General features: G+C 43.4%; 1 protein-coding gene and 1 non-coding gene across 3 annotated transcripts; one reads left to right on the top strand and one right to left on the bottom strand.

Annotated features, from left to right (window-relative positions):
- Positions 1–29,624: 29,624 nt before the first annotated feature.
- On the bottom strand, positions 29,625–29,697 carry TRNAR-CCG (transfer RNA arginine (anticodon CCG)). The gene has a single exon. It is a non-coding gene; the product is annotated as a tRNA-Arg (tRNA).
- A 22,151-nt stretch (positions 29,698–51,848) lies between these two features.
- On the top strand, positions 51,849–130,499 carry GPD1L (glycerol-3-phosphate dehydrogenase 1 like). Of its 2 annotated transcripts, none has more exons than XM_069211996.1 (8): positions 51,849–52,013; positions 69,412–69,589; positions 76,927–77,067; positions 80,866–81,004; positions 90,331–90,443; positions 117,158–117,391; positions 120,313–120,419; positions 127,854–130,499. In XM_069211996.1, the coding sequence occupies exons 1-8, from the start codon at positions 51,970–51,972 to the stop codon at positions 127,948–127,950; spliced, it is 1,053 nt and encodes a 350-aa protein (XP_069068097.1). In that variant the 5' UTR covers positions 51,849–51,969; the 3' UTR covers positions 127,951–130,499. The 2 variants fall into 2 exon arrangements, with proteins under 2 accessions (XP_069068097.1, XP_069068098.1); XM_069211997.1 differs by lacking the exon at positions 51,849–52,013 and adding an exon at positions 54,576–54,651.
- The last annotated feature ends 13,680 nt before the right edge of the window (positions 130,500–144,179 follow it).

Raw genomic sequence — 144,179 nt, 5'->3', positions numbered from 1 at the left:
GGCAAGAGAAGCGTGAGGAAGAACAGAGGACCAGGATAGAAGCAGACGAGGAACTGGAGGAGGGAGAGAGAGAAGAAGAGCTCCAGAACCTGGAAACAGGAGACCAGCAGGAGGAACACTACCAAGCCAGCCACGACCCTGGAGGGTCGTGGCTAAACAAGGTACGGTCCTTTTGGACAAGAAGAAGGGAAATTGGGGAGAAGGGATTGGGGAGGGGTCATAGAGGAGGGTTGGAAAGGGAGGTAGAGGGAAGGGCACTATAACTTAACTCACCAGTGTCACTTATTCCTACACTAAGAATAGATGTGTTCACACTATTCCCTAAAACACTCCTCACTGGCACCAACCCCCTCCTTTTGTGTGTACCGCCTCCCAGTCCAGAGATAAGAGAAAGGGAAGAACCCCAATTAAACATCAATACTTACCTTAGCGTTTTCCCTTCTATTTCCGGCACCACCCTGGACTCCGACGAGCGATCAAGGCAGCTGGGTCACCTGTAAAATAAGAAGCAAGAACATACAATCACGAACCTGGGGAAAAGATACAAAAGAAGAACAAAGCGACTCAGAAAGACGATAACACTTGTGATTTTGTTAAACATACCCTACTTCCCATATAACTAAAATAAAACCACTTACCACTAACTAAAATAACGCCTCAGTGGTCCTCATACTGTTCGACCTGCGGCAGTGCCATAGGCACAGAATACTTTATGAGAAGGGCCCTACAGTGTTACAGAACAGAGTTTCTTTTCACAAACCCATATGGAATCTTCAACCAGCCAACCAAGCTTTACTACCTTCCAGAAGAATTAAGAAATCTAGAATGGGTGGCCATTCTTTTAATTTCTTGGCACAACCCACTGGAATAAGCTTCCTCATAATTTAAATGTTGTGCTAGATTTGTAGGTATTTCGGAAGAAACTGAAGAACTGATTCAATCCGCTTCAGGGTTTTGATTGATCGGACATGGTAGAACATAACGTCTAGTGCAGGGATATTGCTTTGGGGATGATAGTGCACTTTATAAGTGCAAAATAGAAATACAAATACAGGAATATGCAGAATATGCATGATTTTAGTCAAAGTTTGCGGTTTGCAGGGCCGCCTAGTTAAGAAAACATAGTGGGATCCATTAAAGCAACACCACAAAATAAAATGATGGACAGAGTGTTGAAACTTTTCAAACACTCACCCCCAGTCACCAATTTGTGTTTAATTAATTGTTATTTTGCTTACCAAGTCACCCAGTTTTGGACCCCACCAGGTAACTCATTTTCAGAAATGCCTGGTTTTAGGAGGTTTTCTTGGGTAGCGGTTGACCTCGGAACTAATACCGCAGCTAACCACAAACCCAGAATGGATCAATTTTCCAGGCAAAATCTTGATGCCTCCGTGTTGCATTTTGGGGGTTTGCATTCACGGGCAAAAGGCAATATGCCCAGCCACACAAGCCTGATACCATATTATCAGCAGAAGTGTGGGAATGCTGGGTGGTAGAAATTTTGTGGACCCCTCAAGATTTAGTAACTTTCACTCACAGAACGGTGAGTAAAGTGCATGAATTTTGCTAACGTTTGCAGGACATTCTGGGTAAGAAAGCATAGCAGGATCTAAGCAAGTTACACCATCCTCAACTCTCCTGGGTGACTCATTTTCAGAAATGTCTGGGTTTGGCAAGTTGTTTTGTGTGGTGGCAAGCCCGACCCCAAATATAGCAGCTACCAGAATTGGTCAGTTTTCAAGGCAAAATTCCGATATCTCCATGTTGCGTTTTGGGGCCTTTCTTGTCTCAGGCAATGGGCGAAGCTACAAATCAGGTACTGTTTTATCGGGAGAAGTGCGGGAACACTGGGTGATATGAATTTTGTGAATCCATGCAAATCAATGCAAGATAAACCACCACTCTGAACCCCCACCGGTGTCTAGTTTTCCAAAATGTCTGGGTTTGGTATATTTCTCTGGGTGGCGGCCAAGCCTGGGTCCAGATATTGCAACTACCCACATCACCATAATCGGTCAATTTTCAAGGTGAAATCTTCATGTCTCCATATTGTATTTTGGGGCCCACCCTATCACCAGTTTAGGCCCAGTCATGTAAGTGAGGCACCATTTTTATCGAGAGGAATGTGGGAATACAGAATAGTGGACTATTTGTTATTAGGTGAAGCCTGTCTGCAATAAGGAACATATTTTGCAAAATGCCCTCTGAACCACACGATAGAATGGATGACCCCAAATACAAACCTCCCACGTACAAATGATCTCTCTACTCTTTAGCAAAATAGATTTATTTCATACCCATTCTTCATTCATTTGATTTTACAACATAAATTGCTGCATAGACAGCAAACAATAAAAATCCTTATAAGCTGCATCTCACTTGTTGGCTTTGGGTATTACATTTGTTTGGACAACGAAGAAATATTACATAACTCTGCTGTTCCTAACAGCTGGCAAAAGGATGATCTTAGCACAGCAAACCTTTCATTGATGCTATTTTTAGGAACAAAAAAATATGCTTTGTTGCACAACACCCTTTTCCTATTTTTCTTTTAAAAAACATAATTTTACTGTAACGTGACTACTTCCTTGGTTCCCTCTAGGGGACTCCACAAACTCTAGGTACTTTTTGAATGCTCAACATGTGGGGAAAAAAGATGTCAATTTGTTCTGTTTGTGGAAAGAGAAATGCTATGAAGGCTAAAGAGCGAAGTGCCCCAAACATAAAGAAAGGCTCAGCACACAGGGGTTTGGGATCCTCTGCATTTAAATGGTTAATTAATAGAAGTGATTCAATGTCCCATTAGAATATGCCTCCTTGTGGCTCCCTGGCATTATTCAAAATAGGACCTCTACATAATGAATGACTGATGCATTTATTGTTTGGAATATGGCTTCATAACACCAACCTTTAAAATCACTTCTGGAGGTTTTTAAACACTTTCTATTAATCAAGGGTTTTCTCACTAACAATAAATGGCCATATAACGAATAGATGACAACTCTGCCTCGAAGCACTGCATCCAAAAGTACAATACAATGCATCTATCTTAGTGTAAATTGAAAGATGACACGAATTACTTCTCTAATTTGGTACAATACACTTCCCATTAACAAACATGGTGAATTTCACAGCGACAAATTAATGTAATAAAATTGTTTGTTATGTTTCAAACTGTTCTCTGATTCCACTGTAGTCACCCAGTAAGATGCTGATGCCTTACATAAACACACACTTATACTCAGGACAAGGAAATACGACATATTGAGGGACCCTTAGCATTCATGGACCTGTAAAGCTAGAGTTAAAAGTTAAAAATGAAACAAATATAACTGTTTGCTCACTATATGATCACTAAGTACTATTGGTTGAGGACAGTCTTTCAGAGATCTAGCTTCTTACTCAAAAATGTTGCTCTCAACTCTTGCCTTAAAGGCCGAATGGTAAGGTATCTTCCTTTCTAGTCCATCACTTGTCTTAGGCCAGGGTTCTGCAAAGTTGGTCCTGGAGAGCCGGGTCCATGTCAGATTTCTAGCATATCCACATTTAGAAAAATGTAGATTTCTGAAACATCTTGTTTCTAAATGTGGATATGCAAAAAATCTGGCATGGACCAGGCTCTCCAGGACTGACTTTGAAGAACCCTGTCCTAGGCTATAGGTAGGTCCAGGGATGTTCCTCCAGTAAGTGATTACTGTCTATAACTGCCAGATATACATTGTTTTTATTTTGTGTGAAATATTTTCAGAGATGTTCTCCGTGAAGGTCTAGAGCGTACCCTAAATCTATCTCTACAAAGATGATTTAAAAAACACCAGAAAACAATGCATGTATTGAAGTTCAATATGAAAAACATGCTTATAGTTCTTAACTGAATGGGCATGCCACTGGGTGTCAAGAATTCCATGCAATTTCTTTGCACTTGTCCAAACCCCATTAGTCAGATAGGCTTATCGATACAATTTAATTTTCACTCCAGTAAAAGTATTTGTTATTGGTTAAAAGCTACATTAGGAAATACTACCTGTATGCATGTCACTTTGACTACAGTCTGATTTCCATCACTAGTAATTTCTCAAAACTAGATTGGTAGACCCCACCATGGCGTCTATTGGGACTTTTTTAGAGTGTTGGTGCTTTGCATCAAAAGTGAGATACTTTGACGTATGCACCAGATGTTAGGGCTTTATTCTCTAAAGAAGTTATGTTGAGGCAGGAGGTATTTTTTAAAATTGCTAATTTCCCCATAGTTATCCTTTGACACTAATGTCTCTCTCTCTCTTTTGCTTTTCAGAAGGGCCCAAATATAGGCCCTCATTATGACGATGGTGGTAAATCCCGCTGACGGCTGCCAACTTACCACCGCGGCGGCAGATATCCGTTCACCGTATTATGACACATGCACCAATCTGACAGAATTCAGCTACACACACAAATCCGCCAGATTAAAGGTCAGTGATAAAGTGGCGGTCCCAAAACCCACACCATTCCGCCAACAGAACAGCGCCATCACATTATGACCCACAAATCACCACGGCGGACATTCATCAGCGGTAAACCATTGGCGGTACATACAACCACGCTCGCAATGGACACCCACATACAAAACAACACCAGATTGGACAATTCAAACAACACACACCTGACACCCATACGCACACCACACCCACACACCCCCACCACTATAAAACACACACCCACATTACCCACAACCCTTTATGAATACAAAGCATTTTCACCAGAGAGACACCAAGACCACTGACACAACTAGAGCCATACACTACTCACACCTATACACCACTCACGCACTCCACATCACACACACCAACACATTACCCAACACACCCTCACCAGCACACCTCACATAACACCCATGGCACCACAAAGACACACCCATTTCATAGAAGAGGAGCTAAGGGTCATGGTGGAGGAAATAGTCAGGGTAGAGCCACAGCTGTTTGGAGCACAGGTGCAGCAGATATCTATAGCTATGAAGATGGAGCTATGGCAGAGAATCGTGGACAGGGCCAACGCCGTGGGACAGCACCCCAGAACAAGGGATGACATCAGGAAGAGGTGGAACGACCTACGGGGGAAGGTATGTTCCATTGCAGCAAGACACCAGCTCGCTATCCAGAGGACTGGCTGTGCAACCCCACAACTCACCGCATGGGGGGAGCAAGTCTTGGCAATACTGCATCCTGAGAGCCTGGCCGCAGGAGGAGTAGGACTGGACTCTGGTAAGTCAACTCTCTACTATTATCACCCCCCTACCTGCATGCCATCACATACCCTCACCCTCCCTCCCATCACTCCACCACATTCCACACACTCCACCATCACATCTCACTCATCCCAATACCAAGCCCTGCATGCTGTACCAATGCATGGACACCGTTCACAGCCCTGCATGGACACTCATCACTAAAGCATGCACACCATAGAGAACTAACAATCCCACCATACACTAACATACACAAGTGAAAGCTGGTAGGGCAAATCCAACCATAGAGGGGAAGCCTCAGATGTACACTATGTCAGACACATAAACCATAACACATCATTTACATCCCCATAGGTACCCCAGCCAATGTCAGCGGAGAGGAGGTGCCAGCAATATCCAGTCCCCCAACAGAAGAGGCCCACAGTGATGACAGTAACTCTGGTCTTCAGGATCTGGACGACCTACCTGGCCCAACAGGGACCACTGGACAGCCGGTTACCCAAGCCCTGTCACACACCACCACAGAGCCTCCCCCATCAGGATCCAACACCACAACACCCACCAAGCATAACCACACCTCTGTCCCCAGGACACGTCAATCAGCAGTGTGTCCTCCTCAACAGGTACCCAGGCCATATCTCACAACCAAGACAATCAGGGACCTGGGATCAGTGGCAGTGGGCACACGGTTCAGGGGACAGAGGTACAGGCCAACAGGGAAACTGGGAGGAGTGCTGTGCGCCAGGAGGAGGACAGGCCCAGGGAACCGACTCTCCATGAGGCGCTCTCCAAAATCCTGGGAGCCTACCAACGTTCCCAGGACACGATGGGCCAAATCCTGGACAACGAGCAGGAGAACAGGCGGCTGCTGGAGGGACAGTACCAGGGGATCAGAGAAGACTTGCAGGCCATTAACAACACCCTGATCTCCATAGCAGGGGTGCTGGCAGACATGGCCAACATTATGAGGGAGGCAGTCTAACACCAGCGGGCCCCTGCTACTAGCCAGTCATCTGAACAGCCTTCCACTTCCACTGCTGCTAGTGGCCAGGAGGCCCTACCACAGGACCAACACGTCACCCAGTAACCCTCCCCCTGCAGAAGGTGAACCACCCTGCAAATGTTCCCTGTGATCCAGACAGAAGCAAGAGACACTTGCCAAGATCCCCACCAGGCAATGAGACTCTCCTGATTGTCACCCTAGTGCCCCACTCAGTCACCCTGTCCACCTTGAACTGCCATTGCTCCCCTTCCTACGTCCCCTTGGACAATGCACCTGTGCTACAAATAGACTGGAACAGTACACTGGACTTTCCTCCATCATCACCCCTTCCCATTGCACTTGCCCCTATATGTTAGCACTTCAATAAACACCCTTTGAAAAAAATCATTTTGGAGTATGTCATGTATATCAAATATGTATTATTTGAAACAGGTACAAACATTGCAAATTAACTGTACATAGAATGAGCATAGATTAATGACCTGTAGCTGGCTGTAGTGATCACACCAGGAGTATATGTCAAGTCACCAACATCTGGAAAATGATTTGCCAGAGGGAACAGTAAGTGGACATAGAAGTGGGAAATATCAGCATGCAATTGCCACACAGATTACAACCAAAGTAATTGAAATTTAAAGTTACACTGTCCTACCTGTGTGTCATTGGAGGTATTGTTGTATAACTGATGTTCTGTTGTCCACATTCTCATCCTCTGCCTCCTCATCCTCACTGTCCTCAGGGTCTACTGCTGCCACAGGGGCATCTCCAGTCTCCTTCTCCTGCAGAAAAGCGACATGGCGTCTGAGGGCCAGGTTGTGCAACATGCAGCATGCCACTACTATCTGGCAGACCTTCTTGGGTGAGTAGCGCAGGGATCCACTTGTTAGAAGGAGGCACCAGAAGCTGGCTTTCAGGAGGCTAAAGGTCCTTTCAATGATCCTTCTGGTTTGCCCATGTGCCTCATTATAATGTTCTTCTGCCCTTGTCCTGGCATTCCTCACAGGGGTCAGCAGCCATGATAGGTTTGGGTAAACAGAGTTACCTGCAAATACTGAGGGACAACATTTAGCCACATACTATCCTATATGGCCCACACCATACCCATACACCAACATATACTGGGTGGGAACCAGGGCTCACCTATTAGCCACACCCTGTGCCTCTGTAGTTGGCCCATCACATTTGGAATGCTGCTATTCCTCAGGACAAAGGCATAATGCATCAACCCAGGATACGTAGCATTGACGTGGGAGATGTACTGGTCCGCCAAGCCTACCATATGAATATTCATGGAGTGAAAACTGTTATGATTCTTGAACACCTGTTTGTTCTGCCGGGGGTGTGGAGGGGGACAAATGCAATATGTGTACCATCAATTGCACTAATTATGTTGGGGATATGTCCCATTGCATAAAACTCGGCCTTCAATGTGGCCAAATACTCAACCTGGGGGAAAACAATGTAGCTGCACATGTGTTTCATCAGGGCAGACAACACTCTGGTCAGCACATTTGAGAATATAGGCTGTGACATCCCTGCTGCCAAAGCCACTGTCACTTGGAAAGAACCAGTTGCCAGGAAATGGAGTACAGATAGCACTTGCACAAGGGTGGGGATCCCAGTGGGGTGACGGAGAGCAGATATCAGGTCAGGCTCCAATTGGGTACACAGCTCTGTGATTGTGGCCCTGTCAAGTCTATAGGTGAGGATAATGTGCCTGTCCTCCAGTGTTGCCAGGTCCACCAGGGGTCTGTACACGGGGTTATGTCTCCATCTCCTATTCATCCACAGTGGTAGGTATCTATGGGACACAAGAGTGAGGAGGCTGTCACAAACTGAACATTGGAGCCACAACAGGAGTTTGCAATCTGTAAACTTGTAATGGGTCAGTGTGATTTGTCCAGTATGTGCCTATTTCTCCTGTGACGCGGCATTGATCCATAGGGCTGCACCCACCTACCCCCGTGAAATGTCGTCTTATTGTTCTGTGTGGCGGGACAGGTGGAAGTGAGGTAATTCCGCTGACGTTGTGTGCCGTGGCAGGAGGTGGTCGGGAACTGTCGTGCAACTCCTCATTGGGCCCTATGAGGTACATTGGCCAATGGTGATCTACGCCGGCGGTGACGGTATGCACCGCCGCGGACGTGACCGCTATTTTCTATCTGATTCATTACTTGCTACCTGACCTTCCTTAGGAGAGGACCTACACTGCATGTTCTGCTGTGACCTGTGTCTGGAACCTACCATGGCCCGTGTGACTGGGGAAAGGGCCCCCGCCTTCACTTCGGAGGGGTTGGCGAGACTGGCACCTCAGGCCCTGCCCCAGTTAGCCCTGTTGCACTGAGTGAGGAGGCTATTGACCTCCTGAGATCCATCTCTGAAGAGCAGTCAACCATTGTGAATGCCATCCAGGGGCTGGCAGCCCAGATGCTACAATCTAATGCATTCCTGGAGGGCATTCACACTGGATTGGCGGCCCAACAGCTATCGATCCAGGCTCTGGCTTCCTCTCTGATGGTAGCTATTGTCCCTGTTTTTACCATCCCCCCTCCATTTTCCTCTTCCTAGTCCCATTCTCCTCTACCCTAACCCATCTCAAGCACACAGCCAGACGAGCATGCACACAGGACAACACCCAAGAGTGTCACAGGCAAACACAAGCACCACACTTCATCCCACAAGCACTCATGCAAACACCATACAGTTACAGACACTACAACATTCACTGCCTCCACTGTCCCCCCTCCTACCCCCCCACCACCTCCCTCACAGTCATGTCCACACTCACACCTGCATGCACTACATCAGCATTCACTACCACCATCATCACCACACTAAGCAGAACACACACCTCACTGGCAGACACCTCCACAACATCCATGCACCTGTCCCCTGTGTCCTCTCCCACTGCATCTGTCCCCCTCCCTCCTAAAGTACACAAACGCAAGCACTCAGACACCCATCAGCCATCCACCTCACAACAGCATACAACCCATGCACCTGCACCCAAATCCAGCAAACAGACACCTCCAACAACCACTCCCTCATCCTCCACTCCCATTCCTTCTCCCTTTTCCCGCCCCTGTGTCCCTAAGAAACATTTCCTATCCACCATTGACCTCTTCCCTAACCCTCCCCCGTCTCGCATGTATGGCCAGGCTATCACAAACCCAGCCAAGCACTTCAGCCACACAGTCCATGGGCCCAGTTCCATCCACACCTACTCATGGTGGAAAGGATTCCATGCCACATATACTGAAGGGGAAGGACCCTGCACCTGCCACCCGAAGGGGCAAGGAGCCTGCCCCAGCAGGCAAGAAGGGCAAGGAACCTATACCAGCAGGCAAGAAGGGCAAGGAGCCTGCACCAGCAGCTGCCACAGAGCCCCCACCACCAAGCATGGTTGTGCATCCATCCAAGGGTGCTGGGCCTGTGCAGGAGCCTCCCACCACCACCACCACCACCAGCACCACAGTGCATCCATCCGAGGGTGTAGAGGATGTACAGGAGCCTCCCACCACCACCCCCAGCACAGCAGTGCATCCATCCGAGGGTGCAGGGGATGTGCAGGAGCCTCCCACCACCAGCACAGCAGTGCATCCACCCAAGGGTGCAGGGGATGTGCTGGAGCCTCCCACCATCACCACTACCAGCATCACCACAGTGCATCCATCTGAGGGTGCTGGGCCTGTGCAGGAGCCTCCCACCACCACCACCACCAGCACCACCACAGTGCAGCCGTCACCGCCGGCAGACGCAATGTGATCCAGCCTCCATGGCTGCTGTGTGGCCTGTCCCCTCCAGATGCAGTGGGGAAGACACACACTGGAGAGACTGTGGCCTTGCACTCCCTAGGACCAAGCGCAGGGCATGTTACCCCCTCCAAAACCAGTGGGCAAGACACCCACTCTGGAGACTGTGGCCCATCACTCCCCAGGACCAAGCACAGGGCATGATGCCCCCTCCAGAACCAGTTGTCAAGACACCCACTCGAGAGACTGTGGCCCATCACTCCCCAGGACCAAGCACAGGGCATGTTGCCCCCTCCAGAACCAGTGGGCAAGACACCCACTCAAGAGACTGTGGCCCATCACTCTCCAGGACCAAGCACAGGGCATGTTGCCCCTCCAGAACAAGTGAGCGAGACACCCACTCGAGAGACTGTGGCCCATCACTCCCCAGGACCTACCACAGGGCATGTTGCCCCCTCTAGAACCAGTGGGCAAGACACCCACTCGAGAGACTGTGGCCCATCACTCCCCAGGACCAAGCACAGAGCATGTTGCCCCTCCAGAACAAGTGGGCAAGACACCCACTCGAGAGACTGTGGCCCATCACTCTCCAGGACCAAGCACAGGGCATGTTGCCCCTCCAGAACAAGTGAGCGAGACACCCACTCGAGAGACTGTGGCCCATCACTCCCCAGGACCTACCACAGGGCATGTTGCTCCCTCTAGAACCAGTGGGCAAGACACCCACTCGAGAGACTGTGGCCCATCACTCCCCAGGACCAAGCACAGAGCATGTTGCCCCTCCAGAACAAGTGGGCAAGACACCCACTCGAGAGACTGTGGCCCATCACTCCCCAGGACCAAACACAGGGCATGTTGCCACTCCAGAACCAGTGGTCTTGTTTCCGCATCTGGCTGAGGTGCCCCACACACCCCCTGAGGTGCCTGCCTATTTGCCAACTGATGCTTCCGCTGTGTTCTCTCTGTATTGATGCAGGTGACAAGTGGGGCCTTGGTCTTTGTCCTGTGGCCATGTGGCCCACGCGAACTGAGGACTGGGCAGTGTCCCTTTTTCTGTACATTTGTAGATATCTGTAACATTGACTGAGTTATTTTTATACTGTGTTGATATTATTACACTCACTTTAGTAAATTTGTTTTGTCCTTGCATTATTCAGCCGATTTAGGGGGATTAACTTGCTTTCTTGTGCATCTCGTTGTGTGTATGGGGTGTGTGTTGTGCGTGTGTGTGTCACTCTCGTTTTCCTCCCCCCTCCCTTGTGTGCTAGGCAGCTGTACTCACTGTCGTCGTCTTCACCGGAGTTGGGTGTTCGTGGTGGAACAGAACATAGAATATCATCGAAAAATACATGCATTTCAGGTTTGATGGCAGCGTGGTTGTTCCCTGTGTCTCCAATGGTGAGTCCTTTCACTTCTGAGCTCTGTTTTCATCATGCTTTTGATGTCATTGGTACCGCCCCGGAAAAGGTGGTGGTTTGCAGGGTCTAAATTTGGTGGGTGGAACTTTGACTTCCGTCTGGCTGTTAGTTGCTACCACTGTGGTGCCTGTTGTTTCCACCCTGGCGGTCGGTGTGGTACATTGGCGGTCTTTCGGAGATCTTTCCGCCATGGTCATAATTCGGCGGTAATTACCGCCGCCCTCTTGGCGGTATTACTGCCACTTTATCACCGACCGCCAGGGTCGTAATGAGGGCCATAGTATTTCTTCCCAGAATGTATAATATCCTCACTCGTATAATTTGCTTCTATCACTTCAAGTAGCTTCATGCAGATAGGACTGGTGCTAGCTTATTGTTTTTGCCCCCACTTCCCTATTACAATTTGAGCAGATCACAGGGTGATTAAGATACACACACTGTCAGCACAGATCACATATTAGAGTCTAGGAGGCTTTTTGGCTTGGAGCATTCAGCACTTCCTTAGAACAACTGCATTTTGTTGGGTTTCTCTCTTCTATTGGCACAGAGACAGGTAGTATCACAGCTTAGTTGTTGACTCCACTTCCTTGGACATCTTTTGAATTACTTTAACCACTAGTCAGGACTTTTTATTCATGATAAATAGTCTTTGTTTTTTGCTGCAACGTTAACCCTAAGGATACTGCTATATAACATTACACATTTCCTGGTCTGTTAAAGCATGCTATTACATTTTTCATAGTGCTACATATGTAAAATGTATATACTTATACACTCCTCTTTTGAACTTGCAAGTAGTGATGCCTGGCTTACAGCAGAAGAACATGGCACATGTCAGTAAAAAGTCTTTGGATTCCTCTTCGGATCAGCAGCAAAAACATTGTCTGTGTTTGGAATTCTTTTAGCAACTGAGACACTGTCTGTCATCTTGGTGCCCAATATTAGTTGCTTAGTCACACAATCCATATTTAAATTTAAACTTCTTTGTCGCACTATAAAATGTGTGCAAGGTCCCTAACTATGTGTAACAAGGAGGTATAGGCCAATGTCCCTTTCCCTGGGTCAATGTCTCTCCCTACAGCTTACTTTATGTGAATTTGTAATGCACACAGAGGTTTCTTCTCTTAACTTAAAGCAATTTCAATGGGTACTTTTATTCCAGACTGAGATTAAATGGATTTACACTTTGGGGTAAAAACTTCTCCTCATTGCAGGCCATACAATTCAGAAATGACAATCAAAGGCTTTGTCCTTCCCCAGACATCAAAGTATAAAGCCAACAAAGTCAAGACTATCTAAGCCTAAAGTGTTACCTGAGAGTAGTGTGTTTTAAGCGGTAAGCCATTTTGCACTATTCCATTAAGAAACTCATCAAGATATACAGTACTTACCTTCATTCATGAACCAACTTGATTATTACTTTAGTTTTTTTCCCTAGATGGTTAATAGAGAAATTATAGTATGGATCTCAACAATGGCTGCATGGCCATAAAGGGAGACTTACGTCAATATTCATAATTATATGCCACAGTCCAGACCTCTCTTGTGCGTAGATGGTAAGAATGTCAGTTGTGGCTGGGATAGAAATTGTGTACCTCTTCCCCATAATATTTACAGGAGCAGCTTTTTCTTTTTTTTTCATCCGAAAATTATAATTTACAGTTTTCTATATCATGCAACATTTCATCTACCCCAAACTACACCTATCTACCTGATTTGTTTGAAAATATTCAACAATGTATGGATTTAGAATGCATCCCTACCTGTTGCAAGTTTATCCAGCTATCTAACTACTTTTTGCATCCCTCAAACCTTTATGGAGGGCACTCTGAGTGACATCTTTTCAGCGTTTCAATGTGCTTCCATTTCTACTTGGACTTCTTGCCTCTTTTCGTGAAGATCTTGTACACTACAGCAGAGATTTTATTAATGATGGAAAACACCTCTAACATTAGTGAGAACACGCTCCCTTCTGGGAACTCTCCTATTTTGTAGCGATAGAGAATCTATTCCTGAGTACCAGCTATGGTGCTAAAGTGAGAATATTTTACATCTTACATTTAGAGGGAGGAAGTATTTGTTTTGGAGAGGAAAAAAGTAATTCAATTTCCTCATGAGAAATATTTAAGTGGTTAAAATATTAAAAATATAATGTTACATATTGGGTATTTTTGTAATGCAACTCGTGTTTTCTTGCGGTTGAATATTCATAATGTATGTGAATGAAAATATCTTTTTTTTATCTTAAAGGATCTCTTCAGATCATCAGCAATAATAAAGTGCCTTCTTGTGCAAAGGCAGAGGGAACGTATCTCATATGAACATGTAAATAACCTTTGTCCAGAAGATGGTGAAAAGGTTAGATTTACAAGGTTGTTGATGTTTTGGCTCAAACTAGCATGCTGTATGGACTCTTTTCAGTTGTAACTCATAGCTCTGGGCTTTTAGCTGGGTAATATCATTGTGCACAAATCTACAATCAGTGACCTTGATCATGCTTTGAAACCTATAATGTGCAGCCATAAGAACATCCTGATATGTAGCATCAGCTTTGCAACTTGGCTGCATCGAGGTCTAATGTTCTTATCAGAGTAGGTTATTAGCTACTCAGCTACCCACACATTTTCAACACTAGCTAGTCAGTGTCTTTGAAAAAAAGTCAACAAGCATCCATTCACAGATATTTTAACAAATTACCTATAAGTGCCCACCATGTCTGCATTGTGAACAGAATATTACCAACAGCTGCCAGATCCATCTTTTGATAGTGATGGGTGGCATTGAGCTTGGCGGTATAGAACCAGAATATCGTTAGTAAAATAGCTTCAGAGAGAAATATTAGATTGTTATTATTCTTTACAAAAATATTGTCCCATTGGAGTTAATAATAGAAACTCTACCACCTGTAGGACAAAGGTTTTGTAAATGATATTTAGAACATAATATTTCTCTCAGGGTGGATAATCACTACAAAGTCCAGATTTTTCTTGGATTTCCCATGTGTAAATGTTGATGTGGCAATGGGCCAACTTTTAACAAATGAGTTGGAATGATTACAGTGCATAATTCAATAGTTTTGCAAGGACTGTCAGAGACTTTGAGGTGTTTCTATAATAATTTTACCCTGGATAAATCTGAGAATTGCTGGTACAGTAACCAACAGGACATTATCTGAAGGACTGAAACACTCTTCAACACAGAATAGATCCTTGAAATTTTGATAAATGTTTTTATTAAGTTTCTGAGACAGAACCACTGTCAGACATGTATTAGAGTGTCCTGTTAGTAGGAATGCATATTTACCCCTCTATGTACAAGAAAATGAAGGAGCATCTAATAGACGTCTGTGTCCAATTTGAATCCTTTTGCTAGTAGTTTAAGAACTCGTATAACTGTAATTGAACGATGCCTCTACTTTTTTCTTCAGGCAAGTACACATATCTGGAGTAATCCTGTGATCTAAGAAATGAACTGTAGTGTGAAAATATACATCTTTTTAGAGGATCTATTTAGCACCTTCTTCACAAAGCTGGGCGAGCGACGGGTGGAGCTCCACAAGGTGCTCAGCAACTGTAGGACATTTAATCAGCACATAGTCCACAATGGTGATATTTCCTAATCCATCAGAATCTAGTATGGTTTTGAGAAGGAAGATGATATACTAATTTCCAAATTCAATTCTGGAAAGAGTTCAGGTCCATGCATACTGTTGTTTGCTACAAGTCAACTTACGAATATTGTGATTATATTGTAAAGCTGCCGTCCGTTAGTAATGAGAAATCAAACCGTGGCAGGTGAAGATCTGTGTGAGACTCCCATTGTTGTACAGCAGTGCCAACTTTACACACTGCATGTATTTATGCTATGCTTTATGTGTGTACTTCTTAGTACAGCAGAGGAGGAGGGTCTTATTTGGGTTGTGTAAAAAGTGGTAAGAAATTGGATTCTGCTTCTGCTGGAAGCCTTGAGATTTTGAGAGAGATACTCAGGGTGTTGAGATGAAATGCTTTTTACGCAATGCATACAATTTTGTTAACGATGCGGGGTTCAAAGTATGGATATCATGCATTTAACACATTTTTGTATTGGAGACAATACATACTGCTGCACAAAGAGCCACTTTTAAAAGCGCTGTGCATAATTTGGGTAGGCATGTCAAAAGTGCATTATAATAGGCAATGTGTTATATGACTAAGGCTTGAGCAGCCATCTTGAAATCTTGTTTGTGGAGGAAGGACTTGTGGTTTCAGAGCACTTTAATATGAAATTAGGTAACTTTAGCGACTTTCCTTGACATGAAGGTCAAGGAGGTATACTTTGTCAAGCATGAAACAAAGGAATTTCCCAGAGGTGACTATCCTGTGTGCGAATCCCATATCTTTAAGTTAAGCAGCTCCTGGCTTCTTTGTTAGGGGACTGCAGGAGGTATTCTTTCTTGAGTGGGCTAGTTTAGGCTTTATAGTTGTTATCCATGTTTGGACTTCCATAAGAAAGGCAGTTATAGACTCTAAGCTGTTTGAACAGACAATCTCTTAACACAGAATTTCCTTTCCATTTTCTGTAAAAGGTCTCCTTACCACCCCAACTTGCATATGTTAGTTCAGAGACACTTTGAAATTAATTAAATTAAGAAACTCTATGGCACCTCTTTTTTCCTACCCAGCTTTCCAATAGCTAATGTTCAATAAACACCAGTAAATCAACGAGTACAGAAAATGAAGGACAAGTTTGCAAACTAACCAAGCCCCTTACTTCAAGACTTGTCAAAAGAGTATTTTGAGCAATTTTAACCACTGCCGTCTCAGCTGCTAATTGGCAAAATGTGGTAACAAAGGTCAAAACATACATTCCACCTTGATGATTATCACACTATGCTTTCATTAATGGTATGCTCAAAATCAGGCCATTCAAACATTTTCTTAAATAGAAGTAAAAAGCATTATAAATCTCCAAACATGCATCAAAGGTCATTACTGTAGGGATTGCGTATGCCAAAAATTCAGTGAACATCAAAGGATCCCCAGAAAAATGTGGGGGCACTTGAAGGATATCCGGAGACCTCAATAATAAGGTCCACCTAAATGCTGAACTTTCAAGAGGTCCATAACATAAGTAAACCTATAGAGTCATTGCATCACATTCTGTCAAGGACTCAACACAGTGAAGGTCTGTCAAGTTTCTCCTTGGTTGTCTGAGAAAAATACAACTTCTGCCAGCAGCCATGGTGCCACCATGCACTTAGTAGAACATGTGAAAGGTATCAGGTATCTCCTTAAGAGGATCCCGGTTAGGAGGAGAGAGCTACGAGTACTGCAAAAGTTGGAGAACAAGGCACAATACTCACCAAGACATCAAGGCAGAGAAAATAGTCAAACCAGGGCATCCAACAGGAGAACCAAAAGTAATTCTGACTGCAAGTAGCAAAACATCAGAAACAAAATAGTAGGAATGAAAAATAAGAAAACAAACATGCTGAAATGCACCTAAAATCATTAATGCCTCCTTTATACTTGGTTCAAACAGGAACTGACATTACAGAAAAATATACAACTTCATCTTGGACTGGGATTCTCACACAGTACTTCTTGGATGGACTACCAACTTGGAAAGGGCATTTGACAAGGCTTGCCCTCAAGCCTTTCTTCTACACAAGGAGTTGATAAGGCCCTCCAAGTGACCAGGACTTTGGAAATACCAGTGCAGTTTAGGCTGCAAGGACACCAACTCACACACTGAGCACAGAGCCTACGATATACTTCCTGGCAGCGTATCCAATCTCAGATGTTCACCAACTCAGGTAAGCTCACAACATGGATGAATCAGTCCTTTCCCGAAACAGAATTCAAGGGATTGGTAAGGGAAACCCCAGATATTGGCTCAACAATTATTCATTGTTCTTTGTTGTATTTTCATTGTTTTATCACACATTAACCATTGAGTGATACAGAGGGCCAGAAGTGCTGGAAGAAGGGAAGAAGAAACTTCAGGCAGGTTGAGTAGCCAGTTAGGGCCAAAAACATGGCAGAAGAGACGGATCTTCAGTCATAAGTGAAATAATCTGATGTAAGTCACAAGGAGAAGAGGCAATGGAAGAGAATTTCACAAAGTAGAGCAATGACGGTGCAAAGGCCTGCACCTTTCCATGTATGTCTCAGCAGAAGCACAGCGAGACAGTGTTGGGGGATCGGATGTTGGTTCCTGGTTGGGTCAAGGATGGTATGTTCTTCTTCATGTCACTCCAAGGAAAAGCCTACAATGACATTAGAAACAAAATAACTCACTAATTATATAATAACCTCCAGCTTTTTTTCCTTATGAAAGGGACTTCCCAGCTATCCAGTGATCCCTTGGAGAAGGATGTCTAACATATGCTTCTGCAGAGGGTATCATTCAGCATGTCTTTTACAGTGAAGACTTGATGGATGCTATAGATCAATAGCAGAATAAACCACACAGGCCTTGTTGTGCAAAGTCCTCTGATCACTCTATTTTGTGCACGCTAGAAATATAAGAAAATACCTGCAACATTAGTAGTCATAAGCAGCCCATACATCCTAAACTCTAGTAGAAAAATCCCATCAGATTTCCCTTCTGGTGAAAATCTAAGGACAAGTTCTTATAGTTCTCTTGTAACAGCCCGCCATAAATATATGGTCTCATTAGCATCTGGGGAGCCACAATCCATCAACAAAATCTGATAACTGCTCTTCTGAAGTAAAGGTGCTTTCCTTATGAGGTGGGTGTACAAACTCCATCATTCCTGTATATTTTCCCTGAATTTTTGTCTTTTTGCTGCATCCTATTGTTCCTGGCTCTAAAACCCTTTCACTTTACCCCTGTAACCAGTAGTACAGTGCCTTTGCTCCCCTTTTTAACATGGTTAAATTGGCATATTTATCTTACCTGTAAGCCCCTAGCATAAGGCACTCAGTGCCTGTAACTTAAACATCTTTTTCTCTCTCCTCCATCTCTCCGTTCTCCCTCCGTTGCTCAGCTAAGTTCCTTCTCTGTGATGCACTCAAGAATCTATTAAGTGCATCACAGTTAAAGGGACATTACAACAAGGTGTTTCTGTTTTACTGGCAGGATGACCATTAGGGCTGTGCCCAGCAAGTAAATTAACTGCAAATGGCCTCCCTATCACAGAGAGATATCAGGTGACACCTTACTCCTTTGTTCCCGCAGCGAGAAGGCTCCAATTCCAGTGGGTCAGGAGCTGCCCCTAGAAATGGTTTGAAGTGACCATGGATGAGGGGTTGCTATTTTTTTCTGGCTATACTTCTGGATGGGCACATAGGCTCTGCACAAGGAGAGAAGGGTTTCACCATTGTGGCTTTAGGCAGAGAGGGGGCACTCTGGAGTTTTTTGCAGTACGGCACACAGGAAATGGGTACCCTTAAAGTGGGTAGGGTAACCTCTGGTAACATTGGTTAGGAAGGAACCAGGAGTCGCCCCCATCCACAAGCTGGTGCCAGGCATAAATGTGGCATCCCCAGTATTGTCCTCGGAACACTATTGAAGCTGAGTAAGATCAGAAGAGGGCTGAATTAGCTGTCTGTAACCTGATAAGAGCCTTGAAGGGCTGGACCTCCCCCCTCTCTCTTGTGCCCAGGACAAAGAAATGGACTCTAAGGGTCACAAGGATGATCTTTTGTGCCAGCTAGAGGGACACTACAAGCTACAAGTGGCCTTTCCTGCAACTGCCCAGCTAACTGGACCTGCCCTGGGCCTTGCTGTTTGCCTCTGCTGGAGTGATTCCTGGCCCTTATGGTCCTGGAACCCTTTGCTGTATCTGGCTGTACTTCTCCTACCACCCCTTTGAACCTGGAACTTAGAAACGTTTTGGCTTCAAAGACCTCCAGAGGACAGGGGCAATTTTACCAAACCGTTCCGACCGGGGTACTTGACCGCTGGGCTAAAGATTCAGGTTTCTCTCGCTCAGAGCTCCTCTGCAGCAGCAAATCTGATTCTGTGGAACCTGGCGGGAGGATAGATGGCCTTGTGGTTCCCTAGTCGGCCACAGCGTGCAGACTTACACTGCTGGAGAAATCCTAGCTCTAAGTACGAATTAAGAAATCTTGACTGGGTGAAAGCGATAAAAGTATCTGAAAAGAAGCACACTCCTCTTTCTTCCTTATTTTCCAGCTTTATTTTTCTTGAAGGAAAAAGACATCTCAACCCTGGCAAGTCACAGCAGCAACTGCCTTACAGACTATTCACAATCTAGAATTCCAACACTGTTACCTGGCAACCTCCCAGCCTTCTTCATGTATACATTCAAGATACAACAGTATCCACCCAGCTAGCGGCCTTCCTTGGGTTCAAAATTAAAATTTCTCATGCTCTGAGTTTTCCCGCCTCAAAAAACTTCTTCACTGCGACTTCATCCCCAACTGCGTAGTGTCTATATGGTAAAGTATAGGAAACATTTTAAAAAATGTATTTAACTCGAAAATAAATATTAAACATATTTTTATTATCAATATTAATGCAAATTCGTTTTTACATATTTACTTTAAATTTAGAACAAAACAAAAAACGTTACAGCAACATTACATTAAATGGGAATTAAAACTTGAATTAATGTAAATATATTCAATTACATTTAAAAGACTTTTATGAAGCTTAAATTAAAAATAAATTCCCACTTAAAGAAAAAAATATTTTCAATGTGAATTTATCGTTATTAAAAGTGATGTGTAGAATTAATGAACATGAATTTAATTATTTTTTACAACATTCATTGTTACATTATTTTTTTGTTCAAAATAGTGATTGGTCATGTGTACTGCCGGACTTTCCTCTGTATTTTTTTTAGTAGTGACTTACACTCAGAGTTTCTGAAAACCGAAAAGCAGTAAACTCACTCAAAAGTGTAAGCTACTTTTGTGAATTAAGCCCAATGCTTTTATTTATAGAAATTACTATTAAAATAGACAGGCATTAGCACAATAAGAAACAGATGATCCTAGCACCTTCTAACAAAATATATGACCTCCAAGCGTTATTATTGTTACAATTCAAAATAATGCTGGTGCCTAAGGACAATGTTATTCTCTAGCGCTAGATTGTCTGTTCCTGGCTTTCGTCAGGATTTTTTGGCTCTTAAGTATTTTACGAGGGCCGCCTTCAACAGTCCATGGTCAAGAAAGCAAAGGCCCCATATATAATATGCTAATATTGTCTATTATACCGCTGCCCTCTGCCCCCCGTTGAAAAGAACTACCCTAGGTGCAATCATGTCCCGCTGATCTTCTTCCTCCCAACTGTCAGCTTCCTGGTCCCGCCCCTTCTAGTTCTGCTCAGTCCATTGTCCATTGTGTAGGATGGACCATTCCAAATCACAAGAAGGGGTGGATAATGACTAATACATATCATTGACTATGTGGCATTCACTAATATACCGGTACTGCTTTATATTGAATCCACAAACAGTTAACCGTGGAATATATTTCCATATGTTGTGATTATAAGTTGTCATCCTGTCACCCATCCTCCCCCAATTGACCTACCCTTCAGGAAGAGCACTGAGTCTGCTTGTATATTTTTTCTCTCTCCTTCCCTTTTTTAAAATCATGCTTGATGGCACAGCTGTCTTCACAACATTTTGCTACCAATACATTAAAATAAAGATAGAGTAAACTTTGGCTCAGCCCTCTCACTTACCTGATTCTATTGGCTGTTTTGTGTTTTATTCTGCCTCTTTTGGATGACTTGCATTGCAATGTGGGAGGGGCTATTTTACAGCCTGAAAGTACACTGAAACATCTCACATGAAATTATTTGTCTCAATACAATTTTTTTGTTTTGGCTTTCACTTCAGCAAGCTTATTGTAATGTTTTAGTCAGGACTCAAAAGGCAAGCCAGATCTTTTGGCTTTGTCAGTGCTTTTTAGGCCTGGACTTTGACAGTGCAGATGCTAAAGACACTGGTTGTTTACAAAATATATATAGGGGACTTTGGGTCGGCCCTTTTGAGCATTTGCTTTCTGCAACAAGTCTCTTTTAGCCATTGGCTTGAGACTTTGTCAATCACTTCTTGGCGTGGAGGACTCATCTGTCAAATAATGCCATGGGCTGTTTGAGTGTATAATATTTCCATATCCATTCAAGTGCTTACATTGAACTGCATGAAAAGCTACTTTTCACTGTCTGCTACTGCTGGCTGCCTTTTGTGTTTCTTGCTGTATTGTGCTAATGCTAATGAGTTAGAAATTAAACCCAGACCTATGGGCCTTGCCAATGTGTGTTTCCCTCTTGAGTTTGGTCTCAATTCCTGTTGACACTCAGGGCCCTATTCACAAATGTAAATACACATGTGTACGTCCTCTCACATATTTACTACTACACCTAATAGTAACTTTACATTTATTTGATATTCACCATGTCCAAGTGTAAAGTTACACCAAGCTGTAGACTTGCATATCATAACTTTTCACTTATAGGTGGAGACCTCCGCAACCATGGCAGAGGTATCACTATTTAAGAGCACAGGGGAACTTAAACAATTCTATTAAATATCTAAGTTTAAAAAAATATATATTTTAATGAAAAATATTAATGTAAAATATGTTAAAACATTTACTTTAAACCTAGAGTTAATAAAATAAAATATTATAACAGTATACCTTAATGTGTATGAAATAAATAAGGAAAATATTTAATTAATTTATAAATAATACTCAATTAAAATACATTTTAAAAAATCCCAACAGTAAAATGTTAAGGTCTTATTTACTATGTATTAAAATTGACTAAAGTTATATATACAATTAATTTAATTATTTTTGAGTTTAAAGTTAAAAAGTGTAATTTAATTTCAAATATAAAATATGTTTATTATTATATTTCACTTTATTGTAGTGATTGTTTATTAATATATATCTTTTTTACCATTAAACACAATATATATATTTAAAAAGTTGGAAAATGTTATCTAGTTAACAATATTTCCTCTGGGGTATATTTTAATTCTATGCCTCCATTATTTTTTAGGGGAGTGTGTACAGTACCTCTGAGCGGCCATGTGTTGCTGGACCTGTTCTAAGGCTGAGCTGGAGGACATTTTCTACTGTTTTGGGAATCTTTTGGCTATGGTAACTTTTGAAGTGCAGTTTGTGAATGGCAATGGGTTTACTCTTTTCTGGATTGGTGTTTGTAATTGCACAACCCATCCCACCAACCTCCCAACCCCCCAAACCCTTCCAGGCTCCTCCCTAAGCCCCTATCATTTAGGTATAAATATCGCCCATTTTCCAGCCACTCCCCAGTTTCTCCTACATTTACTAATAAAACGAAGACCTATGTGTGCGGAGATGTCCGCACACTTGGCAGAGATCTATGCTCAAAAAACACAGGAGTGGGAGATGCAGAAACCTTTGCATGTAGGTTGGTAAATACAGTTTTGTAGTACATTAGTACTTCACATGCTACAAAATCTAGTTGGTGAATAGTCCCCTCAAGAAGCAGAAGCAGTTTAGGTAGAGCGAGAGGAACTGGCAGGTTGGACTGTGAAATTTGCATAAGAGCAGCAAAGGTCACTGAATTGGCCTAAAACTGTTGTTTAGTCCCTTATCCACCTCACTTTCTAATAAAGGATTCTCAATGCAAACTCAAAACAAATAGAGACGTCTGTCCTGCAATGATAGATCTACACGAAGGCCCTCATTACGAGGCTGGTGGCCCAAGACCGCCAGCCCTGCTGTGAAGGTCGGACCGCCGCACTCCAGGTGGTCCATCCGCCACATTACGACCCTGGTGGTCAGACTTCCATGGGACTGCCGTCAGTGCCGGGAACAAGGTGGGCGGGCGGACTCGTGCCAGCCATGGCCATGCTGAACTCAGCGCCCCCGTGCTGATCACGAGTCGTGTTTCTGCCAGCCTTTCCATGGCAGGGACCTGGCCATGGAAAGGCTGGCGGAAACACAGTGCAGGGGGCTACAGGGGCCCCTGCTCTACCCATAGACATGGCATGGGCAGTACAGCCCCCCCGCCCAACACTACGGCATTGGCCTCGACTCCCTCAAGGGAGCCGAGGCCAATACCGTAGCACTGATCCCGCCGGGGAGACCAGGGGGAATGTCGTAGTATGATTCCCCATCGGACAGCCCGGCGGGAACATCATAATACGACCGGGGGGAGGCAGCCAGTATGACAGCTGCCTTCTCTCTGCAGCTTTTGCGGTCAGAGTATTCTGAGGCCCTAAGTCTTAAAGAGCTGTATTAAAATGATGTCTCCAATATTATTTGAGAATCCACATAAGCTGAAAACAATTCACAAATCGCCCACCCACATATGAACCCACTTGGAATTTGAAGGGGCATGTGAAAGGTAAAAAATGTAAACGTCTCAAGTGAGCAAATGATCCACTTTTAAGTGCTTTCAATGAAGTATGGGAACTAAGGCACAGGGAAATAGAGTGATTTGTCCAGAATGACACAATCACTTAAATAGTGAAGCTGGTATTCACATCTCCAGCTGCTAAAGTTTGCACTCTTAATCTTTACATCACACTAGATCCCTAGGCATTGTTTTTCTTACAAAAATGTTTATGTCTGCAAAGCATTTTTAATATAACCCATTTGTTTCTGTCAGACTTAGTTAACTAAATGTCCTTCTTAGTGCACCTAAATAATTATTAAAACGATGTTTTATTCACAATTATAGCTGGCAAATGTGCTTAAGAATGAACCATTTAAGACTGACCCTATTTTAAAATGAAGATTTTGTAGGCGAACCCCTCCCTGTCCCAAATCGCCTCGTGAAAAGGGGGGGCCTCACACAGAATACTGCGTTCACTCACTCGGTGACTTAGGGCCTCATTACGAGTCTAGCGGTCGGACGAGTCGACCGTCAGCCTCGCAGGGAGGAGACTCCCCACCAGCCCCATTACAAGGCTTCCACTGGGCTGACCTGTGGAAACCAACGGTCCGCTGCTCAGCCAAGTGGGAGCTGTGCAGTGGCATTGGTGTGCGCCACATGGAGAGGAAGCCAATGCCTTTGCACGGGAGCGCCCCGGTACCCTCGAAATGCACATGGTCGGCAAAGCAGACATTGAGCATTCCGACGGTGCTGGGCAGGGGGGCTCCTGCACTGCCCATGCCACAGGCAGTGCAGGAGCCCCCCTGTGACCCTCAGCACTGGCTTACCGCCAGCCTTTCCATGGCCGTCAGACCACCATGGAAAGGCTGGCGGTAAATAGAGTTGTAATCAGCCAGGCGGAGCTGAACTCAGCACCCCCCGGCTGAGTACAACTCAGACTGCCGTCAGTCTGTCAGAAACCATGTTCCCAGCGGGGACGGTGGTCTCCTGGTGGTCCGACCGCCAGGGTCATAATGTCGTAATGTTGGACTGACACAGTTGTGGCTGTCTGACTGTCACCATGAGGCTGATGGTCCTTGGACTGCCAGCCTCGTAATGAGGTCCTTATAGCATGATTTAGATGTTGGCGGACGGGTTACTCCGTCACAACATTGACGGATAGCCCGTCCACCGAAATATAAATCCCATAGGATGTAAAGGGATTTATAATTCAGCAGACGGGATATCCGTCACCGTCCCTCCGTCAAACTCTAAATCAGGCCGTAAGTGTCTGAGAGTATCCAAGATTTGCCTGATAAAAATATGGTACCCATGCTGCAGTGCTACTGCCATTTGAGATAAGCCTGATTATTTCTAAACCGGGTCACGTCAGACTCCTGCACAAAATACCACGTACTGAACTGATGGCACTGAAGCTAGAAATACTTTTCACAACAAATGAAGTATCACAAACTAAAGATATACAATGGTGAATCCTTTGAAGGAGACCAATTCACAGCTGTTTCTGAAGCTGGATACTGGACCACTGGAAGCCCACCCCTTTATAAGAAATATGTAAGAAATACAGTAAGAAAAGAAAGTTAGTCAGCCAAGATTTCAGTTTATTAGGACCATAGTCCCTTAAAATACTGCAAATCATGCTAAATAAAAAAATGACCCCCCCTTATTTGCTAAAAATGATTAAACATTATCACATATTTGTCTCTCAATTTAACTACAATACAAATCACACATACGATTCTAGAAATCCACATCTATGCAAATCTTCATATTCAATCAGAGTTCTATCTTAAATTATAAACTCTAGCTAAAAAGGATCTTGTTCCCTTGTATCATCTGTAAAAAGTTCCCAACCACACTCAATGCATAGCAAAACAAAATTGTCACTGTCCTCTGGCATGAATGAAACGATGGATTAAACCCAGATCTGTGACTGGGGGTGAGTGCTTGAAAAGTTTCAACACTCCGTCCATCATTTTATTTTGTTATGTTGCTTTGTGTGCCCTAAGTGGCAGGGGAATGCCCAGACGTGGGTCCCTTGCTCGCTGCGCCACTGGATTCAAGCTAGCCTGGCTGATGAAGGGTGATACCCTGAAACCGGTCCCAGGATGCTTGTTTCCTGTCCAGGGAGGACCTGGCCTAGCAGTTCGGGCTGGACTGTTCCCATGGGGAACAAGGTCAAGACTGATTTGCATATATCTGGGTCTAAACTGGGGTGATGTGGCGAGCAAAATAACGATGGATTAAACCCAGATCTGTGACTGGGGGTGAGTGCTTGAAAAGTTTCAACACTCCGTCCATCATTTTATTTTGTTTTGTTATGTTGCTATGAATTTATGTCATTCAGAGTCAACATTGCTTTTAAAATCCTACACCTTTCTACTTTATAAAACTGACAATCCAATAAAATATGTTCATTTATACATTTTTCCTTTAAACCACATTTAAAAGAAAGAAGGTGGTGAGGATCTGACAAAACAACAAAGTTAATGCTGAATGGACCATATACAACTTTCTGAGAAACACACTGTGCCACAAGGTAGACTGAAGCATGAATGATATTTGGTCTGGCTCCTGTGGGATGAGCAGTGGGCCAGGGAGGTGCAGCTGGACCAGTGTGGGGCCCGCATTGAACGTCTACCGAGGGCGGGAACCCTGGAGGCGGGAAGACCGCCAAGCCCCGAAAGCAAACGCTGGGATTAGCTGGCGTCGTTTAAATGGCCCAATCGCAAGGATGGCCTTTTTGGACTTTGGGGATAAAGGGATGAGTGGCGGCATGGTCCCGCACTGTGCTGTGTGCCCCGCAGAATGCCAGACTGGACTCCTCCGTCCTCTGCAGCAGCTGAGAGTTAAACCTGCTGTCGCATTGCAGAAGACGGTGTCAGGTGAGGTGCTAACCCTCTACCATTGGAGTGACACACCAGCATGACAAAGCACCAGCCTACTACACAGTGCCATTGTCAGCTTTTACACTACACCAGGTGGTGACCACATGCAGGAGCATCAGGTGACAATTCACCTAGGGGCTCTAACCATTGTGTACTCTGAACATCAACAGCAGTAGATTCTGAGGAGAATCTTGAGGGGACAGAGGAAGCAAAGACAGAGAGACACCATTGCAGATTCAGACTGAGACCCCGACCGCAACCGTCTGAGAGACTTATTTGCTGTGAGCTATGCTGACCCAGGGCTGTGAGTCCTGTTTTACTCATTTTATTACTTTTTTTATTTCAGTTGGAGAGTGATGTATCTAACAAGGGGTACTGAGATCTTGTATATGCATGTGTGCAAATAGACCTAATTCAGGTGGGAGACTCCCGATTTTAGAAGCCAAACATGGCTTTATTTTGGCGGTCTCCTACCAGAAGTTGCCTCTGCTTCAATAGAAGCCAATGGGAGAAATACATTCTCACAATTCATTTTTTTTTTAAATCTCCCTCTTTCCTCTTCTCAAATATTGGCATGTATGCATATGAACCCGCTTGTACACACAGACACATACAGGCAGGGGAGTAACGAGCACTACCATAGCTGCAGCCGTGCAGCCCCCCTTAGTCTTCTATACATGAGGGGGACCCCCTCAGCTAGTTACCCGGATACATGTGTGTGCCCCTCTAAGGCGGCTGCAGTGTACAGCATGTTCCATGCTGCCACTGCAATGACCCACGACTAAAGAAAAACAAGCATTTGCAATGTAATAGGTCTCGCGTTTGTTTGAGTTAGAGCTATTGGCGTTGTAAATGCATAACTGGAATTTTCTTGACACATAAATTGGTCAAACCTGCCACATAATTTGGTCCTCTCTACCGCATAATTCCAGAGGCCCTGCCTATAACCAAAGCACTTCCATTTGCCTTCTTCCTCTATCTGCAGCAAAAAATGAAAATATGCCATTATTTACTATATTTTTCTATATTATAATTTTGGGGTTCCCCAACCTACTATGAGTACCCAGAGATGGCCTAGAGAGGAAGAGCACATCGTGGGGTGAGTCTGGGCAAAAATGTTTTGTAAAAGGAATGCCCCGCATTATGGGGCAAGTTTCCGAGTGCAGAGAATATTGTAGTATCTTGACTGTAAAGCTGAGAACAGCCCCTAGAGATCATCCATAATACAATTTGCATTTTTCGTTTTGCTTTCAACCATGCTGCATGGCAGCTACATTGCCGTACAACATGGCTAAAAAACAAAAATTCAATAGATCTTGTGTAGGCGAGACCTATTGGCTTTGTCCATGCTTGTTTCCTCTTTCTATGTGTGCTGCAGAAGGAAAACGCCTTCATTGATTGTTTTTGTGCAGGAAGGTGTCCCTTCTGCTAAAAAAGAAACACTCCTACAGCTCAGACACCCTTGCACCATGGTGCAAAGGTGCTGGCGTTGGTGCATGGCAGTCACTTATGTGCCAGCGCAGTGGAAGAGGACAGGAATGCGCCATATCTTATATACACAGGGCATTCCTTCCCTTTTCTTTTGATATAGGGCAGCGCCGAAAGAAACCTTGTGGAGCTGCCCTTTGCCAACATATTGTAAATATGCCCCTAGGCTTCAAAGGTATTGCTTTGTCCTTCATCAAACTACAGACAGATTCCTTGGATTACTGGACCGTGCATCAGACTACTGACGTGTTCTAGGCCTCTTTTGTGGATAGGAATGTTCGCCCAGTCCAGGCTCCTGAGGCTGCCCTCGCCAGCCAGCAGCAGAGGTCCTAACCTTTCTAACTGCACAATAGGACATTTTATGGCACCCGTGGACAGGTGAGGAGTGGCTAGCCAGTGTGCCAAGGGCCCCTGTGCGGGGAAGGAAATGGGCCTTCGGGCTGCTCTTTAAATTGTGAAATACAGCAATAATCGCAGTTAAATTTGACCCTCAGGCCTACGATCCCGGGTGCCACTGCACCTGCTGCGCCTATGAGAGCTACGCCCCTACCAACAGGAGCTCTTTAAAGCCAAGACAAGTGTTACTGTATACAAACCGAACGAAAGTGAGCACAAAAGCGATAAAACAGACATGGCTGCAGGAGGATGTCAGACTAATAAGGAGGTGAGGGTTTGATCATGTTTGCGGAATCCACACGGGAATGGGGTAAATGGTCCCAAGTAGACAATCGCGCTGTGCGGGGCCCGAGCGCCGAGATCAGCTCCCTTGCAGGGCTGGCTCTGCCTTTTATATTTCAGAAGCACAAACAATGGAGCACTGAAAGCAGAGATCTAGAGAAGAGCGGGTGGCGCCCACAACCAGGAGAGAGAGGAGGTGATTAAAGATGACATCGGTAGTTCTTAATTTGTGTTGGTGGTTTCCGGTGCTGGGCACCACACGTATTTTTCTGCCTCAAGCATTTACTGTGAGCATAAGTCAAATATGGGAAAGACGGGGGAAGAGAAAAACGAAAAAGCGTCACAAACGGAGACAGCAGTGAGCTGAAGGGGCAGGGAGTGGCTGTACATGGATTGAAGAGGCCCGAGAGGGCTTCAGGATTAGCTGCCTCGGCATTCCGTGTTCGCACATTTAATTGCAGCATCCGTGTGTTTCAGTGTTGAGCTTTGGGCACCTGCACGTTTTTATTTACAAATTAAGCACTGGACATTGGTACTACAGAGCCTGTGGGGGGGACTGTGTGGGGCCACAGCGGTGGTGGTCGCGGCGCTCAGAACCAGGTCCCCTATGGTGGCTTGGTCTAGTGCTGGGAAAACATGTCTGCCCCTTTAGGCAGGTCGACCTGCAGTCAGACAATCTCGCATCCGTCCAGCTGGTGGTAGGTGTCGAAACTGATAAAGTCGCGGCGTTCATATAACAAACACGGACCACCTTCTGAAGACAATTTGATTAAATTAAATTATTTTTTTCATAAATATCACGAGCTTGCTTCCTTTACTTTCTTCGAGGGGTATAAAAAACACCTCGCGCGACCCAGGTGGGACTTGAACCCACAATCCCCAGCTCCGGAGGCTGATGCCTTATCCAGTAGGCCACTGGGCCAATTGTGAAACAAGTCAGTGCAGGAAGTTCCATGTCAGGGGTCATCAGAGGCAGAATGACCAGTCACAGAGGCACCCCTTCTGGACTTTGTCTGTACATATCATACTTATCGGATATGTTGGTCCAGTTTGTCTAACCACGAACATGACTGCAACTCCCAGAATGCACTGCGTTAAATCAAAACCAAGCTGTGTCCCTGTGACATGGAGCATCTGGTCATTGTAAGCCAACGCTTTTGAATGAGGCAGTGAGATGATGCTACCAGTGACCGAGTCCTATGGGAACCTGAAGTAGGTAGATGTATGCATGGATGTCCTATTGCACAAGCTCTGGCACCTCTTTTTGGACGGGTGTTTTCATGTGATCATAAAAAATGTCCCACTAACCCTTAAAGGGGGCCAATGCCTGAAGAGCGCCACCTATTGATCCATGTGGTGGGAGGGAGTCAATTGTGAAAGGCAGCTGAACATGCAAATGGATAAGAGGGCTGACACAAAGCCAGTCTACCTATATATCTATGCATTTTTTATTTTTTTTAAAAGGCCTACTGGCAGCTTTACCTGCCTCATAATCCGAATGCAATAAAAAATAAAAATCACCATTAAAAATACTCACATATATGCGGAGTGGCTTTATGGTATGCGTGACACCTGCAACAAGGTCTGGCGCTTATTCCAATAGCCCTTTGCATGATTTCAATATTAAAAGTGAAACTGCAGTTCCCAGAACACTCTTTACTATGTGCTAACAAGGCAGGGCTGGCTGAAGATCGCATAAATGACAATGCTTCTACTGGCAGACATGAAGATGCCCAGTACTTAATTTGTAAATAAAAACGTGCCGGCGCAAAAAGCTCTTCTCTGAATCACGCGGCTGCTGCAATTAAATGTGAGAGCACAGGATACTGACGCAGCGTAATCCTGAAGCCATCTCGGCCCTCTTTAATCCGTTTACAGCCTCTCCCTGCCCCTTCAGCTCACTCTTGCAGCTTTCTCCCATTGTGACGCTTTTTCGTTTTTCTTTTCCTCCGTCTTTCCCATAGGTGTCTTTTGCTCACAGTAAATACTTGAGGCAGAAAAATAAGTGCAGGCCCTCAAAAATAAGTGCTGGTGTCCCGCACTGGAAACAACAAGCACACATTAAGCACTGATGCTGGGTGATAAAAGCACCCCCTAGGTGATGCCAACAGGGATAAGCCATGCAAATTTATAATGAGATAAACACAGCCAAAGTAACCAGAAAGAAAACAAACCAAAAAAAACAGAGTTCCTTAATAGAAAATTGAAACTTCCCGGGGCAGAGAGCATGAAGCACAAGGGAAGAAAAGAGTGTTGAGGCATTAATTTCTTTAAAACATTAACACTAAATAACAAACTCCTCTTTCCGTTCAGTGCACTTTTGTTCTCTCCTTCTTCTCTTCCATTGCATCTACTGCTGCAAGCGCATGCGCAGTAGCACGACTGTCTTCCACTCACCAACCGATGGGTAACCAAGGATGACTATTTTACAGAATTTCGGCATACTGCGAGCTGAGCAAGGCGTTCAGAAGTATTCATGATGCCAAGTGACTAGCCGAACTACAGCAGGAGTGTATGGAGTGTATGGGTGGTGGCTGAGATAGCGACTAGTACCACCATCACTCGCGCTTCTAATTCATAGACGGACGAATCCCAAAGACCAAGCACTCCTGCTACATCCTTTCCAATTCCAGCCCGCCATAAAGAACACCCACCAGCTGCCCCTCGGCTGTACATTCCGGTGTCCCTTTGTCTGGAGGAAAGGGACAAGAGATGAACTGAACATGTGCAGTACGGCACGTGCCGATTGCTCATTCAAGAATGTTTTGGGCGCCGCCTATGCTGGCCAGGGGGCAGTTCATCGGCCAAGTGATTGGCAGTTAACACCCTAGTCGTGCACATAGTTGGCGGGCAGCGGCTGCTCTGTACTGTTTGCAAACAAAGCCATGTGAGATGGGTTAGGGTGGATGTCCATGCTCGCTTGTCTCGTCAAACGAGGCAGAGTAGACTGGAGTCAGGCCTCAGGGATGGCGTTTCATCTCTCAAGCAGGAGCATGTGAAAGGACACCAGCGGCCGATAGAACACATCATGAAATAAAAACAAGTAATTAAATAAATAAATAAAAAATGGAGGTGGGCGAGCCATGCCGAACAAAGGAAAGACCGCTATGTGTAAACAGAAAGCCCATCGCTGCACTAATTAAAGGAACTGGAATGCCTCATGCACGCCACAAAAAGATGGTACAACAGGGAGAAGATGCAGTGCAACAACTAGAGCTGCGGGCTTTGAAACCGAGGACATGGGGTTGAGTCACGGCTTCAGCTAAACAGCACTTAATCTCCCCGTGCCTTCATAAAATGAATGTGTCCTTCTGTAATGAAGCGGGTAGTCATGTAAAGCCTCCAATATCTTCCCAAAGTTAAAACAAGTAATTTAAAAAACAAATAATTAACTAAAAGAAACAATAGATCCTCTGCCCTTGCTTGGCAGGCACACTTGGTAAAGAAAATCAACCAGGCAGCTGAGGGATGGCGCAGAGAACCCACAAAGACCGAATGTGACAAAGATAACAGACTTGTTTACAGCTAAGCTAAACTGAGAGCAAAAATACTCTGAGAAGCTTCCCTGAACACGAGCAGGAAACAAAGAAAAAAAATAGTCCCCTAAAGACCAGATAAACAGGACAAAGTGTTATCATACAGTAGTTAGTCCCTGCTCCCAAAGAGAAAAAGGAGGGACTAACAGACATGACCGACCACTAGCAAGGAAGGATTTTTAAATGTCACTGAAACAAGCAAATTAAATCGCTTTAAGCTCAAGCATGAGTAAACTAAAATATACAAGAGAACGTAAGTTTATGCTCGACCTAAGAAACTGACCTATTTGTTTCTTATTCAGTCAGAGCGTGCAAGGCCACTTTACCAGTGTGCATAGAGCCTCTCAGAGAATCTAAAAAACATACAGCCGTCCTCCATGAGACAATGAACTAGTTTTAAACTGACAACTTAACTCTTGACAGTGTACTAGGCCTCAGGCATTAGTGACTGAATGCAGTAATTTTAAGCACCTTTTTTAAATAAACATCTTCATCACACCATAGTTAATATATGTGAGGCCTTTTTCAGCACGCAGGCCATTGCATACCTAAGCGCTAGAAAAAAAGTCGATTACTGCAGGATCAGGACCAAGGGCAAACGGTTTTCAAAAATACTTGTCAGAGTGGAAATCTCATTATTCATTCATTGCCTCTTTTATCAATTCTGTTTTGTTTGGTGTTTTTTACATGTGAGAACAGCTTTGGTTCTGGGAATTTTTTAGCACAGCTGTTTCCAGTGGTCACATTCTAGGCTCTTACACTGTGAAAAAAATCCCAACCACACTCATACATCTTGTGTATATTAGGTGGGTAAGTACATTTTCCTGAAAACAAACCACACATTAGCATCATGACTGATGTAGACCTCTAGAACTGGCTTAGGGAGTTTCTCTGCCTTGATAGTGTCTTTCTGTTACATAGTTTTTAGTATAGCACTGGGTCATCAATTCCTTGGACTCTTGGCGCTGTGGCAAGGAGCCGGATGCAGACGTCATTAGCAGATTGTGGAGTTTGCTAATGGACGTGGTCCAGCATGACTATCAGTATAGCCAAGATTAGTTGGCTTGTAGGTAGTGGATAGCCTCAAATGAGGGTCCTCTGAAGTATGTGTCTGAGACTGTGTCTGTGAGGGCGCATGCCATTGTGTGAGAGATCCCAGTCACCATGTGGCTAGTGGCCTACCCTAACCTGTGATTTACCAGACTAGCATAATTACCATTTAATAATGAGGAACAGAAAGGAGCAGCCCCTGTTATTATCTTCATCGGAAGTGCCAGCAGAAGTACTTCCTCCAGAAAGACATTTCTTGGGCTTTCCAGGCTCAGTCCTATTTCTGGCTCACTGTCAGTATTAGGATGGACAGCAACACATGAGTGCACGGGCACCTGGAGCTGTGGTGTCACATACAGGGGCCCAGGTTTACTAATATTTGATGTCAATGTGGTACAGCAGTGAAGTTACTGCGCTGCCTTGCATCAAAAGGAGAGAGCAAAAATGTGCCATTTCTACTACAATACAGAGCATTTTTTCTCCCCCTCAGTGCTGGCATATTTCTGGCTATCAGACACCAACTAACACACTCTTGTGTCATACCACCAAGGTGTGTGCATTCTCTAAAGCATAGGTTGTGAACTGCAAAGTAATTCTTTCAGTACAAAAACTGTCCTTTAAGACCTTTTGCTACTTTGTACGTGTGCTGTACAATGCCATCAACATCTAAAGTTGGAAATATAAGGAGAAATGAAAACATTCTAGTTACAGCTGTCTCAAGGAGGCACAACGTTTTGGTGAATATCCCGGTCTACGAATGTTAGTAGATGGGATTTGTGTCAAAACCCATGAGTGGCTGCACAGAAAGGCCTATGTACTGCCCACCGAGTGCCCCTTGACACAAAGTAAAACAAATCAGCAAAACTTTGCATTACTGTAGGGCACTTTCCAAAGCAATGTTTGGTGCACTTTGGATAGCAATTCCTATCTCAGCACTTTCCAAAGCAAATTTTGGTTTACTTTGGATAGCAATTCCCATCTCAGCACTTTGTGCTGTGTTTGCGTCACTTTTGTGATGCATACCCAGAACCAACCATTAATAACCCTGGGCTAGGATCTCTTTATGTGTCTTTGTTCAGGTGTTCATACTGACTTTGCATTTCCAACTGGTTATACATAAGCACCATTAAATATTTCACATATCTCACAGTACCTGTTGAGTATGGGTTAGATACAACTACATTTTTGTTCAATAAAAGCCCCAAAACATGACCTTGTTATCTCATGACCTTTCCTTGCTGCCCTGATTATAATACTGAGAGAAAATAGTGTAGTCTCATCAGCCAGATCCTGATGATCCTCCTGGGCTCATCATGGGTCCGCCCAATCGTTGGGGGACCCTATAAACTTCCAGGAATCAGAACTGTCACTCCATGCTGGGGTGCGTCTGAGATCTAAGACAGATTGACCCTATTAGACACCGAAGTAAAGTCTCTTTTTTTTAAATAATATTTGTATTCAGTACCCAAGAAAAGACATATATAATTCATCCCCCAAAAAAAGAAAGAAACATGTAGCCAAGAATACAATCCCGCCAAAGTCATTACCTATTAGCTAACCATTTGCCTAATACCCCCCATATTTCTTGCCCTTTGCGTCTCCCTTTTTTCCCTTTTCGATCATACAGGGCTTGTTCCAACTGATATATTGCAAGAAGACGATTTCACCAATTTTGACATGTGGGGGGCATTTGATCCAGCCATGCAGAAGAAATACACAATCGATACACTGACATAGCTATAAAGAGAAACTTACTGGCGAATGACTCACTTAACTCCGAAACCCCGAATATGACCACCCTTGGTGATAAATCAATGTCTAATTTTGCTACATCTTTAATAAACTGCCCCACTTTAATGCACAAGTTCACCAACTTCGTACAGGTGGCAAACATATGTATTACATCCACTCCATGTAACTGACATCTTGGACAGTGCACTCCTTGTACCCGACCCCATTGAGCTAATTTCCCGGGCGTGATATACAGATCAAAGATTGTTTTATAATGTTGTGCCTGAAGGGATGCTGAGATCAAGGAAGTCCGGCCTAGCTCGAGAGATTCATAAAAAACCTCCTCTTCCACATTCAGCTTATTGCACCACTTCTTGCTATACTTCGCTAAATCGTCTGGTAAATTATCAGACAGTCTAGCATATATTGATCGTATCATAATCTTATCAGAGGAGATCATCATCTATAATAAAGAATTCTTTACAAACCCTGCTGGACCGCCGGTTTCCCGATGAATAAAATTCCTGACTTGTGGGCTAATCCAAATTTCCCATGAAGATTTTCAAATGTAGTGACTGTAGAGCCCTCGATAAAATCACCTAATCTTTGCATTCCCTGTTGATTCTACCTTTCCATGATATTATCCCGGAAAATCTCAGGAAGGAAAGTATTATCCTTAATCAAAGTATAGTAGTTGTATCTTCCAAGCCCACATTTCTTTCGCCACGAACCCCAGACTTTGAAAGCAGCATTTAGGACTTTGAACCGAGCCTTCTTAAAATAGCTGGGCTCCAAAAGTGTGAGCAGTGCCCCATTTGCCGTAGGGCCAATTAATACTTCATAAATACTCTGGACATATTCCCCATCGCTTACCAAACATCCATTTTTGAACAGCGGTTGCATATTCTGCATTGCAGCTGCCGTCTGATACAATTTAAAGTTAGGAAGGGACCATCCGCCCTTTTCCCTTGGTAATATCATATATTTACTAGCTCTACGTATCTTACCATATGACCAGACAAACCGCATTATCAGCTGATCCAATTTCCTGAAAAAATATTTTTCAAATTCTAATGGAATCGCCCAAAATAGATATAACACCTTAGGAAGGAACATCATTTTTATCATATTGCACCGCCCCATGATTGTCATATGTAGATTATTCCATCTGCTAAAATTATACCTAGCATTATCTATAATAGGCCAAAGGTTAGTCCGGACAATCTCCTCTACCTGGGGTCTGATATCAATCCCTAAATAGACCGCATGTTCTACTTTTCGTGTATCCGACGACCTACGGTGTTCATTCAAAACTATCTGAGTCTTATCTTTGTTAAGAAGATAGCCCGAGACTGCCCCAAAATTCTCTGCAGTGCCCTCGATTTCTTTAAGGGCAAGATCAGGGTTGGCGGTTATAATTGCAACATCATCTGCGTAAGCCAGGATTTTGGTCGCCCATCCATAGCGAATGACTGGCTGAACGTTAACATTCATTTCCAAGAAACGCAGAAAGGGATCTAAGTATAATGTGAATAGTAGGTGTGAGCATGGACATCCTTGCCGTGTACCCCGTTTAATCCTAAAGGGATGCAAATATTCTCCCCCGATCTGTATTCTAGCACTTGATTCCTTATATAGAGCTTTGACAGCTGTGATGAATCTTTCTCCTAGCCCATATGTCTTTAAAGTGTCCCACAGATACTCCCAGTTGACTCTGTTGAATGCTTTTTCGGCATCCAACAGAATCATAGCCATGGGCTTTGCTGCTAACAGCGCTATCACCCTTCTAATATGATCGGTTGTGTCCCTACCATGGACAAATCCATGTTGGTTACAACTGACCAATTCGCTAATACACACAATCGAGTCGCAAATATTTTAGAGTAAACTTTCGCATCACTATTGATGAGGGTGATCGAACGGTACAGGCTTAGACTAGTCGGATTCCTGCCTTTCTTTAAAAATACTACAATGCTAGCAGAGTCCCAAGACGGAGGAGGGGTTGCCCCCATGCTGTACATGGATCACCAGTTTCAACAACACGGGTAAGAGCATCCTCTTAAAGCATTTATATAGCTCTAAGGGAATGCCATTCGGCCCCACAGCCTTCCCATTTGGAAGCGCCTCAAGCGCATCTGATAGTTCTTCCATTGTCACCTCCTGCCCCAATGTTATTTGATCCTCTGTGGTAATTCGACCACCCCGAGTCAGTGTCAGCCAGTGACTATCAGTATGCTCCAGACCAGTGTTGACGGCACCATATAATTCTATGTAGTATTCTCGAAAAGCTTCCCTGATGGCCTTGGATCCCGTAACTACCAACCCTACTTTGTTTTGCACTTTAAAAATTGAACCTGAAGAAGCCCTCTGACGAATCCGCATTGCTAAAATATGTCCTGCTCTCTCGCTAAATTCATAACATTCCCTTCGTTTTGTTAAAAAAAAATCAGCTGTCCTCTCAATTGAGTGTTTTCCTACTATCATTTTAGCAATTGATACCTGATGAAGAGCGTCCTCAACCCCAACATCAATCTTGATCGCCAAAATAAGCTGCTCTTCAGCTACCTGTAATTTTCCCATGAGTACATGAAGCTGGGCTGCTGCTTGTTTTTGTCGCCTTACGCTGAAGCCGAAAGTATCCCCCCTTATAACTGCCTTTAGTATGTCCCAGACTATCCCACATTAAAATCCAAAAATTCTTTCAACCGCATTTTCATATGCTGTATGCTGTGCTGTATGGGGTCATTCAGCAAAGCCCTCTCAAAGGTCCAGTTCTTCCTAAATCTCTGCCAATCTCTAACCCTGACCTCTAATACTAATGGATTATGATCTTCCATAACTCAAGGTTATAGCTTAATCTCCGATTCATCCAGAAATATAGGAGAAACCAGAAAATAATCTAATCGAGCAAATTTCCTGTGAGGTGCAGAAAAATAAGTGTACCCCGGATTTGGACTCTCCAAAGCCGGCCAAACGTCTATTAACCCCACTTCCCTTTGCATATTCTTAAGGGCCTGAAAAACTCTAGGCTTCCGCCCTGGGTATCTATCCCTCCTAATATCTATTAAGTTCTGTACTCCGTCCCACAACCCATTAAAGTTCAAATCCCCACATACAATATGCGTTGTGGGCCACAGAGCTAATTCTGCAGATATAAAATCAAATAAGGAGGGATCATCATCCACTGAGCCATATAATGAACATAGCGTGAATCTGATATTGCCGAATGAACACTCCGCTAATACCCATCTCCCAATTGCATCTACTTTCTTCCGAGTAACGGTACAGCTAGTATTACCTGTCAAGATAGCGACCCCCTTTGTTTTAGACATCTGTTCGGTACACCCTAACAAACGCAGACCCAAAGTCTCAAACAATTTCCTATCTGCCTTTTCTATATGCGTCTCTTGCAAACAATAAATATCCGCTTTCAATATCCTCAGGTCATCTGCAATTTACTTCCTCTTGCGGGTACTATTTAGACCACATACATTAATGGTTGCTATCCGGATTGTCGACAAATATATAGGTTTGAATAATTTTGCTTAACTAACTCACCCATCCCAATGTCAACCTTACAATTTACGCAAACATGCTTGATTCTACATCCTCACCCCTTCGTTACCAACTCCATAGCACGAGTTCCTAAAAACTAGGCGGTTTGTGCTTGCCTATCATATCTTAGACTGAATTTCTTTGGGTATGAATTTCCCCCTTTTATTCCCCCCTGTGATGACTTGCCCCCACCCATCCCCCCGCCCCCTCACCTCTGCCCCCCCACCTCTGCCCCCCCAAGCACCTCTTCCCCACCTTCCGCAGCACCCCACCTTGATGACCTTTCCCCCCCACTCCGACCCCCTCTCCCTCCCCCGCCCCCTCACCCCCCCCACACTTAAAGGCAATCAGACCAACAATGGCCTGAATGTTAGTGACGCCTAGGTGCCTAAGTGCAGACCGCCACCCCACCCCAGACTATCCGGCCACCTAAACTTGCTTCCTCGAGAGCACCAAAACGTTTTTAAACCGTATCCCCTTTGAAATCCTTGCATTATGTTGTCTTAAGCGCAAGTAAATATGTCTTAGCTTGAACCTCTGTATTAAACAGTCTAACTTTCCCATTGATCACAGTCTTTAGACAAGCGGGTGCAAGTAAATACGCCTCTCCACCTTTGCCCTGAAAGGGTTTGATCAGCTGCCACAACCGCCACCTTCGCTCTACAGTGACATGGCAATAATCAGGTCGAGTGAAGAAGGTTACCACCACCCCCACTACGCGGGGCGTCGGGACGGGCTTTTTCAAATATAGCCTGTCTCAGGAGATAATTCCCAAAATAAACCAATATAGCTCTGGGGTGTTTAGCCTCTTCTTTGCGACCCTCTGGAAGTACTACTGGGTACTGATGTGCCCGTTGGACCTCAGACTCCCAGTCCCAGTTAGTGAGTTCTGGAAATGCATCTTGCAACATTTTTATCATATATGCCCTGATGTTGTTGCCTTCTTCTCCTTCCTTAATGCCTAAGAAGCGTAGATTGTTCCTCCTCTGCCGATTCTCCTGATCTTCCAGCTTCCACATAATGTCAGTTAATTGTCCATCATGTGTTGCAGTCTGTACTCTTAGAGCCTCAATATCTGATTCTACTGCCATCGTCCTCTCCTCCATTGTACTTAGTTTCCCTTCAATTTCTGCACATGATTTTACCACCTTGCGGACCGTTCCTTGTAGATGTTTTGTAGCCATCCTTGCCCATCGGCTTTCTGCTCTTTTCTCAGTTTGTAGCTCCTTAATCGAGTCATATATAGACTGTAACATTTCTGAGTCTGTATGCCTAGCACCGTGTGACAGATCGAACAGTATAAATGCAACGGAGAGGTGGTGGTATTGCTTAGGTAAGTGGTTTATTCAAATTAAATGGTGAAAAAAAAAGAAATGTTTATAACAAAGGTGGGGATGGTTTTTCCCGAAATTATGGCCTTGTTCGTCTTTTCCCGGATTGGTGATTTCCTCTGTTTCTCTTGTTTTCTCTTTCAGGTGGAATTACTGGCTTGTTCTCTCAGGTGGATCCAGGACGGTACCGGAAACAGAAGGACAGAAAACGCTAGGGTAAGTATGGGGTTTATAACCGGGTTTTCACTCTCTCTCCTCTCACTGACTGGGGAAAAGGTGAGAACAAAAGGATGGGGTTGGTGCCAGTGAGGAGTTGGGGAATGACCTGACCATAGTCTAAGATTGGTAAGGGAAAAAAGTGTCTCACATGTGGTGGTCACGGTGCCCCTTTTTATTCCTCCCTTTTCACCCCTCCTTGATCCCCTCCCCAGTCCCCTTTAGATTTGTGCCCTTTTCTGTGTCCAAAAGGACCGTACCTTGTTTAGCCACGACCCTCCAGGGTCGTGGCTGGCGTTGTGGCGGTCCTCCTGTTGATCTCTCCTTCCAGGGTTATCCAGCTCGGGTTCCTCGTTATCTCCAGGATCTCCTCGTCCTTCCGTCCTCGTCGGTCCTTCTTTAGGGTTCTCCTCCTCCTTGGGTATCTCCTCCGGGCTCCTATTCTCCTCACGCTCCACGGGTCACTCTTCCTGTTGCGGCGCGTTTCTCTTTTCTATCCTGCCGTGCCGGAAAACCACACTGGTTTCCCTGGCAACGTCCTCCCGCCAGCCTCGCTCTCGTCGCGTTTCCCCGACAACGGGGAGATGCGGAAGTGACGTATCGGAACCCTCCGATACGTCACCGGTAGTACTCTGTGCCGGGACCGCCCGGTCACACACCTCTCCCCATGAACGGTCCTGTTCGAGGACCGTAGTAGAGTCCGGGAACCGAGACAAATAATCAGCCGGAGCCTGTTGGGGTCTAGGTATGTGACGGACCTGAAAGGAAAATGGTTGTAGTTCAAGGAACCATCTCAAAATCCGGGAATTTGTATCTTTATGAGCAGACAACCAGGTGAGGGGAGAATGATCCGTAAAAAGAATAAAAGGTCGACCTAAAAGGTAATACTGTAAAGTGTCCACGGCCCATTTAATGGCCAAACATTCCCTTTCGATGGTAGGATAGTGACGTTCCCGGGGAAACAGCTTTCTACTGACATATACTACCGGGTGATCCCTACCTTCGGCGTCGGCTTGGGCCAGTACCCCACCCAACCCTACATCAGAGGCATCTGTGTATAGATGGAAGGGTTTCGAGAAATCCGGGCATTGCAGTATTGGGTCTCTGGTCAGATAGGACTTCAGTTGCTCAAAGCTAGCCTTCTGGTGATCCGAAAAAGGGGCTAACCGATTAGGATGGGATTTAGACAAAAGATCTGTGAGGGGGGCGGCAAGGGTGGAATATTCGGGTATGAACCTTCGATTGTAGCCTACTAAACCTAGGAACGAGCGTAAATCTTTTTTTGTTTTAGGGTTAGGTGCATTCAGAATGGCGTCTACTTTCTTAGTTTGAGGTTGCAGAGTCCCTTGCCCGATTTTGTATCCTAAGTATGATATGTCGGGTTTTCCTATCACGCACTTTTTAGGGTTGGCAGTTAAACCAGCGTTTGCGAGAGTATGGAATATCGGTTGTAAATGGATGAGATGATCATCCCAGGATTCACTAAAGATAACTACGTCATCTAGGTAAGCTGCTGCAAAATTTTGAAATGGTTTTAAGAGTCTATCCATTAACCGTTGGAACGTAGCTGGTGCTCCATGAAGTCCGAATGGTAGCACGGTGAAATGATAAAGACCGGACTGAGTGGCAAAAGCCGTTTTCTCTTTATCCTCTGGGGCTAAGGGAATCTGCCAATACCCTTTAGTCAAATCTAATGTGGACATATATTTTGCCTTTCCCGGTTTTTCCAGGACGTCATCCACTCTAGGTATTGGATATGTGTCAAACATTGAATTTTCGTTAAGCTTCCGGAAGTCAATACAGAATCTGATAGTACCGTCAGGCTTTGGCACCAGGACGACTGGGGAGCACCAGGGACTAGTCGAAGGCTCTATCACTCCTAGTTCTAGCATTTTCTGTATTTCGTCCTCCATAATCTGTTTCCGTGCCTCGGGGATACGATACGGCCGTAACCTAACAATTTTACCCGGTGTAGTCCTTATTGTATGGGTTATCAAGGTGGTTTTACCTGGCACTACTGAAAAGAACTTTCAGAAGTGCTCTAGTAGGCTATATACCTGTTCCTTTTCTGGTATCGTTAATGTTTCATTTACTGCGGGTAGCCTCTCCCCCTCGTTGTGTTCGGTTGGACAAAACTCGATATGCAAGTTTTTGCTAGGACATAGGAATCGGCCCATTTCTCCGGAAGTGTCGGAGTTGTCTGGTTCTTCCCATTTTTTAAAGAGATTTATATGATAAATCTGGGTTTTCTGAGGATTGTTCGAGATTTCAATCAGATAGGTGATAGGAGAAACGGCTCGTAGGACCCTATAGGGACCCTGCCATTTTGCAATCAGTTTTTGTTCAGACGTGGGACGCATTATTAGAACCTGATCTCCTGGTTGTAGAACCCTTAACTTACTCCCTCTGTCATAATACTGTTTTGGGGTTTGTTGAGCTCGTTCCATATTTACTCTAACCGTTTCCCATAAACTTTGTAGCTGAGACCATAAGTTGTGGGCATATTCTAATAAGGGTCTTCCCCCTTCTTCCGCCTCTTCTTCCCATGTTTCAATGGCCATGTCTAAAAGGGAACGAGGCTGTCTTCCGAACACGAGCTCAAAAGGGCTATGGCCTGTTGAGGCCTGTTCATGGGTTCTTATAGCGTATAATACTAATGGTAATTTCTGATCCCAGTCTCTCCCTGAGTCCTGTACTACTTTCCTCAATAGGGTTTTTATTGTTCGGTTGTACCGTTCCACCAATCCATCCGTCTGTGGATGATACACCGAAGTTCGGATTTGGGAAATACCTAACGTCTTACACACCTGCTTCATGAATGTAGACATAAAGGGGGTCCCCTGGTCGGTGAGTATTTCATGCGGAAACCCAACTCGAGAGAAGACGTTTATCATTGCTTGGTCAACAGTTTTGGTTGTCATACTTTTCAGAGGAACAGCCTCGGGGTATCGGGTGGCATAATCAACCATAACTAGGATATACATATGACCTTTCGTTGAGGGTACTACAGGTCCAATCAGATCCATCCCCATCCTACTAAAAGGGATGTCTATGATGGGTAAGGGCATTAGAGGGGCTTTCTTAGGTCTACCCGGTTCAGTAAGTTGGCACCTGGGACATTGGGAACAATATTTGCGTATGTGGGCGAAAACCCCTGGCCAATAAAACCGCCTAAGGAGGTACTCTTCGGTTTTTTCCCTCCCATAATGACCCCCACCTGGTTGACTATGAGCCAGAGTTAGGACGTGATCTCTATAATGCTCGGGTACCAATAGTTGTTGTTTATGTTCCCCTGTACGAGTAGTGGTTATCCTGTATAAGAGGTTTTTCTTAATTAGGAAGTAGGGACCCACCTCCTCGGTTTCTTCTGATTTTGCAGACTTCCAAGCTTGCGCGAGAGAAGGATCTTCTCTCTGTTGCTGGGGAAAACTGACAGGTGCCTCATGTGTTTCGGCTATAAGGCCTGGGCTTTGTCCTGGTGCCTCTTTTCCCCGGTGATTCGCTTTTTCTGCCCGTTTTTCTCTACGTGACAATTTCCTACGGGTTATAGGGCATTCAATAACACTGTCAGAAAAGGGAGCTTCCCTCCACCAGTCCTTTTCTAACATGATCCAGGATCTCTTGAAAATGTTCATAATCAGTCCCGATGATACATTCCTCAATCAGTTCTGTCATTATTCCCATAGGTAGGATATCCCGGTAATTTCCCCACTCTACTGTTAGTTTATGTAAGGGGTATTGCTCTTTGTCTCCGTGAATACAGCAAATATTCACCCATCGTTCTACTTCCTGGTCTGCTAGGTTTACTATATCTTTCCTCACTACGGATTGGCTACAACCCGAATCAATAAGAGCCCATACCGCTCGTCCATTGATGCTCAGGGTCTGTTTAAACTTCAGGTTACCTCTTCCTGTACACAGTACCCTTCGCTGAGTTACTCCGATCTCCATTGGCTCACTACTATCTTGTTTCCTCGGACACATGCGGGCGATGTGTCCCCATTCCCCACAGTTGTAACATTGGGGTCCTGGTACCAGTGAATGGTCGATCAGTCTGCGGGGAACTGGCTCGTCGGGAAGGGCTCTGGGAGCGCTTTTGGGGTTGGATAGCCCCGGTTTTATGCTGGATCGGGGTGGTACACTCCTTATATCCACCGAGCGATGATAGGCACCTGCTAAATCGATAGCCATGTCAGTATTCACTTTTGGATGTTGGCGGATCCAGTGTTTTGTAGCCGTAGGCAAGGCGTCTAAATATTGTTCGAGAACAATCGTCTGGATCACTTCCTCCCTGCTATTCCCGGAAGGACCCAACCATTTCAAAGCCAAATCCTTTACACGATAATAAAAGGTTCGGGGGTCCTCATTCGGTCCCCATTTGATTTTCCGGAATTTGACCCTATAGTATTCGGTGTCATGTCCCACACGTTCTAAGATACTAGTTTTTATCTCTTGGTATGGTGTGGTTCCCCCCGGGTTTGCTGCTTGATATGCTGCTTGTAATATCCCCGTAAGTAGGGGTGCGACATACTGACCCCATCTATCCTCCGGCCACTGGGCTGACGAAGCCACTCTCTCAAAGTTAGTGAAAAAGGATTCGGGTCTTCACCTTCTTGATATTTCTGCAACACAGAACTTGGGACATTGGGGTGAACCTTACTGACAGCAATAGTCTCGGTTAATTTCTTCATGGCCGTCTCGTGGACCAGTTGATTATTTGCGAGGATTGTTGCCTGGCTTTTCAAAGCCGACTGTTAGGCTTCCCTGTCCTCTTTTGCTTCTCGTTGGTGTGCCTCCCACACCAACTGCAGATGTCGCTGGCCTTCGGCCAGTTGTTTTATCATATCCTCCAACGAGGGGGTGTCACTCATTATGTATACTGTTCGGTTGTCTGGGAGGGGTCCCCTGATCCCACTTCTGACACCACTGTGACAGATCGAACAGTATAAATGCAACGGAGTGGTGGTGGTATTGCTTAGGTAAGTGGTTTATTCAAATTAAATGGTGAAAAAAAAAGAAATGTTTATAACAAAGGTGGGGATGGTTTTTCCTGAAATTATGGCCTTGTTCGTCTTTTCCCGGATTGGTGATTTCCCCTGTTTCTCTTGTTTTCTCTTTCAGGTGGAATTACTGGCTTGTTCTCTCAGGTGGATCCAGGACGGTACCGGAAACAGAAGGACAGAAAACGCAAGGGTAAGTATGGGGTTTATAACCGGGTTTTCACTCTCTCTACTCTCACTGACTGGGGAAAAGGTGAGAACAAAAGGATGGGGTTGGTGCCAGTGAGGAGTTGGGGAATGACCTGACCATAGTCTAAGATTGGTGAGGGAAAAAAAGTGTCTCACATGTGGTGGTCACGGTGCCCCTTTTTATTCCTCCCTTTTCACCCCTCCTTTATCCCCTCCCCAGTCCCCTTTAGATTTGTGCCCTTTTCTGTGTCCAAAAGGACCGTACTTTGTTTAGCCACGACCCTCCAGGGTCGTGGCTGGCGTTGTGGCGGTCCTCCTGTTGATCTCTCCTTCCAGGGTTATCCAGCTCGGGTTCCTCGTTATCTCCAGGATCTCCTCGTCCTCCCGTCCTCGTCGGTCCTTCTTTAGGGTTCTCCTCCTCCTTGGGTATCTCCTCCGGGCTCCTATTCTCCTCACGCTCCACGGGTCTCTCTTCCTGTTGCGGCGCGTTTCTCTTTTCTATCCTGCCGTGCCGGAAAACCACACTGGTTTCCCTGGCAACGTCCTCCCGCCAGCCTCGCTCTCGTCGCGTTTCCCCGACAACGGGGAGACGCGGAAGTGACGTATCGGAACCCTCCGATACGTCACCGGTAGTACTCTGTGCCGGGACCGCCCGGTCACACACCGGTGCTGGGAACCGAGCTACATACCAATGCATCACCTCCCTTCTCCACGTTGGCCTGGGCCTCGAGGGTATGCACCACCGCTGTTCTCACCAGATTCGTTCCTGAGTAGTCCCATTTAAGTGCTTTCCTGGTCTGGGTGGAGGGCCTGCCCCTCGCTTTTTCGTTGTTGCTGTCGTACAGTGGTCTCTGCAAGAGATAAGAAGCTTGCAGATTCAGAGGATATACTAGCTCCGGTTTCACTTGAACCTTGATCACTGTTGGTGAAGTCTGAATCTTCTGTTAAGGAATAAAATGTATCACCTCCATCTTTAGGCCAGTCAGGCCCCTTTTCCTTTGCCCCAGTTGCTTCAAGTCCTGCGCCAAGTGTTTGGGCCGTATGAGTTAAGTTCCCAGCATCGCCCATCAATGGGCTGGTGAATCTCCCTTGGTTAATTTGAGAGGAGACGTAGATTTATTGCTCCTCAAATCTTGATTGGACATTTCCCCCGGGAGTGTATGTATTTCCGCATACTCTAATGACCTAGAAGGATCCTCTACCCCCTCAGGCAGCTCGATCTCAGGAGCATCCAAAACTTCAGAAGCTTGAGGCCAGTTCAAGAGGGAGTCTTTCTCTTTGCTTACATCATCAGGGTGCGTTGAAACGCGTTGGAGTTTTTGCTGTTTGCTTAATTAAAACTGGATTTCTATATTTCGGAGGTGTCCTGGTTCTCCTTGTATCGGAAGGGAGTGTTTGGCATAAATATATATATATATATATATATAGATATATATATATATATGTATATATATATATAGATATACATATATATGTATATCTATATATATATATATATACACATGTATATATATATATATATATATATATATATATCCTCCAATCTCCTCTTTTCAAAATGACTACCAGGAACCCCGTGAATGTGCAAATCAATTTGTTTATTGCAACGATGGGAAACAGGAATGCGTTTCGGCGACCTTAGGTTCTAGGAAGCACTCCTAAATACTGCATCTGTTTGCAGGCTGTCTATTTCCGTTCCGCTCCCACTCCTCTTTCAAACATACTCCACCATGGTAGAGAAAGTTTATTAGCTTGCACATGTTTATTATACTTTTACCAAAGTTGCTGTGTTTTGTTATATGGCGGACATGTCTTTCTGTGTTGCCTTTGCACCCTCCCTTCCACCCGCCTTTCCTTTATCTGTGCTGCCATTGTCCACTCCCTCTTGTTTTAGAAAATGTACAAAATAAGTGCATTACCATGAACATTAATGTGAAAACACTGTGCAGCATCCATCACCAATAGAGGCCAAACTGCTGTTCACAATCAAAAAACAGTTTAGACCAAGCCCCCACACTGACAAGAGTAAGAAGAAAGGTTCATGCAAAGATGGAGCAGAATAAAGAACATGAAAGGGTTATCTGTTAAAGGCCAACTCATGTCTGAGCATCCTGCAGGTATTTACGACATAAGCACATGCGTACCCGGCACACTCTCTGTGCCTACAAACAAGATTGCGGACAGATTAGACACTGTACTCATAATTGAATTAGCCCAAAGCACACAGATGCACAACTTTTAATTGATAAAGGAAAGAGACCAAATGTTGAGCACCCGGGAGTTTCAGACACACAATGCCGTCAGCACAGACTTCAACAAATTAGATTCACAAAAGAGCAAATATGCATTCATAGATCAAAGAATTCTCCATCATAAACCTTTGTCGAAGGTATAATAAAAAGTGCGAGTAATGTCTTAACCTAGAAATTGCGGGTTATGGGGTCACATGCTTTCAATAGTTTTCAATTTTAATCAGTAACTTGCAAGTTATCTATTGTTAACCACGTGTAATAAAGTATTGTACAGATTTGTAAAAAAGGGCCTGTCTGTGAACAGATGAGCGAGAAAAACTGTCGAGGCAGGTTGTGCAGGGCTGATGTGCAGTCCGCAGTGTTTTTCTTCCTGTCGCGACAGTTAGTAATTACTGTCTTTGAAACTGCCAAGAGGAGTCTGATTGGTCATTTTTGAGTCGTGAGAGCGTATTCGTTCACCCCGTAACACTCTCATCCTCCTTTCCTCCATCCATGTTACCCTTGCGCACTCTTTCCCATCCTCTGTCCGTGTGGCTTCAAATCCCTCTCTCAGTATCGCCATAATTGTTACAGCTTCAAACACGTTACACCATAGTTCATTTTCGGAGCACACATTACACTTACATTTTTCTGTCTTTTTTATTTCAGTTGTATTGCAGAAATGATCTTCCTTTCCATTGCCATCTCCCATTCCATTGATGTTGCATTTACTTGCTCCCTTCCTCCATGTGCCTTTGCCCCCCTCCGTTCCCTTGGATTTTGACCCCTTTCTCTCCATTACCATATGATACCATGCCAAACTATAGTATCACAGGTCATACCATATCATACAATACAAACCATACTGTACCATACAATGACAGTGCATACCATAACGTACGACAGGCCTTATCAGATCATATCATACTATAACCATACCTTACCGTACCATACCATTCTAGACAGTTAGAGGCCAAACCATACCATACCACACTATACAAAGACAGGCCAAACCATACAAACACCATACCATATTACACTATTCAATGAAAAGCCACACCATACTATACAATGATATACCGTAACATATCATCATATATAGTTAGAGGCCATACCATACTATACTATCTCATACCACACTATATAATGAGAGGTCATCTCATCTGACATTATACAAAGGCTGGTTGTACCATACCATAGCATCCCATATCATACCATCCATTACTATAAAATGACAGGCCATATCATGCAAAATCATAAAATGACAGGTCACACCATAACATACCATTTAATAAGATCACAGGCCAAACCATATGTTGCAATTGGGTTCCACCCATTCAGATTTTTTTTTCTTTTTGGATCACCCTGTTTTGGACTTTCTCCCAATCTGTTAATTGTGCGTTTACTTGCCCCCTCCCTTCAAGTGCCTTTCCCTGCCTCCATTTCCTTGGCTTTTGAGCCCTCTCTCTCCATGACCATACGATGCCATACCACACTAGAGTATCACAGTTCATGCCATACCATATCATACTAAACTACACCACCATATCATACTAAACTACACCATGCCATACAATGACAGTGCATACCATAATATACAAAGACAGACCATATCAGATCATACCATACTATACAATGACAGGGCATGCCATACAATACCATACCTTACTGTAGCATACCATACTAGATAGTCACAGGATAAACCATACCACACTATACAAAGACAGGTTAAACCATACAATATCATATCATATCATAAACTATACTATACATTGAAAGAGCATACCACACAATGCTATACAATGATATACCATAACATACCATACTATACAGTTAGAGGCCATACCATACAATTCTATACCATACTATATATTGACAGGCCATACCATACGACATTTTACAAAGGCAGGCTGTAGCATACCATACCATATCATCAGGGGTGTGGAATTTAAGAAAATATCTACTTGTCCATGGGACAGGTTGTTTCTTAAATCTACTTGTCCTGTAAAAAAATCAACTTGTCCCTCTGGTGCCATGTAGTGCGGCAACAAATTATGGCAGCAATCTTATTCTGTAAGAGCTCTAATAATAGCCACTCTGGTCATGCCAGGGCAAATACTATAGTAGTGCTTGAAAACTTGCAATGTCAATCCCTACCATAGCAATTTCTTTATTTTGCTACCTTTCCGCAGATCTAAGTACCGGGGCTGGAGGAAGCAGTAGGCAATAGTTTGAGAGCTAGAATGCCTTTGAGTCTGCAAACCTACTCACTTGAATGTTTCAAGGATGTTTAGTAGCTCTTCTCTAATCTTTCCCCATACTGAGAAAGGTTGGAAATGTACTCCTGACAATGGCAGAAGTAGAAGTTCTTCCAGGATTGGGAAGAAGGTGGTTGGAGTCAACATGAACTTGAAGACGTACAATAGATTTTCACATGAGCAAATCTACACATTGCTTGTGCAAAAATACAGTTCACAAATATTTTCTTGGAGTACGATTTCCTGGTCTACTTCTGTAAGTTCTTGTGAATTAATGAAAGCCACTAATATAATCACATGTAGCATGGGTGCACTTTTGTGACTGGGGGAATTTTGTTACACCACTGATGGCAATGTGTGCTTTTTGCGACCAAAGAGTTTTTGTTTGCTTTTTGCCAGTGTTTGTTACAATGGTGAGGGCCTGCCAGCTCCCACAACAATAAAGCATTACAAAAGCCATGTAAAAACAAGACATGCATTGACGAAACCAAAAGACTCACAACAAATGTAGGATCAGTTGGCTTTGCCAGTGCTTGCTTCTTTTCATGTTTTCCATAATCTTGTTGAAAATGTTACACTAATTTTCCATTAGGAGTATTTTTGGGAAATACTAGCATGTATCAACACATTTTACTAAATGACGCTTCTAAGAAATATCACCTAAAATTTCATAGTACCGAAACTTTTTTTTTTTCCTACATGCATTTTTTTCGGAACATTTTATTTTGAAAGCAAAGAATCATCACTCTTGCTTACAAGCTTCTGGAAACATTTGCATATGATCAGAGAGCATTCTGTGAGCATTAAACTTAGCCTCATATTGTTAAGCTTGTCTTTTGTGTGTACACTTTTTTTTTTTTACCGGACCCACTGTCAGTAGTGACTTACATATTTACAATGCTTTTGGTTGCAGGCTAGGACCTCATTGCACTTTGAATACAACATTCACCTATTCACCACTGCACCAAACAGGACTTGATTCTGTTTCTCCACACACACACACCTGCAGTGATTACATTACTTACTTAAGGATTTATAATGCAAACCAGTATATTTTACATCAATGTTAAGTTATGTGGAATTACCTTAGCATATGATATACATTTGGAAATTAATTGTTTTATATATTAAAGAAGAACAAAGCATTATTCCTCATTGTGCCAGCCAGGATTCAATTCTGTTTCTTTATGGTTAGGTGCACCGCATCCGCAGTGATTGTATTAATTAATGAGGCTTTAAAATGTAAAAATATGCACTTCTCACCACTCATAACGTTACTTGTGTTTATCATTCATTTCAACTCAGTGCTCTGCTGTCGGATTGATTTACACACACTAACTAGAGGTGACTCTCTAGCCAGGCTGATTCAGCAGAGGTGAAGATATGCATAATCTTCGCCTCCGGTCCTGACATAGAATATATTCTCCTGATTATTTCTTTAAAAGCTCCCACTTCCCTTTTGTAAAATGTTGGCATGCAAGGTCTAACCCCCGAAGCGTGGCACCTGGCAGGGCTGCTATACAATACACAGAAGCCATGCCTATGTACATGGTTAAAAAAAGACACTGAAAAAGTCAATAGCCGGCATTACATACGTGATACCTACTGGCTTTGACAATGTGTTTTCCTATTGAGGCGGGCCCTCTAGGCAGCACGTTAGCACTTGCACGGTTACCCATTGCCTTTAGCCGTACCCCTTGTTAGCACGTAACATTATCCGTGTTGCTTTTCGTCAACGCTCTCAGTGGTGTCATCTGTCCCAAACTAAAACACTCACTGTGCCTAATTATAAAATCATAGCAGGCCGAGAAAATTCGCCGTACTTAGATGGCCGCCAGATTTACGTCGCGCTGTGTGTAAATTAGCGCTCCAGATTCTCTGGGAGTAGTCCGGAAGTAATTTTACTTCGAACTACAATGTCCATCAGGCCTCGGGGCTCTGCGTCGCGTCGTTATGATGCCCTTACAGCGTGTTTTATACTGGGTCTGTTATTCCAGCCCAGCAAGTCTAGTTTATGTGCTTGTCCCTTGAAACAGCAGAGCTGGGAAAGACCTTCAGTAGGTACTCGCTGCTGCTGTGCACTGTACACTCCACACCATGTCTGCTCCCTTGAAGGTCTGCATCGTGGGCTCGGGAAACTGGTGAGTGATGGTGGAGCAAACTAGCCCCAGCGTTGGGTGCAGTGCTAGTAGTACATACAACTCTGATGATAACCTTTGGAGCATTAAACATAATGGCCAGGCCCCACCTACTTTTTATGCATTCTTAAGCAATTCAGATTAATATCCTTTTGTTAAATAAATATTAGTGACTGCCTGCCAAACACATTTAGCCTTTGAGTTTTTTTTGCTTTTTCTTTACCTTTTTAAATTTTTAATCGAAAAACCAGACCCTGTGGAATTTTTAATACTGCAGCGTAATTCGATTTATACGAATTTGCCAAGATTATGCCTTTTTGGCACTTCCTGAGTGGTGTGCTACTTGCCGCAAAGTGCTTCAACTCCTCTCCAGGGCTAGTAAATGCTATATAAATACAATTTACAATTCTGTTGTGTAATTTTGGAGAGTCATTTTAACATGAGCTATACCATTAGGGTAATATTTGAACACAAGTGGTATTTGATATATATTTTTTACCCAAGCAGACCGTTTGGGTAGTTTTTGAGTGTGTTGCTACAAACCCAAACTTGAACTACAGTGTTTTGAACCTTAACAGCAGTTCCTTTAACATGGGTTTCCAGGAACATTTCGGGTAGATATTTTATCTGAGGCACCTTTCAGATAATATTTGATTGCAGAACTACAAATCAGAATATGAGTGACTGGAAACCAACTTGAAATTATATTTTACAAATTGAAGTTTTAGTCTATTGGACTGTTCAGGTACTTTTTTTGAGTGCGAGATGCATTTTGTGTATTGACGCTATAGCACATTATGCAAGTTTTTCAAGGCCCTAGGTAAAACTTGTTTACGCAGAAACTTCATCGTACCATCTATAGGTGAGCTGCCCCCAAAGGGCCCCCTACAAGATGTAAAGTGACATCTACGAAAGCACAGGAGCCATGCCTCAGAGTTCCAAGGGTAAAAAAAAAAAAAAAACAGAGACCCCTACAGAGCATTGTTGCCATTTGTAAAACCTGTCACCACCAACAAGTTTTGCTGCAAGCAGCGAGGTTACAAAAACATCTTCAAACTGTTAAAAATAATCATCTTTACCGCGACTAGACAGGCCTTGAGAAAAGCTAAAAACCCATCTGCTGCACCACCGTGCAACAGAAGGTTAGAGTCTTTGCACTGTTTGGATAGCTGTGTTATTAGCACAGTTAGAAATAAAACTTGACTTCACTCTTTTCAAAAATCAATTATTTGAGGAAGAAGACGTAGAAAATGTAATTCCCCCATAGCATAAGCATTCTAAGTACCTACATACTACATTGATTCCAACATCTTTTTGAGCCTACTATACATTGCATTGTGCTGGTGTTTGAGTGCACTGAGGCATGTTTGAAGCAGCGGATCCCAGCTCCTTTAAAGTTTTGATAAAAGGCAGCTACCACTGCAGCCTGTCTCCCTTCAGGCATTAGAGATAGGGGTTCTAGGATAGAGAATACTATCTTCTGTATCTCATGTTTTGAGTTGTCGCTTCACAGTGTTGTGTGGTGAATTAAGGTAAGTCGGTTGTATCCTGGTGTGCCTGTAGAGTGAGCGATGAGCCTTGTATACTAAGGCAGTGAAATGCTTCTTAGTAATCTTCATTACGCCAAGTTCAATTGTTACTCTTCATAGTCCTTACTCAAGAGTGAGCCTGGAAATGTGATGTGCATAAATATTTTGTGTGCAAGCAGTGGCTGTGCTGGGATGCTGCCTCCTTCTGGTGATTCAGGGCATTACCATGGATTTATACCCCTGTGACTGTACACCTGTGCTTTGAGCCTACAATAAAGCAGTCTACAGTAGAGAGACTTTATATTCTGTATGGGTTCCTCCTCCATGATGCCTGCTATCGAACTCAATAACCAGTTTGTGTATTGGGTTGTGTGTTGTTCTTTGTTCTTGCAGGTTTGTTATGCATGCAGCAGACCCATAGAGCGACTAAGTGATGAATAAAGAGATTGCTTGGATACACAAATAGCCTACACACTTATATAACCATTATAGCAAGAGCCACTTACAGGTATGGGATTTACTGAAACACAGATCCACGTGTAAATGCACAAAGCTTAAATGCTCCATGAACTAATTATTTTTGTCCGGTAAGCAACAGTTACGCCTTTTACGTTGATTAGGTTACCTGGAGAGCTTTGTGACTGTCCAGGTTGATTCACCGAGCAATCATTGGTCTCTGCGAAAGTGTTACCAATCAGAGGCAGGAAGTATGTCAACTATAGCAGTCCCAGAGAGCTAAAGGGATTGGCGAGATTGGAGAGATGAGGGCAAAAGGAAGACCTGAAGGATTTGGGCTTCCAAAGAAGTTGAGCATCGTGACCTTTTGCGTTTCAAAAATATTTTTTGTGCGTAAAAGCATAAGTGTTTTTCTCTATTTTAGCTAATTTGTAGTGATTTCTGTTAATTGGAAGAGGCCAAGTAGTGCTTCGGAGAGGCGAATATAGGTGGAACATTTTCCAGCTCCAGGATATTAAAATCATTTCTGGTAATTAGTGCAGGTGGAACTTGTAAAACCACAGCTCTCCCGGCAATCAGTGGAAACGTCTCTTGCAGTCAGTGAAGGCTCGCTGGGACCCTCAGATATGTTCTGAATTTTGAAGGAATGGCTGCTGGTAATGTTGATATCGACCGATATATTTCTGCAGTTGTTTTGTGAAGTATTCTTTACCGTATCCTACACCGCTTGAGTGAGATGGCTGGGGAACAAGATAGCAAATGTGATTAATAACTGTTTTAGCCCCACGTTGTTGCTACTGATCAGGGTTTAACAATTTCTGAATATTTGGGGATATATATGCCTGATCTTTTGAATAAGGAATCTTCCCTTTGTTTACTCATGATTTAGCTTCTGTGGTCGATGTGATGCATTACCTTCGAGTGTTCAGGACCATTAAAACACCTTGCCTGGCCTGGTCCAGTCACCGACTTGTAGTGAATAAAACACTATCTTTCAGACAATGGCAGAGACCTGAAGACATGGTCATTACCAGCTGGCGATAACGTTTATTGAAAGGTTGTGTTTTTTTTACCTCTTCATTGTCCCAAGTGGTGAGTAAATATTTTTGCTAGAGGTAATGTTCTTTTGAACTTTTATAAATTCTGGAACTGGCCTGGATCCTTTAAGAGCCTCTTTGGGTGACCTGGTTCTTATCTCTTTTGTGTGTGCGTGTGTTTCATGTGCTGAGAAGTGATCTAATGACCCAATGGATGGAAGAGTCCCCAATGCAATGATTAGAGTTGTCATTTTCTTATAATTTTAGCAATCCATTCATTTATATAAGTTATACTTGCCTGATTTAATTTGGTAATAATAATGTGGAGTTTATTGCATGTGTGCCTGTATCTTTCAAACCGGCCTTTAGCGGATTGCTAACTTGGGATACTAGTCATTTTGTACTTTTGATTAGTGGTCTCGTTCAACTTCTAGTTTATTAGCAAAGAGCACTTGACATGCAGATATTTTGGAGACAGGTCTTATAACGAAAAATAGCAAAACTGCAGACCATGGAGGCAAAGAGATGCTGGCTAAAAGTGTCACACTTGTCATGAGGCAATTTGCACAAACTGCAGCCATCTAAATAGTCGACTGCAAAAGGGCCAGTAGGGCTGCATAAGAGTTAGTCACTTGGCAGAGTTTCCTTTCAAAGGATTGTAGAGCTCATTCGGTTTCAGTCTTATTGTGGACAAGTAAGTGACTGATTAGTAGTGGCCAGCAGTCGGTGACGTCCGAAATGGATCTGAAAGACAGGCTTGGCTGTTGAACAATCATTTGTATGTCGTTCTCACACCTAAGAGTGCCATAGAATTGGGAAGGAGACATCCACGTTCCATGCACCCCCTGCATCTAACAGCCCCTCCACCACTGCATCACATGTTATCAAGTTAAACATAAAAAAACAGAGCAGGAGTATTCGTAGAGCTTTTATTCACCCTCCCTTGTGCTACTGACGGAGATTTGTATCCTAACTCTGGGCCTCATTACAAAGTCTTTGTATCATAACCCAAATTCTCTTTCAAACCCCTTGCCCCGAGTTACTGTTATCGGGGTAATCTGCAACTCAGTGGTTGTGGTGGTGGAGTTAACGAATATTATGTGTGGGATCCTGAAGGCATAGAAATGAGGAATTACCTGGTGAATCAGTAATTCTATTTATTCTTCTGTCATCCATTCCTGGCTATATTCTCCTTCAAGGATGAACACATGCATGACTTCATTCTTCTTTCAAGCTGTTTTATCCTGACCTGCAGTGGCGCTGTTGCTTGCCTGTCTCTGGCATTGCAGTCCTTACTTTTGGCCTGTTTTGATGTTAGAAGAACAGTGCACATATTTAGATGTTGCTGTGGCTACACATTTTGTCCCTGGTGTACTTGGAGCTTTAGCCGTACTTTGGTGACTATTCTGTGACTGTTAATATCATCACCATCTGGCGGTCATGAGCTTTGTGATGTTAAAAACACAATAAAATAGTATTTTCTATTTTTTTTGCAAACATAGGGCATCTGCATGTGCCATGTGATTTGTTTGGACAGGAAGGACCCCTGCTTGGCGTATACGTGTGTTCCTTTGCCCTGAGTGCCAAGCTGCTTGTATATCTGAATTTCCCCAGAATTTTTATTTTTTCCCTCACAATCTCATCCTTTTAAATGTGTATGCTGAAGCCTGTCTCTGACCATTGTTAGCCTGGATGGGTGCTTAAAGTGTGTTTCAGTACTGTCAGTGGACTACTGTCTCTGTCATGGTGAATAGTGCGTAGAGATGGTGTGGCTGCTTAGCACTGTTGAGATATCTGTAGTGTGACCACGCCTTTTTATTTGGGTTACTTTGGTTGAGGCCTAATGGCCTACCTGTGTAAAGTTCCACTCCTATCTGTGTTTCCAAGCTCATGCGCTGACATCTATGGTGCATCTCTTTCTGTAGCGAGTGTAGAACATGCTTGGTGTGTGTGTGCCAGAGTATTAAAGGTCAGTGGGATCATGCTGCATTCCCCTGGTCTGTCCTAACACAAGATGTAGGCTGATGACTTTGCTCCCAGACAGTGGAAGTATTTTGCATTCCCATAGCTGGAGGGAGGGGCCCCAAACACTGAAATGAAGGAATGGATAAATGGCTCCCTTTAGAAATTCTCTGACGCTTTTTTTGTTGCGAGGACCTGCTGATTAGTCTTCCTGGGCACTGCCAGTTGGTGGACAGTAGGGGCGAGGAGTAGGACTGCAGACTCTTTTGTGAAAGTCGAGGAAGTTGTTAGGTAAGCCAGACCCTTTTGCCTTACCCTGATTACCTCTTCAGTTGGACTGATGCTAGCCAAGTGCAGAAACCTCACACCTTTATATGCCTTGGCTGTGTTTGTTAAATGATAGAGACAGATCCCATGTTACCTGCTGTGAGAAGCATCACACAAAGGCTGTGTCCGGAGAACAGTCTGAAGAACACACTTGAAAGAAGAACCACCTCAAACCAGTTACACAGTTTGAGACAGTTGATGGACCATTCTCCGTCTGGTTGCTGTGTATAAAAGTGGAACCCAAACTACCCCACTTTGGTCTAGTTCCATGTACTTTCTTACCAAGGAAGACAGAGCTCTGCAAAATACTGAAACAACTGTGGTGCCACCAAGGCTGATGTTTGCTTAATAGCCTGTGTCGCTGAGCTGAGTATTTGTTGATGAGTCCTGAAGTGCCTAGAAGGCTATCTTCCTCCTGGGCCTGCAGGAAGAGAGAAACTCAAGGAGGAGCAAGGCCCAGTGCATTCTCATATTGCTTATACCCACCACTTCCCGGTTTCTGCCTGGAACCTTCCTATCGCCGATGCCCGGGACATCTTGTTTGGGGTCAAGGGCAACAAGTTGTATGTTTACTTTGTCCTTGGGACAAGTAGGCCCAACCCTCTGCAGCACAAACCCTTTGGCTGCCTGTTTACAGAGAGTGGAACTCTCTACAGTTGAGGTAATGTGTTTCCAAAAGATAATGCTGTTCGAACTTGTATTTATGGTTCATTATTTGAAAACCTTCATTATTAGGGTGAGTGCTGTAAATAAATGTTTTAAGGTCACACTTCACTACTGACGTTGGTTCCAGTACAAATAAAAAAAACGTGTATACACATGTTTGAAAAGTTTAGGCTATGAGGCTAAGTATAATGCTCCCAGAATGCTCTCTGATTAGATGCAAATGAGGTGTCATTTAGTAAAATGTTTTGATGCATGCTAGTATTTCCCAAAAATATTTCTAATGGAAAATCAGTGTAACCATTTTCAACACGATTATGGGAAGCATGAAAATAAACAAACACTGACAAAGCCAACTGATCTGACATATTTTTATAAGTCTTTTAGTTTCATCAATGCGTGTCTTGTTTTGACATGGCTTTTGTAACACTTTATTGTTGTGGGAGCTACCAGGCCCTCAACATTGTAACAAACACTGGCAAAAAAAAAAAAAAGTTTTTGAACTCTAAAAGCACACGTTGCCACCAGTGGCATAACAAAGGCCCCGCAGCCGCCATCCAGGGGGCCCCTTCAGCACAGCACCTGCCCTGAGTGAGTCTGGAGAGGGGGCTCCTCCATGTTCTTTGCAAAGGGGCACCCTCCAGTTTCGTTACGTCACTGATTGCCACTGTAGTTCCTGACACTGAACAAAACTACTTTGTGTGCCAATATGCTCCTTGTGGAAGAGAAGAATGCGATCACTCACAGTAAAGCCAGCCGAAAGAGAGAGAAATAGAAGTTTAATAAAAACAAAATGTCTTTAACACCAGACCTAATTAGGGACCAAGACCCACATGTAGGTAGCTTTTTGCATGTCGCAAACAGCGACTTTCGCTGTTTGCGACATGCAAAAAGCACATTGCGATGCACAAACCCAGTTTTGCGATTCGGTAACCTGGTTACCGAATCGCAAAACGGGTTTGCGACTCGCAATTAGGAAGGGGTGTTCCCTTCCTAATTGCAACTCGCAGTGCAATGTAGGATTGTTTTGCGAACGCGGGCGCAAACCAATCGCAGTTTGCACCTTTTTCAAATGGGTGCTAACACTTTCACAAAAGGGAAGGGGTCCCCCTGGGACCCCTTCCCCATTGTGAATGTCACTGTAAACGGACCACTACCTGCTCTGAAAAAATGAAACGAAAACGTTTCATTTTTCGTTTTTGTAATGCATCTCGTTTTCCTTTAAGGAAAACGGGCTGCATTACAAAAAAAAAAAAACTGCTTTATTGAAAAGCAGTCACAGACATGGTGGTCTGCTGTCTCCAGCAGGCCACCATCCCTGTGAGGCCGCCATTCGCATGGGGGTCGCAAATTGCGACCCACCTCATGATTATTCATGAGGTGTGCATTTGCGACGCCCTTGCCAATCACAGATTGTGTCACGGACACCATCCTACATTCGGATTTGCGACTCGCAATTTGCGGGTCGGCGTCGCAAATCTGAACCTACCTACATGTGGCCCCAAATTCTTAAAGAAAGTCACAAAAGTGCACCCATGGTATATGTCGCACCCCTATAAAATATTTGTGAACTGTATTTTAGCATGGGTAAATACGCATGTGTAGATTTGCTCATGTGAAAATCTATTGAGCATTTGCAAGTTCATTTTCCCTCCAGCCACTTTCTTCCCAACCCTGGAAGAAGTTCTAATTCTGCCATTGTCAGGAGTAAATGTCCAACCTTTCTTATTATGGGAAAATATTAGAGAGAAGCTGGTGAAGATCTTTAAAACATGCAGGTTAGTAGGTTTGCAGACTCAAAGGCATTCCAGCCCTGGAACTATTGCTTACTGCTTCCTCCAGCCCCAGTATGCAGATCTGCAGAAAGGTGGAAAAATAAGGAAATTGCTACAGTAGGGATTGAAACTGCAAGTATTCAAGCCCTACTATGGTAGTAGCCCTGGCATAATCAGAGAGGCTATTATCAGAGCTCTTACATAATGAGATTGCTGCCATAATTTGGCGCCACACTACATGGCACCAAAGGGACAAGTAGATCTTTTTACAGGACAAGTAGATTTGAGAAGCAACCTGTCCCGTGGACAAGTAGATATTTTAATAAATTCCACACCCCTGCCATGCATGACTCCTGGCGGCCCGGGCTCGCACTGTATCTCCCCGAGTGCTGTAGGCCTTTACAGTGGAGGGGGCAACTGCATGATTGCCATCAGCCCACCCCCATAGTTGAGGCCCAGTAGCCTCTGATATATATATATATATATATATATACACACACACCACCCCCCCAAAAACTCAGCAATGTTCTTGTTCTGCTTTTTTGTGGAAAATTCAAAATCAAGTTTTTAGTTTTCCAAGGTATCCTTTAAAGAAGTGTGAATCTAGTGATGGGTGAAACTGGGCTATTTCCTCCTATGTAGATATGATGTGGAAATCTGAAGGTCACTATGTTATCCTCATGGTTTGTTGCCCCTCCATTCCCAGACTAGATCCATGCTTCTTGTTGTGCTTTATAGCTCATTTTACTTGGGCCTTTCAGGCTCTCAGCGGTTTAATTCTTTGCTTCTGATCCCGTGGAGCGTTTTGTTTGTGACAGTTTAGTCATCGATTCTAATATCTACATTAGATCCATTTTCTGTGATGTATTCCATCCCCACTTTTTAGTCTTCCTGCTCTGAGATGACGGTCCCTCTCCACCAATCTTCTGCAGGTGTCATCAGCACTTGAGAGGCTGTCACAGGTAGTTTTAAGCGCATATGTTGTCTGCAAAATGAACCTGCTTGAGGTTGGCTCTCACCTACTTCAGACTGGGAGAGTTGATATGCCTGATGCTCAGACAGTGGTATGGTCCGTCTCCTGATCCTTCCCTGTGTTGCAAGTTGACATTGTTGCCTTTCATCTCTACTCCACGCAGCTTCTGGGATAAAATGACCACCTTTCACTGAGTCAAATTTTAGGACCAGTGACAGTTTCACAGACAAACGTGAACCATACAATAAATCGTGCAAGCTCTTGGTTACAAGCTGACATTGACACGCGTGTTAAAAATGTGTCTATGTTCTATCTATGCATCTCTGGCTTTTGAAACACAAGATAACTGTAGTGCCTTTTTGAGAATAGAACTTTGTCACCTCTCCACCCCTCCCGGCCATATCAGAGAGAGTACACCCTGTTTATGACCATCCAACCAGGATTTTTTTTTTTTTTTTAATCAAAGCAACTTTTTGAAATAAGTTCTGACAAGGAACTAATGAAAGATTTGAATACTTTTTTTTTCATGGCTCTTTATTTGGTTTTACATTTTGGCTGTACAAGAGTACACTTCAGATAATTGCGGAAGAAACCGCGAGCTAATTACAGTAGGGTGTTATTCGTTGTAAACCCCCATCCCCATGACACAGCCAACCTCTTCCCACAGTAACATCGACATCTTGTTAGGGAGCAGGAAATATAGAGCAATTAACTGATAACAGAACTGTATACTAGTAAAACGAGAAACAAAAGCATAGACCCCACGACCTTTAACGTTAGCATGTTTTATCATCTCAGGACCTATCCACGCGTTGCTCCTGCTGTGCTCACCCTCCAGTCTACTGCCTGTTAAGGTAAACTATCAACTTGGTCCCCTAAGTGCCTCCTTATCATTGGGCCTTCCCACCTATGTCTGCCATCACCTTTCGAGTCCCCCCCACTCTTCCCTGTGGATCAGTCCCTTCAGGGATCTAATGGAACCCCATCACAACTGATTTGCATATGGCTGGTTCCAAACTGGGGTGGAATGGTGAGCAAAAGAACGATGGGTTAAACCCGGATCTGTGACTGGGGGTGAATGTTTGAAAAGTTTCAACACTCTGTCCTTCATCCTTTTGTGTTGCTAAAGTTCCCCTTCGCAATAGGCCATGTTCGTGACTGGCACCAGTCAAGGCGGCCTTCTGTCCAGTCAAACCTCTAGTTTGATGATATATGCTTCCCTTGTTGTAAAGCCCTGCAGTGTCCAAGACCTTCAACACGTTGAATACATGGCTGTCTGTTTCACCGTGGCCATCTTCTGGAGGTCTGTGAGCCACAGCGATGTTTGCGGGAGAGGCTCAGAAGCCTTCCAGGTCATGGCAGTGCAGCGCTTATATAGCGTTGATGCTAGATTGATCATGTGGCACACTAATATATTCTTTCTGTTCATAGTCATACAGCCGAATAGGCAGAAGTCCGGGTTAGGATTCAAATCCCTGCCCTCCAGATCCAACACATGGGTCAGAACGCTAGCCCAAGCTTTTCAAATATCCAGGCATTCCCATACCATGTGACAAAAGAACACCTCTGGTGCATTAGCCGAGATCATACAGAGAGTGAGGCTGAGAACATGCAGCTGATGCGCCTCGAAGAAAGGCAAGATTGGTGCAAGTAGTTAAATTGCAGCACCTTGAGTATTGAATTATGCTCAACTAGTTTGGTGTACCTTTTGGCATCTGTCCACTGCTTGGCCGTGATATCCGTCTGCAAGCACTGGGCCATCCTGTTCTTATATTGTCACACGGTTTCGCTATCTGTTCTTGCAGTGCGGTAACAAAATTGCCACAGCCCGGTGCCCTTCCACGTGTGTTAGTAGGCAGCGTAGTATTGTGTTCCTCCACAGCTCCGCCTGGCCCCAGGTGTCAGCCAGCACATACGCCAACGTTCTGTATGTCAGAAAAAGACCCAGTCTGAGTCTGTGGGTGTCCATCATTTGTGAAAGCGTGTCCATTTTGCCTTGTTTATATAGGTCCCCTGCCTTTGTGACGGCGACTGTGGCCCATGGGTGTGTGTCAAGAATGCATGCAATGTCTTTTGTGCGGGAGCTATGGAGAGTATGGGATAAGGCCACCTCTAGCATGAAATAATTTAATCCAACAGGCTAACGCCACTATATAAATTCTGGACAGCTGTGGCCCAGTGGGCTCGCTGGTAAAGAACCATTCCACCAGTCTGCTGTGCCCTCTCTCTTGCTCAAGTGAAATACGTTCTGGGTTGGCAGATGTGTGAATACAGCGCCGCAGCCGCTGCAGTTGTACTGCCGCATTCATAGTTGAGAACCCATAGCGCTCCCTCCACGAATGGGAGTTCTGTCTTATAGAGTGGTTTTTTTTTTGTGCCTCCCTCCAGATTAAGTCCAACAGCCTTGTGTGGTGGTCTAAAGAGAAGGTGCGCCGCAGTAGAAGCGCGTCCTCAGCGAACCTGTACAGTAACTGCGGTAGGATGAGAATTTTGGCGATAGCCGTGCAGCCCACCAGCGACAAAGGTAACATACACTAGAATGGCAAGGAGTATTTAGAAGTCACCCTGATCCTGCCTGGATTGAACACCACCACGTCATTGTCATCGTGATACACTTGGACCCCGGCTATTTAAATGTGTTGGGTGCCAACAAGTCTAGTGTCTGGGATCACGATCCCGTCGTATGATAGCTGCTTCCTAAGAGGGAAATTGCAGGACTTAGTACAAATCACTTTGAGTCCCGATTGTTTCTGAAAGATATCTAGGGTTGCCATTAATCCTGACAGTGCATCCCCAGGCATGCGTGGATACATCAGCATGGTATCTGCATGGCTGATTATGGAGTCTCCCGACGGCGCCAGCTCCTTTGTGGCCACAGGTGAGTGTTCTGAGTAGGCTTAGTTTTATTCTTTCCCATGGCATCAGTGAGAGACCCTACAGACACAAAGAACTGAGGGGGCAAGCGGGGTCTGCAGTTATTCCCTATCAGCATAAATCAGAAACTCTGAGCTCGTCTCGAGTAGTTGATCTTTGTAAGGCCCCGTGACTCTTCTCCTATTCACAATCTCCTAGGTCCCCCACCTCGCTTCTCATGAGTATCCAGTCGCACCTCCAGTTGTGTGGCAGATCCTGTGCCATGAGCTCTTGGACTTGGTTGTGTGTTCTTCACAGGCCCTGCATCTTCTGGGGCTTGCTCGGGGCGGTAGTCCGAGCACAGATCAGCTTATAGGTCTTTGCTTGGTCACAGTGCAGGCCTCTTGGGACTCAGGTACAGCAGGGTGGATGGGTCACCCCAGCCAGGTGCTTCACACAGCCCGAGCCTGACAGTAGGGCCTTGATGCAAGCCCGCCTGCAGCTCCTGGCCACTCCCCACCCCACCAGGAGCCCCTCAGCTGCTCCACACTGACTTTCGGCAGCAGAGATGACACCAGACAGCCCACTCCCACAAGCTGTGTAGGCCAACTCAATTGGGCTCTCCCTTCTGACCCACCAGCGCCCGCTATGCGGAAAGTGCCGAGACCTGGTGATTGTGCCCTGTGCAGCCTCCCTCACAGTTGCAGTACTCTTTGTGGTTTCACACCCACCTTGGGCCAGAGAGAGTCATTCACCACCTCCACTACTGTTGGCCTGCTGTGCCCACAGCAGGCGGCTGTATGAACAAACTGCACTGGCTTATGCTTGGCATGGCACATCTGCTCTTGACGCCATCTTGCCATGCCCCAAATAGTTTAGTATTTATGCCTCTGGCATGCTTAGGTAGTACACAGGAGTACTAGTTCTCCTAGAAAGCCAATGTGTGCTCATTAGAAAACTCTGTGCTTGATAGAAACACAGGAAACACCACAGGCAAATGCTTGTGAAACATCACAAAAGCATTGCCTGGAAACTTGTGTCAACGAATCGCTAGAAACAACTCCTGCTCCTAATTTACATACAGTAGAAAGGATACCAGGCTTGCCATTTGCCAAGAGATGGAAGGTACATCATTGTGCCAATGTCCGTCTATAGGCTGCCTAAATGTTTGCACCAGGAAATGCATCTCTTCAGAGCGTATGCCCTTTTGGTGTTTTTCAGACCGAAAATTTGTTTACATTGGAAATATGTCTCGCTTGCCCAGCCCGAAGATCTGTCCAATTCATCTCATGAGCTGTGAACATTCCCAAATATACATTATTCACTTGCGGTTCAACTTGCCACACCAAAGCGTGTCCTTCATGCTGAAGAAAGTTCTAAAAGGCAGAGTCAAGCCTCGCAAACAGCAGGAAGAATTTGCAGCCATTGGAGGATTGGTGGTTTGACCTAGTGATATTGGTGAAGATGGGTGTTCTAATATTATATGGAGAAATGTGGATGTCCCCTATCGACTAGTCCTGATGAAGACCCAGTGTGGAGCCGGGAGTTGGCCCAATAGCGAGAGAGGGTCGAAACGTCGACGATGATGCTTTAGCCTGAATTTGGTTTATCTTTCAGAAGGACTCAAGCTGTGGATTTAATTCCGCTTGGGAAATAATAGTTTGATTCAATGTGGCAAAAGGAATAACCAACAGGCTGTTCTATATCTTTTTTGAGGGATTTTCTTTGATTTGTTGTATGGGAAACTAATTAGTTTCTGTTTCTCTTTGAATCACGAGCACTTGATCTATATGGACTCTGTTCTGTCCTTCTTTTTCTTTTGTTTTGATGATATGATGGGGGATTGTATATTTTGTATAGAATTGAAGTAGGAGTGTATTATGTACATGTAATAAAGGATGTTCTCCGTAATCGGTGAAGGGTAATGCTGGATATTTTGGTATGAGTTTAAGATGTTTGGGATTATAATTGTTTCCAAGGGGGTTCATGTTGTTTTGTGAGAAGAAAGTTCAAGGCACAGAGGCAAGTGTAGAACATGGAGTGCCACTGTGCACAAAGTGAATTCACTGCCAAGCCACATTGCAGGCAAGTGGCTTAAGGTGGAACATTGGAAATCTTATAATCAATAAAATGCCAATAATACATAATCATAATGCCAATCTGATGTAACTATGAAAGATAAGAGCTAAATATCAGAGGAAGGAGGAATACTTTGCAGTAGTATTAGTATTTTTGCAATAGGTGCACATTGCAACAATGAGTGCTTTTGTGTACCTTGACAATCCTGGCTGAATCTCTACAATCTTTCATTTTGGCAGCACTTATGAAATGAATATCAGGTGTGTGTTATGCTACTAGCACAGGAACACTTTTTCATAGTTAAATACGCTGAGATACATCCATATTTTGGAAGCAAACATGTCATTTAGGAGTAGCACTTGCTGCTGCAAAGATGCTGATGGCGCCTTATCTGACCTAGGTTACAAGCCACGTGACCCGTCAAACTTCCTTTTTTAAAAGTAAGTATCCTGTATAACCTTGAAGTTTTAAGATCTGTTTTCTGTGCTCACCTGAGACAGTTTTCAAACTGCCCTGCCTATTAAACATCCATTACCCATCAGTTCCCAGAGTTCTCTCTGTATTCTCATCCTTACAGATAACTCTTAATGTGCTGTGGTACCAGTGCTGTGTAGCACATTTCACGACACACGGCATCTAAATCTTAACAAGTGTCACAAATGAATTGTTACTGGTATTGTCTGCATAAGAGTGTCAGAAGTGCCAAAATGTCACAAACTTTACATCAGCTCAGAAGGTACAGGCATGATGAAGCACTCAAGTAGCTGCAGTCTTGGGAAGAGATGCACATATGAGTATATGTTGCAATTATTTTAAGGACTTTGTTGTCACTCAAACGTGTGTATATTTGACGACTAAAGAGGACTATCGAGAGAATTGTGAATGCAGGACCTGCGGGAGGAGAGCTGCGGTGTCTTTAAGGAGAATCAGTGTTGTGTTATGAGGGTGTTATGGTGGCTTTATGAAACTTTTTGTGCAGAGGCCCCTGGAATCACTCATTCAGGAAACCGAAATAGACACCATGCATCCACCACATGCATATCCTTTACGCTTGCCTTTTAAAAGCAGAGTTTTCCGGAATGAGGGGAAGGCCAGTATTCTAGTAAAATACAAAAATGTTGGATGCTTCTTCAAAGCCGTGTATTCTCACTGGACAAAATAGTTCTAGCTTCCCCCAACGTTACTTCTCCAATCTGTGGAAATCGTCCTAACACGACAAATGTTGAGTTCTTTGTCCTCCAATGTGCATGCACCCTCAAGCGCTCCAAAGGGCTGGAACCAAACCCTGCTCCAATCATCTCCTGCGGCACATGGATGACTGGTGTAAGGGAATATTTTCTGGATAGCCTTAGGTGGCTGTTCGAGGGAACCAAGGCTTCAGATTGCTCACAGGTTGTGAAACACAGCACATGAGTGCAAGGCGGGTATTAGCGTACTTGATGACATCACAGAACATGAGGTCACTCAACCTTTGACACCACAAAAAGTAACATTAGTGGAATGATTAAACACACAATTACTAGAAATACATCAAAACCTCAATAAATTCAAGACAAAGCTTACAGAAGCATCTGAGTAGTACTGTGTGTCCAAAGTGGTCCCTCCCACCCATGCATTCCCCCTGTGGTGGGAATGCATCCTGAGCCCTTCGCTTTATTGGGATCCGCTATGCACAGTGCCACATATACAAGTAAGTTTCTAGTCCTTATAATATTGTGCAACATTCAGCTATCTATAAGGGCCAACCTCCAGATGTGGGAATCTCACCCGTGGTGATTGAAACAGGAGGTCAGTGGTGTAGCATCATATCAGGTTCCTTTCCCCAGAGCCAATAAACAACTAACAAAAGTTCCCCTGACCAGTTCCTACCCAGTACACCTTTCCTACTACTAATAGTGTGCTTCTTTCTCTCTGACTGGATGTGAGCATTTGGGTGCAAGTCTCTGGGTCTGCCTCACAGAATTAACCTAATTGTCTGTTAAAGTAGCAGAGATATAAAAAATGCCTCCATTAATGGATGGCCCTTGAAAATGCCAGACACCTGGTCCCTTCCAGCTGATGAACCAAGCACATCTTCAGACCTCTGTTTTTCTTTATTGCCCTCAGTGCTTCAGAGTTTCATATGTTTTTGATGTTTCCCCACATTTACTCTTCATGGCGGATTGCAGTGCATATAGTGGCATGGGAGTCCAGCATCATCACCCTGTATTTGCTTCTCGGTGTGTTGCATCCAGACCCCATCCCACTTCAACATTCCTTTATCAATAAAATAAAGTTTGCACATTGGGTGTTAAAAGCCATTATGACGTTTCATGTTTGCATCTTTCAGGTGGTCACCACCTACCCAGTCAACTCAGCCTTCACCCTCACTGTTCTCACCTTATAGTTATAACTTCTGATCATCTAACCTGTCAGCAGTTCTTCTGCAGCAGCAAATTCATCTGTGTGTGTAAATGTCAACAAATCTGATTCTCTGAATTAGGATCTATATGTTTGTACTCGCAATTTGTGACTTGGGCGGAAGGGTTTTTAGATAAGTCCCCCCCCACCCCCCAGCAAATGAATATTAAAATAGGTTGTTCTTCAGCAAGTTCTTGCAAGACACAACACCTTTCCTATTTGATATGTGTGATGTATTCTATACATCACCTCATCCCTGTAAGAGCCCCGCTGCCAGCCCTGAGATCCTGTTGCAAGTACTTAAAGCTCTGACAGGACTGGCACCATCAGAGGTAGCCCTGGACCCGTTGCAAGGGACGCGTACGTTTAGCACTGGAATCACAGATCCCAGAACTGGTAGCCCTACCCCAGGTGATCCCTTTGATACTGTTCAGGGGTCACTCATGTTTAAAGTTTTTGTCAATCACAACCCACAGGCCCAATTGTTCATCCTTCTAATTACAAATAAGGTCCTGAACAATTGGAAGAGGGATGTAACACTTAAAACCTGCATGTTGTTTGAGGCAGTCTCCTGATCCTGAGGTCTACCTCCTTATTGAGATTACTGGGGCTTGTTTAGAAGAAGGGGGTTTGAATACGTTTGGCAATATTTGGAATTCGCTACTAATGGTGCCCATTACTGGATGGATCAAAACTGAACAAACACCACTCGATATTTATTGTATTTCCCCCAGTTTAGAGTAAATTAGGTGAAGTCACCCGCCGTAATGACAAAGAACTAATGTGTCCCTTGGCCCTGCAATTCATGGCACTTTTGTTTGGCTGCGTTTTCCCCACCAACCGACTGAAATCACTCCAGTAGACAAAACTGATGTTTCTGTTGGCAGTATACAACATCCATGTGTGGGAGAGTGATGAGGGTGTGTAGTGAAAGTATTTGACTTACTTGGAAAATGACCTCTATTTCTTTAGAACTAGGAACCAATGGAGGGGGGTATGAGTTCCTTAACCAGATTTTTCAGGTGCCATTGAATTTACCCACCACCCACAGTTTAACTGTTTTTTTATGTTAGTTGGAGACTCGACTATTGTTTTTATTTTACGTAAATGTAGACTGGTCTACACTTTTATAAATACAATTGCACATGTCAAGTAAATTATCCAGAGCAATCTCATAGCTGTAGTGGCAGCAAATACATGTATATCTTTTCTGGCACCCTTTACCTGTCTGCATGACATTTTTGTGCAGAGTCTCTAAAAAGGTCAGTGTGCGATGTACATATTTCTAGGGTGCCTCGCCATTGGTGTGCTCTAATTTGTCTAATTATTTTTCCATTTTTTTTGTAGGGGCTCCGCTGTTGCCAAAATAATCGGCAACAATGTGAAATCCCTGAAAAAGTTTGCTTCTACGGTGAATATGTGGGTCTTCGAGGAGCAGGTTGATGGTAGGAAACTGACAGAAATCATCAACAGTGACCATGAGAATGTGAAGTACCTCCCGGGACATAAGCTGCCTGAAAATGTGGTAAGACCTTATAGAAGCGTTTTTGAATGGCTTTGAAGTGGCGCATTAAAATCTGCCAATCTAACGATTTCGTTCAATATACAAGCATCACTCGTTTTAAATATTAAAACAACATTACAAGTATCTGCAGCTAAGACGTTTCCCAATAAACCTAAACGAGAAGAAGGGTCAAAGACTGCATTAGTTGACATATTGACTTCAGATGGATCAGGGAGTACAGCAGATATGATGACAGCTTCAGAAGGGACATGAGTAAATAAGAGGATCCTGCCATCAGAATAGTCAGATAATGCAGTAGGTTTGATAATGCTGTAATAAGGTTGGGGTAATGATCAAACAAGATCCAGCTGTCATAATGGCTGCCAAATGCAGCCGATAGAAAAATTATGGCTTTAGAGGGTTACGCTAATGCAGCAGATAAGATAGTGACATCGGGAGGGACAGATAATGCGGCAGATATGATGATGACCTCAGCAGAGTAAGGTAATGCAGTAGATGTGAGCAGGACATCTTGCTGGACAGACACTGCTGTAGAGTAGATAAAGGCAAAAGAAAGAAAAGCAGTGAAACCATATCCCTCTAAAGCAAGAGGGATGCTAAAAGGAGAGGTTAAGAGATCAGAAATGACAGCTGGTTGGTCACTATCTAGGGCCTGTTTTGTCACCTTCCCCTCATATCTGCTGAAGGTTTAGAAGAACAGTAGTACTTATTAAATGTAACTTATTTTCTGTCCACCTGTTTTTGGTTCTAATATAAAGCGATATGGTTGTACATTTGAGCCTTCATATGGATTTCTCTTGCCCACCTCCCATTTTTCACTCAAAAACTATGAAAAATATACAAAGACCTATATGTCTTTGGCTTTCATGTGAAAGTTTGACCTTTCTTAAGCTTTTGTATACAAGTGTTCAGTCACTTAAAAGGAACAGCAGGGAATGCACTCATTCAGAGTGCTTGAGTCGAATTGTCTCAACAGAGTTCAGAGCACTCTTGCAAGAAAACTGTGAGAGGAAAGCTATGTAGGGACATACAAAGGAGAAGCAAGAAACTGTGAACTACGCAAAGTCCAATAATTGGGAATGTCACAAAAATGTATTAGAGTAATGAAAACTTAACAGACCATTCACCTCTATTGCCCACTCCCGCGTCGAAAATTGGCCAAATCCCGGATGGTTGAAGGCATCCCAGACATTTTTGTTGAATTTGTAAATTAACCAGTAAAACCCCACCTCTTTGTACCTAGGTACATGTGCAGTACACTATCCTCTCAGTGGAAAACAACTTTGCACTTCTGCCTTCAGTGCTGATGTACCATGTGTTTACCTTCCTTTCTCCTTCCACAATCTTCTAGCCGCCGCCTCCTCTCCTAGGTCTCAAACACCCAAAGATAGTATTGGGCTGGACTGTGCTTGCTTCTGCATACGGTCTGTAAGACCAAGCCAGGTTTTGGTCTTTCTCCCTCCTTACAGTGGCATTGGGTATTTCAGTTGTGTTGATGGAGATGAAAAAGAAAAAGAAACCAGATTAATTAATTGTTCTATATGATTCCTTGAAGCCTCTCCATTCCCTTGAAATTGCCGGCCCACCTTACATCACAGGTGTGTCAGGGATATCCTATCCTGTCACCCTCTGACCCCCTCCATGGAAAACGTCCCTGCTATTGTTGAGCCTTTCACCGTTCCCTGCAGGACACAGGATAGGATCATGACCATTCCAAAAGGACCTTTTTCCTTTTGATGACTGGCCATCACAAGCCAGATCCCCCAATTGAAATGTGGTTAGGCAGTTTTAGTAGATGTGGAGGGTGTGCATTTGTAATCCCTAATCAGGTGTCTTTAAGTCAAACTAAAAAGCCAAAACACCAAAGAGCAGTGTGGCAAGATTGGAAAACTACCAGCATCTGACCATGGACGTCTTAAGTTAACCCACTAATTAACAGACTATGCTAAAATGCAAATCCTAGGTAAATGTAGCAGTCATACTCTGTTTAAAGGGAGATGGTTTAAACTCGATTTGTTTTCTACATACAGAGAAACAATAAATGTGATTAAAAATACAAGATGAAATCAGAGTATATGTTGCAGCATCCCCCAGCACTCCTAATCCCTGGTGTCTGTGGACACCAGGACAGCTGCTTTTGTTTGTTAGCGTCCTTCCATTTGAAAGAAGAGTAGGCTGATAGCAGACGGTCCTCCATCAGCTCAGAGGCCCACTAATCACCCTGCCTCTAGTGATATCACCCTAGTCATATGAAAATGGGAGTAAGAGCCAAATCCAGCTTACAAAGGTTGGATCAGAAAACTCATACAGGTGCTGAAACTTTGGCAGAATGACGATGAAAAGAATCCATGCAAAGAAACTGGTTTGGAGGCTGTGCTCTTAGAAGAGTGTGCTTTCGCTTAAGCATTCATAACTTGGTTTTCAGCATTGATCCGAGTACGTGCATGCTTTTGGTGAACAGTAATAACTCAAGTCACACTTTCGTCTATTGAAATTACACTTTGAATGATAATCGTCACATTTTTTGCTGACCGCTCTACAGTCTTGCACTGTAAGTAAATAATTTCCTCCTTTGCTTTCCTTCTACATAGTTCATCAGTGGTAGTGAATCCATGAGGCCACCAAGGACTAGCTCTTGCTTTCCACACCAGCATAGTTCTACATTCATCTTCATTTGAGGAATACAGAGTGTGCTCTTGTATAGTTCTTAGGAAGCTGGCCACATCCACATCCAGTCTATAGATAACCTATAATTGGTGGCAACCATGTTTAATGCTCAAGTAACAGCCTTCTATATGTCCTTGTTTTAAGAGGAAGTCTGCTAACTCCCCTATATTAAAGTGTACATTTGTCCTGTAGCATAACACTTTATTCCCCAGAGTGTGTGCCCCCATTGTATATTTAAGTTTGGAGTATTGCACTGCTCAAGGTTTCGGTGTGCGTGTGCATTAAATGTGGTCCGTATGTGGTGGGAGCTTTTTGTGCAGCACTTGGTACATGGTTTAGGCACAAGCAGTGTGTGTGATAGAGGCTTCCTAAAAGACCTCAGATGAATGGATTGGGCTGGTTCCCACACAAAAGGATCTATTCCTGCAAACATGACCCAGTGCCATGACTGGATGACCACTGAAACTTAAAGAACGGCTTGTGTGTAGAGTTGGACCTCTGACCCGCTATTGGACTTTGTATAAATACTGGGCCCTTTCACCGATGACTTAAAATCTCCCTGAACTCAAGAAAGAATCTGTCATTCAGGTTGTAAATAAGACCTGCATTCTAGGACCGGGAATGAGGACCAGGAATGTTTTGCTGTTCTGCTCTAGTAGCAAGGAAGTGTCTTGCTAAACAACTGGAACTTGTCTGGACTCTACACCCTGCTTCTGATGAACAATTTATTTACTCGCTTCCTCTAGGACATTCTTTGTAAGTTATCGGGTGGGACATTTGGAAGATGTTGACCTGTTAGATGGTGGCCCAGATAAGTTCAGAATAACCTCTTCGAATATTGTTGGACTTCCCAGCAAAAATATTGTATGGGGTTTAGTTGAACTATTTTTCATGTTGTGAGAACTATTGCCTCCAGGCTGAGATGGGTCTGCTCACCCTCAGCCGAGAAAGGCCCAAAAGGAAGAGACAAAGTTGGTTCATAAGTTGGAGGCAAAATAAATCTTCCAATATTGATCAGAGGCCTAGAATTGTAAAAGTATCTAGTATATATTGAATTGAATGAGAAAGGAAGTTATGTCTTGAATATGTCTACACCCTATCCCTGGAGCTCAGTGGAAATCAGAGCACACTTGATAACTTAAGTGTATTCATTTTGTTACATGGTGATGCACAATGTAAGTATTGTGTTACCAGTGGGAATTTTAATAGCTATATGATGAGATCTGTGATGGAGAAGAAATTGCACTATGACAAATGATGCAAGTTATCCCAGGAAAGCTCTCCGCACAGAAAAACAAAATAAAGTAGAAGACCCTTCAATTACCCTTATAGATTCTCCTGGTCTTCTATTAAATGGGTGGTTATCGTGCAATTACCCAGCTCAGCCGTCATTCAACATTGGGAGTTACGTTATCAGAATTGATGAAAAGGCTACTAACATGGAGGAATGGCATAGAATTGTCAACTTTACTGTCTCCCCATGTGTACATAATGGCCACGACCCCCTTTATGAGCCTTTTGCTTTGATTATGTGATGCAACACGCATGCAATATCGCTTACATACGATCTTTGCCATAGGATTAAAGTATGGCTATAATTAGTTTAATATTTTATGCACACAAAACTATAGAAATTCAGCAGTTATAGTTATATTTATCTGAAGAAACTATAACTTGTACCACAAAGTAACTTTAGATCACAAGTTACAGCTTCTTAACATAAGTATAACTGCTGAATTTCTATGGTCTTGTGTGGGTAAAATGTGAACCTAAGTATAAGATCTCTGTAGTAATGTTTGATTTTTTTTTTCTTTTCTGTGAGTGTATCTATATATATATATATATATATATATATATATATATATCTTTTTTCACTGAAAAACTAAAGGTTATAGTGACGTGACAGGTAAAATGCAATGTTTTAAACTTGCACCTCTCCATGCACTTCTTATGACCTCGCATACTACATTACTCATGACTTAATATGACCTCATTGATAATATCCTTGATGACATCTGAAATTACATTTATAATAGCATTGTGCATGGCTGTGGCATGAGTTATAGTTACCTCAGTTAACAGTAACTGGTAAATCTCATTGGTTTTTAGTGTTTACAACATTTAATTTCACCTAACTGTAATGTCACGTTAACCTCTGTTTTTCTTTTTATTAGTGAATGTTTTTTTTTTTTTTTGGGGGGGGGGGGGTGGGGGGAAGTAAGATGTCCATCGCCTGGCATGCGGTTGGGTGCCCAACCCATTGCCACGCACGGCCAACTATGTCATTTAAAAGTATAAAATATGTCATTTTTAGTAAGGCAGACACACTGGCTTTGTTAAAGGGTTAGAAGACAAAAAAATATAAGAAGCGGGCCCTATTGACTTTATCAAGGGGTCTGTACATTAACATACGTAAGGCAGACTTATTGGCTTTGTCAGTAAACACAATTTATCATTAATTATAATGCAATGTATTTCCATGTATATAAGTTGAAATCATTAGTAATAATCACTGTCCCATAAATATTTTATACAAATATTTTTTTCTTCAAAACAGTCATAATCCTGCGTTGAGCCTTTTTTTAACATTCTGCAAAAAAGGAGCCATCGAACGAACCAGAAGGGGCCCAGCACCCCAGGTGAGGAGCACACAGCTCCGGCTCGGAGCGCTTTAAAAATATTGAAAGCTCCCCCGGAGTCTTGGATTCAGTGACCCAGGAGGCTTACTGTAGCCTTTCTAAAATGTTCCTAGATGGGCTGCTGCGCTGCCACCCACAGCATTTAAAAAAAAAATAATAATAATAAAAAAAAAACTTGGTGGTTCCCCTGCCCCGTGTAAGAGCACCACAAGTATCAAAAGCTTTAAAAATAAGCCCTTGCGGGGCATCATGAGTCACTCCCCAGTTGGAACAGTGAACGCGTAATGAGGCCCCTCTCCTCGAGCCATATAAAAGCCCCGGGGACCTCATCCCCCGCAGCTGGATGGGGGTAGTGTTCTGGGGACCCCATCATCTGGGACACTGAGTTGTTCTCTGCCCAGGAGAGCGTGGACAGGAACCCTAAACCCAACTCTTTCCTGCACTGCCCCCTGCAGGGAGCATAGGTCTGTTTCCACCTGGCTGTCACAGAAGTTAGAGCTGCTTCCGCTGGGCAGGAGTAAACCAGTGCAGCCGGCTCCTGCCACACCAGGGGTATGTTCAGGCAGGGGAGCGGGCAGGCCAGGCGGGGGTCATCAGCCTCCTCCCGAGGCCTTCAATTGCCGGGGCACTGACAGGACATTTGTTATTTATTTAGGCCCCTCTCCTAAAATACAACTGCGGTGATCCTGGCCAACCCAGCCGGGATTAAAAGTGTACAGAGTAGAAGCCTACTTATTTTTTTATTTATTTTATTTTATGGAACCACAGTCATGTTAAGGGTTAAAAAAAGGAAAAATCTGGTTTTGGGCCCCTGTGGGGGGAGGGCGCACTTTGGGATCACCTCTACCAGGCAAAGGAGGTCAGTGTAACGCTAAATCCCAAAGTCCTAAAAATGGCTGCCGCAACATCTCTGATGTTGTGACAGCTAATCTGATGTTATATTTTGATCTGTCGGGTCTGCGGATCCTCTGCAGCATGAAATAATAGATACATTTTGAACCTTCGTTTATCAAAAACTACTAAATGGATTTACTCCAGATCAGCTTTCTGGATCAAGATGTAGCTTTCTGCTGAATTTGGTGTTCTGTTCAGCCGTTTTTCTGTGTTGCTGCTCAATTTTCCTTAGAAAAGTGCGCGAGAAATGCACATTTTGAGACCCTCCATCCCCTTTTCTCGGCACTGCTTGCTGGATTATTCTGAAGCCTTCATTGTAAATTTTTGAGAAGATTCATCAAACAGCACCAATGTTATTAACAAACCAAAAAAATACATTTTCTTTTGAAACCTGGTCCTAACTAGAATAATCCAGTGACAACAGAGTAATATAGATGTGTGCATGTATGTACATATGCTGTGTTGATGTTGCAAACTTGCTTTGAATTAAATAAGTGTATGTAGGGGAACATTGATTACCTCTTAAACACGGGATAGCCTAATTTAGATAAAGTTTAACAGCTACGATAGTGGCAGGAGCAGAATTAAAGTTCTGTGGAGAAATGGAAAGTTATTTTTATTATGCCACAATCTGTGTCTAGACTCCTCCAAACTGATGAAAACTAAGTGTGCGGCTAAACACTTCTGCGTGCCCTTTCTCGTCCATAACCCATGCGGTCAACTTCTAGTTGGACCGTAAAAAAAACATTGGTTGGTGCAGGAAGAAGTTCTGGCGAGGGGAGAGGAAATTGCATGTAACAGGTGAGAAGCAATGGGCTAATGGTAAAGAAGTGATACTACTATTTGTCCAGATTTTTCCAGTCCCTGTCCGTTGAGGACAGATAAGGCGAAGGAACCCCTCTGCTTTGCAGTACCTTTATATTTCATCAGTCATGAGCAGTGTGCATTTGGTGGTGATCAATGCAAAAGTAGACATTTGTACACCGGATTTGTATGATGTTTGTTTCTGTATGTTTAAAATGTACACATTGTTGTTCTTAGCCTGCATACCATTTGGTGTGTGATTGTTATGTGTTTAATTCGAGGTCTCTCTGGTTCCAGAGAAGACAATTAAACAATCAATTATTTATTATGCAGGTTGCTGTTCCAAACCTGTCAGATGCAGTGCAAGGAGCCGACCTCCTGGTCTTTGTCATTCCTCACCAGTTTATTCATAAAATCTGTGATGAGATCAAAGGGAAGGTGGCCCAGGAAGCTCTTGGGATAACACTTATCAAGGTACAGTGGAAGGGGCATTGTTTTCAACCAGGGAGGGAGGAGAAAGTCCTAAAGGTTTATGTATATGGTATATCTTACAGTTTGATTAGCCCAGTCCTTTGCAGCTGACAAACCCAACATGCTGATCCAATTATCACTGGGTTGTATGGTGTACCAGTTTAAAACTGTATGACCATTGTGGTACCTTGCTTTCAAAATATTTACCAAAAAGCCCACACTTGCTTGAGGCATCTTTACTTTGCTAGAATAGGGTTTCAAACAAGGATGTGCAGAATTGTTTCATGATGGATGGATCCATTCCAGGCTTATAGGTTGGCCACTGACCTTGTAGATTTACAATATAGATTGTTGTTCCAGTTTCTACCACACAACCTAAACCGAGTTCTGGCATTCACCAACCAACATTGAACATCCTTGTTGTAGGTGTTCGCATGGGCACCTTTGATTGTTTGTATTGCTTTTTTCACTTTCTACTTGAATTTAACACTTGGTGTTGCAGCATTTCGAAGCAGAATCCTGCTTAGACCACTCAACTCCTATTCTAAATCAGAAGGGTTTGAAAGCTTCTCGATTTTGGTTATCGCCGACCCTCCCCGTGGTGAAGTACAGCATAATATTGTTCTGGATTTTGGTAATAGGACATGTCCTGGCTAGGATGTAGCAGTCAAGGAAACATTATTCAATGAGCAACTACAGCTCCCAGAATATCTTTAGGGATGGAGCCTCCCTTGTTATCAGTTTTCTCCCACTGGGATTTATTTTTAAGACCACGGGGGAGCTTAATTCACATTTGATGAAGTTGAATCACTTCAGGTAGTCAAGGCCATCTTTGCATATTTGGGACCTTCTGTTACGAGTCATCATATCATCACAGTCAAGGTTTCCACACGATCAGCTGGCCCTTCGCATTGCACTCAAGTACGTGGGCTGGGCTAAGGGTTTCAACCCTGCACTACCACATTATATTTTGTGAAAACATCAAGTCTCGCCTTAATGCGCATGTCAACCTGTGTTGTTAATCATCTGGCAATGTTTACATTTGTTACTTTCCCTTCCATGCACCAGTGTTGACTCTTTGGGGTTCTTTTGCCATCATGCTAGTTACAGAAGGATTAGTGTTTTGTATACTGAATCTTTTCAGTTAAAAGCATTTGCTACCATTAGAAAGGTCACATATTTGCTGTTACACCATATCTTGTCCATTTATAAGGGACCGTTTTAATGGATTGTCATATTAATTATTGATTAAAGGTGTGTTTGAATGTGTTGGCATGTCCAACGTTGATTTTATTGTTCAATGAAGAGTACAAATACTTGATCTCTTCCATGCCGCGGTTTCTTCTGCATGTACTGAAGGGGACATCTCATATAAGCGAGTAATTAACTCAGATCGCCCTTTTAGGTCTTGCCTACTGATAGCGTTAGCTATTGTGGTCAATGCCCTTTTGTCTACAATACAGCAAACCATAGAGTGCTCTTTAGGTAAGCCTCTTGTTCTATCAGGTCCTCTGGTGTTTATTTCCTGGCTTCTCTGCCCGCTTTATTTCTTATTTAGTAACTTTTTATATATTTTCTTTTTGCAAGGGCCTAGCAAGCTGGACACTGTTTTTCGCTTTTCGTCATTTACTCTTACCGCTCCACTTTTTTTTGTACCCTTTTTTTCCAAATTATTTTTGCAAGGGCTCAACTGTTGCACACTGTTACAGGTCACTAGCTTCTCCCTATTTGCACAGCATATCCCAAACATATATATAACTGTCTGCTGCCATCTTGGAACAATAGATAAGGAAAAAGGATATTAAAAACTTTTCTTATGCTGGCCACCAAGTTTGTGTGGCAGACACAGTGGGCTTCTTTAGAGGACTTTGGTCGTGCAGGAGATGACAAGCATTGCAAAGCCAATAGGTTTCATGGGTGATACCTATTGGCTTTGCCAAGGTTTGTTTTTATTATGAACAAAGTTTTCATTGGTGGAGGTCTCTACAAGAGAACACTACTTATTTTCTGAAAATTAGCAGCTCATTTCTGTTAGTGTTATACCTGTGCTGTTTACTGTGTTTAAAAAAGAAACAATGTATCTGAAAATCGAGGCAATTGATACAATGTTTGTGTAGGAGAAACCACTGTTTCCTTGTGGGCTACATTCATTGGTAGTGAAGCTATGCCCCCGGGCATCAAGCTGGGTGTTTAATGCAACAATTGATACCTTGAAGTATCATCTTTAGTAGTCCCAGTCAGAAGTTAGCACTGCTGAGTTGTTAGCGCATAGCCCTGTACACACCAATGAGGTTACTAGCCTTTCCATAGTAAAAAACAGTAATGTGGGTTTTTTACTGTCAAGACATGTAAATACACATGTCCTACTTTTTAATATACAACACCCTGTCTAAGGTCTCTGTAGGCCAGCCTTATGGGTGTGTTTGATATATATACATATATATATACATATATGTATGTACATATATATATATGAGAGAGGGATAGGGATTACATTAAATGGCTAAGTCGAGTTAGCATTTCAGAAACTGCTCTGCGAGCCTGCAAAACTGGGTAACCTTGATACATTTTACTAGGGACTTATAAGTAATTTAACCTATGCCAATTGGGTATAAGCCAGGTAAAGATATATTTTTAAAGAGACAGAGCACTGGCACTGAGGCCAGTTTGGCAGGACTCTATGAACTTACTCAAAACACCAGCAGCATCAGTTCAGTTACCAAAAAGGAGGACAAAAAGTGACGTGAAGGTGAACCCTCCAAAAAGCCATTTCTTTACACTTATAAAACCGGAATTCACTTCCCCATGCCAGAAAGACTTGCCTTAATAAACCCATCACCGTCCTGCTTGATGTGTTGAGATATTACTGCAGTAGACCTTTCCTTCCAGGGTCTGTGTTGATGTGTCCTAAGTCGAGAGGTAGCTTACTCCTATTAAAAAGAAAAAGTATCTACTTAATGGTTATGATGTCAGCCTGTGCTATGTAAAAAACCATTATGACCTTATAAGCCCTGCAGCTGAAAACTCAAAGCTCCCTTGATTTCTCAAAAGGCCTTAATCTCTAAATGTGCAGGAATGGGCAGCGAGCGACTGTAGTGCTGTTTACAGTGACTGGACGCAGAGGTAGTTGTGGCCGTGTATACAGATGAAAGCCTGGTTGGCCTCGCTGAAAGCAGAAATGCCACATTGTGTGCAAGGGGAGGCAACAAACCTGTGGCAATCGGATTGGTACTATTAACCTTATTGATGCTTCCATCTGTATCAACGCTCATTTTAGGCATTATGTTTTTCAGACCACCCTCCCTGAAAAGCAGATTTATTTCGCACTTTGAAATTGCTGTTTAGTTATCTGAAAACCTTCATCGTTTGGATGTGTTCAGGATTCATCATTTTTATTAAGCAGTTCACTCCAGGCGAGCAGCCCGCGGGTTCTCTCTGTGAATTGCATTCTCTCTGTGAATTGCTTTTTGAGCAAAGTACACAGGCTAGTTTATTGACTTCACACCAAATTGCCCTTGGCACAGAACGACTGATATTCGTACCTTGCCGGGTGATTTCTATTTTTTAATCACTTTTTTTTAACATGCCTATAGACGGTCTTGAATGGTACTGCCATATGGATCTTTCATCACTGAATGGAAATTGGATTTGCTGGGGAACTGGATTCTCATGCTTTGTTTTTTGTTTTGTAATTTATTATTATGTCTTTCTGTCCCCATTCAGAGACTGAACCTAAGAAGATATTAATGGCACTGATCAATTATGTTTCTCCTCCTAATGTCTCTTAAACGCTTGCTGCAGGGAATAGACGAAGGCCCAGAGGGTCTCAAGCTGATATCGGACATCATCCGCGAGAAGATGGGAATAGACATTAGTGTCCTGATGGGCGCCAACATTGCCAACGAGGTGGCAGCTGAGAAGTTCTGTGAAACCACCATAGGTAAGGTACTGCTTCATTAACTGTAGGAATGCAGGCTAGACAAGTCTATTAAATTGTCAACAACCTCATCCGTGCCTGAGGTTCCATTTGTGGTGGTGTTAATCCAGGTTTTCAGGGCTGTGTTGATTTCAACCACTGCCAAACTGAATCTGTCCTGATGTGAGCTTTTGGCGCTGCACCTTACTTGAGAACATCCATATTCACCAAACAGTCGTCTTTATCACGGAGGTTGACGGTCAAGTCTCAAGACCGTCAACCCTAGAGAACATCTGCAGAAGAAACTTGTGTACAGGAGAGTGTGCCTCTGCTGAGGACCTCTGAAAGAAAACCTGTCCCACTACGGAAGCCCTCTCAAGTGGCTATGATACAGCATTTTTTCATTTGACAAACTTCTAAAATACGTTCTTCATGGAAATGAGGGTTCGCATGTTGCTGTTTGTTTGCAGTGAACAGGCAGAAACACAATATCTTGAAACATTGTAAACTTATTTTTGGGTTCCACCAGTGAAGTATGTTAAAATTGTTGTGTTGGATAATTTGCATAGTTTGAGTTGTGCAGGCTAATTTTGCAGATTTTACTTTTGTTTTATGAGATAAGGCTTTGGAATCTGTACTGAAGTTTTTGTAAATATGTGCCAGGTAGCCATTTAATGTGTAACACTTATGGGGACTCCATCTCGTATTCTCACTTTTGCAGACTTTTGTTTGGCAGTGCATCCATAATTCAGCGTTCTTCAAGAGTCTAATCATGTCCAGCCTCCCTTTTCGCATTCATCACCTACAGTTTGTACATGCTACCTTGCTCCCAGCCCTCATTTTCCTCAGAAACCCCTGCATTTCAATTATCATTGTAATGTAAGTGATAACTGAACTCTCACCATACTCTGATCAAGGATAAGCCATACTTTCCTCGAAGGATATCCAACATTCACCTTTGGTAGTAAGTCTGAATACTTCTGAGATACAAAAAGGATGTGTGTTATGCAGCACAACCAGTATTGCAGTACCTGCTTCTCTACTACTTAGTGTATTTTTTGGTTATTATAGAAAAACAATAAAAATATGATAATGAGAAACACAATAACGCAGTTAAAAACTAAGGGCCTGGCAGAGGGAATACTCGGTCACAAACGCAGCGGATATCCCGTCCGCCTTATTACGATCTCCTGGAATCGTAATACGGGGTAGCCATCACGTTTGCGGTGCAGTTTTCCCCTCTGCCAAGATCTAAATCGGGCCTTAAGTGCGATAACTAAAAACATTCAAATGTCTTATTTGAAGGAACACAAATAAATAAAATCTGATAAGGGTTCAAAAGTTATTAAAGAAAGTTAGTAACTTACATGATAACGCAGAGATGATTACTATTTTAAAGTCAGTTATAAAAGGTAAAAGATCCTAACAAATTAGTGCCCTTGTGTGACTTTACAGGAACAGAGGTTCGACTTGTACCAACCCCCAGGGTATAATTAAAGCTGTTGCTAGGGCAGGTCGAGGATTTTACCTTCTGACTTATTGTAGTGGAAGATTTTCTGGAGTATAATGAGGATAAGGCATTTGTAAAATTAAGTGATGTACATAGTAAGAAAGTGGAAGCTGAGATCATGGGAGAGGTTGCATAGATGACATTGATGAAACAACGACAGGACATTATGTTACGTATTTATGGTACAAACACAGGCACACACACAAACATCTTTAACAGCATACACGCAAAGTTTCAGGAATAGAGAGACCATGAATTTACAGAGAACTAAACATTGTTTGGACAAGTGCCCTAAGCCAGGATTCATAGCCAAGTCTCGGGTCCCAAGATCAGCAGCAAAGCCATCAAAGCACATTTGCTCCCCTACAGTGTGTCAGCATTAGAAGTATCTTAACCAGCTTTACAAAAAGTGTGGCTGTAGCAGTAGTACCCGTGCTCACTGTGCTCTGGAACCAAGCTACACATGACTGATGAGCCCCAATCAGGGTGAAACCGATCTTGGGTTGCTTGTGTTCCGGTTCAGGGAGGACTTGGTCTGGCAGTTCTGGCTGGGCTTGTTTCTATTGGAGCAGGGTAAATATTTATTTGCATATCTGTGGGTAGAAACTGAGGTGGCAAGATAGATGAAATACTAAGAACTGGGATGCGGCCCGAGCAATTGCCAGTGTTTGTTATTAGTTCACATATTCCCTACATCACCTTTTTGTTGTTGTAATTGACGCTGTAAGTGCAATGGGTATGCCCAGATGTGGGTCCTATGCTTACTGTGTAAATAGGAATCATGTTATACCCAACTGATAAGCCATAGTCAGGGTGAAACCCGAATTTGATTGCTTGTGTTCCAGTTCTGGGAGGACCTGGTGTGGTTGTTCGGGCTGGACTGTTCCTGATGGAGCAGCGCAAAACTGATTCGCACATTGCTAAGTCCGAACTGAGGTAGCGCAGTGGGCAAAATAATGATGGGTTGGAATTCTACTGCAAGCCACTGTTAGTGGGTAGACAAGTTGAAAACATGCCTTCCATTACCTTTTTCGTTTGATGTAGCAGTAGTACTAGCATGAGGCTTCTATAAATCATGACAGCCCCATCACTTCCTTCGCCAGGTCGAGAGCAAACATTGAGGCAGTACAACCTACTGAGAGTAGCAGTACTGCCTGCATGAGTTGTACAGACTAGTATGATCAGAGCAGTACCTATTCTCCAAGTGCACCACAAAATGTGGAATCACCCTTACTACATGCAAAGACCCTGCCGCACTGACCTTGCTGCTCTCACCGGGAGGACAGAAAGAGTTGGACTTGTGTGAGGCATGCACCAACAGTGTAACAGTAGCGGAGTTGCATGCAGCAGGCGTGCCTAAATGCACAATGTGTGCAACAACAAATAATGAAAGTAAAAAAGTAAGGTCCATTGTGACATTGCTTGTGGACACTGTTATCTAAAAAGAGTAACCGTTTTCTTTCGCCTCTTTTCGTCCATGCCTCGATGCACTTTGCGTTTTTCCAGATGATGTATATTGGAGGAATAAAATCAGAGCACAGCGTATTTTTCCCACAGCACCAGTGTGTAAAAGTGCTCTCATCCAACAGCCATTGCCATTTTTTTGTGATTTGCTGACATTCTTTGCGTTGGATTAGCAAATCATTGGGAATTGGTTTTCCAAAGAACTTCAGTTCAAGTCAATGGAGCCCAGATAGATCTAACAAAAGTCCACCCTCCAATTGTGGAAAGCCATTACCACCCCCCCCTAGCAGTGCAATGTTGTATTAGAATCACCCCTGTATTAATGCAAGGGGACCTTAGTTCTTTGGCAGTTTCTGTTCCACCTCCCACTGGTAAGTGTTGGGACGTAACATTTTGTGACCATCATAGAACTTTGTGCAGGTGCCTTGAAAGGCCAGATGTGCACCTCTTGCCTGGAGCAGCCCCTGAAAACCCAAGCGGGGAAAAACATTTGTCAGCGAAGGTTATTCTTTATTTAGAACGGTATGTATTTGTGTCTCTTTAGGGACCACAATGACATTTTAAGTCTGGCTTTTCAACCAGAACTTTGGAAAGGAAAACATTGCCCATTTTTTATATTAACAGGCCTAGATCCCCACGTAAACATATTTTTGGAGCCTGCATCACTGGATATGTGCACTAGCACCAACAAAGAAAAGTTCAGCATTGAGGCTGAATCGGTGCAGGATTAACACACTGGAAAAAGTAATGACAAACTGCACCAGGGGCTCCTAACGTTTACTCACCAAGGTCCGTTTTCAAAGGCGGACTTCTAGATCATCTGAACTGGGCAGGATGACTCTTAAATGTTCACAAGTGATGAGTGGATATTCTTAAGGAAGGTAGACATCCACTGACTCATACTTGTTAAATGGCTCAATGGAAACAGTTTCTCTCATGGTGTCTTCAAGAATACTAAGCACCATTTCCCTTCTTCAGTACCAGGCATACTTCAACATTTGCTTCATCCAGTCGATAGTCGTTTAGTTTACACCTACATTAGATGTGTATCGGATATGTCGGCCTATATTGAAACTAAAGGCACTCTGATTACATATGGCAGTCATGGATGATGTGTTTTTGGGAGAAACTAAATAGACTCTAAAGCACCGCTCCACCAACATCAACCTGGAATTGAGTGCTGACCTTCCTAACGCAGAACGAAGTAATGCGATGGATGGGATCTTTAGATTAATTTCAGCCTCCGGTAACTTATCGGAACCGTATTCAAAGTCCAGGTTTTTTAACTGTACCACTAAAGAAAGGAACAGCAATTAGTGTTGGCCAGCCACCAAACGGACAGTCAGGTGTGAACTGCTAGGCCACACCCCCCTGCCAGGAAAACAACTGTCCGAGGTGTGTTTTTGCTTTCTTCAAAAATTTGAGGGTTTTTCAGGAATCTTTCAGGATGGCAACTAACATTGCCCACTCCTTACATTCTGCCTCTAAGCATGCATCAGTTTAAAGATACACCACTGAAATAGGGGAACACAGGCGGATCAATGAAATTCACCATGGATTTGTTATTTTTATTGCTTTTTTTAATTTAATTTCCATAGTTTTAATTTGCATCCATGTTATGAGATATATTTTTCGTTTGTCATATTTCTACATTTTAACGCGACCTTCTAAAATACATTAGAGTCTCCTGCTATTCTTACATTGGAATACAAATTCATTATCATTCAGATCACTGGAATAAAAATTCATTATCATTCAGTGCAAGTATAAATCAATGACCTGGTCAAGTTTGTGCCCTTCAGTCTAACTTGTCTACCTCTGCATTCAGTTCGATCCATTATGTAGGTTAATTTGCTTTTGTAGATGAATTTGCCACGTGTGTGTGCTCTTTGTATCTGGATTCGTGATTCTCGGATGACCCCTTTCTTCTCTTATTCGTCTGTCTGCCTTCCTGCTTTTTTTGCTCGATCTGCCTCTTTTGTGCTCCCTCTCTCTTTAAAGCATTATCTTGGTCAGCCCCTGAATCTTTAAACCCTGAACTGCCTGTGGTATGGTTCCCCTGCACCCCCAACTAATTGCCTGCTTTTCTTCTCCTCAAGGTGTTTCATGGGTGCCTAGCACTACATTATCTTTTTAGTGGGACTTCCATCTTTTACTCTCCTTGTAGGCTGCATTATGTAATCCTGCTACTCTGTAAGCCCTATAAAATGAATGAATGAATTAATTAATTAAATGAAATTGAGTGGTCGTATCAGACGTTCAAATGTACACCTCACAGATAATGCACTGTCAGTGAAAATAGCATTTGAGGATGGCAGCTATCTTGTTGGGAATGTTATGGGCTTCTAATCCACATCCTCATACTGACTGCACTTGCAGCTGACACCCAGGAACATCTTTTAGAAAAACAAGCATTTGCAAAGCAATAGGTCTCGCATTTGCTTGAGTTAGAGCTATTGGCATTGCAAATTCATAACTGAACGTTTCTTGCCACATAAATTGGTCAACCCTGCCTGATAATTCCGTCTCTTCCTGCCATATAATTCAAGTGGCCCTGCATATAACTAAAGCACTTCCATTTTGCCACCTTCTTCTATCTGCAGCAAAACATGAAAATGTTGCCATTTAGCATTCTAATTTAAAACTCTGATGCTATTTCCAATAGAATACCACTTTCACCACCCCATCATCAGAGTTGCTGGCTGGCTAACACAATCCCCCCAAAAAAGACACAAGACAACCACAGAGGAGAAATAAACTAGAGGGGTCACTCAGACATATCAAGAGTGTTCAAACAGTCAAAGTGTAATAAGAATGTTAAGTTGGAATGAATTATGGTCATAATTGTAATAAGGAGAGATTATTAAAACATATACACATATCATATAAACCTTCATCAGAAATAAACGTTTGCCTTTGGACTGTAATGCTCCCAACAGCCCCTAGAGGGCACCATAACAAAAATATATTTTGTAAGATACAGCCATGTAACCATATTGTTAGCCCGTAGAGAGAATAACCCCATGAAAAGAAAACTGGAGAAAGTAATGCAGTGTAACCATATACGTCTCCCTTAGAGGGCGTTTTTAGAGTTAGCAGGCCTACTGCAATGATATTATAAACAAGGCCTTTAAAACACAACTTCTCCCAGCTGTAAAACAAAAGTTCCAGGCATGATAAAGCTTAAAAGACGCTGAATGGTGGGAAGGGTTATTATTTTGGGGTCCCCTCTAACCTAGTGTGGGGACCCAGAGATGATATAGACAGAACGTTTTGAAATTGGTCCCATTGTCCTAGGACCACCGCATGTTGAGTTATGAGCAATTATGGGGCAAGTTTTCACACCGCAAATATTCTAGTATGTTGACTGCAATACTCAGAACAGCCCCTAGAGGACACCACAATACAAAAAGCATTCAGAAAAACATGGTCATGTAACCATACAGTCATCTCTTAGAAAGCATAACCACATGAAAAGTGAATGGGAGAAAGTAATGCATTGTAACCATGTATTTAGTCCCTAAAGAACATAGTGCATTATGCATTTTCGAGGCTAGCAGGAATACTGCAATGATATTACTAACGAGGCCTATACAACATAACTTTCTCCAACTGTAAAACAAAAGTTCCAGCCATGAGAAAACATATAAAAAGATAAATGGTGGTAGGGGCTATTATTCTGGAGTCCCAACTAACCTAGTGTGGGGACCCAGAGATAATGTAGACAAAGAGAGCACATTGTGGTCCATGTTTTGAGGGTGGCCCCATTGTCCTAGGACCACCACAGGCTGAGTTATGAGTACAAATGTTTTGTAAACGTAATGCCCTGCAAAACATTATGGGACATGTTTCCATGCCATGAATATTTTATTATGTTGATATGACTTGTAATGCTTAGAACCGCCCTAGAGGACACCACAGTGAAAATAGCATTTGTAAGAAACATGGTCATGTAACTATATAGATAGCCTCTAGAGTGCATAACCACACAAAAAGAAAATGGCAATAAGTAATGCAGTGTAAACATATATTTACCACCTAAGGGGCATAGTGCATTTTATATATATATATATATATATATATATATATATATATATATATATTCAGGGGTAGCAGGCCTTATAACAATGATATTGCAAACAAGGCCCTTAAAACACAAGCTATTCCCAGCTGTTAAAAAAAAAAAAAAAAAAAAAAGTCCCAGCCATGAGAAAGCTTAAACAGACACTGAATGTTGGGAGGGGTTATTATTTTGGGGTCTTCTCTAACCTAGTGTGGGGACCCAAAGATGATGTAGACAGAGCATGTTGCCTTAAATGTTTTGGTGGTGGTGGTCCTAGAACAGTGATACTCAAAGTACGGCCCTCCTGCCATTTACATGCGGCCCCCAGGTCAACAGCAGCACTGTACTGCTGTTTATTCGACTTGGCACCAGCACAAAACATTGTTAACTAAACGGGCAAGTATTTAATTGGAGGCTAATTGAAAAGGGAGTAACTACGGTGTCCTGGAACTCAACTTCAGATACACCTTCATTATTAAAGACATCCTGCAGCAAAAATATAAAAGTATGATCTGTTTGAAATTCAAAAAGTGCATTTCTTTAGCCTGCAGAACCGTTTCACCTTAATACACACAATGATACCACTGCATTGAGATGTATTTTTAGAGTGATAGTTTTCAAACATAAATTAAGAACCTTTCATCCACCTTTCCCCCACACCCTGACAACAATGTGAACTGTGAACTAATTGTCAAGCCAGCTGTTATGTTAACTCTTTGGGAGGACTGGGTTTCTATTGTACATGAACAACATTATGGGGGTTATTACAACTTTGGAGGAGGTGTTAATCCGTCCCAAAAGTGACGGTAAAGTGACGGATATACCACCAGCCGTATTACGAGTTCCATAGGATATAATGGACTTGTAATACGGCTGGTGGTATATCTGTCACTTTACCGTCACTTTTGGGATGGATTAACACCTCCTCCAAAGTTGCAATAACCCCCTATATTTTATTAAATCAGACACAGAAGTTATTATGCAGCATACTTCTTGAAGATGTATTTCAAGGTTCTTATATGTGATGATGAAGAAAAGGGAGGAAAGGTGAAGTCAAACATTTGCCTAGGATCACACAATTTGGTTAAGTGGAGAAGCCGGATTGATACCCAAGTTTCTGGTTTCACATTGCGCAAATCAGACTCTAGATGTATACGCTTCACTTACCCTACAACCACTTTATCACTACCCCTCCCCACCTTCGCCCTGCTGGCATCAATGCGGACCTCAGTCACATCACAGACCAAACAGTGCGGCCCCTGGGAAAATGTTTGTGAGTACCCATGTCCTAGGACAACCACAAGCTGAGTTATGAGCAAAAATATTTTGTGAAAGTAATGCCCTGCAAAGCATTATGGGTCGAGTTTTCCCAAGTGCAGTGAATATTGTAGTATCCGCTCTCCTGCTGTGCCAGAAGAGCTGCGCAAACTTTGAGGATTTCTGTTTTACGTAAAGCATTCACCGATTTCAAGTGTTTTAAGAAGGGAGCCACAAGAAATGTCTCTGATTAGGTAACTGTGAACAATGTGACCAGCGCTCCGATATCGTGTATCGAGTTCACGCTGTTCTAACCGTGAGTGCTGTGAGCACCATGGCCGCCATGCAGCACGAAGGGGAGAGACAAAAGAAATAGTTCGCCCAAACTGAAGTATATCAGCAATTTTGCAATAATCCATGTAACAGGGACAGTCTGCAAGGGATGACAAAAACAGCCTCAAGGCAAGACAAACATAAAACATTTACCGCTGACAAAAATTGTTTTTTGAAAGGCAGGTCCACGAACGAGTGAAAGTGATGGGCGTGACATGGGTGTAGTTAAAAGCCCACAATACTTACAACAGGTCAAATCGCTTGCACGCTCAACCTAACAAGGTGCTTTTTTTTTTTAGCCCACACACTAGATAGCAGAAGGAAGCAGAACATGTGAATGTGGACTGAGGTCTTCTCAAAAGTATTTAACTAACTGGCTGGGCAGCAGAGAAAAGGAGTGACAGGAAGTGTTACATAGGTAGGAGGTGACTACCTGTTTGTGAAGTTATCCCAGCCTTTAAAGCTCATAGACATTCTCATTGTTCATGCCTTTTTTAAGTCTCTTTATGTAAAAATGTTTAACCTTTATTTAACTGTGGACTCTTGAGAAGTGAATAAGCTCACCTATCCTGCTATTTCATTGCAGGCTTTCATCTTGTTCTTTCTGATAATTTTTTATTTATTGGATAATCCAATTCTAATTCTCAGAGGTTGCATCAGTGTTGTTTGTTTCAAATGCACACTGTCCAAGTAGTGTTAATGGCTCTATTTTCTTTCCAACAGGCAGTAAGAACCTAGAACATGGCCTGCTGTTCAAAGAGCTCCTGCAGACACCAAATTTTCGAATCACTGTGGTGGATGATGCAGATACCGTAGAGCTTTGTGGTGCTCTTAAGGTAATGCGCTAATGTGTAGACCGAAGGCGAGCCCAATGCCATCCCTTCCAAAACATTTTACCATCTCTAGTCTAGAACAGTGGTTCCCAACCTTTTGCCTTCTGTGGACCCCCACTTTATCATTACTGGAACCCGGGAACCCCCACTGAATCATTATTGGAATCCTGGGACCCCCCCCCATTAAGTTATTACTGAAAGCTGGGGACCTAATCTATTAATATTATTTAATTTTCTAAGCAGTCGCGGACCCTCTGAGGAGGCTTCGCGGACCCCCAGGGGTCCCCGGACCACAGGTTGGGAACCACTGGTTTAGAACAAGAATTCTGGCATTTGCATTCTGCACAACCTCCACAAGTATAAGCAGTGGTTGGAGAGGTGTGTGCTTGTTTTATGTGCTTCATGGGAAGATTTTGGCGGTGCATGCGATTCTGGCACATCCAGTCTTTGCAGTGAACCTAATGCTGCAGTATTATTGATACATTTATAGAGGTTTGGGAGATGATTGGGGTGCGTTTTATTCAGCACTTCTGCAACATACCTGATTAAACGGGATATCACTTGGTTGGTGGAGTAAGCCTGGGCACGTGGCTTTTGTTAGAATATTGCAGTTTTTATATGAATCTTTAAAACATTGAATATGTCAGTCTCTGTGCCTTGGTCATGCACAGATTCAAATATTTTGTAGCTATAATTGAAGCTGTGTTTCATTATGAGTGTCAATTCCGCAAACTCAGTTCCATTTCTAGATGGAATTTTAAGGATCCTGATTAAGCGGGACTTCAGCAGCGTCAATAGCGTATGAGAGCTGCCTTCTTAGCCAACAGTTGGTTCTGGAGTTTGTATTCCAGTGTAAGATGATGCGGAGTAGTTGACATAGGCAATTTCCACAAGAAACAGTTTCACCTGCCTAACGCAGTGTTCGGTCAGTTGCCTAGCATTAGCAGAAAAGCTTCAGACCCGTGTGTAAGGGTGGCTAGAAACTTTGCTCTTATTACTTCCAAGAGAGGGAGGAGTGATAAATCAGAAAGGTTGGAAGCTTGTCCTTTGAGAGCATATAACATAGGAGGGAGTTTGGACGCCATTGGTGCAAGGTGTGCTTTAGGATGCGTCTTCTTGAACGTTCGCTCCTATATCCTGGAAAAAGAACCTCCTTGAGCTTGACTCCATTTAGTCTCCAAACTAATTTCTTTTTAGATGACGAGACGAACGGTATGATTTTTGTCTGTGTTGTTAATTTCCAGTCTATTGTTCAAGCAGTATAAATGTAGTTGATCTATTGAATATTGGAGACCCCTTTGCGTTTGGTTAAGCAGCACTGTCCCATCAGCATATTGCATCACAGGAAGAGGATTATTATTGAACTTTGGTGTACTTGTCCACTGTTTTCCAAGGGCTTTTCCTGTGTCAGCAGGGTACAAATTAAAAAGCAGATGTGTGCGAAGGGACCCTTGCTTCAGGCCTTTGTTTACGCAAACCTTGTCAGAAATAGTTGCCTTGTTCCATGATTTAATTTGAATCCAGTTGTCTGTGTATAATGATTGATTGGCTCTGAATAGTTGGCTTGGAATGCCCATTTGTTCAGTCCTAAGCCAGAGCAGGAGTTTGCCGATTGAATCGAAGTCCTTGCGGAAATCGATGAAACATGGAAAAAGATTTTGCTTCACTCTGATGCCTCTTTGGATTAATGCTGATAATGCTGCAATATTATCTATTGGTGCGTTGCATGCCGAAAACCCCATTTGAAACCATGGAATATGTTTTTTTTTCGCCCATATGCTCAGATCTTTTGGTAGTGCTTCTGCGTAGTATTTGACATCTGCATCGAGAAAACCATTTAGTCTGTAGTAGTCCGGTTCCCCTTTTCGGCCCTTTTTTCTTAATTGGATACAAGATTGAACCCTTCGAGGAGGCTGGATTGAGGCCTTTCTTGCAGGAACTCTTGAATAATTTCCCAATGCCTCGGCCTAGTATGTCAAGGTTTACATGAAAATTGCTGGAGGCAGACCACTGGGGCCCGGAGCGCAATCATTTCTGTTTGCCTTGATGATGTTGATTACTTCCTTCAGTTATGATTGCTCGCTGATGCCTGTTTTGTCCTTCAGTTTCATCAGTTACAAAGAAGGTTGGGGCTGTGTATAGTGAGCGAATGTACTGCGTTCATACTAATGTATTCATTTTATTACTTGTCGATAGCTGATGGGAGCCTTCGGCAGCTCAAACTAAGTTTCAGAATTGTTTTGATGATCAGGGTATCTCTGCCTCGTGAAGTGCCTGACAATGCTTAACTCGGTTTCATTTTTGCTATCCCTATTGCTTTTTTATCATCTTTCCTGGTCAGTTGTGCATTTTTCACTTCATTAAACGTCTCCTTTTGCTTGCTTTTATCAAGTTCCTATTTAGGTCTGTTTTTTGTCCAGTTACATTTAAAGGAATGATGAACATTTAATTCTTGAGTGAGTCGTCACATTCTCCTGTTAATCCAGCTGCTGCAAGGATTGTTGTTGCATATTCATTTATCCTTAGTGTGCAGATCTGAGGAAAGTGATTGTTTTCGGTCTGTTGTATTGTTTTGAAGTCTGTGAAGCAGTTCACTAGCTCGTTGGGTAAAATTGTGTAGTCCAAAACTGTTGTTTGAGTTGTTCCTATTTTAGTAGGTCATATATGGTAGTCGCTTGGATAGAGGCCATTCACGGTTCGTAGCCATGAGTCCAAGAATTGTTCAACAAACTCTACTGGATGGATCAACAGATTGGGCAGAGATCGAGGGTTCTGGTGCATTCCAATAATTGTCCCTCATTTCATGCCAGATAAATTTTGCACAATGGTCCTAGGGATTCAGATTGAAGTTACCTGTCACAATTAATATTGCTACTTGAACAAAGGGCTGTAAAGTCTTGTATGCTAGCTAATTCTGAAGTATTAGATTTCGTAATGGTTGTTGAAGGATGAATCCATATGGTGAGTATAAAATCCTGTAGTAAGTGAGATAATTTTGATTTCAATTTAACAGACATCCTCTGCAGCCGGAAACTATTAATATTCACCTCTGTCCATCCAAGGTGAAGGTGTGTTGCCGCAAGAATAGTTAATCCTCCTGTGGGTCTTCCTCTTGTCAAGGACCTTTTGGCTGCAAAAGTGAAGCTTTCATAGCTGCCACCATCAATGTTCCTGTAGCTTCAGGTCTCCTGGAGGCAGATGGTGTCAAATTTAGAAAGGAATTCAATACCATCTTGATGCTTCTGCTGGAGTACTTCCCAACCCAATTGCAGGAGCAGAGTTTCATTCCGTTTCCTGTGTTCAGCCCAAACATGGAAGATGCCATACCAAGATACCCTTAACCTACCCGTAGCTCTCCACGACAGGGGAAGTGGATGCCCCCTGAGGTGTGGGGGGGCTTCAGTAGGACAGCCTAGGTGGTTGGAGGCGGGAGCATATGGTCACCTGGCCAACCGTTGACCCTACGGGCACTTTGGAGCATGAAGGTGTCGGCAGAGGAAGTGATTGGCCCTGCAAAACGATACTCTCTAAACCGGAAATTCCCAAGAGGAAGCCCTAACAATAAGGCGGTACATCCGATCCCAGTTTGTGCTTGTTCCATTGACAGTTCATACAGATATTATCTCTGAGTGTTCAGAAGAGAAATTTCTTTTCAATTTTGCAGTTACAGACCAATTTTGATATTTATTGTGGGTCAAACTGAGGTCCACTTTTTTACCAAATGTGTGCCAATGAGTCAAGACCCTGAATACTTACGGAGGAGCAGATTTGCCCTCACTGCCCGCACCTTGAGTCCACTGTTGGAAGATTCACAGTTACAGGAGTATGTAGGGAAAGGTGGGTGAGGGTATGTGGAATCAGTTGTCAGGGGAGAGAAGATAGGCCGGTCACTGAAGGTGATCTTCCTAGTCTAATTACTGTGCAGTTCTTGATATTAATGGGTACATGTCTCCTACATGTTAAGCACTTCTTGCTCTGCCTTACTTGAGAGAAACCGTAATCATCCAATGTGTTCCTTGGAGGGAATGTAGGAAATACATTATCGTAATGAGGCTGTACTACCTGTCAAGACAACACACTGATTAACAAGTATTCATTGCTAGACACGCATCCCCTCCTCCGAGTTCAACCATCACTTGCACTTGTCCTTGTAATACACACCTCGGCGAGCAGGGTGTGGGCTGATTAGCAGAGTCCTTCCTCTGGAGGCTTCTTTCAAACCTCAGATACTCTGAAGAGGGCAAGAGTTCTTTTAAATTGAATTTTCCCAAATGCCCCTCTGGTAGTCCGCTATGCAGGTTCTCAACTTAGTCAAAAGTTCCTCCCTAATCTCAAGTTTTACAATGAGCGCCCTTTCAAACAAATTCTACAAACATTGCTCAGTGGCCAGGGTACAATAATTGCAATTCTCTCCCTTTTTCCTTGGTCCTTGTACCAGATTATGCAAGTGTATCTCTTTCTTTACAACCAATAATTGCCCCCTTTCAGTTTGTCAAAAGCTCTCTCTCTTTTTTTTTTTTTGTTTTTTTTTTAAATCCCTCATCTTTTGAACTGTTTCAGGGGCCAAGAGATCTCATGATGCTATCTCTGCATCCCACCGTGATTTGAAAGAAAAGCCGAGCTATTCAGGAGCAAAGTGCTCAATGTGTTCTTGTGATATTTGCTTGGCGGGCCCCTTGAATACTTGAACCCCACCCACGATTGCTGAGAGATCCCGCAACAAGCGTGTCATTCTACACGATCTCACATCCATCTTGTAACATGTGGGGCAAGTCCTACGCAGCCTTATTCCCCTTCGAAAGAAATGTCACAAAGCACCCGGTGACCGACCGCAGCCCCGCCTGCACCGAGCAGCCAGGATTTGATGACTGGTTTTAGTCTGCAGGTTTGGTCACTTTATAGGGCCCCCTGGGAGAAAGGGCATTAGGGGAGTGCAGCGATCGTGATAGTAGGTATGTTGCATACAATATTTTCTTGTATTAGAAAGTAGGTCGCTCCCCTGCCGCTGCAGCTCCTCCAGCTCCTCCAGGTTCCTGAGTTCCTGAGACCCACCTCACAGTAAGTACCCCCCACCTCCCAGCCCCTCGCCCTGCCCAGCGCTACTCACCCTCTCTCCTGCTCCTGCTTCTTTTCTTCTTTTCCTCTTCTCTGTTCTTCCTCCTCACTCCTCGTCTGTAATCTTCTTCTGTACTCTTCTTCTCCCCGACTTCTCTCTTCTTCTGTGTGCTTCTCTGCCTCTCCTGTCGCCTCTCTTCTTCTTCATCTTCTTCTGAGGTCTTCTGCCTTCTGTTCCTCGTCTTCCGTATCTTCATCTGTGATCTTCTGCTCTTCTGTGATCCTCTGCTCTTCTGGGATCTTCTGGTCTCCTGTTCCTCGGTTCTTCTATCTTCTTCTATCTTCTTCTATCTTCGGCTCTTCTGCCTCCTCCGTCTTCTTCTCCCCGCGCCTGCCCTCCTGCTCCTGCCTCATCCCCCTCCCTCACTCGCCTCCCCCTCTCTATCACCCCTATTTAAACCCGTTCGCTATCTACCTCCCTCACTCCTCCTATCTACCTGTCTCTCTGTCTCTCTATCCCACTATCTAACTCCCTCACTCTCCACCTCCTCCTATCTACCTATCTCTCTATCTATCTATTTCTCTATCGTTTTCTCTATCTATCTATTTTTCTCCATCTATTTCTCTATCTCTCCCCCCTTTCCGCCACCCCCTCTATACCTATCTTCCTATTCTCTCACTCTACCTCTCACCCACCTCTACAACCCCCCCTCCCCTATCTTCACAACCCTACTCCTATCTCTCTCCCTAATCTCCTAAACCTCCTAACACTCACCCCCTCCACCCATAAACCCCCCCCCAGCTCTTCTCACTCTACCTGTCCCCCCCCCCTCGCGCTTTCCCGCCGCGACCTCCTGCACGCCCCCGCCCCCCAGCTCCCATTCGCCCCCAGCTGACCCCTCCCCCCCCTCCTAACTCATATGGCGGCCGCTGCGCGACAGCGGTAGCGACCCTTGACCCAAGGGTAGGTCGCTCCCCCTGCCGCTGCAGCTCCTCCAGGTTCCTGAGACCCACCTCACAGTAAGTACCCCCCACCTCCCAGCCCCTCGCCCTGCCCCGCGCTACTCACCCTCTCTCCTGCTCCTGCTTCTTTTCTTCTTTTCCTCTTCTCTGTTCTTCCTCCTCGTCTGTAATCTTCTTCTGTACTCTTCTTCTCCCCGTCTTCTCTCTTCTTCTGTGTGCTTCTCTGCCTCTCCTGTCGCCTCTCTTCTTCTTCATCTTTTTCTGAGGTCTTCTGCCTTCTGTTCCTCGTCTTCTGTGATCTTCTGCTCTTCTGTGATCTTCTGCTCTTCTGTAATCTTCTGCTCTTCTGTAATCTTCTGCTCTTCTGTGATCTTCTGCTCTTCTGTGATCTTCTGCTCTTCTGTGATCTTCTGCTCTTCTGTGATCTTCTGCTCTTCTGTGATCTTCTGCTCTTCTGTGATCTTCTGCTCTTCTGTGATCTTCTGTGATCTTCTGCTCTTCTGTCTTCTATCTTCTCCCTTCGGCTCTTCTGCCTCCTCCGTCGTCTTCTTCTCCCCGCGCCTGCCCTCCTGCTCCTGCCTCATCCCCCTCCCTCACTCGCCTCCCCCTCTCTGTCACCCCTATCTAACCCGTTCGCTATCTACCTCCCTCACTCCTCCTATCTACCTGTCTCTCTGTCTCTCTATCCCACTATCTAACTCCCTCACTCTCCACCTCCTCCTATCTTCCTATCTCTTTATCTATCTATTTCTCTATCTATCGTTTTCTCTATCTATTTTTCTCCATCTATTTCTCTATCTCTCCCCCCCTTCCCGCCAGCCCCTCTATTACCTATCTTCCTATCCTCTCACTCTACCTCTCACCCTCACCCACCTCTACAACCCCCCCTCCCCTATCTTCACAACCCTACTTCTATCTCTCTCCCTAATCTCCTAAACCTCCTAACACTCACCCCCCTCCACCCTTAAACCTCCCTCCCCCAGCTCTTCTCACTCTACCTGTCCCCCCCTCCCTCGCGCTTTCCCGCCGCGACCTCCTGCACGCCCCCGCCCCCCAGCTCCCATTCGCCCCCAGCTGACCCCTCCCCCCCCTCCTACCTCATATGGCTGCCGCTGCACGACTGCGCAGCGGGCGCGCCAGAGGCAAGCCCGTCTGCACCCGGCCCGCGCCCAGCGCCACGACCCCTGATCCCCAGCTCTCCCAAGCCCCGCTGATCCGCTACGACCCCACCACCCTCCACGCCCTCAACCCAGGGCGCTCAAACACCTGCTTCCAAGCTCACCCCAAACACACCCATGGACCCTTCGCCTGCAACTCCTGCAAACGCATCTTCCACCACGCAACTACCACGACCACAAGCCCACGCGCCATCAACCACCTCAAGTGCATCCTGGTCAACGCTCGCTCCGTCCACAAGCACGCCGTTGAACTCTCGGACCTCCTGGACTCCACAGCACCGGACGTCGCCTTCATCACGGAGACCTGGATGAACGCCTCCTCTGCTCCAGACATCGCCACCGCCATCCCCGAAGGCTACAAGATCTCCAGAAAAGACCGCACCAACAAAGTTGGAGGAGGTATCGCCATCGTCTTCAAAGACTCCATCAGCGTCACCACCTCCACCGAAGACACCCCTCTCGCCGCTAAACACCTGCATTTTCAGATTCGCACCGACCCGAGGACCACCCTCGGAGGATCCCTCGTCTACCGTCCTCCCGGACCACGCGCCCCTTTCAGCGACGCCATCGCCGACTTCATCTCCCCGCACGCCCTCGCCTCACCGGACTACATCCTCCTAGGCGACCTCAACTTTCATCTGGAACAAAACAACGACCCCAACACCACCACCCTGCTTGACAACCTCGCCAACCTCGGCCTCAAACAACTGGTGAACACCGCCACACACATAGCCGGACACACGCTCGACCCTATCTTCTCCGCCAGCAAACACATCTTCTTCAGCCACACCTCCGCTCTACACTGGACCGACCACAGCTGTGTCCACTTCACATTCCGACGCGAGACCCGCCACCTCCGCACTCAACCCATCCCTCGTCGACAGTGGAACAAGATCCCCGAAGAGCAACTCTTCTCCGCACTCGCCGCCAACCAACCCACCCTCACCACCGACCCCAACGACGCAGCCCTCAGCCTCACAAACTGGATCTCCAACTGCGCAGACAACCTTGCTCCCCTCAAACGCACGCATCGACAGACCAACACCAAAAAACCTCTCTGGTTCTCTGACACCCTCAAAGAATCAAAGAAAACCTGTTGCGCCCTCGAAGGCCTGGCGCAAGGACCACACCGCTGACAACATGACGGCCCTCAAGAACGCTACCCGCGAACACCACCACCTGATCCGCGCAGCTAAAAGGAACTTTTTCACCGACAGACTGGACAAAAACAGCCACAACAGCAGAGAACTCTTCAGCATCGTCAAGGAGTTCTCCAACCCCAACGCCGTCACGCCCTCACAGGATTTGTGCGAATCCCTCGCCACCTTCTTCCATCGCAAGATCAGCGACCTCCACGACAGCTTCGGACACCAGACCCAAGCTAACACCACCGAACCCGCACCCCCGGCCATCACTCTCAACAACTGGACCCACATCAACACTGAAGAAACCAAATCCACCATGAACTCTATCCACTCCGGCGCCCCTTCGGATCCCTGCCCTCACTTCATCTTTAACAAAGCCGACGACATCATCGCCCCGCACCTCCAGGCCGTCATCAACTCTTCTTTTTCTTCTGCTACCTTCCCCGAATGCTGGAAACACGCCGAAGTCAACGCCCTACTAAAGAAACCTACGGCTGACCCGAGCGACCTGAAAAACTTCCGCCCCATCTCTCTCCTGCCTTTCCCAGCCAAGGTAATAGAGAAGACCGTCAACAAACAGCTGACCACCTTCCTGGAAAACAACAACCTGCTCGACCCTTCACAAACCGGATTACGAACCAACCACAGCACGGAAACCGCCCTCATCTCAGTCACAGACGACATCAGATCCCTGATGGACAACAGTGAAACAGTCGCCCTCATTCTCCTCGACCTCTCGGCTGCCTTCAATACCGTCTGTCACCGCACCCTAATCACCCACCTCCGCTCCATCGGGATCCAAGGCCAGGCCCTGGACTGGATCGCCTCCTTCCTTTCAAACCGTTCCCAAAGAGTTTACCTCCCTCCGTTTCGCTCAGAACCCACCGAGATCATCTGCGGCATACCTCAAGGCTCATCACTCAGCCCGACACTCTTCAATGTCTACATGAGCCCCCTCGCCAACATCGTACGCAAGCACGACATCATCATCACCTCCTACGCCGACGACACCCAACTTATACTCTCCCTCACCAAGGACCCCGCCAGCGCCAAGACCAACCTACAAGAGGGTATGAAGGACGTCGCAGATTGGATGAGGCTCAGCCGCCTAAAGCTGAACTCTGAAAAAACGGAAGTCCTCATCCTCGGCAACACCCCGTCCGCCTGGGACGACTCCTGGTGGCCCACGGCCCTCGGCACCGCACCGACCACCCACAGACCACGCCCGCAACCTCGGCTTCATCTTGGACCCTCTTCTCACCATGACCAAGCAAGTCAACGCCGTGTCCTCCGCCTGCTTCCTCACCCTCCGCATGCTCCGCAAGATCTTCCGCTGGATCCCCGCCGACACTAGAAAAACCGTGACCCACGCCCTCGTCACGAGCCGCCTGGACTACGGCAACACACTCTACGCTGGGACCACAGCCAAACTCCAAAATCGCCTGCAACGCATTCAAAACGCCTCGGCCCGCCTCATCCTCGACGTACCCCGCAACAGCCACATCTCCGCACACCTGAGACACCTGCATTTGCTCCCAGTCAGCAAAAGGATCACCTTTCGACTTCTCACCCACGCACACAAAGCCCTCCACAACAAGGGACCACCCAGGACCACTCCGCTTTCCGGAGACTCCTAAAAACCTGGCTTTTCGAGCAGCAGTAACCCCCTCTTTCCCCTAGCGCCTTGAGACCCGCACAGGTGAGTAGCGCGCTTTATAAATGTTAATGATTTGATTTGATTTGAATATTTTCTTCACACAACTTTCATTGCAGTGTGGTTTATGGCTAGAAGCACCATCGTAGAATTGCAGTACATTGGGTCTTTAGATTTCTATACTCTGATCCAGTTTAGGAGTGGGGCCAACTTTGCAGGGGTTCTAATGCATTGAAAAGTTAGTGCTGACTTAAGGAACAGAAATAACTGCAAGATATTTCTCCTTCTTGAGCTACAAACCTGTTAAAATTTAAAAGCCCCTACAATACTGCACGATATAGGACACTGGCAGCAGATTTAGTGGAACATTCTTCAACAGCACTGCACATTTCCCACATTTACTTTTGAAATTCCGAAGACTAGCACATGAAGAGGGCAGGTTGAGTGCATACTTTGTCTTCGTCTCGTATCAAGATCCCGACGATTAAATTAGCCATCCTAGAAATCAAAAATATTGACTTGTTCCAATCTAAATCCATTGAAACAAAGTCTATTTTTCTTGGTTTTCACCATGACCAGGATCATGCCTTGACGTTTCGGACAGTGTTCATGAGCTTCTCAGCACAAAAAGCCTTGATCCACCAACAGCTAGAGCAAACTATTTATTGTCAGTGCACACGTCACTGCATAACTCGCTTACAGTAGTGGGGTGGGCAGATCTCCAGTAACCTCTGTCAGGTTCTCTAGTTTTGTAGAAAATCCAAATGATAAAAATGTTGAAACAAGGTAGAGGCAAGGGCCATCTTTCTCATGCTTTTTCTGGTCATCTTTTTATCTGTCAGAGCTCCATCAAGACCTTTCCCTGGCATTGGTTCGTACTTGCAGGTCTGTTTTCATTAGTTTAGTGGTCATTGAAGTTAATCATCTCCTGAAAGAAGAGCCCTACCTAGTTTGCCAAAGGCCCTTTTCAGGTCCAGTAAACCCAGGTGAACATGAGTGGTTTAAGTGCACATATGTCTTCATAGACCTGTAGCTTTAACTGTGGTCTGATCTGTGGTGCCGCCTCCTGTCTGTAACCCTGCTTGCACACTTTTCACAGGCCTGGTTATGACAAGCCAATCCTTGTGCCTAATTAGGATAAATTTAGGAAATACCCTCCAGTTGTGCTCAGTGTTTCATTCATCATCCATCTTATTTCCCTGTATTGTATCCAATACTCTCCTGGAAGTGCTGCCGTTCCCTGCCGTCCAAAATGTAATCTTTTTAAACCACAGCCTATTGCGCACCGCGGCCTTCTTTCATCAAGCGAAGCGTGTGCTCGTGTCAACAAAGAAGCAGCAGACCCAGTACCTTGATATTGTGATCTTCAACAAGTTGATGCTTATGGAAGGCCACCAAGGAACCAGAGGTGATGTAGAGGCTGGAGAGCCAGTGTGTTAGATCAGTGCACGGCATGCATAGCGCATGCTTTTATGTTGCTTAAACCATTGGGAACCAAGGAGCAATCATGAAGGTTCGGTCCTCTGGAAGGTATCGTGCAGCGTGCTTTTTTTTTTTTTTTTTTTTTTTTTTTAGATTTGCATTAGTTCCTGTAAAAACAGGTATGAAGAGTGTTCTTCCACATCTAAGCAGAAGGGACTAGCTCGATTGCTTGGAATATTTAATATTGTCACACAGAGGTCTTCCCCGAGAAGACAAAAAGGATCCAGGATCATAGCCACAGCCATGGTTATGTGTTTTCTCCCCCTGCCCCTTTTTGGGAAAGAAGAAGGCAATATTTTGGTCCATAACAGAAATTAGAGACAGTAACTTAAATTTCAATGTTGCTATTTCTGGCTAGTGACTCAGCAGCTGTTGGCGATTTCCCATTTTTTTACTTTTGTGCTGTTTTGCTGTCAGGAGTAATTACCAATTACCTTCAGTAGTTTTGATAACCTGCTTTCCCTATAGAGTCTAAAGATGTTTGTCTTCTTGGACCCCCCGCTCCAAAAAAACACATACTTTAAAAGCAAAGATCCAAAAACACAGACTGCCAAAATCTCTACCTTTCACAAATTACTTAGGACAAAAAGGTCAGTCCTGTGTTTTTAACGGCTTAGTCTGGATAAAGATTCTCCCATCTAAACTGGGACCGGGCTAATTTACAGTTCTGACTGGAGCCCTCTAGTATTAGGAGGCAAAGCATTCAATAATGGGATTAAGTGCCAAATCTATTTTTTGTTGATAAGTAGTTAGTTAAGGTTGTGGTTTTTGGGGTCGATATTTGGAGTTTGCATTTATATATAAAGTTTTTGCAGTGTCTTTTCACTTGCAGCACACATGCATGCCAGCTAATTTAAGTGGATTTGAAATAGTTGGATTAGTTGCTTTAAGATTATTTTAGCTGAGTCCTTAAGCCCACAAAAGAGAATTTGAGTGCATGGTCAGGAGAGGCAGCTGTTTTTGCCGCTGGTCTTCCAGAAGCAAGATAAAGGCGCTGTGCTTTTCATGAAGTATAAAATCATTTTACTTTTTTTTTTTTTTTTTTTTAAATGTTTTATCGCAAAATGGAATTATTGTACAGACTTGAAAAGGGTGGAGATTTTACGGTCACTGCTAATTTCCCCTAATTGGTGGAGATTGTCTCACAGCCCATACAACTATTTAAATACATTAATGACATACCTTGTAAAGGGTAGACCTTCTGGTCGGTGTCTGCTGCCCTTCCCAGCTCCTCTGGCTGCTGCTGCCTCTGCCTCTTGCCTGGGACGAACTTTGAGTCTCCTCGACCCTCAGACTCATCCCTGCGCCTCATCCCTGGTGGTCTAGTGGCCATCACAAGTAAGTATTTTCCTTTTCTTTTCTTCTCTTTGTCGCTCTTTCACTCTTGCATTTTCTGCCTTTTTCTTCTATCATTTGCCGTTTCTTTTCTTCTCTGTAGCTCTGTCACTCTTGCATTTTCTTTTCTTCTATCATCCCTTGTTTTTCCCTAGTTCTTTTTCCTTTCTCCCCTCTTCCTCTGCCCCCTTCCCCCCGCGAAGAACCTTTCCCGCCCTCCCGCTTCCCAGCTGACTGGTCCCACCACCCTTCTCACCTTCTCAATGGCAGCCACGCGCAGTGGACAAGCCCGCCTGCACCCGACCGCGCCCAGCGCCAGGAACCCTGGTGGCTTCGGTTGAGGTCAGCCCCAGCGCCTTGAGACCCTCACGGGTGAGTAGCCACGCTTTTTAAGCATTGATTGATAGACATGTGCCTCGCATAAACTTAGTAATATGAGGCGAAATATCGAAATGTTGCAGTAAAAACCGAGATATTCTCTGTCAGTAAATGACGCCATGTAGTAATTACTGGAATCAATTTGATTGCATTGTAACATTTATATGGCACTTACCTCTCCGATGTGAGGCGTTGAAGAGCTTGCGTACATGAATAATAGTCTACTCTACACCTCGTAGTACGCGTGGTTGGAAGGGTGTTGTCTCTGTTTTCATCCTGTGTGGGGAAAGATTCCATGTTGTGCGTGATGACCACCGAGGAGCAGTTGTGTGATGGGTGGAGGAGAGGCACCCATTTTATGGTTAGAAATAAGCTGATGATGTCAGTAACAAATCCCATTTGTTGATATGAGCTTGATCTCTGCTCTTCCTTTATACGAGGATATTCTCTTGTGTAGGAAGCACTGGAATTCACCAGTTATGTTTGTGAGCGCACTTACTATATGACAGCTCATGGTCCTACCCGTGTTGTTCTCCAGTTAACTGTTTGTGTATTGGCACCATGGACAAATATGTATTTTGTGCATGGCCGATGACGGAGTTATGTTGTGTTTTGAGTGTGCTCGCTAACACTGGATAATGTCAGTGATTTTATGCATTTCAGACATGAGCATAACACTGTTTTTAACTTTTTTTCAGGGAATTTCAAGAGAAGTTTTTTTTTTTTTTTTTTTTTTTTTTTAAAGACATCTTCCTTAGTTTTCATCCCCTACTGTGCATTGCCTTAGCAGGAGTTGAGCACATGACGTAGCCTGTGGCCTACTCCTGCCTTCCAAGCAATTCATGTGTATGGATTGGCACATACTTTTTTTTGCCTGTACGAAACTCGCGAGTCTGCTCTGACTTGCGAGTCGGGGAGAAAATGGTGTTCGAGTCTGGTACTTCAAGTGGTCATTTGCAAGCTACCACGTCTGCTCCAAATTGTGTGGCAAAAATGGAAATTTTTTTTCCCCAGGAGAGCCTTATCTTTTTTTTTTGGTGCACTTCACCATTGCCCGAAGCATGGTCATCTTTGGGTTTGGCCCACATAGCTTGGATTTTTTTTTTCACAGCACAAAACTAGTGACCCAACACTGACTCATAAATTTCCAAATATCCAAATAAATAAATAAATAAACCCGTAACCCTGCCCATCATGTTGTGTAAAAAAAATAATGTGAGAGACATGATTTGCGAGTCATGAGTTGTGATTTTTGAAACAGCTAAGATATACAAAAGTGCTAACACTTTAAATACCACCGCCACCTTTTTTAAATAAGGACACCTCAAACTACAAAATTTATTTACACCAAATCATAAAAAACACACCTTCTGAATAAAGTTCTACTTTCATTCCAAGTATGGTGTGTATCCGTAGGGCGTTTTTGACTATGTTTCAGCTAAATTTTGTACGGGAGCTAAAGTGCAAAATTATGAATTTTGCAGATTCCTCTCATTCCGCTCCTCCTCCTCCTTATCCTCCCAGCTGCAAGGGCAAAAGTTGTAGGCAAATCAGTAAACGCCTTTTCATTTGAAATTCAGTTTCCAATATAAGTGCACAGTGGCCACAGCACCTTGTAAGACACACAGGGCCTTGCAGTTGCCCTCTTCATGCATTCAGCTGCTGTTTTCACAGTTTTGCTGTCGGCCACCCCATAGTACAGCATGGGGCGCAGATTAAGTAAGCCGACTCAGCCATTCGCTAGCTTGACTGTGATTGACAGCCGCCTGCTCTTGCACAATGTCCACGCAATAAGTGGTTGCTTTCAGTACCAGGGACTACCAGTGCAGTGTGTGCTTTGACCTAAAAATATACATGTATAATTTGGCTTTTACACAGTGCTTGTTTTCATACGATGTATGTTGTCATACAAAAACAATTCGCAAACAAATTGAGCATTGGCAAAGCCAAAATGTCATCCGCCAGTTCTCGCCCTAGTGACTTGGCCAATAGTTGTTTGCCCTTGCCACTCTAAACTCAGCCTTTCACTCACCGAATAATGGGGCCTGGGAAGTGGGGTTAGGTGAACACAGGACAGATTTGTTTTTTTGGCTCAGAAGTCTCACTTTCAGCTCATTACTCCTCTAAAACAAATACTGTCCTTTCCTCTCTCTGACCATTAAATAGTATTTAAGAAAGCCTCTTCATCAACAACGCTCACGGTCTACAGCTTCTTAAATTCTAAAGTCCCAATGTGTATTTACCTAAGACATTCTGCACAAGGTTCTCTGCCCTCTGGATGCTGTTAAATATACAAGGCCATTGCTGCGGGAGCTCTCAAGGGTGCTCTAATAACTCGGAATGTTAAGTGGCAGAGAGAGTTAAGGAATGTAAGTACCTATACCCCTGATTGCAATTAGAAAAGACACTTGTGAAAGCTCTGTGGGGCATACCAAGCACTATGTCTCGAGGTGGGCTGTCACTGCGTCACCCGGCTCCTAAAATATCCAGTAAAAAAGTATGTTCCTATTCATTCTCTTAACAGGACACATGATACTGCCGGGTCACAAGGGCTGATTAAAAAATCATGGAGCTTTTGGGAGATATGATGGGTGATGGCTTTGGATCTGGCATTAAATATATTAATGTTGACGACCCATGTATGGAACATTTAACAATTGTTCAAATCTTCTGAAGTTCAAGCCTAGCATTTTCTGATCTTCCATAATAAAGATACTGACAAATTGGTTCGGTCGGATAAGATACTTCTGCAGAGATCTATGCAGAATTCACCCAAACTTCGATCCTTGAAAGGCAGTGCCATAAAATGGTGACTATTGCAAATACTACTAATGCATTTCTACGGATAAATGTATGTTTTACGATGTCCTGTATTAAGATTGCAATTTTAGAAGTTTAAAACCTCCAGTGGAAGGTCTAGGATTTGGAGTATTTCGATTTTAGAAATCGCAAAAGACTAAAAGAAGAGGGGAAATCCAGCAACTCTGCGAAAGGCAGTCAAATGATGCTCTGCATACTCTCGTTTGCTGGGTTATCTGAAAGGTGAGAGGTGACGCTTAAGCTTTTCGAGTGGGCAGGCCATGCTGGTAATGGTTATTTACTTTTCGTTACTTGGGTGATAGCTGGCAGGGGGCAGGTATATTCTAAAGACCCCAGTCCAATTGTAGTTTCTCTTTTTTCTGAATATGTTACTGTCTTTCTGCCACTAATACCCTCTCTTCCTGTAAATGGATGTGTAAAAAGGAGACTCAATCAATCAATTTATAAAGCGTGCTACTCACCCGTCAGGGTCTCAAGGTGCTGGGGGATGGGGAGCTATTGGTCGAATAGCCATGTCTTGAGGCGTTTTCTGAAGGCCAGGAGGTCTTGGATCTGGCGTAGTTGGAGCGATAGGGAGTTTCAGGTCTTGGCGGCGAGGTGAGAGAAGGATCTTCCTCCGGTGGTGGTGCGGCGGATACGGGGGACGGATGCGAGGGCGAGGCTGGTGGACGGGGGTGTGGAAGGTGAGTCTGTCGTTGAGGTAGGCTGGACCCTGTGTTGTGGAGGGCTTTGTGTGCGTGGCTCAGTGGTTTGAAGGTAATCCTCTTCGATATGGGTAGCCAGTGTAGGTTTCTGAGGTGGGCAGAGATGTGGTTGCGGCGCAGGACGTCAAGGATGAGTCGGGCGGAGGCGTTTTGGATACGTTGCATTTTCTTTTGTAGTTTGGTTGTGGTTCCTGCGTAGAGTGCGTTGCCGAAGTCCAGTCGGCTGCTGACTAGGGCGTGGGTGACAGTTTTTCTGGTTTCGACGGGACTCTGACCTGTGGCTCAATGATGTGTAAGTCGAGCGGAGTGAGTTCAGGTGTTCTGTTCGCTTCGGCTCTACAATCCTTCCTTTATCTCCCTGTCCTCTCGGTAGGTTGCCTTGCACCGGTTGGTGCAGACTCGGTTACGTGCACCTTACATCGATAATGCCAAAGGCATTTCACTACTCTTCTGACCTTTGTAATGGACTTTTGGGTCCAGAGAAGTTCTGCTTGTGATGAAACTTACCTTTGTGACCACCTTGCTCACAAAGGTGTTCTGCTGATGACTCCAGTGTTGTGCACCTTCTCACTCCCCAGACAGACGTCGCCTAAGATTTTTTTTTATCATGGTCTCCATCACTGTGTTCTAGCCAGGGTACCCTAGGTGACACTAGAGCATATGCCTCACATAGCTTTCCAGAGAGCCATTTGTTTACATACCTGTGGAGAGCCATGTTGACCTGGAATTTTGCAATGGAGAACCGGTCTTCTGCCTGATGTGACAGAATCTCCCAACATCTCTTTTTCGAACCCATGCTAATAATTTATTTATTTAGTGAAACCCAGGACCCATGCATCTTGTCAGGAATGTCTCAAGTAACCAGCCCTTAGTGTCCCAAAGGGGGCCTCGCCTGCTAGTTCGGACAGTTCCCATCAGAAGCAGGACCACTACTGATTTGCATAACGCAGTCGTCTAAAGTGGCACAGTTGGGGGGAGGGCACGACGGTTGGCATGCTACTCAGAGAAGCTGCCAGTGGTTTAGTCACCTTTCTGTGTTTAGCATCTAATGTGCCTTGCACCTGAGCCATAATTGATGAAGAGCTCTCTGTTCCTATAGGAGAGGAGATTGTCCAAGGGACATGACACATTCACTAGCGCATGCTCTCCCAGGCTCGACCTAAAAGCAGTGACATCCTAGCCCAGAGAGACAGAGCTTTGCATCATTAAGCAATTGAGCATCCAATGCTAATCCCTCCTGAAATGTCCCTAATAATTATCAATTTTTTGTTTATTCTTATGGACACAGCACTTGAAACTGCATACGCGTGAAACTTCAGATAACGGTACTAACAAGTGCCTGGTTTTCTTATGAGAAATGCATAAAAGGACCTTGAGAAAAGATACAACTGGGAGACCGGTGCACATCAGCGGCGAGAGAACCACGCATATTAATATAACGTGTACATGCAAAATGGCGGCGGCTTAATCAACACGGCGAATGCAATACTGATGTATTCTAAAACAGCAAAAACACACCCACAAGGTGTTTGGTTAATCACCAACCCCCTCAGGACTCCACCTTGGAAGTGTTGTATGACTGGCCAACTGTTCCATTGTCCCTGATTAGAATATTCATTATGAGATCTATCCAAAGGTTTACCCAAACGCTTCTCCAGCGGTGCGTTGGTTACATAGGTAGCGTTCCTAAATGTATGCCGCCACATTCTGCAACATGTATTTATATTGTAATACAACAAAGTAGCTTTAGAGATACTGTATCATTATTTTGTATAAGCAACTCTGGTCTCTTCTGCTTCGTCGTGTGATTATGACCCAATAAACTTGCATTGCTGTGGACCACTGCCTTCGGAACTTGTCTAACATTTCCAATTTCTGTAGGTGTGGCCACCAATCCTATGGCTCCATCCCTGTTTTCTCTCTTTGTAATCCGGTTTATCTAGAAAGGAAGCATCTTCAGTGCAATTTGCGCCGTAACTAATGAGGAATTACTCTAAAATACCTTGATTGACTTCTTGGTAAGGAACTGACTGTCTCCTAGCCTGCCTCTCCAAAGTTTTGTCTGAAATACTCATTGACTGTCCGATTTGGGGCAATGCCTGCTCCACTGCCCCCGCACCCATAAATAGTTTTTTTGCAGTTTGTAGAGTCTTGTGCCGTAGACTGGAACTAGCGCACCCAACAGGTCCAATAAGCCAGCAGGATGAGGATGCTCATCTGAGGATTCTGGAACAAGATGGCACCAGCTGAATCCATCACAAGTGGGTGGGTTGCAGGTGCCTCTTGACTTCCTAGAGCTTGGAGATCGGAATAGCTCACTCTTTGGTCTTATAAAAATTGGTACTTAGCTTTGTAGTGTACGTGCTTCGTCGGGGTCCGAGTCGCGCACATCGGCACCAAAGAAGCATCATTGTAACGACCCAGATCTGCCTACATTTTCTTATTTGAGGCTGAAACAATGTAACGGCTGTTCAAATCTGCAGCACTGAATATTGTGTGGAAAACACATTTCTCAATTTCCAACATCTTTAGGGCATTTTGAAAATTCCCCCCAGATTTTGCCTTAGCTTGAATTGCTAGGTCAAGAGCACAAGGGCAGAAACAGGAGAGGAACAACAGGAGTTGTAAGTGAGTTAATTACACTCTTGAAGAGTCGAGAAATGTCTTCTAACAAATAACTTATTTGTGCCACCGTGAAGACAAACACGCTAGGAAAACAAGGCAGGCAGAAGGATGCAACTCAATTCATACAAGCAATTCTCAACCTGAACATGCTTGTAAAGTCCAGGGCTCCAGCCACCTGGAAGGATAAAAAACTTACATTGACATGAACAAAACAGATGATCAAGAGCTGCAGTGAATAATATATTTTTTTTTAAAGCCAGGAGCACTGCTAACACCGAGGTCATACTTACTGTATTCTTGCCACAGATCACACGCAAGCATAGCTGAGCAATAGTGAGTCTTTGCAGTTAAGTTGTCCAACTTCATCCATTCTCTCCAGACTCTCTCTCCAGGCTGAAAGCAACACAATATTGTGTGTCTTTAGGGGCATAAACGCTCAAAGGAAGGCCCAGACCAGGTATTTTACAATTCGAAGATTTGCTCTTCAAACATACGGCAGCTAGACTCTCTCGTTAACCTCAACACGCCTGCCAATCAGGTAAGTCTGGATCTATTTATTATAGTTTGGAACTTGGATCCCAACAGATCGTATCAGGATTCTTCCAATCCCACCTCTCCACTGCCACCACCGTGGCGAACATTGAACCCGAGGACCATGGCTGATGGGTTTGGTGGGGACAGAGACCTTGACTTCAGGAGATGGAGATGGGATGTGAAGGGAATGCTGGACTGAGCAGAGATGCACACAAGCTTGGACGATATTTTGAAAGGTTGGAGAATTGTGAAAAGGAGGCCCTTCATATGTCAGTTGACTGGATTATCAATCTGCTTGTTTCATTATTAGTGGCATTACATTGCAAAACATCATATGCACTGGGGAATTTGTTTTTTCCGTATTTTTCTCCGCAAAAATGAAAAAAACACAGATTTTCCCGTGTTCCTGTAGATTGGAAATGCCTTTACCAGTAATCCACCCCACATTCCATTTTACAATCTGCATCTCAACCTGGGCCTGTGTTTTTTTAATATTGGCGGCAAAGGAGACCTTGCCTTGCACAGGCTGTGTAATGTTTCTGGAACTATTATGCCAAATCTAAACATGGTCCCAGCCCCATCAATGAACATGTAAACATTTCCGAATGGGGCAGGCGAAGAAACACGTGAGTATATGCAGGTTGGGAAATTCTAAATGCAATATAAAAATTCTGAAATAGTAGCGCCTTGAAGCTGTGGGTGGCAGCCAGGTTCTATGCTATTCCAGGCACGCAGCTGCCACTGAACTGCTCTCACAGTCTGCCTGCAAAGGCGCTCGTTGACACGTATCCGCTGTGAGATGCGCCGCAGTCAGTCTGCAGAAGAGACGAACGTCCCTTCCGTTGTCTGCTTTCACTCGTGGAGCAGAAATGATTCACAATCAGGACCAGGGGAGAGAAGCCAAAGGCAGTAAATTAGATGAATGCGTTTATTTGTAGCTCACTCGCAGCCTGTAACAAGCACAAAGACACAGCTGCACCCCTCCGGAATTACAGAAAATTGAAGTAATTACCTCCATTTTGAGAAGATGCCATTTAAATTTTTGCCACATGAGCAAGGCTTGTGCATTTCTTTATCTGTGGTTTATATAGCTCTGTCTAGCTGCCAGGGTGTCAGAGGGCTTTACCGCGAGGAAGCAACACATGCCAAGTACAAATCAGTAAGAACGAAGTGCAATATATTTATTTCTTTTAACAAGGATGTAAGAGCATTTATTCAAAAAAAAAAATCAAAGCACTTAGACATTTATAGAAGGATGCGCGTAGTTATACTGGGATGCAGATTTTCTATAGGCATCAGTTTATTTTCTAGATTTAGTATTATTGTGTCGGGCGTGACATTGAGAGATTGATCTTTAAAGGAATTTCAGAAGCACGCCCTATCTAGATGTGCAGTGACTTGTGTGATTTTAAGTCAATGACTATTAGTCTAGAAGTTGTTCTGGAGTGTCCTTTGAATTCTTTTAATAACGTGTTGGAATTGAGTTTCGGATACTTAGGGGCATTCAAAGCAGGACTTGATTGGCAACTTTCTAGAAAAGTTTCCCATCCCAAGAAGTGATTTTTCTTCTGTAGGTTCTCACCCTCCAGATCTAATTATTTTACTGTTTAAGTGTTCTGCGGTGCCCAGGTGTAGTGGCTGAAGGGTGATACTTGCTGCCTCCTTTGTGATGCCAACCTCTGGGGGAAGCCGCGTCCAGCTTGTGAGCACCAGAGCGATGTGGGGAAAGTCTTCATTGCTGAGAGTAGTCCGGCAGCTTAGCGTACTGCGTTGAGTCGTCTTTCTCCAGCCAGCTGATGTTTCCTCAATCCTCCTAAGGCTGAGCGGACCAGGAGGTTGTAATGGGCAGCGTTCGGTCTCTGGGAAGACGTTCAGGGATAGTTTGAGCAAAAGGTTGTCCTTTCTTTTGTAAACTTCGCACTTGTATAGCGCACTACTCACCCGTTCGGGTCTCAAGGCGCTGGACATACTGCTGTGGAACCCCTCCTGGCTTTTCCCTGTGAGGCACCCACTCCTGGACAGCCCCATGGTGAAACCAGGCATCCAAGGCTGTGAGGGCCTTTGTGGAGATTAAGCAAGCTATTGCCCAGGGTTAAGTGGGACCCATTAATTAGATTAGGCACCAAGGCGCAAATTATCTGGTCCAAGGGAATTGAGCCCAAGACCCGCCGAGGTAGGAATTGAACCCTGGTCCCGGGCCATATCTCTACATCAGGATCTGCCCCTCTAACCATTGTGCCACTCGTCTTCTGATATAAGATGAGAGACAGAATGGAATGGGACAGAGGCTGAAAATTCCTCCCATCTCTGGGCTGAAAGGGAGCCACTGTTGCCTTTGCTTGTTCCATCAGAGTGATTTCAGAGTGAGCTGCTGCTCAACACTAAAGGGTATCTCTGATCCTAGGCATGGCCCACTTTGTTGTACCAGCTGAACTGTTGCTACAGAGTTAGTACAAACCATCTTACATCCTGAAAGGCGTTGGAGATCTGTGGCACCCATCAAACCGCCCGTCTGCCGAGTGCTGTCCAATCCCAGGGTGAATCACCACTACAGACCTGCTGTCCATATTCTCTGCACACAAACACAGCAAATTCTCTTTCAATCTCATATACATAACATCAGTATCCAGAACAAATGTCACCTCTTAAGATCCAAGACTAAAAACAAGTTTGTCTCCTTCCGAGTTTTTATATATCCTTGTCGCGGGGACACTGACTCTTACAAACTGACCACTTTCTTGGATCTCATTCTCACCTGCTGCGCAGGATGCAGTGTAATCCATCACTTGTATGGAAGGTGTTGCTGTACAATTGCTCCAGACTGCAGTAATCAGCTGCTTTGATTCACACTGTCAGCGAAGATGGACGACCCCCAGTGGGGTGGAGACACCGAGCCCGGGGTGATTTAACAACATTTGTAGGCAGTGGAACCTGAACATGATTAAGTGGATCACTTACGAAGGCAGGGATGTGTATAAAACATTTCTTGGAAACATTTCCCAGAGCAATCTATGGCTGTTCACAGTACTTTGTGGTAAAGCTAAATTGTTGAAATCCACAGTCTACATGTGTACTCGAGGTGAGAGGTTGGACAGGACAAGAACGTCATTGTGTCAGTCTCCTTTTACAATAGCTGTGTGTGCTTGCCAGACTCAGCATCCACACCTGCCCATCGAAGGTTGTCTTTGTGGTTGAACTGTTGGGGATCAGGGAGCACAGAGCAGGGGTGCCTTTGGAGATTTTACATGCTTCCTCAAATGCACATAATTCTGAGTCTGGGTCTCTCTCTCCTTTCGTTCTTTCGTTCTTTGTTTCTTTCTTTTTTTCTCTCTTTTTCTCTTTCTTTCTCTTTCTTTCTTTCTCTTTCTTTTCCTTCTTTCTCTTTCTTTTCCTTCTTTCTCTTTCTTTTCTTTCTTTCTCTTTCTTTTCTTTCTTTCTCTTTTTTCTTTCTTTCTTTCTCTTTTTCTTTCTCTTTTTCTTTCTTTCTTTCTTTCTTTCTCTTTCTTTCTTTCTTTCTTTCTTTCTTTCTTTCTTTCTTTCTTTCTTTCCTTCTTTCTTTCTTTCTCTTTTTTCTTTCTTTCTTTTTTCTTTTCTCTCTTTTTTCTTTCGTTCTTTCTCTTTCTTTTTTCTTTCTTTCTTTCTTTCTTTTTTCTTTCTCTTTCTTTTTTCTTTCGCTTTCTTTCTCTTTCTTTTTTCTTTCTTTCTTTCTCTTTCTTTCTTTCTTTCCTTCTCTTTCTTTCTCTTTCTTTCTTTCTCTTTCTTTTATTTCTTTTCTTTCTTTTATTTCTTTTCTTTCTTTCTCTTTTTTCTTGCTTTCTTTCTTTCTCTTTCTTTCTCTTTCTTTTTTCTTTCTCTTTCTTTCTTTTCTCTTTCTTTCTTTTCTCTTTCTTTCTTTTCTCTTTCTTTCTTTTCTCTTTCTTTCTTTCTTTCCTTCTCTTTCTTTCTCTTTCTTTCTTTCTCTTTCTTTCTCTTTCTTTTCTTTCTTTCTTTCTCTTTCTTTCTTTCTTTCTTTCTTTCTTTCTTTCCTTCTTTCTTTCCTTCTTTCTTTCTTTTCTTTCTTTCTTTCTTTCTTTCTTTCTTTCTTTCTTTCTCTTTCTTTCTTTCTCTTTCTTTTTTTCTTTCTTTCTTTCTTTTTTTCTTTCTTTCTTTTTTCTTTCTTTCTTTCTTTTTTCTTTCTCTTTTTTCTTTCTTTCTCTTTTTTCTTTCTTTTTTCTTTCTCTTTTTTCTTTCTTTCTCTTTTTTCTTTCTCTTTTTTCTTTCTTTCTCTTTTTCTTTCTTTTTCTTTCTTTCTTTCTCTTTTTTCTTTCTTTCTCTTTTTCTTTCTTTTTCTTTCTTTCTTTTTTCTTTCTTTCTCTCTTTTTTCTTTCTTTCTTTCTCTTTCTTTTTTCTCTCTTTCCTTCTCTTTCTTTCTTTCCTTCTCTTTCTTTTTTCTCTCTTTCCTTCTCTTTCTTTCTTTCCTTCTCTTTCTTTCTTTCCTTCTCTTTCTTTCTTTCCTTCTCTTTCTTTCCTTCTCTTTCTTTCCTTCTCTTTCTTTCCTTCTCTTTCTTTCCTTCTCTTTTCTTTCCTTCTCTTTCCTTCTCTTTTCTTTCCTTCTCTTTTCTTTCCTTCTCTTTCCTTCTCTTTCTTTCCTTCTCTTTTCTTTTTTTCTTTCTTTTTTTCTTCTTTTTTTTCTTCTTTTTTCTATTCTATTTTTTCTCGTTTTCTTTCCCTTTCTCTTTTTCTCTTCTCTTTTCTTTTCGTTTTTCTTTCTTTCTCTCTTTGTGTTTCTCTTTTTTGCTCTTTTTTTTCTTTCGAACTGATTTATTGCAGCATGGGCACTTCCATTGTGAGGCGCTGCACCTGGAGCATTGTGGTTTTTAAGGCAGAATATAGAATCAAGGATATAGTGGGTGAGGGCAAATAAGGGCCAATTCACAAAACACTTGTGTGTTAAGTAGTACTCCTGCAGCATCCCTCCACATACTCTTAAATCCCTTTGTGAATGAGCCTTAAAATTACCAGAATAGATGTCACCCTAAATTGTTTGCATATTACGCGCACAAAGTGTGCTAAGCGTGGCCACATACCCACAGGCATTCTTTTCAAGGTGTGTGTTCTGTCTTAATGTCTAATGCTAGCCCCATGCAATCCGTGTAACTTCTATTCAGTTACAAAGAGAATATAAACATGCTTTGGCAAAGGCAGAGTATGGCTTATAAATGCAAGTCCTCTTCAGCCGCTGATGGGTGGAGTCACTCATTGAGTCATACTACCACACACACACACACACACACACACACACTACCACACATCCTTGTGCTCATGCATCCACTCCTCTACCCACTTATTCATTCTTGCATTCACCCACTTACACAACCACAGCCAAACAACATGTACAGGGTAAATTAAAACAATAAATAATAAAACATGCTGCCACTAAAACACGGCAGGCATAAAGTTAACCATGATAACGAGTGGCTGTCTTCCTGTGATGTTGAACATAGTTTTCATTGATTAAAGTTCCATCCTGGTCGCTACGTTTGAAAGGAACGGGTTGGCCATCTTGGAATGGTAAAACAACAATACATTATGGGAAGTACCTTTCCATTATGGTTGCCTGGTTGGGAACCAGTAACCGCACGGGGTGAGGCACACAGCATATGAAGTGAGCAGCATGCAAGTGGCCTGTTTGCATTGTCTGGGTGCAGTGATATATTCTAAAAAATTAAAATAAAAAGTGGAAGGAATTAAATAAAAGGAGGCCTATAAAAGTGGTACACTCAACGCGTCACCCCAGGAGTGAAATCCAGAAAAGAAAGGAAGTGATTTGATCTTTAAATGTACCGAAACATTATCTGGGCACTGTGATCATTACAAAAGAGTCACAGCTGATTTGTAGCACAATCAAACCATGAATGGAGGTCATGGTTTAATCTTGATGTAGATGACGGTGTTATTATTTTGTGTTTTACTTCTGATTCTGTGAAGTACATGACTAATGGAGGGTGTTCCGGTGACCGGACATTGTCCTAATGCAATTGATTTGTCAATGAACAATTTTAAGAGTTAATATTTATGATATGTCTGTGATTCTTACATGAATAGCATAATTGGGCTTGTGTGATGTTGCTCATTTAATCAAACAATCTGCTTTTGTTGTGGTTGTAATGTGTAAAGTGGGTAATTATTAACTTTAATGATATCCAGGAGGTCACTGTAGAGGTTTTTTGACCCTTTAAGTTTGGTCTGGTAAAAGGCCGGTTTGCAGCTTCTTGCTTATGGTCAGAGTATGCACTTCAATGAATGGCGGTAACTTTTACTGTATGTAGAGAAGGAATAGATGATTATTTAATAATATCATCCATGCAGCTGCACAGTCTTGACAACGTCTGTTGCGTTTAAGGTCGAAGCACATTCAAGAAGCACTGAAAATGAATATCGACCTGAGAGATGATGAACAGGAGTTATGGTCACCTACAAGCTATTTTTTTTAAATGTTTTTTTTAAAAAAATTTATACGAATTGGGATGTGCAATTGGTGTTCTTGTTAAACTTTTCTGTATAAACTGCATCCAAAGTGCTGTTGGTGGACTCTCAGGGTACTTACTACCTTGAGGCTCAGCCAAGCTATTGATGGCCTTCCTGCTCACTTCTAGGTCCTGAAGCAGCACATCCAGGTCCTGTTAACACTAAAATCCAGCTCTCTTCAGTAGCAGTTGAGACCCCTCTTTTGAGCTGCACCCCAGCACATTAACACGGCTCAGCACCCTCTCCCTTTCTCTGTTACCATTGTCCATCCTGAGATGACGTGTTGCGCTGTGCACGTCTGCACGCTCAGAGCTTTGTCTTCGTCTCTCGTCCTCAGAACATTGTGGCAGTGGCAGCGGGGTTCTGCGACGGCCTGAGCTGCGGAGACAACACCAAGGCAGCAGTGATCCGCCTCGGCCTCATGGAGATGATCGCTTTCGCCAAGATCTTCTGCAAGGGCCCGGTGTCTACTGCAACCTTCCTGGAGAGCTGTGGCGTTGCCGACCTCGTTACCACCTGCTACGGCGGTCGCAACCGCAAGGTGTCGGAAGCATTTGTGAAAACTGGAAAGGTATTTGAATTTTAAAATGCAGTTGTTTTTTGTGCCACCCAACAAATACTACACTGGAGCTCACATTCCTTCTCATGTTTAATAGATTTTTCTCTAACTTTTTTCCGTATTTTTTTTGCAACTTTTTAAAACGTTGTTTACGATCAATGGGCAATCCTGGTCAGTTGTTGCAGAACACCTCAAACCCCAACCAGACATCGCACAAAGGGACATTCTAGGATGCTTATTGCTGTTCTTTGATAGTGACGTAAGAGTGGGTAAAGAGTTTTTTTTTTTTTCTCTTCAGTAGTTCGACTTCTTTAAGGTGAATTCATTTTTTTACATCATTTTAGTGCTTTTTTTACATCTATACATGCCTTGAAATAAAATTAAAATATGTTGCATTCTGCACACACAGTACATTTGAATAAATGCCTCCATTTGTGCTCTCTGTTTTGTGGTTTATGCTCTGTTTATTATTGTGCTTTAGACAGATCCTCACAGTTTTCTCATGAAGACTGCCACAGCCTCTGGGTTATGCAGGCGTGCAGCACAGTCCTCTGTAAATTTTAGGGAATCGTAAAAAACAGTAAGGTACACGAAAAACAAGTCTTTTAGGAGAAAAAGTGAACAAGTTACCGTTTGCTGACTCAGCATTCAGTTAAATTAGTGTGCCCAGCGCTAGTGTGGATGTTTATATTTAGAGGGAATAGCGAACTTTCAGGTGGCAGCACCTGTGTGCCCAACCCAAAAATGAGAGGAGAAAGGGTTGAAGTGAAAGAGGAACCACAGTCACAAGAAAATATGTAAGGTTCCTGCAGGAGGGATGAGCTCAGATGAGAAGTGTGATGATGTGAACAAGAAGTCATTGAGTAAGCTTGGAGGGCTGGAGAGGGCGCTGCCCTTCTTTCTTGTGACTTTATATGAGGGCTAATGAATGTCTCTTTTGTTGGCTAGCAATTGTAACTTAATGCGTTGGGTTCTTTGAGTAGTAGCACTGAAGAATGTTGCATGACCAGTTCATAATAAAGACTGTAACAAAAGTATTTTGAGGCTGTAGGATTCCTGAACATTCACAATCCGAAGTCATGGATTTCCCTCTGCAGGTTATTACAGCTTCATGTAGAATTATGGAAAGAGTATCGTATTCTGATTGTATCCAAAGCCTGTCTGCTTTGTTAGTGCAAATAATGAAGCTGTTTCCAGCCCCCTACCTTCTGGGTTTCTCCTAATGTTGCTGAGTGCCCACAAATCCACTGGAAATTCTCTATTCTGTGTTAGTTTGATAAAAAGTTAATCAAGGTGTACAGAACTGTGCAAGGAAAGCTATCCTAGAGCATGTTGACTTTAAAGAGTAGTAAACATTGTAATGAAATGCTTTATTTGCAAATTTTGATTACTTTTAGGCCATTCTTTTAATCTTTAATAACTGATAAAAACCCAATTAAAAGGAAACAGCCCTCCTCGGTGTAAACATATAAACACCTGCACAGCCATAAACTAAAATGTCAATCAAAGAAAGTAAGGGAAGAGAGGAGTCCTTTTTATTTCTTCCTGAAAGGGCCAACACAATGTTACTTTGTATGGTTGCATCAAAAAAGCTGATCATAGATTAGTCTGCTTGAGTTTTGTTGTCTAAGAGTGACACAAAAATATTGTTTCTTCTTCCTTTTGTTTCCTCCACTATTGTGCTTCGATTAAAGGTGCAATGATTCGAAGCAGGTTTCAAGGTCTCATGTAATTATTTTATACACTATAGAGAAGCTAGGAACACTAAAATCATAGCCAAACTTTCAGCAGTGAATAATTCTTTCACTGATTGGTGAAATGGCTGGCTCATAGGAATCTTGGCCAATACGTAGTATCACATGCACCCAAAGGTACAGAATGGATAAAAGCCTTTGACACATCATACCTAATTTCAACAAGCTAATATTGATAACAGATCAGTTGCCAAACACCTTAGGCTTTAAACATTCAATGCAAGTTGTAGTGACAGGTACTTGTGAACAGTGTTTCCATGCACAAGGGATAGTGGTGAAAACATGGCACAACACTTTTTACAAGACAATTCATAGCTGCAAAGTTTCCCGTTGTTATATGTGATACCTTTGGCTAATCTTGCCTTTCTACCCAGCCTGCTGGGGTTTTTGATCCCATAGATGAAATATTAATAGCAAATGTCCCACAATATGATGTGATGTCTCTTAAAAGGTCAGGGTTGACTTAAAGTGAGACATTTGCAATGGGGACATTTGGCAGCTATAAATGTCTGCACAATAGCAAGACTATCTTATTGTAGTCAGGCAAAGAGTGCAGAAAAAACATTGGCAAGCATCCTTACAGCGTCAAGTTTAAGGTGCATAAGAATGCAGGGCTACACATTAATCTGGTTTAATTCAAAACTTAAAAGGTTTCACAAGGTACTTTGCTGTCGGCCACCACTACAATGTCATAATATTCAGCAAGGAGTATGTGAACGATCCCCAACTGTGTCCAAGAATTTGTATATTATAACATTTAAAAATCGCACCCTTACTTTGTTAATACATCTGTAGTCCTGTAAACTACTCAAGAGTCCTGACAGAGGGAGTGTGAGAGCTAATGAGTTGTGAGAGAGGGTAATGAGATTTGAGCAAGATTGCAGTATAGACGTTCTATGATTTAAACCGTCTACATGCTGTCCATGGGAAGAAACTAAATAGCCTGAATTACTTCTATTTTAAATTAAATATGTGTTTTATCAAAATCACTGCAAAACCAGTATGTTTTTATAAACATTGGAAAAACCCAGTTTTGTCCTTTTTGGAGGTTAGACAGCTGAATAAACACTGATGAGCGCTGATTGCAAAAAGTGTCAAAAACACTGAGAAACACCACTGAATTTTACAAAAATTAAAATGAAAACCTGACAGCCTAATTATATTGCATTTTTTTTCAAGAGCATTGAAGAACTGGAGCAGGAGATGCTCAATGGTCAAAAGCTGCAAGGGCCACAGACATCAGCAGAAGTTTACCGTATCCTTCAGCAGAGGGGCCTGATAGAGAAGTAAGTGCAGTCAGTTCCTTTGAATTCAGTTCCAAAATGTCCCTTTGCTCGTGTTGGTGCACATTTTCAGAATCTTTGATGTGAATTTGTCTTGAGCAAATCGTCCAGCTCTGCTGCAGAGTTTGTCTTCATATTCACACCCATCAAAACTGGTGCAAGAACCAGGGGCAAAGATACTCTTAAACCTCTGCTCAGTTGGCTCCACTTGTCTAAACCTTCCCCGTACAGCCTTATGTGCCCCTCATGCATTGAGTGGTTTGTGTGTGACAAGGAAAGATAAGGCGGTGTTCCACTTGTTTTCTAGCAGTTCCTAGGCGTAAACCTTTTGCCTTGGCACATTGTAGTCCAAATAATGCAAGAACGGTGGGGAGCTTCTACATATTGGAAACTTAACCAAAAGATAAATGCCTCACACTTGTCCCCTCAAAAGAACGGAATGGAGAGCATGCATCAATAATGACTACAGCAAGAAGACATTTAATTTACGCCCCAACTGATCTAGTAAGACTTATTTGGGGAGGAGGGAGGATGTAAATACAAAACACATGTCTCTACAACCCCACAAACATTACCTGAACATCTCAAAGTTAGTGACTCGTGTAGATTTACCACTGTTCTGTCCAGCCATCCAGCACATACCACCCTCCCCAAGGGAGAAATAAAAAACTGCAACATCACAGTCCTCAAACAAAGACTCTTAAGTTTTGAGAACGGGCCGTTCACTACCTTTTGCCTTAACACAATCCAAAAAGTCCCAGGCAGCTTTTACTCTGAGAAACAGATGAATATACTGTAAGACTTGTAGGGATACATCACTTCCAGGCTCAATTGCACAAAGTCCCACCCCCTCTTTGAATTATTCTCTCTTTCTTTCTGCTCGGATCTGGAAAACTGAGACCTTTGGTCCCCATAAACAAGATGTTTTTATAAGAAACATAGGGTCTGATTTAGAGTTGGCAGACGGGTATCCCGTGTTAGACCTGGCATCCTTGGTGTGGTCTCTCCTGTCTTGTTGCCTCTGCTTCCTATGTTCTGACTGTGTGCTGGACTTATGTTTTTGTTGGTTTTGGTACTATGGGCACTTTACCACTGCTGACCAGTGCTAAAGCGTAAGTGCTCCTTGTGTAAATTGTAGGTATGATTGGCTTTTCCTTGATTGGCCAATTTGATTTACTAGTACGTCTCCAGTAAAGTGCACTAGAGGTGCCCAGGGCCTGTAAATCAAATGCTTCTAGTGGGCCTGCAGCACTGGTTGTGCCACCCACATGAGTAGCCCTGTAAACATGGCTCAGACCTGCCACTGCAGTGTCTGTGTGTGCAGTTTTAAACTACCAGTTCGACCTGGCAAGTGTACCCACTTGCCAGGCCCAAACCTTCCCTTTTGGTACATGTAAGGCACCCCTAAGGTAGGCCCTAGGGAGCCCCATGGACGGGATGCAGTGTATGTTAAAGGTGGGACATGTACTGATGTGTTTTACATGTCTTAACAGTGAAATACTGCCAAATTCGTTTTTTCACTATTACAAGGCCTATCTCTCTCATAGGTTAACATTGGGGCTGCCTTTAAATAGCTTTTAAGTGCAGTTGCCCTTTGGGAGCAGATGGAGATCTGGAGTTTGGTGTCTCTGAACTCACAATTTTAAAATTCAACCTTTGGTAAAGTTGGTTTTTAAATTGTCAGTTTGAAAATGCCACTTTTAGAAATTGGCTTTTTCTTGCTTAAACCATTCTGTGACTCTGCCTGCTTGTGTATTTCCTGTTTGGGTCAGACTGACAGTTGGGCTGTTTGTGATTCTCTACTAGACAGTGATGCAAAGGGAGCTGGGGTGTAGCCTGCATATCCTGATGGTCCATCTGAGCTAGAGTGGAGGGAGGAGTGGTCACTTACACCTGAATAGGCTATGCCTGCCCTCGCACAATGTAGCCTTCAACACCTGGGTGCGAGTCTGGAGCCATGCCTGGCAAGGCAGGGTCTTGTGAACAACAGAGACTCTCCTTTGAAGTTTGCCAACTTCAAAGGCAGAAAGGGATATAAGTAGTGGACCCAAAACCCCAGATTTTTAGATTGCTTTTGGACTCGAGAGGACCTTCTGCCAAGGAGAAGAACTCAAGAGCTGGAGGAGGAGTATTGGCTCTTTGCCTGTGACTGTGCTTTGTTGGGTTGGCCTGCAGTTGCTGCTTCTGCCTGAAAGAGGTCAAAGACTTGACTTTGTGGTATATTCCTGCTTATGAAGTGTCTCCAGGTGCTTGGGCTGAGCTAGCCTCCTGTTTTGAAGTCTCAGGGCCATCAGAATTCCCTCTGCCAGCACCTGGACTCCCTGCTGAGACTCCTACCCTGCCAAGTGGTTCCCTCTCCAGTCCCTGGGCCCTTGAAAGGTGAAGCTAGTAGAACCAGGACTGAAATCCATGCACAGGAGCCATGCAGGGCAAATTTTTATGCATCACCTGCAACGCAGCTGTAAACCTGATGCACCTCCTGCTTCACAGCTGAAAAATAGATGCATCACCTGCATCGCGGCTGGAGAAATGACACCCGCTTGCGGCAGCTGAAAACGACGCATACCCCATGCAGCTTGGATTTTCGTCATCGTGCGGCCTTATTTCGCACGCTACATCGCTGGGTGCCAAAATCAACGTGAGCCTGCGCTGACCCGAGGTACCCATCCAGAAATCGACGCATCACTCTTTTGCGGGAGAGAAAAACTACACATCACCTACCCAACCGGAGAAGAAACTCCTCACTGCCTCACTTACGAGTAAGGATTCGACACATCACTGACTCTTCCGATGCACGCGCGCCCTTGTGGCTTTATTTTCAATGCAAACCAAGTACTTTGCCTAACAACAACGTTTTATGGAATAAGGTTCTACTATTTAAAAAAATCATAACTTGTGTATGTTGGATTTTTGTTGTTTTGGGCTTGTTCGATTCAGATACATATTGGCTATTTCTTTTTTTTTTTTTTTACTGGTGTGGTGTCCATTTTGTAGTGTTCTCACTGTATTACTCTGTGTGTTGGTACAAATACTTTACAAATTGCCTTTGAGATAAGCCTGACTGCTTGTGCCAAGCTACTGAGGGGCTGAACAGGGTTTATCTTAAGTGTGTATCTCCTTTGCCCTGACTAGAGTGAGGGTCCCTGCTTGGACAGAGTGCAAACTGACTGTCAACCAGAGGCCCCATTTCTAACATCCCATCCGCCGAATTCGGATGTCCATAGGATATAACTGAAACGTGATGCAGTGGACGGGATATCCGTCTTGTGTGTAATGGAGTAACTTCATATGCCAAGCTCTAAATCAGGCCCATTGTCTTGATGACCATTTATGTCTCGTCACCCATACTGAGTCTGCAATAAACTACCCTTATGGAGGTGCCATATGGCCCAGGTCGGAACCAGAATATTCTCTATAGTATTAAGGTGTCTGTCAGTCAAGAAAGCACTTCAGAATGCAAAGACTTGTTAATCGGTTCAGCTAGGTTTTTACTACCCTTTGGAGCAGGGGGACTCAAAATTGTTAGGTAGGCTGAGTAAACCTTCTTCTCAAGGCACTCCAAAATCGTCTTTGTTGTAGAAAGGAATGTACTGCACATGCCTGGAAATCCGCACACTCTTCACACTCCTGCAAAGCAGAAACCCCAGTCTCAGTTTCCCCACTTTCTGGAGAATTGGGTAATCCCCATTCCAAACTCTCCAAACTGCTTTGTATCTTCTGCAACTGCCCTGCCTGAGATGGTTCTTCCCCCTGTGTGGTTGCTGAGAAGCTCATCTATGGCGGTTATAAAAAGGGATTCTACTTGAAATAGGCACGCTTCATGCCTATCTTTTTTGTTGCAAGAAAGCCTCTTACGACCAGCAGAGCCTTTAGGAGTTGAAGCCATTTCTTTTCCTTCCTCCCTTTTATTTTTTGCCTCCTTAGGCACATGATGTGCATTGGTGATCTTTCTGTCTTAGCAGACCCCATGTTTGTGTTGGTGTGTTTAATTCACTACTTCATTATCAATATCTGTGAGTGTTTGCTGCACTAATTTCTCAGAGAAGCTTTCAGGCCTCTGAAAGGGCAGCTGTTTCTGTGCATCGTCCGTGGAATACATGGACATGTTCATATGCGCGTGCTGCGGCAGTGCTTTCAACCTCCTCCGATCACCCCCATTGAATCAGGACCAGCATATTCCGCTGGCATCTCAGGGCCGATCACAAACCCAATCCGTTTTCTCCAAGTCCACGTCGATGGATCGGGCTGGTTGGCTGGTGTAATTTCTACCAGTCATGGGGGCCAGAAGGCATCTCGTGTGCTGCTAGGTGGGTAGCAATAGTTCCTCTGCTCCAGTAAATAAATAGACCTTGAACTTCCTCCTCTTGAAGTCCTGTCTGTTATGGTTGTCCAAACCGCCCAGAACTAATGTGTGTGCTTTTCATTCTACTTGGGACTCATCTTTTCAGAGTCTTGGGTGCCTTGAAAATTTAGTGTAATTTTGTGCACATTTCATGATCAAAGTATTTGCTTTGCGTGACTAAGATCGAAATAAAAACGTAAAATGTCAAAAGACACTATGGTGATGGTCATCCTCCTAGTCCTTCAGTTTTTTCTCCCCGCAAAATTGTCTCTCCTCTGGATGCAGTGTGAGACGTGTTGTGTGTGTGTACAGCATAAGGTGACAATCACTTTGGAAACAGGTAAAACTGCCCTCGTGTTACTCCCCCTCCCCACCCCTACACATCTACCATGGTTCACGTTTTATTCAACAATCTTCTGCTATAAATCCTTGGGTGCAATAGAAAGTTTTAATGAACTGGTGATTTTAACTATCACTCTTAAAAAAAGAGACATAATACTAAAAAACGTAATTTAAATTTAAAAGGAAATTAGGTTATTAAAGCCATAGAAAACAAGCACAGTGTGAGTGTCCCTACCAGTGCTATGATTGGGAGGTTCTGGGCCCATTGTGAAAAATCATGAGATTTGTTCAAGATAACTAACCAAATAACAGATCATACTGATGCTTCAACAAATTAAACAAAGTTGGGTTTTTTAAACATGAGGAATCAGCATACTCTACCAGTTGTTTGTTTGTGTTCAGAAACAGTGCCATTTACAGACAAAACTTAAATTTAATCTAATACAGAGAAATTGAACAGGACAAATCACAGCCTTCACTTGTTATGGGTCCAGAATCCCACTTCCCAACAATTGAATTTTTCATTGAGTTTTTGCAGGTTCTTATCTTCTCTCCAGTGTCTCTGCTGATTTGCTCCGCTCACAATGCTACAGTTTTAGTTGTATTTTCTTTTGCTGTTAAATTTACTTTTTAGCCTCCTTTCAGATTAATTTTCTCTTGAACCTGATACTCTCTTGCGTTGTCCTCTTGGTTCCATGACACAGATACTGCAGCTGAAGAAACAAGTCCCCACATTTTGCTACTTAACTAATGCTTATACCCACGACTTACTGAGAAGAACATTGTGACTCCTAAAAATGCGTAAATATATCTTGACTGCTGTTAATTTAAATTACCCTTTGTTATTCTGTTGGTGTTTGACTAGTCTGCACCTTTAAACAAGGACCAACCATATATAAATCAGTCTTTGAGCAGCCTTGGTAGGTGGCTGTCAGCATGATCCATGGTGTTCTGAGACCATGTAGTGAACAGACCTTTATCTAAGTGATGTTAAGATAGGAATAACCTTTGAGAATCTTTCCACAAAGTCAGCTCATCAAGATGGTTTCACATCGGAGTAATAGTAGAGCTGCTCCTCCTGGATCACCTAGTTCAGTTGGACCTTTAAAGACTGTGATGGGCAGTGCCTGTTGTGCAGCAGAATGTGAGGTTCCTTATTCATCTGAATCTGTGGTTGGCTTCCTCATTTTAGGAACTCGTTAAAGACCTGGTTCTTCGGCTGTTTATTAAAATAGGCCGGCATTCCACTGTAACCAGAAGTTCACCAGCGCCAAGACACCTTGGTATTTGTGTGCTCTATAAAACTATTACTTCCTTCCTTCCTGATCACTGCTTCGTTCAAGACTTATCTTAAGCAGTATTAGAAGTTGCTCTGTTTCTAATGACTGGTTTATAGTGATTTGGAAAATAGAGCTTGCTATTTGGGCAAAACTCTAGTTGGCAAAAGATGATTATCAAGTTAACAAGTATATTCAGCAGATCATTGGTGGTCGCAGCGATAAAGTGTCGAGGGCGTAGAGGGAAGATTGTAGCATTGCGAGTCCATTGATTTGTGTCAACTGCAGGGGCAAGTCGACTACTTCAGATTATCTTTACCTTTGAGGAAATGTATTAATTGGGAGCATTTCTTTGAGACGGTATTTATTATTCTGAAGTTGTGCCTTAGAAAGTTCCTTTGGCACAAAGATGATTTTATTGCGATCACCGTTGCGGTGTCCCAGCCTAATATGATCAACTGGTAAAAAGATGCATTTCTTATCCAGTCAGCATAACAAATGACATTACTGAGGAATTTCAGTTTTGAGAAGTTTTTTATGATGACTACTTCCCTCCATGACCATTGTGAAATTCTCAGGTGCGAAGTGCTCAGCAGTGGCTAACCTATGAAACTGGTAATAGATGGATTCGAAGTCTGCTGAGCGTCGCATTCATGCGAATAAAACTGGAAGAGTCAATTTACTGTTCTTAGCTTAATAATATGCTGGTAGTTGGTATTGTGGGGTTGATCTAAGTAGAGGTCAATATGAAAAACTTGACATGTCAGTAGAACTCTCATGAAGGGATAAAATGGAAAATAGTGGTTTGTTAATATTGAGAACTGAAATGGTATCCACCTCCCTCAGTAATCTCAAACAGTGGTGACTTTTCATGCTAGTCACTGGGGTGGTGGCATCAAATAGTAGGTAACCCCCATGAACTCTGAAGAAGAAACATCTGCATCCTTATCATAACCGGGCATTGTTGACATTTTTAATTGATCCTTCTTAAAAATTTGAGGCTGCACCATGTAATTAAACAGCGACTGTTTTAAGTTACAAGGATTACAGTCTGTATATGAAGAGATGACCAGCTGGAGCGGAGGGGTAGCCATGTACACCCTTAACCACTGAATTGCAAATGCGCATTCAGAAACGACGACTTGCAGCCTGGCGCAGGTAACATTTAAAGACCTACTTTGCAGGAGTGATCAAGTCTTCCATCGTCTTTATTTCCCAAGTATCGCACATCTTTCCAGTTTGCACTTTGCCCCTTTCAGCAGGCATTGCTGGTTTTGATGTGCCAGTACCATTTATTGACTGTATCCTTTTGCACTGTAGAAGACATTCCCAGATTCCATTGAGTTATTGCCAATCCCTGTTCCCCTCATCTCAGGGGATCTTGTTGGGGGTTACAGACCCCATTTTCCACCATGCATCAGCTGGCCAATCTATCTGATACACAAATCAGCGTATTGTTTATTTGTTTTCTTCTAGGTTCCCACTGTTCACAGCAGTCTACCAAATCTGCTACGAAGGGAAACCTGTGAAGGAGGTGATCTCCTGCCTGCAGAGCCATCCAGAGCACATTTGAACACTCCGGGCAGAACCTGTGGAAATCCGCCTGTCGCCCCGAAGACCAAGCAGGCGGTGGTATCCAAGGTTTTCAGCAGATGAGTCAAGGCAGCAATAGCAGCAAGGCGACTGCTTGGAAACTAGGGCAACTGGGCCATTAAACATATATCATGCTATTAACCTACATGAAAACATACACTCCTGTTACAAGTATGTACCTGCGTAAATCGATGCATTGACCACTCCCCATTGTAAACACATCTGCCTTCTTTGCATCCCAAACCAGCAGCCTTTATTTTCTGTGATCGCCCCTAAAACAATGCTCAAAGTCCACTTTCTTGGGACCTTTTTTAAATGTTCGAACCTTTCATTGGAAACATTTTATTGGGTTTTGAGCGATAGTGTGATATATAATTTATCCAGAATGATTCTGATATCATTCTGGCATCACACTGAGGCAAGTCGGCATTGAAACTTTTGAGCGTGTTGTATGTTTTAATACCATGCACATTTTTCTGAGTTCTATCATTTTCTGCATTTTTTTGGAATGCTTGTTTGATTAAACATGGCGCCTGCACGTGGAAGGGGATTTCCCATTCGTCTTCAGACATTTTGGACTTCACTTGCCCCCGCGCAGGTCTAACATCCGGCCCTGTGTCTTCGCCTCGTTCACTGTATTTCCTTTGCTAAAAGAACATTATCATTGCAGGGGTTGAAGACTCTGTGCTTTCTGAGTGTTTTTCTTTCCATGATAACGTTATCCTACCTCGTCCTACACGCGTTCCATTTGTATCCTTCCCTTATGTAGTGCCAGTTGAACCCATGCAGGAAGACTTCTGTCACAAAGTTTTACAAAACTTTTATTGCTCGCAAGGGAATTTGAAAACGAAAAAAATGTTTAAAATTAGCTCTCCTGAATTATTTTCCAGCTGGACTAGAGTTGCACACAACAATATTTTAAAGTGATTTTTTGTGTCATTTAGGGGTTTATAGAGTTTGGGTTGAGTTCTGCATTGTGTGTTTTTAAAACAAAAAAAGTATTGCTGTTGTATGGATAGGTCAGCAAGTAAACAATAAGTGCACTTTTACCAGCTGTGTAGCTTACATTCAAAAGGTAATTTTCATGTTTTTCCTAAATCATGTAAGAAACTTTAGCGAACTGTTGTTTTCACAAATTATGCATCGGTGTTCGATAGATCACTGGTATTTAAAGGACTTTGGGGCTTATGTGCATTATGAATAAGTAATAAAAAAGCCATTCCCCTCAAATCCTATTTCCCTTTGGATTAATGTGTGCATTATTTCTGTAACCAGCTCAGGTGCTTAGCCTGGTTATGTGTGTGCAAAATTACAATTTCACCATCAAATGTTTGAAGTTACCAACACCCCACTGCAGTTGACTGCAGAGTTTGACAGCTTCGCAAAACTTTGCCTGTGCATTACATTTGTGATGGGGGCCATGGGAGATGTTTTTTTTTGGGGGGGGGGGAAGCACTTCCTGCAAAAAACACATTATTGGAGAAATTGTATTCCAAAAAGCAGATTTGTGCGATGGTTTTCTCTTATAAAAGGTACTTTGGCCAAATGTTGACACCAGCAAATGTTTTTGTATATTTTAAGCACCATAATTTTGGATCAAAGCTACAAATTCTCTATAGGCCATTTCATTTCTGAAATGTCTCATACCGGGGTTATTGACTGAACCATCCTGAAAGCGGTGATTTGAAATATTTTATGCCAGCTTGCAAATATGTTTATACTTCTTATGTAGACTGATAACCTTATGTGACATGGAACATTGAGTGCTTTACTATTTGTTTTTTGGGGTATTGCAAATATTAGTCTTTTTTTTTATTTTTTATTTTTGTTTAATCCATTTTTCACATTCCCCTAAGTTGTTTGGTTTCACAGTTTTCCTCACTTAATTACTACTTACATATGATGGTGTGGCTTACAGGACAGTTTTGACAGCAAGGGATTGTGGGAATGTAAAATCTGTCCTCCACAAACATCTGCATGTAAAGGGACAGCTCTTTTTTAGTATTGTAGAACACTTTACAACTAAGTAGGTAACCCTCTCTCAAGTGGGTGGTGTGTTCTGGGTAAAGGTGCTTTGGTGTGATCTTAAACTGCAGATAAGTCAGAAATTCGGGTAATATTGAGTACATGAACATTGAACAGATCTTCTTTAAATATGACTCAATGAAGATTGACTTGAATGTATCGGAATGGCTTTACCTAGTATATATGTAGTGATGGTGCATCAGTTGCACATGCAATGTCTCTTCCAGTACTGTGTGTTAATATCCTTGTATATCAGGAGCAACCACTCTATATTCACACCCAATATTATTGAACCCAGTTTATTTGGGGCAGCCTGTGTCCCTCTCACGGCCAGTGTCTTCTGTGGTCACCCTTTTTAAATATACTGTATTGTAACTATGATGTGATTACTTGTGTTAAAAATTATCTTTAATAGCAAACTCCTTGTCTTACAGACATACCGCGACCTTCGGCAGAATTGCCAATTGTACTGTAGCATTGAATAAAGTTTTCCGGTCAGGAAGATTGGTGTTGTCTGGGCCTCATTTTTTCCTTCCTTCTGCTACACAGTGGGGATGGGAATGTGGGCCTTGGTTATCTCCACAGTCCTTATGTCTGTCTGTCTGAGGTGTGATGTACACCTGAGTCATAGATTGGAGAAATGGTAAGGGATGCACTGAAGGTCTGCCTGGTGCTAGGTTTTGTTACTGGTTAAAAGACAATCTCTTCTTCCACTGAGCAAATAGCAGAAGGTTTAGCAAAGTGGACAACTGATGTTACTGTAAATGAGTACATTTCCAAGATGGCTGCATTAGTCTAATTTTGTTTGTTACTTTGTGGATATGCCACTTTGTAATACTTATGATTGTGGTACTAACAGAGAGTTCTCTTTAGTTGCTGCCTTTAAGCACCTCCTGTGATAGGCAGTCCATTCCATGCTTCTTAACTTGTTTAACTTGTTTTAGGATAACAATGCTGTGCACATTTAAAAATATTACAAAATAAACTTTTATTTGCATTCACACTTTCTGTTTCGTGATGATTAGAGACGTTCTCAGACAAGCTGCATAAATGCATACAGAAGGTCACAATTGTGGTTTTAAATGTAAAGGAAGCACCATTTGTGGGGAGGGGCACTTCTCAGAAATGTAGAATAGTTTCAAATAATTTATCCCACAATTTACGGCTACTGTGGTCTTGGATTCCCTTTCCCCAACTTCATCTACCCTTCATATATTCTGGGAGTTACCATGCAAAGGTTCCGGTTCTCAGCCGGAAGCGGCAGCCCAGCGGCAGGGGAGACGAGCCGCAGAGTGGGCTCATGCATCACAGCGACAGGGAAGTAAAGTTGCCAGCCATGCTTTCTTTGTGAGCATCATTCCAGCAGCAGGTGAAATGAGCCAGGCAGAGGGTGAAGCACATCTTCAGGGCTACAGAGTAGAAGCCTGGCAAAAGGACAGAGGAATGTTAAAATATTGAGTGTGTGATATGTTATTGCTCTTTTCAGAGAAAATTGAATGTCTGATGATTGACCACACTTTTCAGACGTAAAGTAGTTTTACTCGTGGATCCTTGATGGAGATAGAATAAGCCATTTGGTAGATAGTGAGAGTATAATCCCTTCACATGATTTAAGATGTGATTGGTAGCCTCAAGCAAATGGCTCCGGGTCCAGAGGCAAAGAAGCCCCTACCCAAAGGAAGCTGACCTAAAGCCCTCTCTATATGTCACATGATGGATTAAAAACATGAATAAAAGGTATTGGTTTGCATCACACCTAATAAAACTGAAAGGGCTGACTTCCATTCTGAGTCCTGTCTAAAACATAAATATAAAACATCCTGCTGCAGTGAGAAAAACAGAAATAGCTTGTTTTTTAATACAGTGTATCTGAGACAAATAACTTGATGTGTGATGATTCAATGTACTTTTGAGATTTAAACCAACTTGAGATGAGTGAGAAATTCTTGTCTGGGTGGAGCAAATGTCCACTGAGTAAGTTTAAAGCAATGATGATAATAGGTCTTCCAGACAGCTGCACCCTAACATGTCCTCTTCTAGTCTTCATGTCAAACATGCTTAGAAGAAAGTAAGGCAACAGAACCCAACACTGGAATTGGAATGCTTTTATACTATCCAGATCATGTATTATTGTCCATCACTTCCCTGCAAGCTAATTTTGAACCCTGTAAAAGAACTGAAAACCAATGTGGACCTCTGTTACATAATGAAACAAAGTGATCAGTGAGACATTGACTCCACCACCAGACTGTTCAATACTGACCCAGGTAGGGCCTGCATGTGTTAATGCAAGTCTGTTTGTCCATCAGGCCTGATTAGTCCAGTTTGTAAGACAATTCCAGTTTTAGCATCTGACCCCAAACCGTTTCAGCTGTCTGTTGCTCAGCGCTGATGTCCTCATCATACAGAGCATAACATATTCTGGACGGTTGCACAACATATTGTGGACGGCTACCCAGTGTGCAATTCACTTTACATTATGACTTTCTCATGACAAAATAGTTTCTACAATTTCATGCATATGGATTATTGGAGCCGCCCTATTCTTACAGTATGCATAACAAGGACACACTCTTAATGCATACCAGACACAATGGCATTTGCTAATGTTTGTTTCAATGCTGCCAGCCCTAGACGTTTTTCTGAGTGTCTGCACGGGACAGGTATTTCCCATTGAACCTTTTCATGTTGTAATCACTCGTGGGTGCTGCAACTGACTTGCAGTCTCTGCAAGTCCAGAGTTGGTGTGTGACTGTTCTACTCAGCTGTATGGGGATGGTGGACCATGGAGGTTAAGCATGTTTACTTTTATTGATGCATTGTTTATTATGGTGCGCTAACCTGCTCAGTTTGGGTCTGGCACTATGAATTCACTCTGTTAACCTTGTACTGATTTTGTCTCTGATATTGATATCTAGTCCATATCCTTGAGATCCAGATACCTCAGCAGTCCTCCAACCAAAAAGGTAATACCTCTTAACCTGACTTAACATTTATTGTTTGGTAAAAGAGAATGTTTTGGCACAAATTCCACTAGACCATACTGCAAAAAACAAATCATTTTGTATAATTTGTCACAATAGTGCACTTAACCTGTAAACAGAGATTGATTTGATGAGATGATACAGCAAGGGAGGGAACCACGGTTCGAGAGCTGGTCTTTCCTTAGCTGGGATTTTTGTATTTTGCACTTTATTTTTAGTTTTGAATGGTGGTTTAGATAGTGAGATTGTAGACGTCATTGTACTAAACTTGTGAGCATAGACTGGGCCAATGAGGAGATGATCTGCCAATGGATGGGACCACAGTTTGAGAGTCTTTCCATAGGTGAGGTTTCCAAATATTGTAAGTATTGTATTTGTATTCTGTATACCTTTTTATTTTAATTTCTGGACGCAATGGTGAGCACATTCATAGCGACATGGTGTTGAGTGACTAGATGTGGCTATGACTACGTAAGAAAGCACATTATGGGACTGTATTTGGACCAGATATACGTACACAGTTTGGCTTGTTTGAGAGCATGATGACTATGGAACTTTTGTGTCTGGTCTGTAGATGTTCCAGTCTTTGCGTGAGGTGAACTATAGCCAGTGATGTGCAGACATCATCTGAAATCTTACTGGGGATAATACAGCAGACATCCCATTGCTATTTATTTATGACAAACAATTGTACTATCAAAGATAATTTTAGAGGTAAGCGATTATATTTCTCTCTTTTCAATGTTTTCTTAATTATTAGTTTCTTTTCTATCTTTTGAGGAGTAAATCCCTACCTGTTTTAATTAGGTTGTGAGGACATGCAATTCGTGTGTACAATAAATTAGTCTTTCCACATGGTTTAACTTGAACATCGAATTTAATCTTTTATTATTATGTTCAATGTGACTCATTAGTCTTTTGAAATTTTGTATAATAATAAATTTGTTAACTTTTACAGCCCTGAAGAAGCTGTGTTGTTACGGTGAAACACGTGTTGGCTGTACATGTGCTGTTTTCTTATGAACTATGAATAACAAGAACATATGCTGTTTAAATAAAACATTGAGCTTGAAATTTTGGGAATCATTGTGACAAATTGTATATTTTGACTTTTTTTGCAATATGATCTAGACGAATTTGAGTCAAAAGATGTTCTTTTACCAAACAGGAATAATAAATGTTAATTCAGGTTATGAGGCATTATATACTACTCTGTCTTATTACATTTTCAGACCAGAGGGGAAACTTGTCTAGTGGTTGGGAGTGCGCAGGGCCAGCAGTGATTCCCAACTTTGACAAGTACCCCTGGAGTCTTAACAACACATAGTTATTCTTTAGGAGAGCATATTAGTTTATTTTAATATATAAGAAATGATGAGCTAGCTATTGATAACAAAATCTGGGTAATCTGTGATATGAATTCCACTATTCAAAACATATTTGCATTCACCAATTGTAAATGCTTTTCTTTCTAGTCCTTGGAAGTGTGTACTAGAAGATTTTGTAGATAAAGTATTGGGCCAGCTCCTGAAGGCACTCTATATCAGTTAGTTTTGAAAGTAAAGATGATGCCATGGCTTCCGGCGGTATCCGACATAAATTCCTCTGCTCTGATTCATAAGCGTATGATCAGTGCATCAGTCTTCATTTAAAGTTTGTGGGTATTTCCATTTTTAGATCTTCTTCACAATTCTAAAGTTAATTTACTTACTTCTCAACCCATGTAGTGGCGCAATGCAATGAGGCGTTGGTGGTGAAGGTTTGGTCTCCAGGATCTCCAGCAAATTGGCATTGTGCTGCCCAGAGTGCTGACTGCCTGGGGTAGTGTTCATATGAGACTGAGGAATTGTGAAGTCGTGTGAGAGTACCTACTGTCTGCGGCTGTTGTGGCTACTCAGAATAGATAGGCCACTCTGTGTTCTTGTTTGCCTTATTAGGTTACGGAGAAACACCAGAAAGACAATACTGCTGCCTGCTTAGTGCAATTTGAAGCCCGGGAAGCAGAAATCATTTCGGCAAATCTCTCAGTGCCTGACAAAGAAAAGAATTGTGGTAAAACGTCATTCTTCAGTATTTAACTGTGGCGTGCGTATGTGTGTTTCTCTGTGTATGAATTAATCTAAAGTAGCTAAGCAGAGGATAAATCCACAATATCACGTTACTATATGTGGGACTCTGTGAGCTTTATGGAGAGACACTTTTAAGATTAACGGATTTTATACTCCAAATGTAATTGTTTTTATTGTATAAGTAAACCGCACCATAGCATACACACAGCACCCATAATTGACTCTCACAATCGGTGACAACTAATACATAACTCAACAGTTCAGCTTAACTCATAGAAGTCTAACAATGTGCACACATTTTGGGGTGTTTGTGCGGCCTCCCCTCGCCATGAGAGGGTTTCCTCCATTTTGACACACCAGTCCATGCCCAAGCGCCTTGTTTAAGATTAACAGATTTAAATGTGCAATACTACATAAGGCTCTGATTTTAATTATGTGTGATGTTACAGGAAAGTTCGGGGGGGGGGGAGTAAAAAAACAAAACTTACCAGCAAAAGAGCATTCATTTGGTACCTTCTTTTCGAAAGATCAACTACTAATCTGTATCAAAAAGGATTTATAATATTTGGTAATCTGAATTTGGCTAAGCAGCGCTTGATTTAAATCTCACACCACAAAGATAAAGGCATCTACGCTTACCAACTACACAAGCACAATTACTTCATACAGAAATTAGTCAAAAGGGCATATTTTTTTTTTTAAGTCTTAATTCTCCAAATATTTCACAATATTTATAATCAGTCTGTCCCCTTTCACAAGCTGTAGTAGGTAAACTAGATATTAACCCCTCTCCCCAAAAAATAGAGATCATTAGAGAAGAGATATCCTCTAAGCCAGCCAGTAGGACTCCACATAATTAGCCTTCACACAACTATCATAATTCAATCTTCTCTCTTCTACAGATTGCAATAACCTTATAACCACTTGCCCTTCTGGAGCCGCTGTTGCCCCCGCACTCTTCCCACCCATGTCAGGAGTAGAAAATATGAAAGACTCCATCGATCCCGTCATCTTAAATATTCCTAATACCTTCTTAAATAGGGATTTAGTACCTGGTAGCTTTAAACATGACATAGTTCGGCCAATCCTAAAAAATAAATCCTTCTTTGGACCCTGCAGGCCCAGCAAATTTTAGCTCAAACTCTCTCCTACCCTATCAAAGCTAGTGGAAAGGGAGATCTGTCCTTTATTAAAGCTGAAAACATCATAAGCTCCATGCAAGCAGGTTTGAGGACAGATTGAAGTACAGAATTGATGATCTTCTCAGCAGTGATGGATGAGGACTAACAGGGAATCCTGGTTCTCCTCGACCTTTAGGCTGCCTTTGACATCATGGACCACTCAATTCTACTACAAAAATTAAAACATTGCTCATAGGAGGGACCCTTTTAAAGTGCATCTCTCACTATCTAAATTGAAGAGCTCAGTCAGTGATGATGCAGCAATTAGTCTCTCAAAAATATATATATATATAGTCTCAGGAGTTCCATAGGACTCCATCCTTTTCCCTCTCTTGCGTAACTTAAACTTCTTTATCATATGCATTATTTGAGTCTGACATAATATATTTTCACACGGATGGAACACATCCAACTAACTTCATGTCACATGTTCACACACAAGTTTTTAAAAAATTGCATATGTTATCTTGTAGAAACGGTTTAAAGTAAGCGGTGGAATTGGCTGTATGCCACTTTAGGAAAAGACATCCCATCTGTCCAAAATCACTATGGTAGACAACAAATGGAGAACTAAGGGAGTCTGTGGAAATTTCTCTATATGTTGTATCCCACTTTTATGACAAATTCCGAATCTGGCTCAGAGAGGATTACTTCGCAGGAAAACTGAGAAGCTATTTCTGTAGGTCTACAAGAAAGGAAATGGTTTGTTGTTTTTAGTCTCCCTCCCTTCAAGGGTAACAGAGTTTGAGTGTACAAAATCCGATCTGTATGTAATATTCCAGACTTCACCAAATTTGGAAATGCTTGGCAAGATTAATTACAGTTAGACATCATCGAAGGGTGGGAGGTACCTGAACTGGAATATGCACCATTTTCTAGACGCTTGGACCTCCATCGAGTTCAGCATTACCCCAGTTTTAGATCGTACCAGACCCTGGAATAGTTATATAAGATTTTCGAAGATCCTAACGATCAACGTAGGTGGTGTCAAGTCATGGTGGGTACCTAGCACTAAATAATAAGCGAACGTCCTAAGATCAGCCTTTTTTGGGAGCAGTCGTTTGGTACCACTTGAAGGACAGAGTTGGGCGGTCAACTCAGAATAGCCTTTGTTGGGCGTAAGATAAACCGTGGTCATGGCCACCATAAGAATTTTATATTTTTGGTTCTCTAGTGGCAGGCTCATGGCAGCCTGGTTTAAAGGCCCAGTAGCACTAGGATGATTGTGCCAAAGGAAGAGACCTATGAGGATGAATAGATGAGAAACCAACCACAATTATCTCACCTGTGACACAGCCAATTGCCATTAATGATGTTGGTGTTTGGCAATTTATTATGTGGAATTCATTTTGCATCCTCGTTTCTGCTCCAGTGTTAGTGGAGGGACACCTAGTGGACTGCATTCTATTGTCACTAACGTATTGCAGTACAAGACAGGGGTTTCTGACTACAGTGAACTACATCGTAGAGGCACCACTCTGTTGCATCTTGCATCAAAAGAGCACTAGCCTATCACGCTGTTGCTGCACTCTAGTGACACCAACCCACTGAGCTACACCCGTTGACACTAAACCTCTCAAGTTCTGAGCTTCCTGGGGACACTTGCATACCTGTGGTGCAGCCTGACACACTAACCTGTTGCGCTGCGCCCTAGTGATGCTAGCCCATTCATTTGCGCTTTAGCAACACCAACCATAACCCAAATCTTAACGCATCCTTCCTTTTTTTATGTTTATTTGGTTTTCTTTGCATGCACAACATGGCAAGATGCAAACGCACATCCTGGACAATCACAAACATTAGTTGTGGTTGGGGTGGGGGGTGTTCAGCAGCTCCATCCAAACTCACAATACCCTTTTTGACGGCCATCACATTAAATACAACCATAGACATGATAACAAGCACATCGCAGTGGGGGCCATCAAGAGTTCGCTCCCTAGGTAAGGAGGTCCAGTCTGCACAAACTTTAGGTTTTGAGGACACCCTCTGCTAGTGTAAGTAACTTTTTCGGCAGTCATGCGCGTCCATCCCCTTTCTCCGGTGATTCAAGGTGGACCCTGGTAGAAGTAACCCTCAGCCCTGCATGGCACTGTGGACACGTGCATCTACCACAGTGCACCACACCCTAGAGACACTAAGGCTTTAAGACTGCATCCCAGAAGCACAAATGCACCACATGGCACTTCATCCTGGTGACTCTGATCCATGGCAGTGTGCTGCATCACTGCCCTGTGCAGTGTATCCAACTCATTGTGTACTTCTTAATATCACTTGGCCCCTCCCAGAGTTAGCAAAGTGCCAGCCCTGCCCCCTGGTGGAGGGAACCCTCAGAGGAAAGAGAGCAGAACTTTATCAGAGTACAGTGTCTGAGACCTGGTGACATATCAGTGAAGAGCTCAAAACCTGGTAGGGGTTGTCAGTCAGGCACTTTATGAACGGCTGAGCATTTATTTGCACATATCACAGTTTTTATTTTCATTGCAATGCTTGATGGCAATTTTGTGAAAGACTCAACCTACTGCCGTCATATTGTTCCCATTTTTTTCTCCTTTTTAAGCAATTTTAATAATACTGTTGATTTAAAAATTGTAACTGTTTTATTGAATTATACGCTTTTAAAAAATTTGCGTCAGTTTTAATTAACCGAGCAATACTATTAAACTTGAAAACCGGTACGGAAAAGACCAGGCAGATGGAATTTGCCCACCTATCGAACAGTCCTCGCAGATCACTTCTGAGATGGACAGCACTTCTTTCTCAAGCTGCTGGGAGCTTGCACTAAAAGTAGAATGTTTTACTTGTGCAGGAGCTGCTCACGACCCTTGCTACTCCTTGAAACGGGCACTATTTTAGTCTCACAACCGTTGGTCCACACCCCTGCACAGCAGCTGAACAAGTGCATAGCAAGGCTTGTTCACAAAATGTATTCCCACCCTTTGACCGTTTTAACTTTCCTGCTCTGTGCTTCAAGTATATATTCATTTGTTCATGAAATAAAACGTGCAACACACCCAGGCGTAAAAAAAAAAGAAAACAAATAAACTGGCCTATTGGCTTTGTCAACGCTTGTTTAGAAGGAAGGGGTTCCATCATATAGGCTCTCTGAGCAGTGTTCAGTGGCTGATCAGGGGCTTGTCTTAGACCTCTTTAACCAGAGATGAGATTACCTTATCAGTTCATGGAACTGCAGGAGGTGAAATATATATATATTGTGGTTGTTCTGTGGTACATCGCAATGCCGTTGTCTGTTTTGCTTTTAAGATGGCTCCTGCACTTATCTCCTTGTGATTCCCTAGAAGGAAGCGAAGAACTTGTTTCAGCATCGTCAAGAAGTAGCTGGACAATTTAACTAGCTGGTTCATCTGTACTTAAATCAAAGGGTAAATGGGTGCTCCATTCACCAGGAGCCTGTCAATCCTTGCAGCCTGCTGTGAGAAAGGAATCTGAGCCCCGCAGGCTACATGTAGTCTCTCTGTAGCTTATTAACCCCCGAACTGTCTCCCAAGTTATTAACTCTCCTCTCTGACCTTTAGATTACAGACAGTACTCAAAGAAAGATATGGAATCTATTTTACTTTTTTCACAGAAGCGGCAAAGCCAATAAGTTTAAAAGGCGAGACCAACTGGCTTTGCCAGTGTGTGTTAATATCCGGTGTGAGGTGACAGATATTAAGTATGAGCCCTGCCAAGGCCAAGCCGTGCTTTATGAAGCATGTCACCAGTAGATTGCCTGTTGTTGAACTGGATAGTAGAAGAAACAGATATTTACAGCTCAAAAAAGTAGCAAAAGTGTGATACTAAGTGCAATGATTGGGAAAAATGTATCATTAAAATACCCTCACCCCCCCCACGATGCGGCTGTTGACGTGGATGCCATGGATGTGTGATTTAATGGTGGCATGATGTAACCCTGCTTTGGGTTTGTCTGCGTCCCAGTCGGCATATTGTATGGCATTGGTACGCACCATTTGGGGTGTGGGGTTGGAAAGATGTTGGCTTTGTTTTGTGATCCTATGCGAGAAGCGTTTCCATGTCACGCGTGATGACGATCAAGGTGCAGTTATCGTGTTACGGGACGCAGTGCAATGGATGATGACGTTTCTGAGACAGGCACGTAGTTTTATGGTTTTCATCATGCTAGTAGCTTTGAACAGCTGCAGGCCCCTTTATGGTGTTTTATGTGATACAGTCTGCTTAGCTGGTTATGCACTGGGTTGTCCAATCTGAGATTTTGTGTATAATTGGTGTCCTGAGCTGGCATGGTTGGAAGGAACGAGAAGTGGAGAGATCCGCTGTGATGAACATTTTTTTTCCTCATCCCACATCGGAGTGTCTATGTAAGATGTAAAGAAGTGGTCAGTGTATAGACATTTGGGACCTGCAGTGGTGGACTATACTAAAGTCCTCCAGATTGTGTAGCAATGTGTTACAGATCTCTTCAGTTATTCCGTGCTTGTTGACTTGTGCTGATACGCAGCCCTCTTATGTGAATGTAAGAGGTCTGACTTACAATTAGCAGGTGACTACTGTGTATTATTGTCTTAGTATTATTCTGGACTCTAACTGTTATATATACATGCACATAACTACAGTATATGATGCCACGATGAACCAAAGGTCAGCCCTTCTTAGCTTACCTGCATATTGAAAGCAGGTTGTTGGTTGGGTTGTTTCCCATCTGTGGGTTTGAAGTGCTGGACTGTGATTGAGGGTGCAAATATTTTTTCTGGCCTGTGTTGCTGGGGATGCAGGTTGCGCTGTTATCTAGCAAATAGCCAAGTTTTCCACTGTCTTCGGAAGTGTAGATGCTCCTGGATGCTTCTAATGCCGGCTGGTAGTGAGTTCCAGAGCTTAGCGGCTTGTACCGAGAAGGCCGTGCCTCCTACGGATTTCTTATGGTGAGGTAGTATGGTGATAGGTGGTGCAAGCCTGGAGCACTGGGTTCTGTTTCGTTTGTATTGCTTGAGAGGGCATTTACAAACTTCTTGCCCTGCCCGGTGCCTCTCCAGTTCTGTTCCCCTCACTTTTACCAGTTCTCTACAGCACCTAGAAGCTAGTTACTTTGTTCTGTGCTTTAGACGCGGCCAAATCAAAGTAGGACTCACTGACCTGGTGAGAATGAATGTAGTGATTTGCATGCTACCCAACATCTGGACTTGAGACAGATTTCAGAATAGAGAGACAGTGAATTGGATTTGTCATTGACTTATGCCGGAAGGAGGTATGTCTTAAAATAATTTAAAAAATCGATGTATGGTAATATTTTTAGCCAAATAAAAACAGAGAAAGCATATGCGGAATGAGATCACATGCCTTACTTTAGTGAGCTAACTCAGTCGACTACTGCATCCATTGTGGAGATTTTGAGTAGGCAAAAAGGTCCACATTCGAAGCCTGGCAGGTCACCTCAGCCTTTCATCTTTCCAGTTAAACATGTTGCCAATTACACTCTCTGTTGTTTAGAGCCATATGGTAAACACAATCATTTGGCTCAAAAGAAGGTTATTTCTCCACCAGGCAACCTGTAGTGTTACAGGCATTAAAAGGAGCGAGCTTGGAGCAAAGCGCTATGTATAGTGGATAGGCGCTATCACTTGCCGCTACTGGCCCCAAAATGTCCTCGAACTGTGTATACTGAACGGTGGCACTGGAGTGAGACAGCCTAGTTTGTGCAGTTAAGAGTTATAAGCATGAGTCACTATCTTCATGCCAGTTGGAGCACAATACTCAGCAGGTGGCCTGGACCTCAGCAGCTCAGATCACACAATTTAATAGCATTTCCCAGTTATGTTGTTCAAAGCTAGAAAACACGTCAGAAAACATTATTTTGTTGTTTAATGACTCTGTTGCAGGACACATGGCTGTGCAAATTGCTGCCAAGATGATGTGTTGCATTAATGAGTACCATTTCCAAGCTGTCTGAAGTCTGAATATTTGAAGGCGTGAAAAACATGCTGTACTTGTGAAATATCTATATTATTCCAGAGTTAATGCCTTGTTTATTTCCCTCTCCTGTCAATCAAAAGTTTTTATGAGCAGCCTTAAGTTCGCTTAGTTGGCAGCATTTTATAGAGAACTGCAAAGCCCATTCTGTACATCGCCCCACTCAGGACTCGGGACATGTAAATTCATATTTTAACATGTGCACCAATGAATCCATATCTGTTATAACTGGTGCCAGGGAGCAAAGACCCTTTTAGAGTTGCCATAGTATGTGGTTACTTTCAACACTTGTAAATGAAGAATTAACAGAAATCTAGGGGTATAATGGCTTCTAAAAAAAAGTGAGGCCTATTGGTTTTGCCAATCATTCTTTAGCTGTCCATGTCCCCTTGTCTCAGCTGACAGTACAGGAGGTTACCCCTCCGGCAAGAATGTCAGAAGCTTTTGCGGAGACACGTGACGACTGATGTCACTGCCTCATCCAGAATACATCACAAAAGCAAGCTACGCCTGCTTTTCTCTCCCAAATGCAGGCTATCCCTAATTCTGACGGCCTTGCGCTCATTTCCCTTAGTCTGAAGTTAACCATTCAGGAACATTGTTTTTCTCAGAAAATGTTCAGCAGGGGCAAGATTTATCAAGGTTTTGCATTGCCCTTGTGCCACGCAACGTGGGTGCAGGGGTGACACAAATGCTAAGTGAGATTTTTCAAGCCACACAAACCCACCTTGCGTAGCCCTGCATGGCTTGATAAACCTAGTGTAGTGCAAAGCAGCACAAATCTCTGCCTTGCGTTACTCTGCCCCAGAGAGGCATTCCATCCATCTCTCATGGATTTTGATGCATTTTTAAATTTACTATTAGTGATAGACCTGGGAATGCGTCAAAAGGCTACGCCTCCCCTCGGAGGTGCAACGAGGAGAAATATCTTTCATTCTCATTTGTTCCTGTTCCTGCGCGTGCTGCTCTCTGCAGCTCACATAGAACGCTAAAAGCCCCTCTGAGGATTGTTTTGTGTAAGAAGGTGTCCTGTCTACAACGCAGGAACCCTTGCACCATGAGACGAGGGTGCCTGCGTTGGCGCTAGGCAGCCAGAAGTGCTGCAGCGCTAGGGAAGGGCAGGAATGCCCCGTATAATGTTAATCACGGCACACTCCTGCCCTTTCATGCAGCGCAGCAAGGTGGCTCGCTGCTTGAAAAATGGTAAATATGGATCCAGTTATCTTTAAAAATGAAAACAACTTGAGAACTCCAAAGGTATTTAAGCAAGATATCCAGCGTACTACTCTTTATGCAATAACCATTGCTTTGTTGTCCACCTCAGGATCAACCTATGAAGAAGTGTTTGTGGTTTGGGGTGCTAGACCATGACTAGATCTCATTCTAGAACTTTGTCAAGAGCCCTCTTTTTTTCTTCTTTAAATACAAACCCAAGTACCTACAATGTAGCAGACGATAGGAACGCTAGATATACCTGGGTGGACTCATTTGGCAAGCAGTTTGATGCCTGTGATGGTCAGAGCGGTGGATACATGCCAAAAAAATGACATGGGAACACTTATGAATGTGAAGACATATGCTACCACACCGCGAGAGAATTTTATTCTGGTGAGAATACTAGCTAACCAGTTGAAATTGGTATCTACTGGATAGAGCTGGTGGCACATCAAAATTTCGATGAGATAAATAGATTTAAAAAAAATATATCGACAGGTAAGCAAGTCTAGATTTTCTATACCAAATTCAAGTCTATGTATCTAAGCAATACATATTTCTTCAAGGTATGTAGATGCAGTCACGGCTCGCGTGGGGGGAGGGAGGAATGGGTTGGCGCCGTGCGTGGCAGGGACGACGTGAACACTTTTTTTTTTTTTTTAAACTTATGTTCCTTGCTGTGCCGCTCTGCTTCTCTGGCTCCAGTTTGCAGCCAATCATACCGCTGCTTTCATGCTTCTAGCAACATGAAAGCAGCGTTAGGATTGGACGGATCGCCCAGCCAGAGAACTC

Source organism: Pleurodeles waltl, chromosome 10 (genome assembly GCF_031143425.1).
Source record: "Pleurodeles waltl isolate 20211129_DDA chromosome 10, aPleWal1.hap1.20221129, whole genome shotgun sequence".
Taxonomy (NCBI): domain Eukaryota; kingdom Metazoa; phylum Chordata; class Amphibia; order Caudata; family Salamandridae; genus Pleurodeles; species Pleurodeles waltl.
Note: the sequence above shows the minus strand (reverse complement) of the source record. Positions and strands in the feature narration are given on the sequence as shown.

What these genes read in the sequence shown, in the direction of transcription:
- GPD1L (XM_069211996.1), top strand. Translation starts at nt 51,970, where the DNA reads ATGTCTGCTCCCTTGAAGGTCTGCATCGTGGGCTCGGGAAACTG. An exon ending in GTTCTGTGAAACCACCATAG is followed by an intron (nt 81,005 to 90,330) that starts GTAAGGTACTGC and finishes TCTTTCCAACAG; the next exon opens with GCAGTAAGAACCTAGAACAT. An exon ending in AGCTTTGTGGTGCTCTTAAG is followed by an intron (nt 90,444 to 117,157) that starts GTAATGCGCTAA and finishes TCTCGTCCTCAG; the next exon opens with AACATTGTGGCAGTGGCAGC.